Source organism: Pistacia vera, unplaced genomic scaffold (assembly GCF_008641045.1).
Source record: "Pistacia vera cultivar Batoury unplaced genomic scaffold, PisVer_v2 Contig40, whole genome shotgun sequence".
Taxonomy (NCBI): Eukaryota; Viridiplantae; Streptophyta; class Magnoliopsida; order Sapindales; family Anacardiaceae; genus Pistacia; species Pistacia vera.
Window position 1 is genome coordinate 787,490 of NW_022196224.1, and position 121,896 is coordinate 909,385.

Below are 121,896 nucleotides of genomic sequence, written 5' to 3' on the forward strand. Positions count from 1 at the left end.
AGTGTTTTCAGTAGCTGAAATATAAGTGTGCTTTTGAGTTTTCTTTTATCATTTCATCCAAACGTTTCTACTTTCGGTTTGTTCAAGTCTTCACAAACAGAATTCCAAGTCAACTGCGTGGTCTAGAGGTTAGAAAAATGAAACCACGGGAAAATGCAGCATCAGAAATGATTGAATTAAAGACTCAACCAGAGTTGAGTTAATCTGTTGCCAATAGAGTTGAGTTTTTAGAATGTCTGCGTCTCTTATCTTGTGTTCTTCTTTATCTCTCATCTTTATCTTGTTTCGTTGCTCGAGAAGAAAAGGGCTTCCGGCCAAAATGTCATTTTTGCATTGTGGAGACCTTGGCCTTCTGCCATTCCCCTTCTACAATGGAACATATCCTGAATGTGGATTCTTGAGAGTAAATCACTGCAGAGAGAAGTTAAACGTATTCGATTGGAAAAGATGGGCCAATATTTATGTTTCACTATAGGAAGATGCATACGGATCGATACGTACGGTACTCATACTCTTACGCTTCAAGATCGACCTGGATTGGAAAAGCCTCCTTTCTACAACGCTAGCTGTGTTGAATCCTTGAGAAATTTTACCATTCCTAGGCCTCCTTTTATGTCTTTTGAATATTACAACCACACATCAACCATGTTGAAATGTCCGGGTAGTACGAATCACAGCCTCCGCGTAAATTATACTCTACCTGCAATGACTCCAAACACTCCATTATCTTTTACAACGGCTCAAATCATCTCACATGGATCATCGCAGTTCCTTCTGATTGTTCACTATCCCTTCAAAGTGAACGACTCAAACTGGTCTGACTTCTCGAATTTCTATACCGGTTGTTCCAACTTCAAGTGAATGTAACCAAGATGTCAGTGATTGTCATTTTCGTAAAGAGGTGAATGCCAAACTGACCACCACGGAAAATTTCATTGTCGAATTGCTAAACAGGTATGACAAATGACACAGTAGGTACAGAACTTGCACATTCGGGTTTCGTTGGAAGTTAATTCTTTAATGGCACAAATGATGCATCTCTTTGATTCTGATTACCTCAGTTCCCTCGTCACCTGGGTTTGCAGGAAATCAAAGCTAACTTAGAATGTCACAAAACGCTGTAATTGTTACAGTTTTGATGTCTCTGTTCTATTTATATCGTTTCATGAATTTGGAGGATGCACATAACATTATTATTGTTTTCTACGGTAACACTTTGTAACTATTTTCGCAGATGCAAAAATATTGAATCTAGGCGTAGGAATGGGTAATGTTCCTCGTCAATCTTTCTAATTTTTCTGCCTCAATGTTTCTCTGCGACCTAATGTTCAACTTTCTTATCTTTGCTTATAGGTATTGGAATCGGAGGATCAACCGCGTGATATTGTTTCTGTTATTTGGTTCATACGCCGTCGCAAGAAACCAAAATATGCAAGCGTCAACTCAATTTGATTTCTTCCGATCCCTCCTCAAATCAGAACGGAAGTGGCAGTGTCTTTTAGTTACCGCTCTTCTCCTACAAAGACTTGCAGAAGCCACAATATTTTAGTCATGAGAAAGAACTTGGAAATGGAGGCTTTGGAAGAGTATACTATGGTAAGAAGCTAAACAATTTTGTTTCTGTAATAATTTTGTAGTTTAAGGAAGACCTGATTGATTGCTAAATGGCCTATTTGAACCCTTGCAATTAGCAAAACTTGAAGACGGGAGAGAAGTTGCAGTGAAACGCTTTCATGAGCACAACCACAGAAAGTTGAACAGTTTATGAATGAAATTGAGATCCCACTCGATTGCGCCACAAAACCTTGTGTCCCTTTATGGCTGCACTTCGCGTCACAGTCCGCATCTTCTCCTGGTGTAATGTTCATTCCTAATGGAACTGTTGCTGATCATCTTTGCGGCGGAAGAGCGAAGCATGTTCCCTTCCATGGCCAATTCGTAGAACATTGCAATAGAAACAGCTAGTGCATTGGCTTACCTCCATCTTCAGATATTATACACCGCGATGTGAAAACTAACAACATTCTTCTTGACAATAGTTTCAATGTTAAAGTTGCAGATTTTGGGCTTTCCAGATTGTCCCCCGTTGATGCTACTCATGTTTCAACGGCCCCACAAGGATCTCCGGGCTATGTTGATCCTGATTATCATCTATGTTATCAGCTAACCATAAGAGTGATGTTTATAGCTTTGGAGTTGTCCTGATTGAGCTCATTCCAATGCCTCCTGTTGATATGAATAGGCAGAAACAAGAGATTAATTTGGCAACTTAGCAGTAACGGATTCAGAACTCTGCAATTGAAGAGTTGATTGACCCATGTCTTGGATATCATCAGATGAAGAAGTTAAAAGGATGACAACTTCAGTCGCAGACTGGCCTTCCTATGTTTGCGCAAACAACGAAATGAGACCTTCCATGGATGAAGTTTTGAAGCAATTAAGAGAATTGAAAGTGGGAGAGTGCAAGCCAGAGAATCTAAACATGATAATGTAGTTCAGAGTATGCGGCGAACAGTTTCATCACCAGATTGTCAAGGCTTCCTTGCTGAAGAATCAGTTTTGTCACCAACTCTGTGACGTCAAAATGGGTTAGCAGTGACATTGCTTCTAGTCTCACTTGTTAAGTTTCATGCACATCCTGCACCTAAAAGGCAGAAAGCTCAGAACTATAAGCTAGTTCAGGCTCTAAGAGTATGATAGAATAAGAAGAGCTGTTTTCTTGTACTCTTTTAAGGCTCAGTACTGTATTCTAGTATTCATATATTTAGATATTTTTCAGTAGTGGAACATAAACTTTGAAAAGTCAAAATCTGTTCCATTCCTTCTGCATGGCGGAATTTTTTATTATTTTGAACATCTTCAATAATTCAAACATAATATGAACATCATAAAGCAGTAATCAAGATGCTTTCTAACATTAAATTAAACCTTTTTAACCTTCTTATCACTTACTCCGAAGATATAAGTAAATCAAAAAGCAGATTTTCGGTCAGTTTATAATTGACCAAGGTGTTGTAATGGAGCACAGCTTGATGTCTAGGTAAATTTTTTTAAACTTGTTTTGTAATATTATAAACTATGTTGATTTATTAAACATGTAACATAAGATTGTAGGTAAATAAAAAAGAGAAGAGAAAATCTTTTTCTGATTTTTTCAGTCATTGGAAACCCCTTTATGATTGAGAAACTGTCCCAAACTTTCTCTGTCTACAAGTCTTCGCCGTCTACTTTCCAATCAACTGCGTGTTGTAGAGGATAACAACTGAAGTACGGGGAAAAGGCAGCACCACAAATAAACTAAAGATATCAAGTTTTTTCAAAGGGTTCTTACGTTTGTAAAATCTGTTGCCAGTTAGTGATTAGTTTTTAGAATGTCTGGTGTGCCTTATCTTGTGTTCTTCTTTATCTCTCATCTTTTAATTCTTTGTTGGCTCAAGAAGAAAAGGGCTCCAGCCCAAAATGTCAACATTTCGATTGTGGAATTTTCGGCAATTTAAGCTTCCCCTTTTACAATGAAAGCGTATTCTAGTGTGGATCTTAAGAGTAGAAGGCTGTAAACAATCCGTGTTCAACTGGGACCTTGTGGCAAAACTTTTATATTACTACATCAATAGGGATAATTCACTTGTGCTTCGAGATCAACTGAAAAGCCTTTGGAAACCATAGTTGTGTTGAATCCTTAAAAATTTTCCATTCTCGATTCTTCTTTTATCTCTTTTGATCTATTGCCAAACAAGCAACCCTGTTCAAGTGTCCCGGTACTCTTTACAGGGTCCCCATTATCAAATCTCTCTGCAATGACTCCAGACTTCGATATCTTCTACGACGCGCCAATCATGGGGTTATCAATTCCACCACAAGCACCGTATTAGTTCCAAAGTGACCAAGACGCCAAGGGGTCTCGCCTTCTTGAATTTATACCTGGTTTCTTCAGTCTTCAAGTGAATTACAGAAAAATGTACCGACTGTTACAACCGAAGTGGGAAATGCGAAATTGATAGCAATCGAAGTTCTATTGGCAAGCTATTGAAATAGGTAATTGAACTAGTACATTGTAAGCATTCATGTCTCCTTTACCTGTTTTACAAAGACTTCCTATTCTAAGTTATTGTTCTCCATTGATTTAAATAAACCTTCATAACATGGCCCTAATATACATATTTTTTCAATCAATAACCTGGGTTTGCAGAAGCAGCTTTGTTTTTTGCAGCAAGACTGTATTTGGTTCAGATGGGAAGCCGTTCTGCATCTTTTATTCACTGTAGTTTTTATTGTTTAACTAACACCATTTAAATGTAATGCTTCTTTTGCAGAGGATGAAACGAAAAATTGAAGCTAGTCCTGGGAATAGGTAACATCATTTCATTGAGGAACCTTTGAGTCTATTACATTTCTCTGCTGCATATGTCCTGGTCAGAAATTTATATAGCTCTTCTTTTGCTCCTAAGTATTGGAATCGGAGCTTCAACTCAAGATTCACTTCTGCTGATCCTTCCTCTAACTTAGAGTTCCATTAGGCAGTGCCTGCTTAGGGTCCTTATCTTCTCCTACACTGAACTTGCAGAAGCTATCAATATTTTAGTGTCAGTTTTGTTAGGTTTTTGCACCAGCTGCCCGATCCACAGTGTGGATAATGAATATATTTTTCAATTATCTCTTTGTTGTATCTTTAAATTGCACTGAATTAATATTGGACAATTATCAACACTGCCCCCTATATTTTCAGCCATCACCAACAAAAACATATGTATAAACAATCAAAAACTAACCTTGGCCTCAGCTCCTCAATCACCGTTAGTTGGATAAATATTCCAGCCCTGAGATTTTGGTTCACAACGAGGACAATTACTTCAAGAACTTTATTTTAACATATATCAGGAGATAAGTTATCTGCCATAGAATTTGATTTACAATTAAAACATATACTACCTTTAACCCGTAACTTTAACCTCTCATTAAAATATTTTATTTAAAATATATACAATTCATTGATTAAATAATATATAATAGAAAATTTTAGAAAACATTCCTAAAAATTGTACCACAAAAAAACACAAAAAAAAAAAAAAAAAAAAAAAAAAAAGAAAAATTCCCAACGACTCTCACCTCATTTAAAATTTCCCATTATTTTGACCTCAAGACAACACAAATATAGAATAATTAACAATACAAAAAAAACACCTACATAAAAATTAAAAAAATCATATTCGAAAGTTAATATTAAAAACTTGAATTCCTCAAATTTATTTCTTCTGGTAAATTTTTGTTATCAATAATAAATTTAAGTAATAAGAATAAAAATGAGATTTTATTCAAATTAAGTATAGAATTTTTAAATAAATTAGTGTTTGACAGCGGTTTAGTAAAGTAAATAAAAATGAAAGATAAATAATATATAATACAAAAATATTAAAAAATTAAGAATATTAATATTTAAAAGTTAATTAAAAAATGATTTTTAAGGGGTAAAATTAAGTTCATAAGAATATAAAGAGTACAGAAAGATTGTAAGGGAATTTATGTCAATTTAATAGATCCCTTGTCACTACTGTGATGGATGGAAGTTAGGGCCAGGGTGGTTTATATGATTTTGTAAATAGTGCTAAGTATGGCTGAAAATAGGGGTTTTGTGATGTTTTTATTTTTCAGTCCAAACGTTTTCCAACTTTCGGTTTGTTCAAGTCTTCCAAACAGAATTTCAAGTCATTGCGTGGTCTAGAGGTTAAAAAACTGAACGTACTGGAAAATGCAGCATCAGAATGATAGAATTAAAGAACTCACACCAGTTTCTGAAAGAGCTTAGTTTGTTAATTTGTTGCCACTAGAGTTATTTCTAGAAAGTCTGTGTCTCTTATCTTGTTTCTTCTTTATCTCTTATCTTTACTTGTTTCTTTGCTCGAGAAGAAAGGGCTTCTGGCCAAATGTCATTCTTTCCATTGGGGAATCTGGGCTTCTGGATTCCCCCTTCTCAAATGAAACTATCCTGAAGTGGATTCTTAGAGAGATCCCTGCAGAGAGCAAGTTCTGCGTATTCAATTGGGAAAAGATGGGCCATTTTTTATGTTTCAACCATCATGATGATACGAATATGCTTACGCCTCAAGATCGGCCTGGTTGGAAAAGCCTTTTTTGTACAACGAAGCTGTGTTGAATCCTTGAGAAATTTTACCATTCCTAGCCCTTCTTTTAGTCTTTTGAAGCATTACAACACAAGATCAATCAACCATGTTGAAATGTCAGGGTAGACGAATCACAACCTCCGCGTAAAGTATACTCTTACCTGTAATGACCTCCAAACACACACTCATTATCTTTTAACAATGGCTCAATCCATCATGATGGATCATCAACAGTTCCTTCTGACTGTTCACTTATCCCATCCAAAATGAACAAGGCTCAAAATGGTCTTGACCTCTCGAATTTCTACACCGGTTGGCTCCAACTTCAGTGAATGTAACCGAGAATGTCGTGATTGTCATTTTCATAGAGGAGGTGAATGCCAAATTGACCACCAGGAATTTTTCATTGTCAAAATGCTAGAACAGGTGACCAAAGAACAGTAAGTGTACGAAACTTGCACACTCTGGTTTCATGTTGGAAGTTAATTCTTATTCTGATTAGCCTCAGTTCCCTTGTCACCTGGGTTTGCAGGAAATCAGAAAGCTAACTTAGATTGTCACAACAGCGTTATTAGTTTCAGTTTTAATGTTTCTTTTCTATTTATGATCTTATCATGAATTTGGAGATGCGAGAACAATTTTATTGTTTGCAAAGGTAACACTTTGTAACTATTTTTTTCAGATGCAAAAATATGAACTAGTGTGTATTTGAAATTACAAAAATACCCCTTTATTTGTTAATTTACTAAACACCTCTATAATAAAACATTAAAAATCAAACACACCTTCTACCACCCTTAAATACAGGCAGTCGCCACACCACGCCGGAGGAGGGCCGAATCTCGTATCATGCACGACCCTGATTTGCCCGTCATCACGCTTATGACCTTTTCCATAGAAACATGGTGTTGTTGCTAGAAATGTCAAATCTGGCCAAAAGATCTAGCCTTTGACGTCTAGATCCTTGTCGTATCCAACCATCTGGATCTTGTAGGAAAAAGCTAGATCTTTTCTACCAACTAGATCCGCCGTAGTGCGCCATTAACCAGATTTGCCACCTTCCAGCTGATGGTGCTAGAATCTGGCAAATATAGGTTGGTGTGTGTTTTGCAATTTCTAACTTTTTTGGAGTTTGTTAAATTAATAACTTAGGGGGTATAAAAAATTAAATAAATAGTAATATTTTTAAATAAAAGAAATAAATATATTTTTGGATAGGAGTGGGAGAGATTATGAAACAATGCACCTGTATTCAAGTGTTCATATATTGTAGATAATTTCAATATGGAACATAAACTTTGAAGTCAAAATCTGTTCCTTTCCTTCCACTCTTCACTAATTCAAACATAATATAACATCATAAATGACAGTACAAGATGCTTTCGCATTAAATTAACCTTTTTAACCTTCTTATCACTAATCCAAGGATTAAGTCAATCAAAAGCAGATCTTCAATCAGTTCATAACTGACCAAAGGTTAGTTAGTTTGAAATGGCAGCACCTTGATGTCTAAGGTAAAATTATTTTTAAACTTTGTTGTAATATTTAAAACTATGATTTTAATTTATATTAACATGTAACATAAGAGTTGTAGGTAAAAGAGAAGAGAAGATCTTTTTCTGATTTTTTCAGTCATTGGAAGACCCCTTATGATTTAGAAACTCTCCCAAACTTTTCATGTCTACAAGTCTTCGCCGTCACTTTCCAAGTCAACTGCGTGTGTAGAGATAAACAACTGAAAGTACAGGGAAATGCAGCACCACAATAAAATAAAAGATATCAAGTTTTTTCAAAGAGTTCTTATGTTTGTAAAATCTGTTGCCAGTCAGTGATTAGTTTTTAGAATGTCTGGTGTGCCTTATCTGTGTTTTCTTTATCTCTCATCTTTAATTCTTTGTTTGGCTCAAGAAGAAAGGGCTCCAGCCCAAAATGTCACATTTCGATTGTGGAATTTCCGCAATTTAAGCTTCCCCTTTTACAATGAACGTATCTGAGTGTGGATCTTGACAGTAGAAGGCTGCAATGAACAGTTCAGAAGATACACTGGGGAAATGGGCCCTGTTTCATGTTACAGGCATCACAAGGATAATACGCTTCTGCTTCAAGAGAAACAGAAATGAAAAGCCTTTCGACCACCGTAGCTGTGTTAATACTTGAAGAATTTACCATTCCCAGCTCTCCTATCTCCTCTTTTGAGGTATTACCAAAAAATCAAATCCTGTTCCAATGTCCCGGTTCGTTACACCTGCCCCGAAGATTACGGTTCGCTTTGCAATGACTGCAACCACTCAATTATCTACTACAAAGGCTCAAATCATGGAGAACCATTAGTCCTCGTGACTGTCACCTATTCCGCTTCAAATGAACAGACCTCCAAAGGGGTTGATTACTTTATGTTGTCTCTGGCTGGTTCCGTTTCAGGTTGAATGTGACGAAGGAATGTCTTGATTGTAATAATAGAGGAAGCCAATTCGAATTGACAACAAGATAAATTTTCAATGTCCAAAGGCCCGAAAAGGTGATGAACTTACATTACGAGGTCCTAGAACTTTAACATATTTGTTATTTCTCGAAGTTGGGAGTCATTTTTTTTATATATTTATAAAGCTAATTCTAGTTCCAACTTATTGTTTAATATCACGCCACAATTGAATATTCCTTCGATTTTGATTGGTCCCTCACTTGGCTTTGGACTTTGGAGGAAGTTAGTACTCTGCTTAGTTTGTCACAGCAATAGTTTCAGACAGAACGTTCTATCATGCATGATCCTGTCACATATTTGGATGGTGCAGATAACTACTACCACTGTTGCATTTGTATTTTATTTGCAGAAAATGGAACTATTGAAGAAGGCATAGGAGTAGGTAATATACCTCTCTTATCAAATCAAATGTTATAATTATGAAAACCATTTCTGCCTCATATGCTCCTATCAACCGTAGCTGAGTAATATTTGTGGTTTTTCCTCATCTGGCTGGCATAAAATTGCATTGTTTCTTTGCTTATTAGGAATTGGAGTTGGAGGATTACAGTCCTTATAGTGGTTCTATTATTTGGTTCATTCGTCGTCGTAAGAAACAAAATATGATAACTTCAACTCAAATACACTGCTTCAATCCTTCCTCCAACTCAGAGTGAACTAGGCAGTGCCTATTTAGGGGCCCTATCTTCTCCACACGAACTTGCAGAAGCTACCAATATTTTTAGTGAGGCAATGAAGTTGGGACGGAGGTTTGGAACGTTATATATTGTAAGAAGATAACTCTTTATGTTTCAATTGAATGTAGTATCTAATTTCCAGAAAAGAAGAAAAAACTAGAAGGGTTACTTAACGGTTGTAATGGCCTATTTCACCCTTTTCAATCAGCAAAACTTCGCGATGAAGGGAAGTTGCTGTCCGTCTATATGAGCACAACCACAGAAGGCATCAGCAGTTTATGAATGAAATTAGATCCTCACACATTTGCGCCATAAAATCTGGTCTCCCTCTATGCTGCACTTCTTGTGACGTCCAGGGCCTCCCCTTGTGTATGAATAGTTAACATGGACTGTTGCAGATCACCTCCATGGTGATTGAGCAAGCCTGGTCCACTCACTTGGCCTATTCGTTTGACACAGCCATTGAAACTGCCAGCGCATTGGTCTATCCCATCTTCTGATATCATACACCAGATGTCAAGACTCATAACATTCTTCTTGACAACAACTTTTGTGTAAAAGTTGCAGATTTTGGGCTTTCGCGATGGTTCCCCAATAATGTTACTCATGTTTCAACTGCTCCACAAGGATCTCCATGTTTGACCCTGAGTATTATCAATGTACCAGCTAACCGATAAGAGCGATGTTTACGACTTTGGAGTTGTTCTGATTGAGCTCATATCATCAATGCCTGCTGTTGATAACAGGCATAGACATGAGGTCAATTGTCTAACTTTGCCATGAACGGATTCAAAAGCGTGCAACTGAGGAGCTGATTGATCCATCTCTTGATATCAGTCAGATGAGAAGTCAAAAGGATGACAACTTCAGTTGCAGAGTTGGCTTTCTATGTTTGCAACAGAATAGAAATGACCTGCCATGATGAGATCTTGGAGGAACTGAAGAGAATTGAAGTGAGAATCCAGTTGAAGAGTGTGCAGCAGCCACAGATTGTGACATCTTGCCTTGTGAAGCACATCCAGCGCCATCCTCACCCATTTCTGTGACAACAAATTGGGTCAGTAGACACTACATCTAATGTGAGTGGTTATTTTTGGCTTACATGCTGAAAATGGTGTAACATTTCACTTGTAGAGGTGATGTATATGTTATAAATGGGCTGTTTCTTGCTTATGTTTAAGGCTCCTGTAATTTTTAACTAGTTTCCAGTTTGTATTTTGAAAGCTGATCCATCTTTTTCACTTGATTTGACCAGAATTGTCATTATTATAGCAAACAGAGATAACTTCTTGTAATTGTAATGTGAGTTTCCAGTTTCAGTTTTGGAATCAGAGGATCAACCGTCTATAGTGTTCTTAATTTGGTTCATACACCGTCAAGAAACAAAAATATGCAACTTCAACTCAAGATTCATTCTGATCCCTCTCAAGATCGAATACGAAGTTGGCAGTGTCTGCTTTAGGATACCGGTCTTCTCCTGCAAAGAACTTGCAGAGCCACTAATAATTTTTGTCATGAGAAGAGCTTGAATGGAGGCTTTGGAAGATATACTATGGTAAGAAGCTAAACAATTTATGTTTCTGTCAAATTTTGTAGTTTAGAGGAAGACCTGATTGATTGCTAAATGGCCTCTTTGAACCCTGCATAAGCAAAACTTAAAGACGGGAGAGAACTTGCAGTGAAACGTTTTCATGAGCACAACTACAGAAAGTTTGAACAGTTTATGAACGAATTTGAGTCCTCACTTGATTGTGCCACAAAAATCTTGTGTCCCTTTAGGCTGCACTTCGTGTCCAGTCTGCGGTTCTTCCAGGGGTGTATGAATTCATTCCTGATGGAACTGTTGCTGACATCTTTGCGGCGGGAGACCAAAGGCGTTTCCCTTCCATGGCCTGTCGTATGAACATTTCAATAGAAACAGCTAGTGCTTGGCTTACCTCCATGCTTCTAATATTATACACCCGATGTGAAAACTAGCAACATCCGTTTTGACAATAGTTTCATGTAAAGTTGCAGATTTGGGGCTTTCCGATTGTTTCCCCAGCTACTTGTTTCGACCGTGCCACAAGGATCTCCTGGCTATGTTGACCCTGATATGATCTATGTTATTAGCTAACTGATAAGAGTGTGTTTATAGCTTAAGTTGTCCTAATTGCAGCTCATTCATCAATGCCTCCTGTTGATATGATAGGCAGAAACGAGAGATTAATTTAGCTTACTTAGCAGTAAACAGGATTCAGAATTGTGCAATTGAAGAGTTGATTGACCCATGTCTGGATTCAATCAGATGAAGAAGTTAAAAGGATGACAACTTCAGTTGCAGAGCTGGCCTTCCTGTGTTTGTGATGCGAACCTACCCATTTCTCATCACTCACACACTGCAATAGCTCATAAACAACAACAGCAGTTTATAGTAACCTCTAGAGTTCCCAAAATAACAGAGGAGAGTATTTCATTGATGATTCAGTTTACACCACTTTAGATCTTCCTCAAACAAAAACTACTGGAATAATTAACTACAATGAAATAAGAGAAACCAAGCTAAAACATAATAGAAACCGATAGCTGGACTTCGAGGGCCAACTACCTCCCCTTTTCCTCAATTCCTTCTTGATTCCTATTTACCCTTCTGCTGCTCCTTTTATTCATTCTTTCCTGTAACAGAATTACCCTCTCCAATAATCTTCGCCACCGTCCCACTACCCTCAATTCACACTTTAGTTGCTTCTTTTAATTTTGATCCCCTGGTGCTCCTTCCCACGCTTCTTGTACATCGCACTTCACGTGTTGTATCAATACCCTCCCGAAGGAGAGCCACCTTGTCCTCAAGGTGGAATGAAGGAAATTGCAGGTTCAGGGTGTCATATTCTTCCCAAGTGTTCTCATGGTGGGGTAACCCCATCCACTTAACAAGAACCCCTTTCCCCATGGATTAACTGCGGAGCTTAAGCACTTCCTCTGGTTCAACAACTAAGACCAAATCCTCATTCAGTGAATCCGGAAGAGGCTGAATATGTGGTGATGGAAAATTGACCTTTTTGAGTTAGACACAGAAATACATATGATGACGGGCAGTTTCTGGTAGGTCTACCTGTAAGCGGCTGAACCAATTTTCTCAAGGACTTGGTAGGGCCATAAACCTGGGACTTAGCTTTTCATTACTGCGGTAAGCTAGAGATTTCAGACGGTAAGGCTGTAACTTCAGGTAGGCAGATTCACCCACTTCAAACCGACATCCCTTCTCTTTGCATTGGCAGAAGTTGTCATGCGGTTTGAGCTTTGTGCAAGTTTTCCTTAAGCTCAATAAATGCTGTTGCGGGTCTGCATTTGTTGATTACTTCATCCCTGGAGAGTTCGGTTTTGTATTCAGCAATGCTGGAGGATCCTCTCATATAATGCTTTAAAAGGGCTCATGCCCGTGGAGCTGCTATATGTAGTGTTGAACCAGAATTCTGCCCACGGAATCCATTGAGGCCACTGCCGACTGATTTCCCCCAAAACGCGGAGATAAGTTTCTAAACACTATTAACAACCTCCGTTTGCCCATCCTTTGTGGATGATAAGCCGAGCTCATATAGTTTAGTTCAGCCTGTTTGAACAATTCTCCCCAAAAATGGCTCATAAACACCCGATCGCGATCCCACAATTGTTCGTGGAACCCATGAAGCTTAACTATATCTTTATAAGGCTGCTGCCACTTCTTTTGCTGTAAAAGGGTGTTTGAGTGTGAGGAAATGACTGTATTAGTGAGTCTGTCGACCACCACCAGGATAGTATCCACATTGTGCACTTTGGGATCCACTATAAATCCATAGAAATGTCTTCCCAAACCTGAACAGGAATAGGGAAGGTTGTATATATCCGGCTGGCCGCAGTGCTTCATTTTATTCTGTTGACACACACTGCAAGAGTTCATACGTCTGGATATCCCTCTTCATTCCATCCCAATAAAACCATTCATCAACCTTTTGTATTCTGAAAATCCAGAGTGACCTCCAATCGGGGATGAGTGGAATTCATGCAAAAGTTTTTGAATATGGGGGCCGTGTTTCGGAACAACCAACCTGTTTAGATACATAAGTGTCTACCCATAGCTTGAAAGGAGGATGGCAATGGAGATCGACCATAAGTTGCTGGGTGAGCTGCCGCAACTTGTCATCTTTTTGGATGGTCTCTCAATTCATCTAACCCTCCGAAAAAACCCATTGAGATGGCGTTAATTTCCACACTCTCTGGCGCGCCTGGAAGGCAGCAGCAGCTTTGTTCTCAGGCCCGGTCGATACTAAATTTCAAACTGTAACCCGAGCAGTTTTAACACCCATTTTTTGTGGTCTTCATTCAGCAGCCTCTGTTCAGTAAAGAAATGGAGGCTTTTCTGATCAGTTCTGATAAGGAAGCGTCGGCCTAACAAATATGTCTCCACTTCTGTACTGCTAATACAATAGCCATCAATTCCCTTTCATAAACGATTTGATTTCGAATTGGTTGACAGTCCTTTGCTAAGAAATGCAAGAGGCCTACTTCCTGCATTAAGACAGCTCCCAACCCACATCCTGATGGTCCGTTTCAATAACAAACTGTTTAGAGAAATCCGGCATTCGTAGCACGGGTACACTGGTCAGGGAAGATTTTAGAGCTTCAAATGCGGCCTGCGGTTGCTCACCCCAATGAAGGCATCTTTTTTAACAGGTTAGTCAAGGGGAGTGCGATTTTACCGTATCCTTTGACAAACCGTCTGTAGTATCCGGTCAGTCCAAGGAACCCTCTGTGTTTTAATATCTTTCGGGCGGGGCCAGTCAACGATACTCTCAATTTTAGAGGGATCCACAGCCAATCCATTTGCTGAAATAACATGGCCCAATATTCAATTTGGGTTGCCGAAGGAACATTTTTTTCGGTTGGCCACTAATTGGTGTTCCTGTAGCTTCTGAAATATGAGACTGAGGTGCTGCATGGTGTCTTCCATTGACTTGCTGTACACAAGAATGTCATCAAAAAAAACCAGAATAAATTTCCGAAGGTAAGACCTGACCTCGTTCATCAAAGCTTGAAATGTGGATGGGGCGTTGGTCAATCCAAAGGCATCACAAGGAATTCGTAATGCCTTCATGAGTGCGGAAAGCCGTCTTGTGCGTGTCTTCAGAGCGCACTCGATTTGATGGTAACCGACTTTAAGTCCCTTGGAAAATACCTCAGCCCCCCAAGTTCATCGAACAGTTCTCAATGGCCGGAATGGGAAATCGGTCAGGAATGGTCAATTTTGAGTGCCCTATAGTCTACAAAAACCTCCAACCACCATCTTTTTTCTAACCAACAACACTGGACTGGAAAAAGGACTAATCTAGCTTAATAATTCCGGAGGCTAACATCTCCCCATGATTTTCTCAATTTCGTTTTTCTTGGTAAAACGGATATCTATAAGGCCTAAGGTTTGGGGGTTGGGCATCTGCAATAACCTAATTGCATGGTCTGGGGTCTGCTAGGGGCAAATCGGTAGAGGCTCAAATACGGATCTGAAAGTTTCCAACACCGGAAACAGCGGGCTACTGACATTGACCCTTCGTCTGACTGTTTTGCAGCTGCCAAATTCAACCTGTAACCCTTTCCCTTCTTCTCAACGTTCGGATCATGGCTTTCAGGGAAACCATTGTTTTGCTAAGTGCAGGATCCCCTACAATTGTCACCGTTTTTCCCCAATTTAAATTTCATCACCTGCTGCCTCCAATTCATTGTCGTTTCCCCCAATGTTCAAGCCAAGCCATGCCTAACACTACATCTGCACTACTCATTTCAAAAGGAAAAAAAATCTTGAGTTTTTGTACCCTCTGGACTCCCAAACATACTGCCTTACACTCTCCCTCACATCGGACTTTATATCCATCACCAACTCTCACTCCAACGCCTTGTTCTTTCTACCGCAATACCCAGCTTCTCAACCAACTCTCGGCTAATGAAATTGTGGGAAGCCCCCTGTCAATCAAGATAATAACCTCCTGACCCATAATACTACCCTTCAACTTCATCGTTTTTGGGCCATTGATTCCCACAACTGAGCTAAGGGAAAGTTCAACATTACCTTGGGTTTGTTCTGTCGTCGTTCCTTCACTGGTTTCCACGTCCCCTGGATCCAATTCTTCTTCTTTCTCACACAAGGATTCTTGAAATTGCTTCTCACCACACTATGGCCAAAGAAATACTTCCCATCACACTTGAAACATAACCCTTTTCTCTTTCCTCTGTATTTCGGCCTCCGTCATTTTCGAAAGGGAAACTCCCGTCGCGTGGATGGGTTCTGTCGAAAGATCTGAAGTTTGTAGGGTGTACTCGCGAGGAGAGATTCAGGGATGAACCCACGACAGTACCCTCTACGTTTTCCGCCCAGGATTTGAGAAATGGAGAACGAATTTGAGAAGAATTTGAGAATGAGTTGATTTTAGGATTCAGTTAAATTTGGGGCTTAATTGATTCTCCGGTCGGGTTGTGGATATCGGGTTAAAACTCCTGGATCCCAAATGGTTTGACCCACATTAATCCTGGCCCATTCCACCTATTGGCTCTTGCTGGACCTGTCTAAGTTCTTCTAAAGCCCAGTTCTTCCTCTACTCTGTGGGCTCTTTCTATTGTTTGAAGAAGAGAAATGGGCTGGATCAACCTCAGCTCAGCCCATTTCTGCCTTAACCCATTCAAACGCAGCGTTCAGGATCTCTTCCTCTCTTCCACCCACAAGCACTACAGCTTCGAATCTTCTTCTGTAATCAACGACTGTACTATTTTGCTTCAGGGCCATTAGAGTTTCATAAGGGTTACTCTCTTGAGATCCGCTGAATCTCTGAATTAAGCAGTTTAACGATGGCCACGAGGTTACAGGTGCTCTGACTTCCATCCATTGATACCAGTTAATGGCCCCCCTTCCATGCACACTGCCCAGCTGTTAGTTTACCATCATCAGGAATTCCATTCAAAAAAATACCTTTCAATTCTAAAGATCCACCTAAGGCTTCACCCATGAAATGGGTAATTCCAGTTTTCTTCCTCCCAACTCACTTTGACGGTCCCAACTTCCTGATCCACTTACTCTGTTTTATGTTCTCCCCTTCCTGATTTCTCATGTTTCTAGATGCTTTTGTTCCTCACGCCCAGCTCTTCTTCATCCTTTCTCCTCATCCAACTCTGTATCTCTACCATGCATTCACGAATTGTCCCCATATCCACGCCCAATTTCGTTACCTCCCGTTCCACATTTTCAAGCCTAGATTCCATTCTTGTTGCTACCATAACCCACACACACACCTGCTCTGATACCAATTTGATGCGAACCTACCCAGATCTCATCACTCACCCTGCAATAGCTCATAAACGAACAAACAGCAGTTTATAGTAACCTCTAGAGTTCCCAAATAACAGAGGAGGTATTTCATTATGATTCAGTTTACACCACTTTAGACTTCTCTCAAACAAAAGGACTACTGGAATTAATTAACTACAATGAAAATAAGAGAAACCAAGCTAAAACATAATAGAAACCGATAGCTGGACTTCGAGGGCCAGCTACCTCCCTTTTCCTCATTCCTTCTTGATTCCTATTACCCTTCTGCTGCTCCTTTATTCATTCTTTCCTGTAACAGAATTAACCCTCCTCCAATAATCTTTCGCCACCTGTCCACTACCCTCCATTCCCACTTTAGTTGCTTCTTTTAATATTATGATCCCTGGGCTCCTTCCCACGCTTCTTGTACACTCGCACTCACGTGTTGTATCAGTTTGCAGCAAACAAGGATGAGACCTTCCATGGATGAAGTTTTGGAGCAATTAAAGAATTGAAAGGGGAGAGTGCAAGCCAGGAATCAACAATGATAATGTAGTTCAGAATATGCGGCGAACAGTTTCACACCAGATTGTCAAGAGGCTCCTTGTGAAGAATATCAGTCTGTCACCAACATCTGTGACATCAAAATGGGTGCAGCGACATTGCTTCTAGTCTCAGTGTGTTAAATTTCATGCGAACATCCTGCACCTAAAAGCAGAAAGCTCGATCTATAGCTAGTTCAAGCTCTAAGAGTATGATAAAATAAGAAGAGTTGTTTCCTGTACATCTTTTTAAGGCTGAGTACTTGTACTACAATGTTCATATATTGTAGATATTTTTCAATAGTGGAACATAAACTTTGAAGGGTGTGTTTAGTTAGGGGTTCTAAGGATTATTGAGTAATGTCATCTTATATTACTTGATTATCACGTTTGGTTGTCAAATAATATAATTTCTGGTAATCTCCAATACCAATAGTAGTTCATGTTGGTAATATAGGAGATAATCTGATTACTTTCATTTTCTTAGATATTTTAAGGTTATTGATAATCTTATTTTTATTACAATTTACTCTATATTATAAATTTAGGACAATACTGCCCTTGTTTTAAAACAATTACAAAAATAACATGACTATTTTACCCTATACAAAGTTTTAAGGACATAAATGCCTCTGAAATTTAAAAAAGAGCAACGATATGCTCCCACCCAAGGTTAGCTAAATCCCAAGTTCATAACCTAGTTCTATTTATTCCTATTTCCTCCCTTAAACTAACACTTGAAGTTAATTTTAATTGATTTGTGCAATTACCATCTTGCCCTTCGTCTTATTTCACCCCACCCACCACCATCACCCTCACCATCCAGCCGCCACCCCACCCACCAACCCACTCGATCGCGTTCAAGCCCAATTTGGCCTAATTCCGACCTCGATTGACCAACCCAACACCACCATCGATCCTCTCTCTCCCTCCGAAACCCTCTCATCTCTAACTTTTTGCTGCCACCGTTCGTCGACCACCGCGATCCCCCACCCCACAGCCCCAAGCACACCTGGGCGTATTCTAATCAGTCCAGCCGTCGCCTTTTTGCCACTTTTCCAGCTTTTTTTCACCTAAAACCACCACCACAGCCAGCCCTTCTTCCCAACACCCCGGCCAACCACCACCACCACAGTAGGCCATTCTTCTTCCCAACCCCCAGCCACCAAACCCCCACCATATCGGCCCTTCTCTTTCCCACACATTCACCACAACACACAACATCAAACTAAACATCAAACAAAAAACTAAATCAAAAATCAGTTCCACGCCCATCAAACTCCCATTTCACTAATTTCACAAAACCCAAAGTTGAGTGGCGGCGATGAACAGCGAGCAATCATGTTCGAGAAGGATGGGGGTTTTGAAGGGAGTCTACTTGTGAGTGCAAGGGTGGTGTCATTTGGTTGAGGCCACCAAAATCAGCCAGAATCCAGCTGGAGACAATCGCACAGCGCATAGAAAAACCCAGATGTGGTCGGTGTTTTCCAGGTTGAATGGTTGGTTTTAATTGAGAAACGGCTGTAGTTTTAATGTGAGTTTAGGGAGGCGATGGTGGTGGTTTTGGGTGAAAAAAAGCTAGAAAAGTGGCAAAAAGGACGGCGGCTGGACTGATTTCAGAATACGCCCAGGGTGTGCTTTGCGGGATCTATGGGGTGGGGGATCGCGGTGGTCGACGAACGGTGGCAGCAAATAGTTAGAGATGAGAGGGGTTTTCGAGAGGGAGATGAGAGGATCCTGATGGTGGTGTTGGGTTGGTCAATCCGCGTCGAAATCAGGCCAAATTGGGTATGAACGGCGATCGAGTGGGTTTGGTGGGTGGTGGTGGTGGCTGGATGTTGAGGGTGATGGTGATGGTGATGGTGATGGTGATGGTGATGGTGGTTGGGTGGGGTGAAATAAGAACGAAGGGCAAGATGGTAATTGCATAAATCAAAATTTAAAATTAACTTGCAGTGTTAGTTTAAGGGTGAGAATATAGAATAAATAGAACCAGGGGTATGAACTTAGGATTTGACTAAACCTTGGGTGGGAACATGTCGTTTGCTCTTTAAAAAATTTACCCAAGGGTGGTGGCTAACCACCACCGGCCACCAGAAACCACCATTGGCACTGATGGAATGGCACACGACTAACCATATCTGGTCGACCATGCACCGATGATGCTGTTTTCAACTGACAAAAAATAGCTAGATCTGGCCTTTCACGGCAAATCTAGCCGTTCTAGTCGTGAAACAGCCATCACTTTGCATCCAAATATCTAACCTTTCATGGTCAGATCTCTACTTTCGCCGCCGCAGGCAATGACTTGGGGTTGGTGAGGGTATTTTTGTTAAGTTTTAAACTTTTTTTGTTACTAGGGTTTTTTAAATAAATGTGAAATGTAGAGGGTTAAAAAAATTATTCAAAAAATAATAGTATATTAATATTTAAAATGGAGAGCAAGTAGTAAATTATATAACATACCCACCAATTTATTACTCCCAATCAAACATATTAATATAACATACCTACTAATTTATTACAACTAATCAAACATATTTTCCTAAACACTTTGAATAAACTTCGAGGGAATATATCTTTTCGTAAACATAACATTATCAGTAATACCCGAAAAGTCAAATTCTATTCCTTTCCTTCCACATGGTGGAATTTTTATTTTATTTTGAACATCTTCCCTAATTCAACATGATATGAACATCATAAATACGCTTTCTTTCTGGCATTAAATTGAATTTTTGTCACTTTCTTATCACTTACTCCAAAGATGTAAGTCAATCAAAAAGCAGATTTTCGGTCGTGATATGCCCAGAGCAGAGGTTAGTCGAAATGGCAGCAGCTTGATTCAAAGTAAAATTATTATTTTTTAACTTTGTTCTATGATTTATATTAACATTAACATAAGAGTTGTAGATAAATAAAATAAGAGAAGAGAAGATCTTTTCTGATTTTTCCAGTCATTGGAAGACCAGTCCATAAATTTTTCCCCATCACTGGACCCCTTTATGGTTTAGAAACTGTCCCAAACTTTCTCATGCTCAAGTCTTCGCCGTCCACTTTTCAAGTCAACTGCGTGTTTTGGAGTTCTGGGTTTACAGGGAATATGCAGCATCACAAATAAAATAAAAGTTCAAGTATTTTCAAAGAGTTCTTGTGTTTGTAAAATCTGTCGCCAGTTAGTGATTAGTTTTGAGAATGTCTGGTGTGTTTTATCTTGTGTTCTTCTTATCTCTCATCTTTTATTCTTTCTTTGCTCAAGAAGAAAAGTGCTCGAGCCCAAAATGTAAACCTTTCAATTGTGGAATTCTCAACGTTATAGGCTTCCCCTTCTCCAATGAAACGTATCCTGAGTGTGGATTCTTAACGGTAGAGGCTGCAGAGAACAAGTTCCGAGGATTCGACTGGGGAAGGATGGACCAGAATTTCATGTTCTGAGCATCTCTAAGGATAATACGCTTACGCTTAGACATGATGAAGGATTCGAGAAGCTCCTTTGAACAATCGTCGTTGTGTTCAATACTTGCAAAACTAACCATTCCTAGCTCTCCTTTTTTCTCTTTGAGTAATACCGAAAACAAACCCTGTCAAATGTCCCGGTACGTCTTATTCTGTCCCAGAAAATTATGATTCACACTGCAATGACTCCAGCCACTCAATTATCTACTACAAAGGCTCAAAACCTGGTGGATACGAGTTCCTCCGCAACAATGCTACTTTTCTGTTCCAACGAACCGGAATCCAAATGGTCTTAACTTCTCGTTTATATACTGGTTGGTTCCGTCTCAAGTGAAATTAAAAAGAGATTGCTAGATTGTCATGGAAGAAAAGGGCAATGTAAATCGATAGCATCGGAAATTTTTATTGTGCAAATGCAAAAGGTATCACAAATTATAGCAAGTTATATAAAGGATATATTGTTTGGTTCCTGATCGAATCCTTGTTTAAATTTAACTTTATAGCATGCCAGAAAAATAATTATTCTCCTTGTTTTGATTGGTCCCTCATGTGGGTTTGTACTTTGGATGATGCGATAACTCTTCTCTTCTTTTAAACTAACACTTTGTAACTACTTTGCAGATGGGAAAGTTTTGAACTGGGTCTAGGAATAGGTAATTTACTCTTTAATCAAGTGTTATAATATGCATAACCAGCTCTGTCTCATATGCTTGTTAACCTTAGATGATAATAATATTAGATAAAATTGCAATTCTTGTCTTTGCTCATTAGGTATGGAATTGGAGGATCTCCTGATAGTGGTTCTGTTAATGGTTCATTCGAATCGTCGTAAGAACACAAATATGATAACTTCAACTCAAGATACACTGCTTCCAATCCTTCCTCCAACTCAGAGCTGCAACTAGGCAGTGTCTATTATGGGGTCCCTATCTTCTCCTACCTGAACTTGCAGAAGCTACCAATAATTTTAGTGAGGCGAATGAAGTTGGAGCGGAGGTTTTGGAACGGTATACTAGGTAAGAGATAAACTCTTTTAGTTCACATTGAATGTGTATCTATTTCCAGAGAAAGAAGAAAAAAAATCTAGAAGGGCTTACTTAACAGTTCTAAGGCCTATTACCCTTTTAATCAGCAAAACTTCGCGATGAACGGAAGTTGCTGTCAAGCGTCTATATGAGCACAACCACAGAAGCATCAGCAGTTTAGAAAGAAATTAAGATCCTCACACTTTGCGCCAAAAAATCTGGTCTCCTCTATGGCTGCATCCTTTGGACAGTCCGCAGGGCCTCCTCCTTGTGGAGAATATGTAACAATGGAACTGTTGCAGATCATCCATGGTGATCGAGCGAAGCCTGGTCACTCACTTGGCCTATCGTTTGAACATCGCCATTGAAACTGCCAGCGCACTTGGTCTATCTCCATGTTCTGATATATACACCGTGATGTCAAGACTCAAACATTCTTCTTGACACAACTTTGTGTAAAAGTTGCAGATTTTGGGTTTCGCGATGGTTCCCCAATAATGTTACATGTTTCAAATGCTCACACGGATCTCCAGGCTATGTTGACCCTGAGTATATCAATGTACCGCTAACCGATAAGAGGATGTTTACAGCTTTGGAGTTGTTCGATTGAGCTCATATATCAATGCTGCTGTTGATATAAACAGGCAAGACATGAGGTCAATTGGTAACTTTGCCATGAACAGGATTCAAAAGCGTGCAACTGAGGAGCTGATTGATCCATCTCTTGGATATCAGTCAGATGCAGAAGTCAAAAGGATGACAACTTCAGTTGCAGAGTTGGCATTCTATGTTTGCAACAGATAAGGAAATGAGACCTGCCATGGTGAGATCTGGAGGAACTGAAGAGAATTGAAAGTGGAGAATCCAAGTTGAAGAAGTTGCAGCAGCCACCAGATTGTGACGATCTTGCTTGATGAAGCACATCCAGTGCCATCCTCACCCATTTCTGTGACAACAAATGGGTCAGTAGTGATACTACATCTAATGTGAGTGGTTAAGTTTTTGGCTTACATGCTAAATAGTGTGATGAACATATGTGTAAACTTCACTTGCAGAGGTGTGTTATGTGTAAAATGGAGCTGTTTCTTGTACTTCTTTTTAAGGCTCCTGTAATTTGTTAACTAGTTTCCAGTTTGTATTGTGAAAGCGATTTTATCTTCTTCACTTGATATTTGATCAGAATTTCATTGACACTATAGCAAACACAGATAACTTCTTGTAATTGTAATGTGACTTTGGGTGAATTAGTTTGAGAATCAAAGTTCAGTCCATTGGGAGATAAATTCCTTCTGATAATTCTAGCAATTGCAGTTGTATTCAGGCTTTGCATTAGCCACCACACCAGAACTGGTAAAGACAATCGAAACCAAAAACAAAGAAAAAAAATTATCCAAAATCAAGACCTTGCTTACTGGGTGTGGAAATCGGGTAACCGGACCGGATATACTATTTTAAACCGAACGTTTTTTTTCAAAGATAATCCAACTAAATCGAACCTAATTATCTCTTGAACAGTTATTTACGAACTGATAATTCGGTTTTGTTACCTTAACCGTTTTATAAAACAATCCCCTGTTACCCCACTATTTTGGGGGTCACTACCCTCACCAACTTCCTCGCATTGTCAAACCACTAAACTCCACCTTCCACCCCATCAACTCATTTAAAATCATGATATCTAAACTTTGTTGGAGAGTGCCTTTTAGAGAGAGAGAGAAATAAGAATATAGTTGAATAAAACAGCTGAAAAACTTAGAAAGTTGAAGAGACTAATCAAAGAATTTAACCTTATAACAATGCTATTGGGTGTGGAGGCTGCAATCGATTGAAATGGGGGAGAAGACTTGGAAAAAGAATAAAGTTGATTGTGATGGGAGATGAATGGGAAAAAAATTGGTCCTGCAGCTACGACTGCGGTGGAAAGTTGATTTTTGAAAAAAAATTACACTTAACTCAAAACGTGGGCAAAAGGTGTGTTTGTATCGTAGGAGAAGCAGCAGTAAATATAAGAGGAAGGGGTTTGATGTGAGACGTGGTTGGGTATGAAACGTCAAATCTCCACTCCCTACCTCTGGTTGTATGTAAATTTTATAAATTTTTTTGGTGTCTCCAAAACTGAAACTGAATGGGTTGTTTTGAAAAACCAATTTTTCGGACCAATTTCTCAATTTGGTTTTTTTTTTCAGCCCTACTAATTACCCATAAGAAAGTATATTAAATCGAAAAGGTGTTTCCTACTAGAAAAGATTTGAACTAGACAAAAACTATTACATCATAATATGTCACACTATAGGTCATTGCAATTTCTCGCACCAACGAGAAGTACACAAATCTCAAGAAAAACTTATGCAATGGTTTGTAATAAATCAATAATATGATGTTGAATCTGAGAAGAATTAATAATAACACAAACAAATAAATAAAAATTAGATGAAATGAATTTTTAAAATAGTTTGGATATAAAACGCAAATTCTACTTTCATTGTTATCTTATTGCTTATCTTGTGTGTTTTTTGTGTGTATAAGTACTATTTGCTCTCAAACGAGGCAATTACCCTCTATTAGAATTCCCAAATTTCAAATCTTTTTTTTGGGATGGGAGACCCCTTTTTATATTGTTACATAGATGAACTTGCATATAAATTTTGGAAACTTTCTAGCAAAATAATCCTCTCACAAGATGACATATAGCCTAAGAGACAACTCAGTCTTAAGACTTGCAAGTGAAACAACTTGCGATAAACTTATAAGTGAAGTAGTTTTTTTCACAATGGGACATGCGACCTAGACAATTGTATAGTCATGGGACACGTGGTGCGAATCCATGCTGTATGGATTCACCACATAATACTATGTCATATTTTAATTTAGAGTAATACTACAGTCATCAAAAATAGCGTATCGAATTCATACATCGAATGACGTGATGTAATCCTAATCGATGATTAATTATGAATTAATATTAATCGATGATCAGGATTACGCTATGTTATTCAATACATAAATTCGATACACTACTTTTTGTATTATTGTCCTTTAATTTAAAAGCGAAGATATATTTAAATTTGACATATAACTGATAACATATGAGTCTATGGCTTTTTAATTACTCTGACCGTCTGACGTATCAGATCATCATGCTGACGTGGTATCTCAGCATACCGAATGCAGAGAATTAAAGAATGTGGACCATATCTAACTAAACATAGCCCACTTGCAGGCATGCCAAGTCCAGTCTTGCAATATTCATGACCCAAATGGGCCTTCCACTCACGGGCCAGGCCGACTATAGCCCATTTGACACTTCCAATAAGACAAGTAAACTGTTGAGGTTCTGTTCTGCCTATTCTTTTCTTTGATTCTTTGAACAAAAAAAGGTGAAGGTGGAATTTTCAATGCACCAACACCAAGACAAGAATGAAGACTCACTCTGAATCATTTGATTTGGTCATTTAAAATTCTCTTGGAAAATGTATCACCATTCTCACTCTCTTTCCTCTCCTTTTTCCAATTCCATTCAAAGCATGCACCATCTTTTTGAACACCCTTCACAAGAAACAATACTCCACACAAATCCCATTTAGATCCTTTCTCTCTTTTACAAGTAATTAAAGCTCTTTATAAACTCTTGATCATTATCACACAGATTATTCAAACTCCAACACCCTCCTTCAGGATTTCCCTGAAAACTCTCCTCCACAACTTGCAACAATGGCAGCTTTGCAGAAGTTCAAGATCCTTGCAACACCATGTGGGGTTGTCCAGAGTCCCACCAGGAGCCCCAGAACGAGCCCACTGGTGCAGCTGCCACGCAAGAAGACAAGCTTACGGATGTTACTGACCAAGAGCACCAGCCGCCACTCGCAGAAACTACTGACGACGAGTCAGCAAGAAGTTGTGGTTGTTGATATTGAACGTGACATTTTGCATGAGAAGAAGAAGAAGAGTCAGAGTAACACTTTGAAGGATCTGTTTGTCTCTTCTTTTGAAGATGATAACGTTGACAATGACAAGGCTGGTGATGGTGATAATAATGATGGCACGGTTAGAGACAAGAGTGAAATATTGTTAATGAGGAAGTTGCAGGGTGGTTTGGTAGGTCAACCGGGTTTGTCTAGACCGGTTTGGGTTGGATTTAGACATAGATTGCTTAGGAAAGCTTGGAGGCCGATGCTTGTTTCTATTCCTGAGTAACCACAAATTTTGTTTTTTGTTTTTTTTTCATGGCTTTTTATTGATATTTTAACTCCTGAGTTGAAATTTATATATTTCGCTTCCTATCTTATATTATGTCTTATATTTGTATTACCTTATATTACATGTCTTATATTTTTATTACATTTTATGTTATAAACATGACTCAGACGGAGACATTTGGTTAGAACTACCTCTAAGTAGTTTAACGGTTCACTTAAGACCCTTGGATGTATTATTCAAATTTTTTGAGTTCGAATCCTTACGAATATTAATAAGGGATAGTCACTGAATGTTTACCTGACCCTTAACTTCAAGACTCCAAAGAACTAATTAAGGTGTGCGTAAGCTGGCTCGAACATCCCTAGATACCAGAAAAAGAAAATAAAAAAAAAATTTGGTTAATTTAGGGAAAGGGACATGTTGGCATAAGGGATTGTAATGTGTGGTGCTTTTCTTGTCGTGGGAATTTTTCCAAAAGTGCTTTGGAGAGGGACTTGGATTTCTTTAGGGACCAACCAAACACATGATTCATGATAAAGCTCAAGGATAAAGAAAGTATTCAAGCATCAGCCTGCTTTGCATTTGAATAAAAAGCAAAAAAGCATTATTATTCCAGGCCTTCTGGTGCTTGATGAGTCACAAAATTTCGGAAAATCCCCCTCTTCTGAACATGAAAAATCAGCATTTATCCCAAAGAAATTAGTTTTATATCAGCTTCATCTTTGTTCCTGAAGCCGAAAAAAAAAAAAAAAAGAGATTCCAATTCTGCAACACAAGAAACACTGATAGTTTTCCAGGAGATGCCTCTCTCTTTTAACTGCTTTGTACGACCAGAAAATTAAAACCAAAAATTCAACCCCACGCATTATTCCGTATTCCATCATATCATCTTTGCTAAAGTGGAAAGATTCCCATTTCTCCAGATTGAAATGAAATATTCTAATGACTCAGAAGGAAAATATTCGGAGAAAAAGAATTTGGGTCATACATTGAATGATTTAAAATTTTATACAACATCTGAAAAGAAAAAAATTGAACAACTGCACAAACAGGAGATAATGAAGCTAATCAACAAAATTCATTGAAAAGGAAAAAAAAAATACACTTTTTATTACCTTACAGTTAATTTATGCTGTTCAACTTTTTTATGGAAGAATTTCCCCAATAGGGAAGTAAGTTGGAAGAAGAACAAAAATGAATCAGTGTTTTGCCGTTAGCTGATCCTTGTTTCCCAGAGGAATTGAGGGAGTAATCTTATTTGATTGGATTTGTGATTGTCGCAAAATGGTGTCGTTTTCTTTGTCCCCGGCTCCCCTGTTTTGCGGCTGAGGCTTGACATTTCCATCAGGTTTTGGGTGCTTTTGTGAATGCTCTTTATCCAGGGGTAGAACCCGCTGCAAGAACCTTTGCATCATCTCATAACTGGTAAATGTAATTACGGCTGATGGAGTTGTTCTTATTAGATTTGTTGCACAACCTCGGTAGAAACCAGGGAGACCTTCCTTTTGGAACACTTTCTTGATGCAATCAACGACTCCTGCATATTGCATCCCAACCTTTCTGTTCTGCCCTTGCTCTTGCAGCCTTGAACGGATAACCTGGATTATATGAAATTCAGACATTACATGCAGGATAACGAAAATTAGAATGGACATTTATATACCACAGAGAGATTCTCAGGAGCCATCCACTGCCAGTAAATTAGAGAAGAGAGCCCAGCCGCACATACCTCATGCGGGTAAGTCATGACAGAAGCAAGTACTTTGGATACAGAAGAGGCAATTGCTACACTCGGAGGACTTAGCTTATCAACTTCTGTATTCTCTGATGACTCAAAATTTAAAATGATTAGCAAAACCTAAATATTATAAATCAAGGAAATATTCAAAATCTTCAGCCCAGAAGAGAACTAAACAGAAGATAAAGATCATAGTACCTTTTTTAGCCATGAAAGACTTTATTCTCTCGTATGCAGGAAACTGAATAGCAACATGACTAATCCCAGCCAACGAAGGCAGAATACCACTGTTTCAGACCATAAAAATAGCATCAAGAGACCAAAAGTATTGAAAGAAAGTAGTTATGTCAAACTAAAATTGTAATAGCAAAGTTTCCACAGAGAGACTAGTAAACTGAGTCATAACCAATTTCTTACTTCGATGCTCTGAAAGGTTGGATCCAAAGAAGAAAAAAATTCCAGATTTCACAATTTAGAAACTAAAGTACTGACCTATACAACCCACGAATCCCTTCTTCATGTGTAATCCTTCTCAAAGCAGAAAGTATGCTTTTGTATGGAACTACATCCGGCCTCATTCCCTGAGTCTAAAAGAGATGAAAAATACATGAATGCCCAAACTGGGACAACAATAATGGTATAAATGTGAAATACTCCATACAACAAGTAAAAAAAAATGAATGCCACTTGAACTATATCTGTAAAATCATTGAAGGAGTTTGATCCTCCAAACTCCATCCTATGCAACTTATAAATACTGGTTCCAGATGTGCAGCAAGACAGTGACAGAGAAGAATGTTCAGACAAAACAAAAACATAGTCCAATAACTAAAACTAAGGGGTGTTCTACATAAAAAAATTTCATGGACATGGCTATACTACCTTAGAAATAAAATTTCACCAATCATGCATGCAACCAAGTATGTTATAGACACAAGAACTGACGTCCTAGCTTTAAATAAATAATGATATTGCATACAAAAGATAATGCACTTACTTGGAGTCTGGTCTTAACAACCCACAATGGATTTGTTGTGAGGGCCGTGGCAGCCCCGGCACCAGCAGCAGCTATCATATTTTTACCGACTGTGAGCTGTTTATTGCTATCCCCTACAATATGTCAATATAGAATATCAATGGAATCAGACTCAACAATGTTCAAAAGTACTTGGCTCAGCAATAACTTGATTTAAGCAGCAGAATAACATTTCTTCCTAAGAATTCAAATAAAGAAAAACACATATTTTGTCAACTGAAAAAAAAAATAAACCAACCATTTGAATGGAGTTGGCCTTTAAGTTGCTCGTAAACTGTGAAGTATACCTACATATAAAATGATCACTCCTGTAACTTAGCAAAATTCTAAGAGACATAATAGTATATTCAAATCTTAGCTAAAAGACAAAAAAAAAAGTATTATATGAGAAGTTAAATTAAATCGAGACAGAAAGTTGATGCCCTGGATCTGAAATCGATTTTTGAGTAACATATGGGGTGAATACATGCCAGTGAAATTCCCAAATTTTTCAAACAAAAGTTGGCTTACATTCACCTAGAACGAGTGGTTCTTTGGGGAGTTATCCATAAATGATCTTGTTATATGATTATACCCTTTCAACCTAACAAAAACATTACAAAGACTAGGAAAGACAATCTTGCTTCTGAAAAGCCACAATCCCTTGGCCTCTTACTAATTGTTCAGAAAATTGGCTGAAAGCTGACTTTTGATGGAGAAAAAGGGAGGGTTATTTTCAAAACTTGCAGCATTTACTGATAGATAAAAATAGGTTCTAAAAACTTGAATGTCCTTTTTGAACCAATTACTAAGGGAAAAACTAGATTTCTTCATCAAAGTAATTCTCTAAAATATTTGACAAAAAAAAAAAAAGATAGGGTTGAGATAGATTTGGGAAACCACAATTGAGTAGCACATCATAGAAATGATCACATTCTTGGCCCTAGTGATTAAAAGAGAACCTTAGCATAATTCAACTAGAGAAAAAAAAAAAATTAACATAACAATCTAATATTTTTTAATAAGGCTTGTCTTTCAACAATGGAGAAGGGGTTTCAAGCAATCTTTGTTTTCCTTCTGGAAACAAAGCACTGAAAGTAGCACTCACTGCCCAATTTGGAAGTAATGCTAATATTGTTGGCGAGAGGCCACGATACATTCCCCTGAAGCCTTCATTTTTTAATATGTGCTGTAGACTAGTTATAATGACACTACCTGAGCAAAGAGAAAAAAGAAGCGCACCAATAAGAATACCAATTGTTGAAAGCAGCTAAAATCAGAAATAAAAATATGCATCCAAAGTATCACCAATGCAATTTTTTTTTTTTTCTCTCATAAGCAAAAAGCACCACATATTGGCATTAATAGAAATACTACTTTATAGATAGAAGCATAGTGAACACTAGGTTTCATGACCAGCAGTTTGTCCTGCACAGTTCCTAGTTGACTGCTACCAGCTTACAATTACAACAATTTTCCGGCACAAAACTCATACGGACAGTCCATCATTTACCCAAAATGTGAACAAAATTACAATCATCTTATTCATCTTACCAAGTGCACAAATGTCGCCATGTCCTCATCTTTAGATTTTAAGGAACTGTTTCATTTGAAACTCGATGACCAATGGCCATAATCGAGATTGCAAATCATCTGCAAACATTATTTCTTCCTCTTCAGAACGCAACTAGCAAGCAGCAGAAGTTTACTAATTTCACTTGACTTATTTTAGTTAAAAACTATACGAACCCTTGACTACAAATTTCAAACTCCACTCCCTACTCCAGTCAAACTAAATTAAAGCCAAAAAACTACACCTGAATTAACACCAGAAAAAAATACCAAAAGGGTTTAGAGAATTAACCTTTACGACCAGACTGAGGCCCTTGAGGAAGGCCATGTACTTGTAATCTTGTCTTGATCACATCCAAAGGGCACACAAAAGTCGCTGCAATTGCACCTAAAACAACACCAAAAACAAAGAATCAAGAAAACCCTTATAAAACCCTCAAAATTGAACACAAAATTCTCAAACTTTACACAAAATTCAAACCCCACCAAACCCCAAAAAAATGAACAAAGAAACAAAGAAAGTAATAAAACAAACCAGCAGAAGCTCCAGCAATAGCGTGGGCAAAAATGTCTCTTGTAGTTGGAAAATGAAACGATTCCCCATCTCCACTCATCTTCAAAACTCCCAAAGCAAAGCAGATCTATATCTATCTATAACATATATAAATATATATACACTTGCATCATATATATGCATATATATAGTAAGTAATTGTATATTTTTATATAAAGAAATGCTTCTTGTTTAAGCGGTTTCTGGGTTCCATTTGACTTGTTCAGGTTGAATTGAATTTGAAGATAATGGTGTTGGCTTGTTTGAAGGGGTTGAAACGTCAGTGGGTTCAGCTTAGGCAACTCTGTTGCGTTGATTCTTCTCTGTTCTGCACTAAATTTTGCGTATACTTCGGTTTGGTCTGAAGATTTTGAGTTCTGTTTTTATTCTTCCCAATTTCTTTCTTCCATAAGATACTGTAAATGGGAAAAGCGTGCGGCACATGTAATCAAAGAGGGAGAAATTCCAATATTAGCCCCATCTCCAACAAAGTTCGTTACATTTTTTTCGCATTTTCTTTCAAATACTATTATAAAATAAATATTTCGAACACGTCGTCATTTTTTCATATTTTCTAATTATTTTTTATATTGCAAAAAATAAAACATAGAAAAACTAATTCATAAAAGATCACCTTTAACATCGTGTGTAAAATAACCCTTAACTCAGATTCTAATCCGTAGAATAGTGTAATATGAGTTGAATCATGAACAAGGGTCAAGGCGATAAATAAATTGAAATGTTTGTCTAAAAGTATTAACAACCAAATCGAGGGGAATCCAATGCTTACCCCTCAGAGCCGGCGATGGGCCATATTGTATCTAAAAATTCAAGATTCATTGTGTCGTGAGCCATGCCATGTCAAGGCACGCAAAAATTCGTATCCTATCGTGTTGTGTCAACTCACCAAATTTGAAGGCCCACGACATGGCTCGTTATAAATCGTGGTATGCCTTGAGCCATGTCGTGGGGCGGCTTACATGATAATTTTGATTTATTATTAATACTTATTATAAAAATATATTATTTGTTATATTTAGTGATATTTCGTATTTTTATTAATTAAAAAATATATATAGTCATTATGAAATATAATAAAATTTTCGATAAAATATCGAGACATTGAAATATTATTGAATTTCAACATTTTTTATTACTTATAAGTTATAATTATAAATTAAAAATACAAACTTAGAAGTTCAGATTAAGAATTATTATACATTTTCATTTTTATTAATTTCTGAATTCTTAAAATCTTAAAATATATCTTAATTGTACACATAGACTAGTATTTTTTATTTTTTTTTTGTGTGTCGGCTCACATTCCTTTTTTAAGGCCCATGCACAGTCTAATGATTGTGGGTCATGCCGTGCTGTGTTTTTTGTCATGTCGAGCTGTATTTTTTGTTGTGTCGTGTCATGCTATGATCATAGGTCGGCACGGCCCACTGCCAGCTCTATTTACCCCTATTAAAAAATCGAGAGAAATTGAACTCAAAATTTTTTGAGTAACCTAAGAATCTTTATTGTCCTACCCGACCACCCAAGAGAGGTTATCATATCATTTTATTAATAATGTTGCGTGGACAAAATTAATTGTCGTGTTATGTGAGTATAACACAAATTTGGTGCACCGTTTATCAAATTTACCACTAGTCCTTGCTACTGGTCCAACAGTACTAATACCCATGCGATACTGTACTAGGCCGTGTTAAGGGTAAGTTGAGCTTGGTAAGCCCAACCGTTTGGGCCAATGAAAGCTTAATCCCAACCTGGCCCAATTATGAGGAGCCTTTCTTGGGCCGACCCAAAGCAGAATTCCTTGAACTTGAAAACAGCTTCTTTTTTATTTATTTTTATCACTTTTCATTTAAATCTATATAGTTTCGGTCTTTTAATTGATTTTTTTTTTTTTTTATTACAAATCATCACTTATTTTCAAATAAAATTACTTAACAGAAAAAGTAACTTAAATCTGAACAATGAAATTTTTTACAGAACACATTGATCAAATTACCTAATATACCCCTATGCATAATGAATATAAACTTATATAAAATATTAAATGAGTTCTAAAATTTATTTATTTAAAAAAATTTAAATATCTTGAATTATGTAATGGTTGGAATGGGCTTCCGAAAACCAGTCACTATTGTCGGAATCAGATGATAGGAAAATTTACGGCATGCTTTGGTAACAATCTAGGCATCAAAATATTCGTCTTTCAATTCTCTCATCTATTTATGTAATTGTTAAAGACAATAATTTTTTATTTTTTCCCAGGATTTGAAGGAGAATTCGACAAGAAAGCTTTCTCCGTCAGATCTCAAACAAAATACACATTGTTTGTGTTTAAAAGTTATATAGATTGTTAGATCTGACAAAGAGGATCATCTTGATACCAATTTCGCATCCTAATCTCTTCGAGACTTTTTCGGTAATTAGAATTTGACTCCGACGACTAGATTTCAGTGACCTATTAATCATTTTTAGATTACAATTTTTATATAATTAATTATACTAACCTACCCATAATAATAATAATAATCAACATAATTAATATTCGTAAGTTCTATTAAGAGAAGCTCAAGATTTAGGTCTTTCGTAAGTTCACATACATTTATAATATTCGAGTACAATGGTGTATACTTCAATAACATCTGCTTTCATAGAAAATACCAGAGCGCTTATATAATATTGGAGTACAATGGTGTCCAAGAGAGGGAAACAAAGATTTAAATTGAGTTGATTCAACAACATTAAATGCAGAACAAGCATCTTTTGCTACAAAAATTCCTTGACTCTAGTCTCCCATATACAAACAATCATCTCATCCTGCAAGACACTGGTGCTTGGAGACTCTGCAATGGCTTTAATTGCATTAAAAGTTTGGTGGGTTCTGATTTGAAAGCCTTAAAAGCTATCTAGCTGGTATTCTGAGCAAGAAAACCTGCAAAAAAATGAACCCAACTTGAGCTGTGCTGAGGCATCTTCAGCATCATCGTCATAATTATCACGACTGCAAATTTTCATGGCGGTCCCAGAGAGTTATGTGGTGGTTGATTTTCTGTTAAAAAAAATAATAATAATTCTGTAGCAAACAGGGCAGGCAAGTAGGGCCATGAGAGGCCCATTTTCACATATTTCTAGTTGCCAATGCATCTCGCTTGAGTTCAAAGCATGGAAATAGGCAAAAGGTTTTTGAATTATGATAGATCCAAGGCACCTGCTAACTTTGAGATTGAGATTCTCAGGATAAAAACAAAAAAAGTTTCAGGTTGGTGAAGGGTTATTAATCAATTTATGCAAATTGGGATCTATGCTACCTTTTTATCATTTTGATTTTCACTCAGAATCTTAAGAGAAAACGACTTTTCGTTCTTTTTTTTAATGATTTTATTCGGAAACTGTTTTCGAAAATATTTCAACTAGATGCGTTTTTAAAAGTTTTCGAAAAACTTTATTTAAATTCTGTATGGAAGGATAATTGCTAAATATTCTTTTGGAGATATACGAGAGATCTTGGAATTATACGCCATAATAGAGTTGGAGATAAGGACATCCATATGCCATAATAGGGTTGAAGATAAGGATATGCGAAAAAAAAAAGAGAGAATATTCAATATTACTTATTGGAAGGAATTTGATAACTTGTCTGATAATTGTATAGTTCTCACAACAGAAAAATACTAAATGAATAGGACTAAAGAAAATTTTATAATATGTTTTTAATTTTTTTTAATATCTAATTATTGTTAGGAGATTACGCAGTGAAAAATATACATCGAGATTAACAAAATATGAATAAAATCACACCATAGAAAGAGACATATTATTACATGGTTCGACATAACATGTCTGCATCTACGAATGAGATAAATTTATTATAGTTTCATAAAAACAATATAAAAGAGTACACAACACCATAAACTCAGTACATAATTAACAGAGCGAAAACAATCTTAGGATGCACTTAGTTCATTATTTTAATACTTTTTAGAATAATATTTTGAAAAAAAGTTAAATTTGGCGGTTATTACGAGGTATGATTTAAAAATTAACAAAAACATCTCCCTAGATTTGTTAATTTACTAAACACCTCTTGTAATAAAACATTGAAAATTAACAAAAACACCTCTACCCACCCATTAAATACCGGTAGTTGGCCACCACCGCCGAAGGGTGGCCAGAGTCATCGTATCAGTAGACGACCGACTAGATCTGGCCGATTGTGCGTTGATATGACCTTTTCCAGCCAGATCCATCATGGATCTAGCCGAAAAAGGCCAGATCTACGGTTAGATCTGGCCGTGTTTGATCATCAACGATAGCTAAAGATATGGCCGTCATTGAGGACTAGCTACGACCAAAGATCTGGCCATCAACGGCCATATGTTTGGCTATAGATCTGACTTTTTCCGGCCAAATCCACTGTAAATGTGGCCAAAAAAGGCTAGATAGGCGCACTACCAGCTAGATACAATCGATAGTGCACCATTATATGAGATTTCAACCACCTTACGACAGTGGGTCTCAGAATCGGGCAAATATAAGTTGGTGGGGGTATTTTTATCAATTTTTAAACTTTTTTGGGGGTGTTTAGTTAAATTAACAAACCTATGGGATTTAAAAATAATTGAATAAAATAGAATAATATTTTCAGAATAGGGAAACAAATGTGTATTTTAGATAAGATAGAAATAGGATAGGGTAAAAATTGTGAAAAAAACACACCTTAGTTTCTAATCATGCTCAATCCAATACTTAGAGTAACACTCTACCTGTAGTGTTTAATAACTCGTACATCAAATACTATGTGTTCTCGCATTCTCTTATATCTTTGAATTAGTTTTCACCCTATATTTATAGTTATGATATGAGACATAGTTATGATATGAGACATTCTATTTCTAATAGGATTCATATGTTAATTCATAATATAACTCTTATAATTCTATTCCTTGTATTCTTCATTAAATAGTTTTTTAAAGACATACAATTTTATATGGGAACAAATAGAAAACCGAACCACAATATCTCAACAATTTATAAGTATTATGTGTTTGTTTTTAAAAATTTTAAATATCTGAAAACTAGTATCCATTTATATATATCTTTTCAATATTATGATATATATTTATAGTTTGTATTACAAATAATGAATTTGATAAAATATAACGAAAATATTTTAATTCTGTAAATAATTTGATTTTAATTTCTTAATTGTGTGTATCCACTATATCTGCTACAATAAAAGTAAAATAGTAACGTGATTGGAATTTAAAAATTAAAATGGTGATATTTTTGGAGACGTTATTTAAGACAAATAACAAAGTCTTTAATATTCAGTTAAAACTTAAAAGTAAAAAAAAAAAAAAATAGCTTTTTCCCATTTCCATTAGGAAAAATATGACTGATTATTAGTGTTAGTGATCAATGAACGAAATAGAGACAACAACAAGAATAAAATATAATAGTAAAACAAATTAAATAGTAAACAAAGAAAATAATACGTATAATTTATCCTGGTTTACCTAATGTAGACTACGTCTAATTGAGTCAATATTATTGTAATATGTCTCACTTCTCTCGTTTACAATGAATGAATTGCTCTCACACACATAACAAGAGAAAAGTATGTTTATATACTAGGTTTAATAGATTAAACCTAGTTTTACAAAGATTCATATTCCTAAACCTAACCCAATAAGGAATTAGTAACTTAAAAAAAATCTTATAACGATTATATATAAAAGAGCCCAAAATTATCTACGAGCTTGAGGATGCTACTCAACAAGACCCCGAGTATATCTCCGTTACCCATTAATGCTGAAGTATACAACTCCAAGAATCAAACCAAGCAACTCTTAAATATCTTGATATAAAATATCTTGAAAACAAACAAGCCCAAGAATCCGACAGGGAAAAGTTTGATTAAGACATTTTTTGGTTAGATTTTCCAGGGCAACTATGCCTCAACTATTTTCATAAAATGGTAACTAGAAATTCATATACATATATTGTTTTACGATTTAAAAAAAAAAAATGTTATGCTTATAATTAAATCATATAATCAGATAAAAAATAAAATAATTATTTTATATAAATTTTATGTAATTTTTATTTAATTATATGAATCAATCCTAAACAAAATATTATTATAAAAAAGAAAAAGTTGTTAAACATAAGTTCATGATACTATAACTTAAATTTTTAAGTCATCTCTCAACATCGTAAGTCAGGAAAAGTTAAACGACATATAGATTGTATTAGAAAATTAAGTTACAATATTTCAACCCATAATTAATACGAGGACAAGATTAAGCTTTGAAAACTACATTTCTCCCATTTTAAATCCTATAGTTGGTATGCAATTTAATAATGTGTTAGTGATGTTTAAACTAATATGGGCCACAGGAATAAACAATTGTCTTGTAAGTTATAACAACACAAATCCTGAGGTGTTTTTGGAGAACAAGCTTAAGTCAATTTCATTCAAAAGCTGAATTAGTATTATCTCCCCAACCACATTACTTGTTTCCAACCACAACCCTTCAGTTTTCTGCATTCTGCAGTTCATTATTTAACTGTCCCAAGCTTAGACTGATTAAATGCTGCTTGAAAAAATATCCCCATTTTGCTACCTTAATGGCGCCCACAAATACAGTTTTGTGCTCTCAACACAAGGGTTTATTTATAGGGTCGTAAACAGGAATTTATTTCCAATGTTGAGTACAGTGAAAAGTAGGGATAGATCAAAAAATTTCAGTTAGGATGAACCAAAATAAACATAAGTTAGTCTTAAGATTACAAGAACGGGTAGATTAAATCAACTAATAGGTTAATCCTTTTAATAGTTGGCAAGCATTTAACCCGAACCAAGAGGCATTTAATTCATTTTCGATTATGGAGGATCCCCTGTAAAACAGTAATGAAAATCCTACAATGAACTTGATATCATGCTCGAATAATTGGATGCCAAATTATTGGCATAATCTTGTAAGAGATTATATATATATATTCTTAGCATTTAAATTTTTTTTTCATTTTTGAGTTCTTGACTTCGCATGAATGCACATTCATGCACTTGCGACACTGAACCCAGAGAATTCAAATGGGGTTAATATATTTAATGAGAAATGCAGCTTTACCAGGGAACAGAATTTGTGAAAGTAACCTACTCCTTAGGTTTTTAGTCGCTCCATAAAATATTAAATTCATCGATTTTCAAAAAGCAGGTGAAATGGTTTCATTTCTATAATGAAAGCATTTTATCTCTATTGTCCAAGTAGATATGTAGTAGTTGCCATGAATTTATTACTTTACTAATATTACTAAAGAGTCAATCACTTATTAGTCTGACTTGTACTGCTGATATTCATATTTTAAAAAAGTAAGTACGATTACATTTGATTTCTGTTGAATTGTTGACTTATACATATATGATTTTTTTTTTTTCAATAACCAAAATATTCATAATAGTTTACACGTATATCAATTAATCTTCAAGATCTATTGAATATTCTATAAGTTTAATAGTCAAAAGTAAGTCATAATATAGTAGACGGTCCAAGATTCGAATCGAATAAATCAATTAAGGGAACAAACCTCTTTGACCGTCAAACGAATCCCTTGAGATTTATATATATGAGAAGTTTTCAAAAACAAACTGAAAATTATTCTAATATTTGTGCTACGATAATTAATTATGTGTAACAATTACTATATAAAAGTAACATTATCTAAAATGAGCACATTTAGAACTTTGTTCAAGGTTTAACTAAAACCCCTTACACTAATACTTAAGATCACAACCAAAATCAATGTTATCCTGTTATTCGTAATCCTTTCTAATGAGTTACATAATTAACCTTTTAACCAATAATTATAAATAACACAATAATACAGAGATAACATTAATTAACTCGAATGAACACTTTCTAATGTTCATCTCAAATGTGGTTGAGACCTACTAGACCAGAATCGAAAGATCATCCTTAAAGGTAACATTACCCCCATACTTAATTCAATCATATTAGTTAGATGATTAGCCTTTGAACCAATCTCTAGTTTAATCCTTTCCAACTAATCACCTAATTACTCAGACAAACTAGGTAGAATTGACCTCTTAACAAAATCCAAACCTTAAATAGAATCCTGTGTGGTAAGGTGTAGGTGGGGTAGTGTGGTCCCACAAGAATAACACGTGGGGACCAGTAGGACCACCTAAATAAAAGATATAAAATAATCACCGTACAAAATTATGATCAAAACAGAGCCGAATCAGACAAGCGTACACATGCTATACACATCATTGCCATCACAGAAACACATGCACACCCTTTACTCACGTGTCAGCTTTTTTTCCCATCTCCACGTCCGCTTCCACGTCCACGTCCACAACCACTCTCACTCCTTCACTCTCTCCCCAATAATTTTGCTTCAAAACTTTGGAAAAATTCTTGAGTGAAATTTGATATTTTTTGTTGTTCTTGTTGTTGTACACGATGTTGTGGGAGATGGACGAGTGCATGGAATTAATCTTTCTGTAATGTTATACTTTGACTAACGTCGTCAAGAATAATATTGGATATATAATTCTTTCATATTTATTGATGTGGTACAAAATGTGAGACATCTTACATCGTTTGGGAATGAAGGGTCTGAGCTGGTCAAATATTAAAAGAATCTACCAAATATCAAAATGTATTTTAGGCTTCAACAAAGGTTTTTAGGCCTGAAAACAAATTCGTGAGGGATTGAGTTTGAAAGTCAAGCCACCCAAGTTATTAAAAGCGAATAATATCTTGATAATGTTGGGTCAGTTGTGGGCTGAGGTATTACAAAGTGAATGGATGAATTTGTATACAAAAGCAATTCAATAAATGTTAATTAATATAGATAAATGACGTGATAATAAAAGAGTTATGATACATTAGTTTATGCATGTATCACTACTCATATTGTTAGATAATTGATTTTAAGATTATGAATGATAAATGAGATGATTTATCCTTATTGTTAAACGGAGAAAGAAGATGATATTTATGAGATTGACTTGATGATGTAGTTCAATTAGCTTAACTTTAGATTCAGGATTCATGGTCGAAACTTTCTCGACAATCATACTATTATAATTATAACAAATCTTATGTAGCAGTTTCATGACCTCAATAAGGTAATTAATTAATCCCAACTCGAAAGAAGAAAAAATAAGATAATATTATTAAATATATATGTTTTTTTAGCATATGTACATACAATTAACCAATCATATAGTATTATATCAAAGTATTTAAGATATACTCGTCTTATGATTGATTGGTTATAATGTATCTCTGGTGTAAGAAAGATTATCTCAACACTATAAATCATTTACCCAAATAGTTAATATTATAAAACTAGCTTAATTATATGACATATAAGAATACATGCCAGTGAAATTCCCAAATTTTTCAACAAAAGTTGGCTTACATTCACCTAGAACGAGTGGTTTCTTTGGGGAGTTATCCATAATGATCTTGTTATATGATTATACCCTTTCAACCTAACAAAAACATTACAAAGACTAGGAAAGACAATCTTGCTTCTGAAAACACAATCCCTTGGCCCTTACTAATTGTTCAGAAAATTCTGAAAGCTGACTTTGGATGAGAAAAGGGAGGTTATTTTCAAAACTTGCAGCATTTACTGATAGTAAAAAATAGGTTCTAAAAACTTGAATGTCCTTTTTGAACCAATTACTAAGGGAAAACTAGATTTCTTCATCAAAGTAATTCTCTAAAATATTGACAAAAAAAAAAAGATAGGTTTGAGATAGTTTGGGAAAACACAATTGAGTAGCACATCATAGAAATGATCACATTCTTGGCCCTATGATTAAAAGAGAACCTTAGCATAATTCAACTAGAGAAAAAAAAAAATTAACATAACAATATATATTTTTTAATAAGGCTTGTCTTTCAACAATGGAAGGGGTTTCAAGCATCTTTGTTTTCCTTCTGGAAACAAAGCACTGAAAGTAGCACTCACTGCCCATTTGGAAGTAATGCTAAATTGTTGGCGAGAGGCCACGATACATTCCCCTGAAGCCTTCATTTTTTAATATGTGCTGTAGACATTTATAATGACACTACCTGAGCAAAGAGAAAAAGAAGCGCACCAATAAGAATACCAATTGTTGAAGCAGCTAAAATCAGAATAAAAATATGCTCCAGTATCACCAATGCAATTTTTTTTTTTTCTCTCATAAGCAAAAAGCACCACATTGGCATTAATAAATACTACTTTATAGATAAGCATAGTGAACACTAGGTTTCATGACCACAGTTTGTCCTGCACAGTTCCTAGTGACTGCTACCAGCTTACAATTACAACAATTTTCCGGCACAAAACTCATACGGACAGTCCATCATTTCCCAAAATGTGAACAAAATTACAATCATCTTATTCATCTACCAAGTGCACAAAGTCGCCATGTCCTCACTTTAGATTTTAAGGAACTGTTTCATTTGAAACTCGATACCTGGCCATAACCGAGATTGCAAATCATCTGCAAACATATTTCTTCTTCTCTTCAGAACGCAACTAGCACAGGCAGAGTTTACTAATTTCACTTGACTTATTTTAGTTAAAAACTATACGAACCCTTGACTACAAATTCAAACTCCACTCCCTACTCCAGTCAAACTAAATTAAAGCCAAAAAAACTACACCAGAATAACACCAGAAAATACCAAAGGGTTTAGAGAATTACCTTTACGACCAGACTGAGGCCCTTGAGGAAGGCCATGTACTTGTAATCTTGTCTTGATCACATCCAAGGCACACAAAAGTCGCTGCAATTGCACCTAAAACAACACCAAAAACAGAATCAAGAAACCCTTATAAACCCTCAAATTGAACACAAAATTCTCAAACTTTACACAAAATTCAAACCCCACCAAACCCCAAAAAATGAACAAAGAAACAAAGAAAGTAATAAACAAACCACAGAAGCTCCAGCAATAGCGTGGGCAAAAATGTCTCTTGTAGTTGGAAAATGAAAGCGATTCCCCATCCACTCATCTTCAAAACTCCCAGCAAAGCGATCTATATCTTTCTATACATATATAAATTATATACACCTTGCATCATATATATGCATATATAAGTAAGTATTGTATATTTTTATATAAGAATGCTTCTTGTTTAAGCGGTTTCTGGGTTCCATTTGACTTGTTCAGGTTGAATTGAATTTGAAGATAATGGTGTTGCTTGTTTAAGGGGTTGAAACGTCAGGGTTCAGCATTAGGCAACTCTGTTGCGTTGATTCTTCTCTGTTCTGCACTAAATTTTGCGTATACTTCGTTTTGGTCTGAAGATTTTGAGTTCTGTTTTTATTCTTCCCAATTTCTTTCTTCATAAGATACTGTAAATGGGAAAAGCGTGCGCACATGTAATCAAAGAGAGAAATCCAATATTAGCCCCATCTCCAACAAATTTCGTTACATTTTTTTCGCATTTTCTTTCAAATACTATTATAAAATAAATATTTCGAACACGTCGTCATTTTTTCATATTTTCTAATTATTTTTTATATTGCAAAAAATAAAACGATAGAAAACTAATTCATAAAAATCACCTTTAACATCGTGTGTAATAACCCTTAACTCAGATTCAATCCTAGAATAGTGTAATATGAGTTGAATCATGAACAAGGGTCAAGGCGATAAATAATTGAAATGTTTTCTAAAGTATTAACAACCAAATGAGGGGAATCAATGCTTACCCTCAGAGCCGGCGATGGGCCATATGTGTATCTAAAATTCAAATTCATTTGTCGTGAGCCTGCCTGTCAAGGCACGCAAAAATTCGTATCCTATCGTGTTGTTGTCAACTCACCAAATTTGAAGGCCCACGACATGGCCGTTTAATCGGTGGTATCCTTGAGCCATGTCGTGGGGCGGCCTTATGATAATTTTGATTTATTATTAATACTTATTATAAAATATATTATTTTGTTATATTAGTGATATTGTATTTTTTATTAATTAAAAAATATTATATCATTATGAAATTAATAAAATTTTTCGTAAAATAATGAACATTGAAATATTATAATTTCAACACTTTTTATTACTTTAAGTTTAATTTATAAATTAAAAATACAAACTTAAAGTTAGATTAGAATTTTAGAATTTTATTTTTTATTAATTTCTAATTCTTAAAATTTAAAATATATCTTATTGTACACATAGACTAGTATTTTTTATTTTTTTTTGTGTCGCCACATTCCTTTTTTAAGGCCCATGCACAGTCAATGATTGTGGTCTGCCGTGCTGTGTTTTTTGTCATGTCGTATTGTTTTTTTGTTGTGTGTGTCATCTAGATCATAGGTCGGCACGGCCCACTCAGCTCTATTTACCCCTATTAAAAATCGAGAGAAATTGAACTCAAAATTTTTTGAGTAACCTAAGAATCTTTATTGTCCTACCCGACCACCAAGAGAGGTTATTATCATTTTATTAATAATGTTGCTGTGACAAAATTAATTGTCTGTTATGTAGTATAACACAATTTGGTGCAACGTTTATCAAATTTACGCCGACTAGTCCCTTGCTACTAGTCCAACAGTACTATAACCCATGCATACTGTACCAGGCCGTGTTAGGGTAAGTTGGCTTGGTAAGCCCAGTGTTGGGCCAATGAAAGCTTAATCCCAACCTGGCCCAATTATGAGGAGCCTTTCTTGGCCGACCAAAGCGAATTCCTTGAACTTGAAAACAGCTTCTTTTTTATTTTTTTTATCACTTTTCATTTAATCTATATAGTTTCGGTCTTTTAATTGATTTTTTTTTTTTTTTTTAACAAATCATCACTTATTTTCAATAAAATTACTTACAGAAAAAGTAACTTAAATCGGAACAATGAAATTTTTACAGAACACATTGAAAATTACCTAATATACCCCTATGCATATGAATATAAACTTATATAAAAATATTAAATTTAGTTTAAATTTAAATATCTTGATTATGTAATGGTGGATTGGCTTCCGAAAACCAGTCACATTGTCGGAATCAGATGATAGGAAAATTTACGGCTGCTTTGGTAACAATCTAGATCAAAATATTCGTCTTATTCTCTATCTATTTATGTAATTGTTAAGAATAAATTTTTATTTTTTCCCAGGATTTGAAGGAGAATTCGACAGAAAGCTTTCTCCGTCAGATCCAAACAAAACACATTGTTTGTGTTTAAAGTTATATAGATGTTAGATCTGACAAAGAGGATCATCTTATACCAATTTCCATCCTATCTCTTCAACTTTTCGTTAATTGAATTGACTCCGACGACAGATTTCAGTGACCTATTAACCATTTTTTATTACAATTTTTAATAATTAATTATACTAACCTACCCATAATAATAATAATAATCAACATATAATATTCGTAAGTTCTATTAAGAAAGCCAAGATTTAGGTCTTTCGTAAGTTCACATACATTTAATATCGAGTACAGGGGTATACTTCAATAACCTGCTTTCAGACAAATACCAGACGCGCTTATATAATATTGGAGTACAATGGTGTCCAAGAGAGGGAAACAAAGATTAATTGAGTGTGATTCAACAACATATGCAGACAAGCATCTTTTGCTACAAAAATTCCTTGACTCTAGTCTCCATATACAAACAATCATCTCATCCTGCAAGACCTGGTGCTTGGAGACTCTACATGGCTTTAATTGCATTAAAAGTTTGGTGGGTTCTGATTTGAAAGCCTTAAAAGCTATCTAGCTGGTATTCTGAGCAGAAACATGCAAAAAAATGAACCCAACTTGAGCTGCTGCTGAGGCATCTTCAGCATCTCATCGTATATATCACGACTGCAAATTTCATGGCGGTCCCAGAGAGTTATGTGTGTTTGATTTTCTGTAAAAAAAAAAATTCTGTAGCAAAAGGGCAGGCAGTAGGCCAGGAGGCCCATTTTCACATATTTCTAGTTGCCAATCATCTCGCTTGAGTTCAAAGCATGGAAATAGGCAAAAGGTTTTGATTATATAGATCCAAGGCACCTGCTAACTTTGAGATTGGATTCTCAGGATAAAACAAAAAAAGTTTCAGGTTGGTGAAGGTTTTAATCAATTTATGCAAATTGGGATCTATGCTACCTTTTTACATTTTGATTTTCACTAGAATCTTAAGAGAAAACGACTTTTTCGTTCTTTTTTTTAATGATTTTATTCGGAAACTGTTTTCGAAAATATTTCAACTAGATGCGTTTTTAAAAGTTTTCGAAAAACTTTATTTAAATTCTGTATGGAAGGATAATTGCTAAATATTCTTTTGGAGATATACGAGAGATCTTGGAATTATACCCATAATAGAGTTGGAGATAAGGACATCCATATGCCATAATAGGTTGAAGATAAGAATGCGAAAAAAAAAAAGAGAGAATATTCAATTTACTTATTGGAAGGAATTTGATAACTTGTCTGATAATTGTATAGTTCTCACACAGAAAAATACTAAATGAATAGGACTAAGAAAATTTTATAATATGTTTTTAATTTTTTTTTTATCTAATATTGTTAGAGATTACGCAGTGAAAAATATACATCGAATTAACAAATATGAAAAAATCACACCAAGAAAGAACTATTATTACATGGTTCGACATAACATGTCTCCTCTACGAATGAGAAAATTATTATAGTTTCATAAAAACAATATAAAGAGTACACACACCATAAACCATACATAATTAACAGAGCAAAAATCTTAGGATGCGCTATTCATTATTTTAATACTTTTTAGAATAATATTTTGAAAAAAATAATTTGGGGTTATTACAGGTAGGTTTAAAATTAACAAAACATCCCCTATTTGTTATTTACTAAACACCTCTTAATAAACATTAAAATTACAAAAACACCTCTACCCACCCATTAAATACCGGAGTTGGCCACCACCGCCGAGGGTGGCCAGAGTCATCGTATCAGTAGACGACGACTGATCTGGCCGATTGTGCGTTGATATGCCTTTTCCAGCCAGTCCATCATGGATCTACCGAAAAAGGCCAGATCTACGTTAGATCTGGCCGTGTTTGTCTCAACGATAGCAAAGTATGGCCGTCATTGAGGACTAGTCTACGACCAAAGATCTGGCCATCAACGGCCATATGTTTGGCTATAGATCTGACTTTTTTCCGGCCAAATCCACGTAATGTGGCCAAAAAAGGCTAGATAGGCTGCACTACCAGCTAGATACAATCGATATGCACCATTATATGAGATTTCAACCACCTCACAGTGGGTTCAGAATCGGGCAAATATAAGTTGGTGGGGGTATTTTTATAATTTTTAAACTTTTTTGGGGGTTTAGTTAAATTAACAAACCTGGGATTAAAAATAATTAATAAAATGAATAATATTTAGAATAGGAAACAAATGTGTTTTTGGATAAGATAGAAATAGGATAGGGTAAAAATTGTAAAAAACACACCTTAGTTTCTAACATGCTCAATCCAATACTTAGAGTAACACTCTACCTGTAGTGTTTAATAACCGTACACAAATTATGTGTTCTCGCCATTCTCTTATAACTTTGAATTAGTTCTCACCCTATATTTATAGTTATGATATGAGCATAGTTATATATGAGACATTCTATTCTAAAGATTCATATGTTAATTCATAATATAACTCTTATAATTCTATCCTTTATTCTTCATTAAATAGTTTTTTAAGATACAATTTATATGGAACAAATAGAAAACCGAACCACAATATCTCAACAATTTATAAGTATTATGGTGTTTTTAAAATTTTAAATATCTGAAAACTGTATCCATTTATAATATCTTTTCAATTATGATTATATATTATAGTTTGTATTACAATATGAATTTGATAAAAATAACGAAATATTTTAATTCTGTAAATAATTTGATTTTAATTTCTTAATTGTGTGTATCCCTATATCTGCTACAATAAAAGTAAATAGTAACGTGATTGGAATTTAAAAATTAAAATGGTGAATTTTTGGAGACGTTTTTAAGACAATAACAAAGTCTTAATATTCAGTTAAAACTTAAAAGTAAAAAAAAAAAAAATAGCTTTTTCCCATTTCCTTTAGGAAAAATATGACTGATTATTAGTGTTAGTGATCAATAACGAATAGAGACAACAACAAGAATAAATATAATAGTAAAAAACAAATTAAATAGTACAAGAAAATAATACGTATAATTTATCCTGTTTACCTAATGTGACTACGTCTAATTGAGTCAATATATTGTAATATGTCTCACTTCTCTCGTTTACAATGAATGAATTGCTCTCACACCCATAAAAGAGAAAAGTATGTTTATTACTAGGTTTAATAGATTAAACCTAGTTTTACAAAGATTCATATTCTAAACCTAACCCAATAGAATTAGTAACTTAAAAAAATCTTATAACGATTATATATAAAAGACCCAAAATTATCTACGAGCTTGAGGATGCTACTCAACAAGACCCCGAGTATATCTCCGTTACCCATTAATGCTGAAGTATACAACTCCAAGAATCAAACCAAGCAACTCTTAAATATCTTGATATAAAATATCTGAAAACAAACAAGCCAAGAATCCGACAGGGAAAAGTTTGATTAAGACATTTTTTGGTTAGATTTTCCAGGCAACTAGCCTCAACTATTTTCATAAAATGGTAACTAGAAATTCAATACATATATGTTTTACGATTAAAAAAAAAAAATGTTATGCTTATAATTAATCATATAATCAGATAAAAATAAAATAATTATTTTATATAAATTTTGTAATTTTTATTTAATTATATGAATCAATCCTAAACAAAATATTATTATAAAAAGAAAAAGTTGTTAAAATAAGTTCATGATACTATAACTTAATTTTTAAGTCATCTCTCACATCGTAGTCAGGAAAAGTTAACGACATATAGATGGTATTAGAAATTAAGTTACAATATTTCAACCCATATTAATACGAGGACAAGATTAAGCTTTGAAAACTACATTTCTCCCATTTTAAATCCTATAGTTGTATGCAATTTAATAATGGTGTTTAGTGATGTTTAAACTAATATGGGCCACAGGAATAAACAATTGTCTTGTAAGTTATAACAACACAAATCCTGAGTGTTTTTGAGAACACGCTAAGTCAATTTCATTCACAAGCTGAATTAGTATTATCTCCCCAACCACATACTTGTTTCAACCACAACCCTTCATTTTTCTGCATTCTGCAGTTCATTATTTAACTGTCCCAACGTAGACTGATTAAATGCTGCTTGAAAAAATATCCCCATTTTGCTACCTTAATGGCGCCCCAAATACAGTTATGTGCTCTCAACACAGGGTTTATGTATAGGTCATAATCAGAATTTATTTCCAATGTCGAGTACTGAAAAGCAGGGACGGATCCAAAATTTTAATTAGGATGAACCAAAATAAAACTAATTCATATTAATATTTCTGTAGGTGATCAAATCCAAAATTGTATATTTTAATATTTTTTTGAACAATTTGAGGGTAGGTTATGCACACTTCAACTAGAGTGCATCCGACCTTGAAAAACGTTATCCATAGTTCAAGGTTGACCGATGATGTGATCCTACATTGTATAAACATGAGTTGTCTTAAGATTATGAAACAGGTAGATTAAATCGACTAATGGTTAATCTTTTTAGTAGTTGGCAGCCATTTAACCCGAACCAAGAGGCATTTCAATTCATTTTCTTTCCGGAAGATCTCTCTGTAAAAAGTAATGAAAATCCTGCAACACAAGAAACACTGATAGTTTTCCAGGAGATGCCTCTCTCTTTTAACTGCTTTGTACGACCAGAAAATTAAAACCAAAAATTCAACCCCACGCATTATTCCGTATTCCATCATATCATCTTTGCTAAAGTGGAAAGATTCCCATTTCTCCAGATTGAAATGAAATATTCTAATGACTCAGAAGGAAAATATTCGGAGAAAAAGAATTTGGGTCATACATTGAATGATTTAAAATTTTATACAACATCTGAAAAGAAAAAAATTGAACAACTGCACAAACAGGAGATAATGAAGCTAATCAACAAAATTCATTGAAAAGGAAAAAAAAAATACACTTTTTATTACCTTACAGTTAATTTATGCTGTTCAACTTTTTTATGGAAGAATTTCCCCAATAGGGAAGTAAGTTGGAAGAAGAACAAAAATGAATCAGTGTTTTGCCGTTAGCTGATCCTTGTTTCCCAGAGGAATTGAGGGAGTAATCTTATTTGATTGGATTTGTGATTGTCGCAAAATGGTGTCGTTTTCTTTGTCCCCGGCTCCCCTGTTTTGCGGCTGAGGCTTGACATTTCCATCAGGTTTTGGGTGCTTTTGTGAATGCTCTTTATCCAGGGGTAGAACCCGCTGCAAGAACCTTTGCATCATCTCATAACTGGTAAATGTAATTACGGCTGATGGAGTTGTTCTTATTAGATTTGTTGCACAACCTCGGTAGAAACCAGGGAGACCTTCCTTTTGGAACACTTTCTTGATGCAATCAACGACTCCTGCATATTGCATCCCAACCTTTCTGTTCTGCCCTTGCTCTTGCAGCCTTGAACGGATAACCTGGATTATATGAAATTCAGACATTACATGCAGGATAACGAAAATTAGAATGGACATTTATATACCACAGAGAGATTCTCAGGAGCCATCCACTGCCAGTAAATTAGAGAAGAGAGCCCAGCCGCACATACCTCATGCGGGTAAGTCATGACAGAAGCAAGTACTTTGGATACAGAAGAGGCAATTGCTACACTCGGAGGACTTAGCTTATCAACTTCTGTATTCTCTGATGACTCAAAATTTAAAATGATTAGCAAAACCTAAATATTATAAATCAAGGAAATATTCAAAATCTTCAGCCCAGAAGAGAACTAAACAGAAGATAAAGATCATAGTACCTTTTTTAGCCATGAAAGACTTGATTCTCTCGTATGCAGGAAACTGAATAGCAACATGACTAATCCCAGCCAACGAAGGCAGAATACCACTGTTTCAGACCATAAAAATAGCATCAAGAGACCAAAAGTATTGAAAGAAAGTAGTTATGTCAAACTAAAATTGTAATAGCAAAGTTTCCACAGAGAGACTAGTAAACTGAGTCATAACCAATTTCTTACTTCGATGCTCTGAAAGGTTGGATCCAAAGAAGAAAAAAATTCCAGATTTCACAATTTAGAAACTAAAGTACTGACCTATACAACCCACGAATCCCTTCTTCATGTGTAATCCTTCTCAAAGCAGAAAGTATGCTTTTGTATGGAACTACATCCGGCCTCATTCCCTGAGTCTAAAAGAGATGAAAAATACATGAATGCCCAAACTGGGACAACAATAATGGTATAAATGTGAAATACTCCATACAACAAGTAAAAAAAAATGAATGCCACTTGAACTATATCTGTAAAATCATTGAAGGAGTTTGATCCTCCAAACTCCATCCTATGCAACTTATAAATACTGGTTCCAGATGTGCAGCAAGACAGTGACAGAGAAGAATGTTCAGACAAAACAAAAACATAGTCCAATAACTAAAACTAAGGGGTGTTCTACATAAAAAAATTTCATGGACATGGCTATACTACCTTAGAAATAAAATTTCACCAATCATGCATGCAACCAAGTATGTTATAGACACAAGAACTGACGTCCTAGCTTTAAATAAATAATGATATTGCATACAAAAGATAATGCACTTACTTGGAGTCTGGTCTTAACAACCCACAATGGATTTGTTGTGAGGGCCGTGGCAGCCCCGGCACCAGCAGCAGCTATCATATTTTTACCGACTGTGAGCTGTTTATTGCTATCCCCTACAATATGTCAATATAGAATATCAATGGAATCAGACTCAACAATGTTCAAAAGTACTTGGCTCAGCAATAACTTGATTTAAGCAGCAGAATAACATTTCTTCCTAAGAATTCAAATAAAGAAAAACACATATTTTGTCAACTGAAAAAAAAAATAAACCAACCATTTGAATGGAGTTGGCCTTTAAGTTGCTCGTAAACTGTGAAGTATACCTACATATAAAATGATCACTCCTGTAACTTAGCAAAATTCTAAGAGACATAATAGTATATTCAAATCTTAGCTAAAAGACAAAAAAAAAAGTATTATATGAGAAGTTAAATTAAATCGAGACAGAAAGTTGATGCCCTGGATCTGAAATCGATTTTTGAGTAACATATGGGGTGAATACATGCCAGTGAAATTCCCAAATTTTTCAAACAAAAGTTGGCTTACATTCACCTAGAACGAGTGGTTCTTTGGGGAGTTATCCATAAATGATCTTGTTATATGATTATACCCTTTCAACCTAACAAAAACATTACAAAGACTAGGAAAGACAATCTTGCTTCTGAAAAGCCACAATCCCTTGGCCTCTTACTAATTGTTCAGAAAATTGGCTGAAAGCTGACTTTTGATGGAGAAAAAGGGAGGGTTATTTTCAAAACTTGCAGCATTTACTGATAGATAAAAATAGGTTCTAAAAACTTGAATGTCCTTTTTGAACCAATTACTAAGGGAAAAACTAGATTTCTTCATCAAAGTAATTCTCTAAAATATTTGACAAAAAAAAAAAGATAGGGTTGAGATAGATTTGGGAAAACACAATTGAGTAGCACATCATAGAAATGATCACATTCTTGGCCCTAGTGATTAAAAGAGAACCTTAGCATAATTCAACTAGAGAAAAAAAAAAAATTAACATAACAATATAATATTTTTTAATAAGGCTTGTCTTTCAACAATGTAGAAGGGGTTTCAAGCAATCTTTGTTTTCCTTCTGGAAACAAAGCACTGAAAGTAGCACTCACTGCCCAATTTGGAAGTAATGCTAATATTGTTGGCGAGAGGCCACGATACATTCCCCTGAAGCCTTCATTTTTTAATATGTGCTGTAGACTAGTTATAATGACACTACCTGAGCAAAGAGAAAAAAGAAGCGCACCAATAAGAATACCAATTGTTGATAGCAGCTAAAATCAGAAATAAAAATATGCATCCAAAGTATCACCAATGCAATTTTTTTTTTTTCTCTCATAAGCAAAAAGCACCACATATTGGCATTAATAGAAATACTACTTTATAGATAGAAGCATAGTGAACACTAGGTTTCATGACCAGCAGTTTGTCCTGCACAGTTCCTAGTTGACTGCTACCAGCTTACAATTACAACAATTTTCCGGCACAAAACTCATACGGACAGTCCATCATTTACCCAAAATGTGAACAAAATTACAATCATCTTATTCATCTTACCAAGTGCACAAATGTCGCCATGTCCTCATCTTTAGATTTTAAGGAACTGTTTCATTTGAAACTCGATGACCAATGGCCATAATCGAGATTGCAAATCATCTGCAAACATTATTTCTTCCTCTTCAGAACGCAACTAGCAAGCAGCAGAAGTTTACTAATTTCACTTGACTTATTTTAGTTAAAAACTATACGAACCCTTGACTACAAATTTCAAACTCCACTCCCTACTCCAGTCAAACTAAATTAAAGCCAAAAAACTACACCTGAATTAACACCAGAAAAAAATACCAAAAGGGTTTAGAGAATTAACCTTTACGACCAGACTGAGGCCCTTGAGGAAGGCCATGTACTTGTAATCTTGTCTTGATCACATCCAAAGGGCACACAAAAGTCGCTGCAATTGCACCTAAAACAACACCAAAAACAAAGAATCAAGAAAACCCTTATAAAACCCTCAAAATTGAACACAAAATTCTCAAACTTTACACAAAATTCAAACCCCACCAAACCCCAAAAAAATGAACAAAGAAACAAAGAAAGTAATAAAACAAACCAGCAGAAGCTCCAGCAATAGCGTGGGCAAAAATGTCTCTTGTAGTTGGAAAATGAAACGATTCCCCATCTCCACTCATCTTCAAAACTCCCAAAGCAAAGCAGATCTATATCTATCTATAACATACATAAATATATATACACTTGCATCATATATATGCATATATATAGTAAGTAATTGTATATTTTTATATAAAGAAATGCTTCTTGTTTAAGCGGTTTCTGGGTTCCATTTGACTTGTTCAGGTTGAATTGAATTTGAAGATAATGGTGTTGGCTTGTTTGAAGGGGTTGAAACGTCAGTGGGTTCAGCTTAGGCAACTCTGTTGCGTTGATTCTTCTCTGTTCTGCACTAAATTTTGCGTATACTTCGGTTTGGTCTGAAGATTTTGAGTTCTGTTTTTATTCTTCCCAATTTCTTTCTTCCATAAGATACTGTAAATGGGAAAAGCGTGCGGCACATGTAATCAAAGAGGGAGAAATTCCAATATTAGCCCCATCTCCAACAAAGTTCGTTACATTTTTTTCGCATTTTCTTTCAAATACTATTATAAAATAAATATTTCGAACACGTCGTCATTTTTTCATATTTTCTAATTATTTTTTATATTGCAAAAAATAAAACATAGAAAAACTAATTCAACATAGAAAAACTAATTCATAAAAGATCACCTTTAACATCGTGTCTAAAATAACCCTTAACTCAGATTCTAATCCATAGAATAGTGTAATATGAGTTGAATCATGAACAAGGGTCAAGGCGATAAATAAATTGAAATGTTTCTCTAAAGTATTAACAATCAAATTGAGGGGAATCTAATGCTTACCCCTTAGAGCCGGCGATGGGCCATATTGTGTCTAAAAATTCAAGATTCATCTTGTCGTGAGCCGTGCCATGTCAAGGCACGCAAAAATTCGTATCCTATCGTGTTGTGCCAGCTCACCAAATTTGAAAGCCCACGACATGGCCCGTTATAAATCGTGGTATGCCTTGAGCCATGTCGTGGGGCGGCCTGTATGATAATTTTGATTTATTATTAATACTTATTATAAAAATATTTTATTTGTTATATTTAGTGACATTTTGTATTTATATTAATTAAAAAATATATATAATCACTATGAAATATAATAAATTTTTCATAGTGATAAAATAATGAGACATTGAAATATTATTAAATTTCAACACTTTTTATTACTTATAAGTTATAATTATAAATTAAAAATACAAACTTAGAAGTTTGAATTAAGAATTATTATTTATTTTTATTAATTTCTAAATTCTTAAAATTTTCAAATATATCTTAGTTGTACACATAGACTAGTATTTTTTTTTCATGTACGCCCAAATGCCTTTTTTAAGGCCCATGCACAGTTCAATGATTGTGGGCCATGTCGTGCTGTGTTTTTTGTCATGTCGTATTGTGCTTTTTGTTGTGTTGTGTCACACTGTGATCATAGGTCGGCACGGCCCACTGCCAGCTCTATTTACCCCTATTAATAATCGAGAGAAATTGAACTCAAAATTTTTTGAGTAACCTAAGAATCTTTATCGTCCTACCCGACCACCTAAGAGAGGTTATTATATCATTTTATTAATAATGTTGCGTGGACAAAATTAATTGTCATGTTATGTGAGTATAACACAAATTTGGTGCAACGTTTATCAAATTTATTACGGTTTGGGCCGACTTAGCCCTTGCTACTAGTCCAACAGTACTAATACCCATGCCATACTGTACCAGGCCGTGTTAAGGGTAAGTTGGGCTTGGTAAGCCCAATAGTTTGGGCCAATGAAAGCTTAATCCCAACCTGGCCCAATTATGAGGAGCCTTTCTTGGGCCGACCAAAAGCAGAATTCCTTGAACTTGAAAACAGCTTCTTTTTTATTTATTTTTATCACTTTTCATTTAAATCTATATAGTTTCGGTCTTTTAATTGATTTTTTTTTTTTTTTTAAACAAATCATCACTTATTTTCAAATAAAATTACTTAACAGAAAAAGTAACTTAAATCTGAACAATGAAATTTTTTACAGAACACATTGATCAAATTACCTAATATACCCCTATGCATAATGAATATAAACTTATATAAAATATTAAATGAGTTCTAAAATTTAAATATCTTGAATTATGTAATGGTCGGAATCTGGCTTCCGAAAACCAGTCACAGTTGTCGGAATCAGATGATAGGAAAATTTACGGCATGCTTTGGTAACAATCTAGATATCAAAATATTCGTCATTGAATTCTCTATCTATTTATGTAATTGTTAAAGATAATAAATTTTTATTTTTTCCCAGGATTTGAAGGAGAATTCGACAAGAAAGCTTTCTCCGTCAGATCTCAAACAAAATACACATTGTTTGTGTTTAAAAGTTATATAGATTGTTAGATCTGACAAAGAGGATCATCTTGATACCAATTTCGCATCCTAATCTCTTCGAGACTTTTTCGGTAATTAGAATTTGACTCCGACGACTAGATTTCAGTGACCTATTAATCATTTTTAGATTACAATTTTTATATAATTAATTATACTAACCTACCCATAATAATAATAATAATCAACATAATTAATATTCGTAAGTTCTATTAAGAGAAGCCCAAAATTTAGGTCTTTCGTAAGTTCACATACATTTATAATATTCGAGTACAATGGTGTATACTTCAATAACATCTGCTTTCATAGAAAATACCAGAGCGCTTATATAATATTGGAGTACAATGGTGTCCAAGAGAGGGAAACAAAGATTTAAATTGAGTTGATTCAACAACAGTAAATGCAGAACAAGCATCTTTTGCTACAAAAATTCCTTGACTCTAGTCTCCTATATACAAACAATCATCTCATCCTGCAAGACTCTGGTGCTTGGAGACTCTACAATGGCTTTAATTGCATTAAAAGTTTGGTGGGTTCTGATTTGAAAGCCTTAAAAGCTATCTAGCTGGTATTCTGAGCAAGAAAACCTGCAAAAAAATGAACCCAACTTGAGCTGTGCTGAGGCATCTTCAGCATCATCGTCATAATTATCACGACTGCAAATTTTCATGGCGGTCCCAGAGAGTTATGTGGTGGTTGATTTTCTGTTAAAAAAAATAATAATAATTCTGTAGCAAACAGGGCAGGCAAGTAGGGCCATGAGAGGCCCATTTTCACATATTTCTAGTTGCCAATACATCTCGCTTGAGTTCAAAGCATGGAAATAGGCAAAAGGTTTTTGAATTATGATAGATCCAAGGCACCTGCTAACTTTGAGATTGAGATTCTCAGGATAAAAACAAAAAAAGTTTCAGGTTGGTGAAGGGTTATTAATCAATTTATGCAAATTGGGATCTATGCTACCTTTTTATCATTTTGATTTTCACTCAGAATCTTAAGAGAAAACGACTTTTCATTCTTTTTTTTAATGATTTTATTCGGAAACTGTTTTCGAAAATATTTCAACTAGATGCGTTTTTAAAAGTTTTCGAAAAACTTTATTTAAATTCTGTATGGAAGGATAATTGCTAAATATTCTTTTGGAGATATACGAGAGATCTTGGAATTATACGCCATAATAGAGTTGGAGATAAGGACATCCATATGCCATAATAGAGTTGAAGATAAGGAGATGCGAAAAAAAAAAAGAGAGAGAATATTCAATATTACTTATTAGAAGGAATTTGATAACTTGTCTGATAATTGTATAGTTCTCACAACAGAAAAATACTAAATGAATAGGACTAAAGAAAATTTTATAATATGTTTTTAATTTTTTTTAATATCTAATTATTGTTAAGAGATTACGCAGTGGAAAATATACATCGAGATTAACAAAATATGAACAAAATCACACCACAGAAAGATACATGTTATTTACATGGTTCGACATAACATGTCTACATCTACGAATGAGAGAAATTCATTATAGTTTCATAAAAACAATATACGAGAGTACACAACACCATAAACCCAGTACATAATTAACAAAGCAAAAACAATCTTAGGGTGCGCTCAGTTCATTATTTTAATACTTTTTAGAATAATATTTTGAAAAAAAAATAAAATTGGGTGGTTATTACGAGGTAGGATTTAAAAATTAACAAAACATCCTCCTAGGTTTGTTAATTTACTAAACACCTCTTGTAATAAAACATTAAAAATTAACAAAAACACCCTTACCTATCCATTAAATACCGGCAGTTGGCCACTATCGCGCGAGGGTGGCCAGAGTCATCGTATCAGTGCACGACTGACTGGATCTGGCCGATTGTGCATCGATATGGCCTTTTCCAGCCAGATCCATCATGGATCTAGCCGAAAAAGGCCAGATCTACGATTAGATCTGGCCGTGTTTGGTCGTCAACGATGGCTAAAGATATGGCCGTCATTGAGGACTAGCTACGGCCAAAGATCTGGCCATCAACGGCCATATGTTTGGCTATAGATCTGGTCTTTCCGGCCAAATCCATGGTGGATCTGGCCAAAAAAGGCTTGATAGGTGCACTACAGGCTAGATCCAGCCGATAATGCACCATTATATGAGATTTCGACCACCTTCCGGCAGTGGGTGTCGGAATCGGGCAAATGTAGGTTGGTGGGGGTGTTTTTATTAATTTTTAAACTTTTTTGGGGGTGTTTAGTTAAATTAACAAACCTAGGGGATTTAAAAATAATTTAATAAAATAGAATAATATTTTCAGAATAGGAAAACAAATGTGTATTTTGGATAAGATAGAAATAGGATAGGGTAAAAATTGCGAAACAAACACACCTTAGTTTCTAACTATGCTCAACCCAATACTTAGAGCAACACTCTACCTACGGTGTTTAATAACCGTACACCAAATATTATGTGTTCTCGCATTCTCTTATAACTTTGAATTAGTTCTCATCCCTATATTTATAGTTATGATATGAGACATAGTTATGATATGAGACATTCTATTTCTAATAGGATTCATATTTCAATTCATAATATAACTCTCATAATTCTATTCTTTATATTCTTCATTAAATAGTTTTCTTAAAAACATACAAGTTTATATGAGAACAAATAGAAAATCGAACCATAATATTCCAACAATCTATAAGTATTACGGGTTTTTAAAAATTTTAAATATCTGGAAACTAGTATCCTTATATAAATATCTTTTCAATATTACGATATATATTTATAATTTGTATTACAAATAATGAATTTGATAAAATATAACGAAATTATTTTAATTTTGTAAATAATTTGATTATTAGTCTTACGTGATCAAACCAAACAACTCTTAAATATCTTGATATAAAATATCTTGAAAACAAACATGCCCCAAAATCCGACAGGGAAAAGTTTGATTGAGACATTTTTTGGTTAGATTTTCCAGTACAATTATGCCTCAACTATTTTCATAAAATGGTATCTAGAAATTCATATACAACTTAAATAAAATAATTATTTTATATAAATTTTACGGTTAAAAAAACAGAGTAATGTTATATTTACAAGATAAAATAATTATTTTATATAAATTTTGTATAATTTTTATTTAATTGTATAATTCGATTATAAACAAAACATTATTATAAAAAAATGGTTGTTAAATATAAGTTCACCATATTATAACTTAAATTTTTAACTCATCTCTCAACATCATAAGATAGGAAAAGTTAAACGACATATAGATTGTATTAGAATATTAAGTTACAAGATTAAGCTTTGAAAACTACATTTCTCCCATTTTAAATCCTATAGTTGGTAGGCAATTTAATAAAGTATTAGTGATGTTTAAACTAATATGGGCCACAGGAATAAACAATTGTCTTGTAAGATATAATAACACAAATCCTGAGGTGTTTTTGGAGAACAAGCTTAAGTCAATTTCATTCAAAAGCTGAATTAATATTATCTCCCCAACCACATTACTTGTTTCCAACCACAATTCTTCAATTTTCTGCATTCTGCATTTCATTATTTAACTGTCCCAAGCTTAGACTGATTAAATGCTGCTTGAAAAAATATCCCCATTTTGCTACCTTAATGGCGCCCACAAATACAGTTTTGTGCTCTCAACACAAGGGTTTATTTATAGGGTCGTAAACAGGAATTTATTTCCAATGTTGAGTACAGTGAAAAGTAGGGATAGATCAAAAAATTTCAGTTAGGATGAACCAAAATAAACATAAGTTAGTCTTAAGATTACAAGAACGGGTAGATTAAATCAACTAATAGGTTAATCCTTTTAATAGTTGGCAAGCATTTAACCCGAACCAAGAGGCATTTAATTCATTTTCGATTATGGAGGATCCCCTGTAAAACAGTAATGAAAATCCTACAATGAACTTGATATCATGCTCGAATAATTGGATGCCAAATTATTGGCATAATCTTGTAAGAGATTATATATATATATTCTTAGCATTTAAATTTTTTTTTCATTTTTGAGTTCTTGACTTCGCATGAATGCACATTCATGCACTTGCGACACTGAACCCAGAGAATTCAAATGGGGTTAATATATTTAATGAGAAATGCAGCTTTACCAGGGAACAGAATTTGTGAAAGTAACCTACTCCTTAGGTTTTTAGTCGCTCCATAAAATATTAAATTCATCGATTTTCAGAAAGCAGGTGAAATGGTTTCATTTCTATAATGAAAACATTTTATCTCTATTGTCCAAGTAGATAAGTAGTAGTTGCCATGAATTTATTACTTTACTAATATTACTAAGGAGTCAGTCACTTATTAGTCTGACTTGTACCGCTGATATTCATATTTTAAAAAAGTACATACGATTACATTTGATTTCTGTTGAATTTTTTATTATATGATTTTTTTTTTTCAATGTTAATGCCAATTTGCACGTATATCAACCAATTTTTAAGATCTATTGAATATTTTATAAGTCCGGTAAGTCACAACATAGTAGGCGGTCCAAGGTTCGAATCGAAGAGATCAATGAAGGGAGCAAATCTCTTTAACCGTCAAACCAACCCCTTGAGATTTACATATATGAGAAATTTTCAAAAACAAATTAAAAATTATTCTAATATTCGTGCTACAATAATTAATTATGTGTAACAATTACTATATAGAAGTAACATTATCTAAAATGAGCACATTTAGAACTTTGTTCGAGGTTTAACTAAAACCCCTTACATTGATACTTAAGATCACAACCTAAAATCAATGTTATTTGTTATTCGTAATTCTTTCTAATGAGTTACATAATTAACCTTATAACCAATAATTATAAATAACACAATAATACGGAGATAACATTAATTAATTTGAATGAATACATTCTAATGTTCGTCCCAGATTTGGTTGAGAGCTTGTAGGCCAAAATCGAAAGGTCATCGTTGACGGTAATGTTACCCCCATACTTAATTCAATCATATTAGTTAGATGATTAGCCTTTGAACCAATATCTAGTTTAATCCTTTCCAACTAATCACCTAATTACTCAAACAAACTAGGTAGAATTGACCTCTTAACAAAATCCAAACCTTAAATATAATCCTGTGTGGTAAGGTGTAGTTGGGGTAGTGTGGTCCCACAAGAATAACACGTGGGGACCAGTAGGACCACCTAAATAAAAGATATAAAATAATCACCGTACAAAATTATGATCAAAACAGAGCCGAATCAGACAAGCGTACACATGCTATACACATCATTGCCATCACAGAAACACATGCACACCCTTTACTCACGTGTCAGCTTTTTTTCCCATCTCCACGTCCGCTTCCACGTCCACGTCCACAACCACTCTCACTCCTTCACTCTCTCCCCAATAATTTTGCTTCAAAACTTTGGAAAAATTCTTGAGTGAAATTTGATATTTTTTGTTGTTCTTGTTGTTGTACACGATGTTGTGGGAGATGGACGAGTGCATGGAATTAATCTTTCTGTAATGTTATACTTTGACTAACGTCGTCAAGAATAATATTGGATATATAATTCTTTCATATTTATTGATGTGGTACAAAATGTGAGACATCTTACATCGTTTGGGAATGAAGGGTCTGAGCTGGTCAAATATTAAAAGAATCTACCAAATATCAAAATGTATTTTAGGCTTCAACAAAGGTTTTTAGGCCTGAAAACAAATTCGTGAGGGATTGAGTTTGAAAGTCAAGCCACCCAAGTTATTAAAAGCGAATAATATCTTGATAATGTTGGGTCAGTTGTGGGCTGAGGTATTACAAAGTGAATGGATGAATTTGTATACAAAAGCAATTCAATAAATGTTAATTAATATAGATAAATGACGTGATAATAAAAGAGTTATGATACATTAGTTTATGCATGTATCACTACTCATATTGTTAGATAATTGATTTTAAGATTATGAATGATAAATGAGATGATTTATCCTTATTGTTAAACGGAGAAAGAAGATGATATTTATGAGATTGACTTGATGATGTAGTTCAATTAGCTTAACTTTAGATTCAGGATTCATGGTCGAAACTTTCTCGACAATCATACTATTATAATTATAACAAATCTTATGTAGCAGTTTCATGACCTCAATAAGGTAATTAATTAATCCCAACTCGAAAGAAGAAAAAATAAGATAATATTATGAAATATATATGTTTTTTTAGCATATGTACATACAATTAACCAATCATATAGTATTATATCAAAGTATTTAAGATATACTCGTCTTATGATTGATTGGTTATAATGTATCTCTGGTGTAAGAAAGATTATCTCAACACTATAAATCATTTACCCAAATAGTTAATATTATAAAACTAGCTTAATTATATGACATATAAAAGTAAAATAAAATCATATTATTAATTTTATTATAATATCATAATTAAGCATTATCTTATATGAATGAATATTATAATATTTATAATTATAAAACCTATAATGAACTCCACCTTCTTTCCTCTCTTTGAAGGAATCCATAGGGGTTTAATTAATTTTTTAATTTATAAGCATCATATTAATTTATTAAATATAATCTTAGTCATTTAAAATATGTTAATTCAATCATTGATTTTTTTTTTTGACATCTTATTTTATAAAAAAAAAAATAAGGTGCAATGAATAATGATCCTAGCTATGAAGTTTCTATCTTTGAAGCAATCATCTTAATATTTTTTTATGTACAATAATTTTCACATGATATTATTAATCATTGAAGTTTATTTTAATTATATTATTAACTAATATAAATTTGATGATTATCAATTTGTCACACATGCTACAATAACTTTTTAATTTCACAATCATATAACATATTTACACTTACTTTCATGTAATAATCATGTGGGAATTATATATATATTTTTAATAAAAACCTTACAAAAATATTTTTTACCACTTAGATTACATACCAATAATAGATTAAAATTTTTTTTTTCAAATATTCTTTTTAGAATAACGATGTTAATTCAATAATATTTCTGATGAATATTGAAGTGTAAAATATACATTACATGCACTTGATTTTAACTTTTACACATCATTTTATAGGTTTTTCTTTTTTGCATTTTTTTTTAAATTTTATGAAAACATAAAAAACAAAAATAACTTTAACAGAAAATCAGAAATAGAATGTGGGTTTGTTGCCAGATCACTTTATACTGTCAGCAAAACTTTACTTTTAGACTGCCCTTTCATTGTCCAAACAACGCATAACCAAGACCAAAACCGAAAAAAATTCAACAAAATTTTTTTTTTTTTAAAAAAAAGAGCTGTCTTTTGAAGCAACCAAACATTTCTTTCTGGGATTTCCTTTCTCTTCAAAAAAATCAATTTTTTTTATGGGCAAAGATTCAATCTTTGTTTATTCTGTGAACTGGGTTTCTTCCATTTTATTTTATAATATATAAATCCACGAAAGATATGGTATTTTTCTTTTAAGTTAATGGGTTTTACAGTTCATATCTTGTCACCAAAACGCGTTGCGTTTCCGTGTTGATACTTCTACTTCTTCTCTCTTTTTTTTTAGCTGCAACGTGGATACTGCTGTTTTTGTTGTTGTTGTTAGCAGATCTGCATTTTGGCTTTGGTCCAGACGCCACTCTGACATTCTCGTTGGTAACTTACGTTTCCTGTTCTGTCTTCTTGTCTATTGGAAGTTTGTTCTGTTTTGCTTGTGGGGAAAAATAAGGAAAAGACTGTGGAAAAAAGTTTGAAACTTCATAAATTTCTTGTTTCTAGTTGGAATCTTTAGTTGTTCTTGCTTGTACAGTTGTAAGTATTTTGTTTGATGCAGATTTTAGTTTACAAATATCAGAGGAATGTGGTGGTTTATGTTAACTGATTTGTTGTTCCAAGTGAAGTTGTGAAATTGCTTTGTTCTAATAGTATGATTTGTTTTGTTATCTGGGTAAGGCTTACATTTGTTTCTGGTTTGTGGCTGATGATGCAGATCAAGTTGGGAACTTCATTTAGGGTTGATTTTGGGAAGTGATTGTGTTTTACTTTGAAGTTTTGGATCAAGTTTACGAATTTTTGAGCAGATTTTTTAGTAGAAAGACTTTGCATTTTGATTGAGTAGGACTGAGTTTGATCTCAAGTTGCTGAGGTGTTGAGAAATAATATGCTTGTGAGGCCAAGGGTTTGGTGAATTTGAGGTCTTGGGCTGCAGCCAAAGACATTAAAGTGGTAGATATGGCATCTAGAGAAGGGAGGCGTCATCACCACCACCATGATCTTGTGCCTCTTGCTGCTCTGATCAGCAGAGAGATGAAGAGTGAGAAGATGGAGAAGCCGACTGTTAGATATGGGCATGCGGCTCAGTCTAGGAAAGGAGAGGATTATTTCTTGATTAAGACAGATTGCCAAAGAGTACCTGGGAATTCTTCATCTACTTTCTCCGTATTTGCGGTAACTCTTGTCCCCTTTTTGTGTAGATCTTAGTTTTTGTGTATTGACTGCCATGTCTTAGTGACTAATATTTTGAAACTTAACTTCATGCGTCTACCATTTAGATCAGATTATGGATTGTTGTGGGACACTTTATTCTACTAGATTAATTACGTTTGGTGGGAAAAGAAGATTATCTTGTTTTGTTGATGCCTAGGGTCATAAATTTTCTGTCATCTTTCAAGCTTACCTTCACTCAATCTATGAGAATAGACCTTACAAATCAGAGGCGATTGTCTAGCTTGTTGAATTTAGATTTATTGATCTCTTAGACGTGCATCATTTTGTGAGGATGTAAAGTTTTAGGTTTCATCCTTCATTTGATCTTCTTCAGCTGTATTTATCTTTATTGTTCTGTATGATTTACTGTTTAATGCAAAATTTCAGATCTTTGATGGGCACAATGGGAATGCTGCAGCAATTTATACGAGGGAGCATTTGTTGAATCATGTGTTGGGTGCTATTCCCCGTGGACTTGGGCGGGATGAGTGGCTTCAGGCTTTACCTCGGGCATTGGTTGCTGGATTTGTGAAGACAGACAAGGAATTTCAGAGCAGAGGCATGGAATTGGCCCTTTTTCTTGTTTCTGTTCTTTGCTATCTTTTGTTATCTATATTTGAACTACCTTTTCATGAGATTAAGGAAAACTAACTAATGCTCTCTATACTTGTTTAATCATCTTCAGGAGAAACATCTGGAACCACAGCAACGTTTGTCATAGTTGACAGATGGACTGTGACGGTTGCATCTGTAGGAGACTCTCGTTGTATATTAGATGCTCAAGGTGGTGCTGTTTCCACCTTAACTGTTGACCATAGACTTGAAGAGAATGTGGAAGAGTGCGTGTCTATCTCAAAGCTTTGTTTCTTCCCTTAATCTGCATGGGAATAATAATTGGTTATTCTGTGAGTGCAGGAGAGAACGTGTAACTGCAAGTGGAGGTGAAGTTGGGAGGCTTAGCATTGTTGGTGGTGCTGAGGTGAGGTGCTTTCTTATATTACTCATTTACCAAAGTTTCATTAACGTTAAACAACATGATTTCTTTTGTCTCTCTTTTACTATTATCCTTTACGGTGTTCTAAGATTTGCTTAACCTGTACAGATTGGTCCACTCCGTTGCTGGCCTGGTGGTCTGTGTCTTTCTAGGTCAATTGGAGATATGGATGTTGGAGAGTTTATTGTACCAATACCATATGTCAAACAAGTGAAGGTATCCATCTTTTATATTCTATTTATGTTGTTTACTTGTGAAGTATTGATTCTTTTCTTAGTTCTCTGTTCTGTGCATCTTTGTCTATGATTCCTCGGCATTTAAGATTGAAAATACTATACCAGTCTTCAGCATGAACTCTAACATTCTTCATTCGTATAAAAGCTATCAAATGCAGGTGGGAGGCTCATTATTGCCTCTGATGGAATCTGGGATGCCCTATCCTCAGAAATGGCTGCACAATCTTGCCGTGGATTGCCAGCTGAACTTGCTGCTAGACAAGTTGTGAAGGTGATTTGAGAATTTGATGCTTTAATATTTTGCAGTGCCAGCCCTGTAGTTAGGTTGGGTGCTTAACTTTTGTTTTAACGAATTTTCAACCCAGTTTCTTATTGCATTTGATCAATCATTGTTCAGGAAGCCTTAAGACAAGGGGACTAAAAGATGACACAACTCATAGTTGTCGACATAATTCCTCCTACATTCACTACCGCCCTCGCCTCCACCCAAAAAGCAAACAGGTTTAGGGCACTGCTATTTAGGAAGAAGTCCCATGATTGGGCAAATAAACTATCTAAGACTTTCAGCTGTAGGAATTGTTGAAGAACTGTTTGAAGAAGGGTCAGCAATGCTGGCTGAAAGGTTGGTAGTTCCTCTGCTTTTCTGAGTTTTTTTTTGTGATTGATTGGGGAGGCTCATGATTATGCATTGATTTCCTAATCTAGTTCCCATCTGTGGTTCTTCCTTCTCATAAAAGTTGCATAGTATAAATTTAAATTAGGGGTATTTAGCTTAGGTATACAATTGGAAATGATGAGAGACGGGAAAGAAAAACACTAGATAAGACCGATTTCCTACTAAAGTCATGCTTTGGACCTCATTTTGAACATGGAAAATTTTAAACATGTTATTTGTGCTTAATTTGTCATATCTGGATTGATAATAGGTTATTGCAACAACTATAGAAGACATTAGTTTTAAATTTATCTTACTGGCATTAATATCACTGGATTCTTAGTCATTGAAGGTGGGTGCACATGGTATGTTCTAAGTACATACTTTAAAAGTGGAAATATGGATGATTGAGAGAACAAGACTGCTTTACTTTACATGATGGCCATTCTTGAATTTTGTGCATTCATCAATTGCTTCTTAAAAGAGTGGAACTTGGGCCTGTATCTGTACAGAAGCTCAAAAATCAACGAAAACTTATTCTGAAAGAGAGTGTTACATGTAGCTAATTTATCTGTGCTTTGGAACTAATATGCGGCTAGACAACTATCTTTCATTGCCTTATCTAAAATTTTCCAATGCTCCATTGCTGTCACCCAATCTCTATTTTGTGACATCTTTTTTCTCATATATGTCTATCTGCATCGAAGTCATTTCCTTTTATGCATCTTGCAGACTGGGAAATGATGAACCTACCACACAATAACATCTGGTCTTTTCACCTGCGCTGTATGCCAGTTGACCTTGCACCGTGAGGGCATCTCAGTCCATGCTGGTTCCATCTTCTCCACCAGCTCAAAACCCTGGCAAGGACCTTTTCTTTGCGCTGATTGTCGTAATAAGAAGGATGCCATGGAAAAACGCCCAAGTGGAGTTAAAGTGGCATAATTTCATCAATGACTCCTTATTCTTTCTCCCTGCATTATTTTTTTGTACCCCAATCCCCATAGGCTAGTCAATTTATTGAATCTTACTAAAGTGCTACATCAATTGTATATGTATATTGTAAAATTAAAAATAATGTAAATAAGCTTTGCGTTTAAAGAAGAGTTAATTGAGGAGCATGCACATTGATTTTTCGGATGCTCTTGAAATCCAGAGTTCGGTCTGCTAGAACTTATGAATGCTTTGACCAGTCTAGAGTATTATATTGATTCTAGGTCTTGGTTGATCAGTGCCATTTAATTATAGCTCGGTTGCAATGTTTTAAAACCGATCGGGACCCGGGGCCTTCATTGGGTCATGTTAGCAATTTTCTTAGAGGAATGCTACACTTATAAAGATGCATACAAAGATAAATTTAAAGAAGGAAAAAGAGAGAGAGAAAGACAATCATAAAGATTGGGTAGGATTTGTCTTTGTATGCCTTTTTTGTATGCATCTTTGTAAAGCAACTTTCTCATTTTCTTATTCTAAAAAATCCTATAAATTAGGATAATGATCGGCGAACATTAAGGTCAGATGTTGGGTTTTTGAAGAGGAAGGTCAGTGAGTGCAATGGTGGCGATAGAGTGTGATTTTCGGTGAGTGAAATGGTGGCGACAGGTGATTTTCTGTGAGTGAATCGACCGAAAATCCAAAAAACTTGTTGCGGCAACAGCGTGGATTAGCGAGGTGAACAGGATGGGGTGAGATGAGTTTTGGTCAGGAGTTTATGGAGTATTTTCGTGGTAGGGAGTGTTGTTGACGCCGGCGGTGTGAGATCTAACTTGGGTTGTTGACACCAGCGGTGGAGAGTTTGTGAAACGAACCGATTTCGATCAGATCTTGGGTATATTTCCGGGGAATAGCTCAAGGGATGATTGAGATTGCATTTGGTGTTTCGTCGTCGCCAACCAGGCAACTGCTGATTTGTATTTGGGGTGTGTTTGCTAAATTTCAAACTTGTAGGGAGTTAAGTGATTTTTTGATGTGTATTTGTGAATTTTAAACTTTTGGCCACCCGGTCAAACCGGTCAACCCGACCGGCAACTTTGCCGAGTTTCACCCTGGTTGGTTATTAAAACACTGCTCAACTGAAAAAATACATGGTTTATGCAAAATGCACCACTCAAAGCTTAAGCTATGACAAGCAAATGAAATTTAAGGCATCATCACTTATTATTTTTGTATAAATCTTCAGTGAAGAAAATTTGACATTTATGAAGTCATTTTTCTTGGTGGGGAATCTTCATTTAGATTCATCATGGTTGAATAAAGGTGTTGAAGAATCTGGTCTTGATCTTGGAGAAGATAAGAAAGGCTTGGAGGGATTTGCAAGCAGCCAAGGCTCCCTTCCAGCATGTCCACAACTCTGCCCATTGGTGTCCTGTCTAAAGGGTTAGTTTGTATGCACCACAAGCTCACAATTATCATCTTCCTTGCACATTCTTGATCATCTTCCCTTGTAATGCCTTGCGCCAAGTTCATCTATTTCAAACGGTTGTAAATCAAGTGTGGAAAATATATTTCACTTTCATGATCACTGCAACTTCATATTCTTTCTTCCTCCAACCATTTCTAAAACCATCATTCCATGCTATAAACATCTGACTTGTGGATACTTCTCCCAAGTTTCTACAAAATAATTCTGGAGTATATATCCAACAGTTCCTCGTGCACCTGTCATTGTATGTTACTCTCTTTTTTGGGACAAATTTTAGCAAGACCAAAATCAGAAATTTTGGACAAAAGTCTTTATCTAGGAGAATTTATGGGCTTTATGTCGAAGTGTAAAATTCGAGTGTTACAGCCACGATGTAAGTACTCCAATCCACGTGCTATGCCTACTGCAATTTGATACAATGTTTCCCACTTCAATTGATGATTTGTCTTGATGATTTTTTCTCATATATGAACTTTTCAAGAGATCATTGGGTACAATTCATAGAGAAGAGCTCTTCTACAACCGTCAAAACAAAAGCCTAAAGAGTGACTACGTTTACATGGGAGGTTCACTAATGGTAGCCACCTCATTGATAAATTCTTCACCATTACCTTTAGATTCATTCAAGACCTTCACTGCTACGTAGCGACCGTCAAGAGCTGCCTTTGTAAACACCTCCTAAGCCTCCTTCGCCAAGTTTATCTTGAAAATTAGTCATTTTCTTGATATCCAAGTAAGTGTATCTTTTAGGGGCAAGGGATCCATAGTCTTTCAAAAAGACCTCAATGTTTGATAATTCTTATTTTTTTTCTTCCAGAACGATGGAACAATTCCTCTGCAATATTTTCCGGAAGCAAAAGCTAGAATAATCAATATGCCAATTCCACCTGCTGATATGGCTGCAATCAACAGACCAACAGGAATTGAAACTGATGACTTCACCACTTATTACAAGTTATGTATAAGTTGCAGAAGGTGATTAGTAAATAAGACAATTAAATTACACTACAAAAAAATTAATGATAGAATGGTAAAATTACCTATGCCCAGCTTCATCCCAATTTTGCATCTCCTAAACAGTACAAATAAAATGGTGTTAGGATGAAGTCATGTGACCAATTTGTCATACTCCAAATTTCTGAGAAAATAAAAACCGATCTGCCTATCTGAAGCTAAATTTTTATACCTGTTCTTGAGTTTGAACAATGAATTTTCCTTTGCCATCTGTTTGACATTTGCTCCTCTCAGTGACACTGGTAACATTCTTGTGTTACTCACTCAGATCCGAACGACCAGTGAATAAATTGAGAAAATTGACAGTTTCCGGATCTTCTTCACCAGAAAATGAACAGGTGAACACTGAGCTGGGGGACTTGATAAATTACCATTTTTGTGATTGAAAAATGACATAGTCTTGGAATCAGTGCAAGACAAGCTATAATTTGCTGGGTAAATTTGAGTGCTGGGACACTTCAACATGATTTGATTGTAGGGAAGTTCAAAAGTGAGGGAAGGAGAAATGGAAGCTAAATTCCTGAAGGATTCGCAGCTCAGGTTGTTTATCTATCACTTTGAACTCCGGATCTCGTAGCCCGAGAGAATTATCCTGAAACCGCCTGCAATGAAAACCATGGCCCTTTCTTTCCCAGTTGAATCTTTTGAACAGGTTTGTCGCAGTCATATATTTTCAGCGAACCGCAATCAGGATGTGTTAGATTGGTGAAGGGGAAGTTGACAGTTCCAAATTTTCTGCAGTAAAAGGTGTACTTTTGATGGAATTTTTTCCCTTCTTGTGCCAAGGAAACAAGAAAAAGATGAGAGGAAATGAAGACTAAAAACAAGAGTTTAATCCATTACAGATTCATAACAGCCTTCAACTTTTAGTTTTTAATAAATTTTTGCACTGTTTTTTCTTTTCCTTCTCTTGGAAATTGGATGCAAATCTTGCAGATGAAATAGAAAGGAATGCAAGTGTGCAAGTGCATTCATCTTTCAATAGTAAATTTTTTAAATTTTTTGTTGGTCTTCCTTTCAAAATTGACCCTAAGTCGCCGACATTAGGTGTCGCGGCTAAAGCAATGTTCATAGTCATTTGATTTGTATTAACATCAAATTGAGTAATGTTCACGTAAATCTTTCACAATAGTTTGATTAGAAAACCGCTTGTTAAGAGAGATGCTAAGCCCTTATAAACCAATTTTTTCTTCTCCTTCTCTTGGAAATTGGGGCAATCTTGGATTGAATAGAAAGGAATGCAAGTTGTGCAAATGCTTTCATCTTTCAATAGCAAACATATTTTTTAAATTTTTTGTTGGTCTTCCTTTCAAAATTGACCCTAACTCGCCGACGGTAGGTGCCGAGGGCTATAGCAATGTTCATATCATTTGATTTGTATTAAAATCAAATTGAGTAATTTAGGTAACTTTTTCATAATATTTGATTAGAAAACCGGTTTGCCAAGAGAGGATGTCTAAGCCCTTAGAGCATCTCCAATGGTGCTCTTTATTTTGAAGAGCATCTTCATTAATTTTAAATATAAATAACACAATTTTTATTCAAATCCAATAGACTCTTTAAATTTAATGAAGATGCTCTTTATTTTAAGAAAGCCTTAATGGGAGAGAGGATTAATAAATAAATGCATAGAACTTGTAGTTTATTAATTAAAATTAGGATAGAGAGTGAATTTGACTTCTAAATGTAGAAAGTTAAACCTATTCTCTAATTTATATTTAGATAAAGAGCATATTGGACTCTTCTTTTTATAGATAGACTTTATAATAAGAGTTTAGGTCTAAAGAGTCTTTGGAGATGCTCTTATAAACCACATTCCCACCCTTTTTTCCTTTTAATGTGAGATTCTAACATTCTCACACGCTTTAGACAATGTCCATTTGGCCTACTATGGATGGCTTCACTCTGGGTGACCATTTCCCAGGTCCCCCTTTTGGAACATGGGCTGGGCAGGGTTTGACTTTGATACTATTTGATAAGAACTCACTTCCAAATTGATAAGATTGGACTGAATAGTGGGCCTTTGATAGGAATTAGGTTACGTATGGTTTTTTTGTGGGTTTGGTAGAACCCTCTTTGGAGAACTAGCTTGTCAGAGGGGTGCCCAACCCTTAACCCACATGCCCACTCATTTTCTCCTCAATGGGATCCTAACATAGTTATTTTATATTTTCAAACTAATGCAAGTAATTGTCTGATTGTCATATTATCCACTTTAACTTGAACGTTTACTTTTTTTTTTTTTCCTTGTTTTAATTTTTACTCATCCAATCATAATATGCAATTTCAGTTTGTATACATATATTATTTATGTAACTTGTGGTTCCTTAATGATTTTTCAGCTACCAGTTTCTCTCTCTCATGAATTATGAGGCAAATAGCCATAGCCTTACCCCACTACACATAGAAGCTGAGAAGCATTGGCCTTTGACATATATCAGGCCAGCTTCATGTCTACAGAATATTTATATATTGGAAGTCGTTTTCTAGTCACTGCACTTGTTTTGCTTCATATCTTTTGGTCATATCTCATACCATTTCCACCCTCATGCTATTACAGAAAAAAAAATTGAGTATTTTATTCTTCAAAAACTATGAGATCCCATTTAGATGATGAATTCAAGTTTTCTTTCGACTAATTGGACACTTCTGGACAAGGGTCTAAAAGAAATACCAGAAATTGTTGGCTAATTTCAGCTAAATACACAAGATTCACAAAGTAAAAGAGAGCGAAAGAGTTGCTCAAAACTGAAATTTTCTTTACAAAAGATTTGCTAATGAAAGCCACTTCATGTTACCAGCTTTGTGTTGCAGGAGCTTGTGTACCATAACTAAGAAGCCCGCCCAAAGCTAAAATAAATCATTAGTGGATGGAATTTTTATGTTTACTTCCAAGTTTGGGTTATTCCTTGTAAACAAGCAGGAGTAGGGAGATATTAGTGGTTCCGATTTTAACCCTAAGGGGTTGGCTTACTCCATTCCTTGAGTTCTTGAGTTCAAATCCTGAGACCACCTTACTTGATCATTTGGACTTGTAGAGTATTTAATGGATTTCGAAGATTAGTTGAGGTGAACAAGTTGGTTGGACACCTCGATTACCCCCCCCAAAAAAAAGGGAGATATTTGCAGTTTGTTTGGAATATCTATTTGCTTTGTTGTAGTGTTGCTATAAGTGAGACTCTCATTTGTTAATTTTCATTTTGTTGACGAAGGAAACCCTTAATTAGTTTAAAGTTTTGAGTTGTCTAGTGTTTTATTAGACGAAATTAAATCCTCATGTGTGCTACAAATGTCGAATGGATAGCCACCAACAATATAGATTTAAAAATGAAAGAAACTTTTAAGTGATGATGCATTTGTGTTGTGTTCAAGCTATAGCTCATATAATATAATAATCTGCAAAATAATATTATGATATAGTGGATTCATCGCAGGAATTGGACCAAAAATTCCAATTATTGAGATCAAATATCTATTGAATAAACTAACAGAAAGTTCTAACCATAAAATATTAACTTTTTCTGCACTTATTTCAAATGCCCTCATGATTACAAGAACTAGAAGATCTTATTTATACTGGCCAATTTGGACGAGATATTCTTACAATTCCCTTTAATATATCAATTTGCTCCATTTCATCCTCGAGAAACAAGGTTGGGGGAATCTCCAAGCTCTGTAAATCACCTTCAAGCATTTGTATTACCATTGGCATAGAAGGCCTCTCTGTTGGATTCCATTGAATGCACCAAAGTGCCACAATTGCAAGCTTCTTGGCTATTTCCTCGTCTCCATCTTCCTCAATCTCTAAGCAAAGCTCTTCTCCATGGCTCATTTTGTTGTATATCCACTCAGGAAAATAAACTTGGCTTGCATTTTCGATGTTAAAGTCAAAATTCTCTCGACATCCAACCATTTCTAGTAACATCATCCCAAAGCTAATATCACACTTGTAAGACACCTCTCCAAGTGTCTAGAAAAAAGCTCTGGAGCAATATAGCCCGTCGTTCCTCGAGCAGTTGTCATTGATATAATACTCTTTTCCTGAGCATAGCTTGGCCAGCCCAATCTGAAATTTTTGGCTAAAATTATGGTCTAGTAATATATGGTGAGGCTTGATGTCAAAATGAAGGATTCTTTGGTCGCATCCTTGATGCAGTACTCTATTCCATGTGCAACACCAATTGCAATGTTCACATCTTCTCCCAACTCATATCGATGATTTGAGTTGTTTATTTTTGAGAAGATAGCTTCTCAAGAGTCCATTGGGCATGAACTCATAAACAAGAGCATGTCGTGCCCCTTCTGAGAAAAATCCTAGAAGGCGAACAATGTTAAAATGATGTATCCACCTATTGTCGCCACTTCATTGATGACTCTTCACCATGTTCTTTGAATGTTTCAGCATTTTAACAGCACTGGAATTCCATTAGAGAGTTTACCTTTGAAAACACTTCCGAAACCTCCTTGCCAAGTCTGTACTTAAACTTACTAGTTATTTTCTTAAGGTCACGGAATGTATACTGGTTGGATTGACAGCCTTGTAGTCTCGAAGGAACTTCTCCACTTTCAATTGGGTTTGTTTTTCATTTCTAGATTTCCTGTATTTGTAAATTAGAATTACCACGAATGTGAATGCAAGGAAGAGAATTCCTCCAATAATCCAGCTATTAATCCATTACCTAGAATCTGCATCTCAAAAGGAAAACGGTTAGGTCCGGCGCTCAATGCTTTGCTTTGTAGAGGAATAAACTTTGTGTTGACTTCATATATTGTACTATGAGAGAAGTAGATGCTACCATTCAAATTGAAAATTGATAGAAGTTCTAATTTTCAGAACTCATCAATATTTTCCTAAAAGTATCTAATTTAATGTCACAAGCCAGCAAATTAACACCCTGAAATGATCATAAAGTTCAATTCATTTGGGTAATGCTCGACAGTATAAGGAATTCTTTTAGGTGATAAAAAGGAATGATACACAGACAGGGGATGTAATTAGCCTTTACCCATTATCCAGAGAAAGAAAGAAAACAGTGCAAATCATGAATTACAAATCTGAAAGCAAGAGCATGAATTATATGTGCAAATAAATAAAGGTCAATGAAGCTCTTAAAAAGAAATAAATTTGAGGAATCGCATGTGACATTCATTATGTTCAGAACTTGATAAAGAAATAAAAAATGCTTAATGGTAACTTACGTTTTTGTTTGACACAAATTGTTGAATTACTTGTGGTGTTGAACCCACATAATTCTTTGATTTTTCGCAGTGATAGCATCCAGCACGGGCTTTCCATTCCATGACAATAGTTCTTGATGAAGGTATCAGGACAACTCCTTGAAATGCAGCCGATTCTGCTTAACCGGAACTCTAACTGTTTGATTACAGTGCAATTGAAGGCAGATTATCCATAACTCGGTTGCAGATATTGCGTAAACAAAATCACTTTCATTTCTGTTACAATCAATCGCTCCAACAACATACTGTGAATCTTCGATCATTTTGAGCAGTCAACATAGTGTAATCCGAAGTATTGAATTGGAAAGAACGATTTGAAGTTTGAGAGGTTAGCACAGTGAAGATTTTGCAGTGACGTGGTGTCTCGTGCACATCCATAAAGGAAATGTGCTTGTGATAGTCAATTTTTTGAACATAGTAATCGCCGGTGAAAGGAAGTTTTAGCTGAGTCTTGTTATTGAAGCGCACTTCAAACCCTTCAAGGCCACAAGACCTTGACTGATTATTTCTGAGTCTGAAGGGAAATCTATGGTTGGTTCCGTTTGGGAGCATCTTGTTGGTTTACAAACTCATATTTATTTTGATCAGTGTTTCCACCTGAAGATATTTGGCTCCTGAGAAAGGTAAAGGAGGAGAGGATTGTATACACCCCAAGGATCATGGTGAAAGAGAAAGAACTTGGACACGAGAAGTAGAGTTTGGGAGATGATTTTTAATAAATAAGGGCCAAATGGGACCTCAACAAAGGGGTGACTGTATTAGAAATAAGATTTTAGAATGAAACTGTATACATTTATATATATTTTTTGTAGGACCCAAGGGGCTTAAGCCTTATGAATGGCTCCATCTAGTCTTGTATGCTATAGAACATGCCAAGAAATTAGTGACAAGATTAGATAGGGATGTGTGTGAACTGAGATTGTGGCAAAACATGCAAATGGGAGTGGGATAAGATTCAACTTGGAGTTCTGTAAGATTCAAAGCTGTTTTATATATTTTAGTATCAGTCTTAATTGCATATATATTTTATTATAATAACCCACTGGTGAAGAACAAAAATGTGAATTTTATTTATTCCATACATTCCATTGGAAAAACATACATCACAATCATTATTATACAAGCTTATTCCTCAATTGATTCAGATATTTGCAGCTCTGATGAAGAATCTGATTCAATTACTCTCATCGGTTCTGTTGAGAGGAAGAAAAAAAAGGCTTGGAGGCAATTGCAAGTTGTCAATCTTCCTTCTAGCATTTCCACCTTTACTCATTGAGGGTCGATCTACTGGCTTCATTTGAATGCACCATAACCCAATTATACACAGTTTTCTTGCTATGACATCGTCATTCAGTGAAATTCAGGTTCTAAATCTTCTCCATCTTTTATCCTATCATATACCCATGACGGAAGTATGCTTTACTTGATCGAGCTGCTCTCATATCAGAATTCCTTCTTCCTCCAGCCATTTCCAATATCAACATCCCAAAGCTATAAATATCTGACTTACAAGAAAACTCCAATTCCTTGAAATTAATTCCGGAGCTTTGTAACCTATCGTTCCTCTTTCTTTACTAATGAACAAAAAATCATTTTCCTTTGGATAAAATTTTGCGAGGCCAAAATCTGCGATTTTTGGAGTAAAATGTGGTCTCCAGGATTTTGAGGCTTAATGTCAAAATGCAGAATGCACACACGCCAACCTTCATGTAGATACTCAATTCCACAGCTATCTTAAAGCAATCTCGTGAGTTTCTCCCATTAATGATACACCTCTACTTTTCTTCAAGAAATATGATACAAGTGATCCATTAGGCATATACTCATAACAAAGCACGTTTAGATTCCTCGGAACAGAATCCCAACAACCGTACAACATTAACATGGTGAATTCTACCAATTTGGAAACTTCATTGTGAACTCCTCAGCACTGACTAGAGTTTTCGAGTACCTTGACAAGCTGAATCTACCGGTATGAAGTTGCCCTTTATAAACTGATCCGACCCACCTTGGCCTAGCTTGTCTCTGAAGTGGTTTGTCATGGCAGTTATCTGAACGTAAGATACCTTTTCGGCATCCAGTTTGCTGATTGTGCAAATTCTCTATGCGTCAGCTTTCTTCCACTTTTTTCTATATCTGTGAATAACATACAGACATAGAGCAAGTGGAAAAATGATAACTCTGATCAAACCAAGAGCAACCATAGCCAAGTTATTCGTGACGAATGTCATAAGAATAATAATCGGTACTTCTGCATAAGAGGACATGAAATAAAAATTAAATTTCTTATGATCCAAAAAATTTCTAAAATAAACAATAATTAATTTCTCAATTATATATATTATATAGACAAGCTTACTTCCGATTTGGCAAGAAAAAGAAAGCGTTTCAGTTCAAATAAACAGACCAATTGCACAATCCAAGCAGTCAACTGACCATTTAAGACGAAACCTGACTGCAGAAACCTCCGGATGGTTTCTAAAGGATATGTTTTTCATCCTATAATGAGACTTTTGAAATGGAACCACTGAATTAGCGAGCATGACACTGGATCGATATAAATTCATCACCTTGATAAGTAATAAACTGTGAGCCATCTCCACTCAAACAAGGAACTCTTACATAAGCCAGATCGCTGATATTCAGCGAGCACCTCAAAAATCTGGCAGACAGAAGGTCTTTCCTGTGGGCAAGATTGTCAACATAACGATAATCCATAAATATAATCCGGAGGAAAATTCTGTGCTGACAGAGATTTGTATGGAAAGAACAGCTTCCTCGGCTAAGTTGATATCACAACACTGATAATCTGTTCATTATGAAATTTTCTTCACATAGTACTTCCTGAATTGATTTCCGGATAGTTTTGTTGCTCTGGCAAGAAAGTTCAAAGTAACGACTACCACACTTGCTGCGGTCGCCCTTACGCTACGCGAAAAGGGTAGCTTATGTTTTTTATGTTTCCACATGAAGGAGAACATATTTCTTCCTTCTCTTGATTGTATTTCAGATGAATAGAAAGATCCCAGGGAAAGCACAGATTTGAGAAAGTTGATGATTCTTCCGTCCTCATGGTTCCTGCTCTTCAGGATATAGCCGGATACTATGAATGATAGGTGCACAACAGCGCAAGCTCTCTTTTTAACAAACTCCTTGTCTTATGATTCTCGCAAAAGTATTATTTGATACGAGAGATGTGACAAACTCCTGTTTCCAAATCTAGCTTTTAGGTTTCACATATTATCTTTATGTGTGGCGGAGCCAGCATTGGCCCACGATCCTGGGCTATCACTAAAATTAGGGAAAAAAAAAAAAACCATAATTTTTATAAAATTAAATACACACCTAAATAGTGTCTATATTTTTTAAATTATCCCTCCAAGTCCAATAATCTGTCCAAAACAAATAAATAAGATAGTTAGGTTATAAATAATTAAGGCTCATGTTATAGAATTTTCATTCAACTCATGCATGTAAAAGAAATTGTGGTTTCATGTAGGTCAAGTCACTTATTATCTTAAGAATTCTATTCTACATGATTTTTTATTTGGTTTACCTTTAGAAATTAGGATTTTTTATGTGTTTTTTTTTTTTTTTTTTTTTCAAAGTTAATTCATTTCTTTCATTTGACTTTTTAACAATGTTGACAATGATGGATTTCAACATCGAAACGGAGTAAAGCAATTGTAATTACAATGAATAAAATAAAAATAATTAATATTTTTTAATATTTATCATTATGTTGAAAATTATATATAATATATTGAAATTTACCCCTCACTATTGAATTCCAACTCCGCCATTTAATGATTATTGCAATGAAATGGTTTAATCAAATTGATATTTCTACAAGCTTACATCACAAATAGGCATTTTGATAATAGAGAAATCTAAAATATAACCCTAAGAGGTTGACCTAGCGGTCAATGAGGTCTCTTATTTCATTGTTTTTTTGGGTTCAAACCTTAGGACCCCTACCATATCATGATTTGGTCTTTGGCTTGTACGTATGCAAAGGATATTGGAGATTAATTGAGATGTGGGCAAGTTGATCTTGTTACAAAAAAAAAAAAAAAAAAAAAAAAATTGTAAAATACTAATAGTACCTAAATACTAAATTTGTACTATTTCATCCTTATTATAACCTAGTGAACTTATCCCAATACTTCTATTTTTATTTTATTTTTTTTTTCTCTTATTTATCTATACAATGGAGAAGATTGATGACGCTGAACAAAAAAAATCTATTGTTATACACACACACACACACCACACACACACATATAGATACACACACACACCATATTGATTTATAATTGTTTTAGATACGATATCACTGTGATATGATATAATTTCTCTAGATAACTATATTAAAGGTCACATCACTTTTGACAGGGGTTCTGTAAGTGTACGGAATTAGCAAGTAATACAGTTTGTAAACAGATATGACCCTAGAGAATACTAGTTACCACTACCAAACAACTATCCTATTATTATTTGATTAATCGTAATCACAAATCACAAATCAAATAAAAGGCTGGTTGTAAAACAATTTGACTAAACTTAGGGCACATATTCACACCAATTTAATCCTAGGTATGATAATTATTACTAAAATGATTAAGCTTTTTCTATAGGCCAAACTCTCTAGAATTCCAATAACTTTCTCTCGAACAATTACAAGATTAACCCTTTATTACTAACCCAAATATCTCTAAATTAATTTAAGTCTTAAAGATCATTATGCTCTACAGAATTTGCTAAAGCCTCACAGACGTGGTAACCTATCTCTAATGTTTGCTCAACCTATGATTTTATGATATTAGACCAACTAAATATCATCTCTTGATCTCAACCTAGTCATTAGATCAATCCACTCTCGTTACCAAAGGAAGAAGTATTAAGAGCCATTATAAAAAACTTAGAAAGAATGCTTAAAATATATTAAGCATAATCAATGAGCACATTCATAAACTTGGGCTACATCTTAGCCCTATGAACTTATATAGTTCATAATCAAATAAAATAAGCAACCATTGTAAACATAAGTTCAAGAAAGATGAAAAGAAAACCTCCCTAGATGATGAACCAAAATCCCAAAGTTTTTGTTTTGATTTACAAATAGCTGCTAATCTCCTCTCTATCCTCTTCTCCCCTTAAATAATAGCTAAGGACATCTATTTATATGCTAAGGTTTTAGGAGTGTTTTACAACAATCCTATTCAGACTAAGCTCTCAATCTGGAAAAATTCATAATTACATAATTACATAAATCCAAATTTTTTAGGAAATCGTCGACATGCCACGCATGATTACTGTGTGCGGCATGCGCACAAATCACAATTCATCTGTCATTGTGCCGCGCATGGGTAGACTTGTGCCACGACATGCGTGTAATCTTCAATTTCATTATCGTTGTGCCTGGCATGGGTAGACTTGTGCCGTAGCACACAAAGATACTCTTTTTCTTGAATGAAGCTTTCTAAATTCGATGAAGTCTTCAATACTAATTGTAGATATTTTTGTTAGCTTCAATGCTTCAAGAATCCACCAAAAGAGGTCTAAAACTCTAGCTACATCAAAATACCGGACATGCTCAATACTCAAACGTTTCCGATTTTATAATTAATCTTCAAAATGTCATAACTTCCTCGTTTTAACTCCGAATCTCGAACCCGCTTTTCCAGTTGCACAAATTTCCATCCCCAAAATAATTCTTCATCCGAATATTATTTTAAACATTTATAACCGAAAAACACATAAACATACATGTGATCCCATAAAAGATATTTATGAAATAATTAAGCCAAATCACACAACTTGAACCTAATTTCCTACAAATAACACCAATAAACCATTAAGAAAAAGGGTATTTTCAAGCACTTGTCACTTTTACAGGCTGATATTCTTGAAATTGGAAATGGGTTTCAAATTACAAAGCCTGGAAAGTCCATGTCTTCCACTTGTTTTTTTCCCACCTCACAAGCATGATATTTTTGCAGCGTTCCTTATTTTCTCTGATGCCCATGTGCTTTTCAAACAAGAAGACTCATGCTGGGTCTACTCTCATGTAGAGACAATTAAGATGGAGATATGAAATTGATAGGACTTCATCAATCTGTCTGGTGCACAAGCTACGTTTCTTGTAAGAAAACTAGGACCTCTATTGAAGACTAGTAATACTCTCCACCATTGTTTAAGTTGTTCATATTATATTTTTTGTTATCGATGGAAATATGACACTCACAAATCAACATAATGATCTTGATATCTACAATTACACAGTCTCCTGAAGTTACTAATCAAATACTACATCTATAACATATGTTGTGTATGGAAAATGGATTATCAAGAAAGATGAAGTCTAAAAGTGTGTTTGTTTGTCCTATATGAGTCTTAATATAACAAAATTAGACGTATCCATTTAAAGTTGGTTTTTTATTTATTTTTAAATAGTCTTTATCTAAATAGAGAGCATCTTAATCATTTAATTTTTTTTTTTGCCAATCAACCCCTTGAATTCTTCTCATTTCAATTCAAAACTCTCCACATATATAGTATTTTCTTTGCCTTCTTTACTTTAATTATAATTTCAGAATACCTTTTTTTTTTTTTGAAACAGGGTGCCGGACCAACTTCAGGCACCTTACTAATCTATGTCGTGTACACACAACATCAGCATCATGATCACTTGTTTAAACAAGAATACCCGTTGATAGTGTTCATGCAAATTTTTTTAAAATTTAAATATTAAGCTTTATTTCTTAAATACTTTTATAGTTACATTAGATTTCTTAAATTATTTTTAAACAATGTAATGATATATTAAAAACACCAGTTTAAGATGTTTCTATCCATAACACAAAAATATATCACTTATTATCAAATATTGAAAAAGAAATTAAAAAACATGATCTGCTTTCACGGTTTTTTTTTTTTTTTTTTTTTTTTCCAACTACAATTCCCTTTAAACCCATCAAGATATCATTGAGAAAAAGAAAAAGCAAAATAAAATTAAGCTAAGTTGCCATCAAATTAACAAGCACCAATTTTCTCAGGATGCAACATGCCATATGCTTGCCGAGAAGCCCAGGCCCAAAATCAAGCCCAATGGACAAAACTCAAATAACAATCTTACCCTTTCCTATTTCTACGTTCGTTGTAGCTTTTAAAGTTTTCATAAAATTATCACCGTACTTTCTTTCTTTTTCTTTTTTCAAATGGAATTGTCATCTCAACTAAAAATTAATTATATTTATGTATGAAATAAAAAATTTATGGCATCCAACTATCCCTAAGAATATCTTTTCATAACTAATATGAAACTTTGGCTGAAAATTATTGTCTAGTAATATATTGTGGGGGCCTTGATATCGAAATGAAGGTTCCTCTGATTGCCTCTTTGAGGCAAGTAATTTATCTCACACGCAACACCAATTTAAATATTTTGCAGTTTATCGATCTCATTTCAATTGATGATGATCTAAGTTGAGTTATCTATGAGAAGATAAGCTTTTGCATTTTATTTTTTTTAGATATGTGCTTGGATTTAGAGTTATTATCGACTTGATATAGATGAGACTAACAACATTTTGCTACTTGACATATTTAATTGGTCAATTTATCATCACAAATTCATCGACATTTTCGTACTGATTGGTACTATATATTATATTATTTTAATCCTGATTGAATAGAACTTTAAAATATTTATACAGAATGCATTCACACAATAGAAAAGCAAGCTTTTAATATTTAAATCCATGTCTTCTTTCCAGTTGTTTTCCCACGAAACAAAGCAAGAGTTATCCTATTCATTACTATGCCTTTTGTGCTTACTTTTTGACAAAAGTCCAAATTTTGGGTACTGGGTCAATTTCTCTCATAAAAAGAATACAAAGATGAACTGATGGAATTCTAGGTGCTGGGTGGAATCCTTCCTTCAAACAAAAAATTGTAGAATATTAGAATTATTTCACTTTTATTTAGGCATAAATTCATTGAGATTATAATTGATGGGGAAGTGATTTTTAACCCCCACCTATTTGATCAGTATCTCCCACTTTCAAAAGTTTGTTATGTTGACAAAGATAATTACGAGAAATGATATATTAAAAACTCTAGTTATACCCACACTCTGTTTTATTATTTTAAACTTTTATTTCTTACATAAATCCTAAATCCAAAATTAAAATAATCATTGAAATCGTTTGTTTAATTAAAAAATACTTCCATTTTTCAGATTTAACACCCGGCCCATGATAAAGCTCAAACCAGAAAGATTTGCAATGACAATTCAATTAGCTATCTCATAATTTATTTCAAAGCTCTTGTGATTGTGTTACTATTCCTGTAAGTTTAAAACCTTGATTAATTGATATAAGTAAGTAGATTATTAAATTATTTGTGATATTGAATGGAACCATAAGCAAAAGATGGTAAGCTAACAAACATTCTTAATAGAGAATAAGTCTTGGATGTAAACTTACAAGAAACTAGTATTGATGAACGTGAAAAATATAGTAATAAAATATATTTGCTGTCAACATATATTTAGTTTCATTGGATAAAAGAGATACCAAATCTCTCTGTAATAAAATTTGAAAGAAAACCCAGGTTTAATAGCCATGAATATACTAGTTAAAATGTTGACAGAGACCAGAGGTGAGCGTGAGTGAGCAAAGGCTTTCGGCTTTTTGCTAAATTAGAATATTCGACTCTTTTATTTCGTTTAATATATTAATTTTAATTACAATTCTACCCCTTAATTGGTGGATCTCCATTACTCAAAAAGTACATGCCCAAAATGAAGCCCAACCTAGAAACTTAAGAAATTTTGAATTATTATTTATTTATTTATTTTTTTACTAGGATGTCAGGGACAACTTTATGTATACTTCAATTAATCTTTCTGAATCTTGAAACTACTGATAGGATAAAAACTCTAGTAACTATACTATTAGTAGGTGCAAGGACTCAAACTCAAGAGATCATGTAAACTTTAGATCTTTATTTGCTCTTATACCATCAAATTATTTACCGGTGATTAATTTTGAATAGTTACAAAACACATTTTTAGTTTTCTAGTAGTATATTGTTTTAGCTTTTCTGGCAATTTACATTAACTTCAATTGTACAATAAATTTATTAAAATTTTATGTTAAATTCGAAATTCAATTATAAAATATAAAGCAGTAACTCTTTATTTTTCAAGAATGCTTCACTTACGGCATAGGGACCGAGGGATTTAGTTCAACAATAAAATAAAGCTATAGAAATCAATCCAAACAAATTTAAGTAAGAAACAAAGGAGCACCATCGGTAAATTGGGTTTCAAATTTATTACAACCATGTCTTTAATGTATAAATGTACAAATATGACAACATCTGACGAAACAAAGAGCTTCGGGCATCTCCAAGCTCAGCAAATCACCTTCAAGAATTTGCAATTGAAAGCTTCTTAGCAATTTTGTCATCTCCATCTTCCTCAATTTCAAGATTAACTTCTTTTCCTTGGCTCAATTTGTTGTATATCCACTTTAGAAAGTAAATTTGACTATTATTTTCAATTGTAAGATCAATATTCTTTCGATAATTAACCATTTTTAGCAACATCATTTCATAAGTAAACACATTTTACTTGTGTGAAAAGTCTCCAAAATGCTTGGAAAAGACCTTGCTTCCTTTATGTAGGCTTCTTCAGTAATGGGAGGTTGGAGTTGGTTTCCACTACTCGAATGGTGTGTGGGATGCTCCCTCCATTTTCTCTCCTTCTCCCTTTTCTTAAGGAAATTGGTTTAACCCACTTCTTCATTTAACAGGCCTTGGGCCTTCTTTTTCTTTGTCTGGGTTCAAGCCCTTCTCTCTTGGGCTGATTAGGAAACTGGGCCTACAATTTTGGACCCAACAATTGGTATTGTTTTGTGAAGAAATTTCATGTATTTTAGCTTTAAGAGAAAATAAAGTATTTATTCCTTACTGAATTTGCACAAGATTGTGTAGAAAGAAACTTTAAGTTTTATTTTACTTCAACATATTACAAAGGCAAATAACTAAGCATCAGTATTATTATATGAGCATTTGTTCACTGATTCAGATAGAAGAAACTCTGTTGAAGAATCTGATTGAATCTCTTTCATAGAAAAATCTTGATAGAAGAAGAAAAGAAAGGCCTAGGAGGCATTTGCAAGCCGTCAATGCTTCCTTCTAACATTTCAATTACTCTTGTCATCGACGGACGATCTGTTGCCATCACTTGAATGCACCATAACCCAATTATACAAAGTTTTCTTGCTAACACGGATTCAAATTCAGTTGCATTCTGGAGTTCTAAATCTCATCCTTTATCTATTTGGTCATATACCCACGATGGGAAGTATGCTTTGCTTGAACGAGCTGCCTTCATATTAGAATTCCTTGTTCCTCCAGCCATTTCCAGTATCAACATACCAAAACTATAAATATCAGACTTGGAAGAAACAGATCCAAAATTTCTTGAAATTAACTTGGGAGCTATGTATTCTATTGTACCTCTTGTCACACTAACAAACACAAAATTATTTTCCTTTGAAAAAAATTTTGCAAATCCGAAATGAGCAACTTTTGAGACAAAATCATGGTCTAACAAGATATTTGTCGAAATGAAGAATGCACAAATCACAGCCGTTTTGCAGATACTCAATCCCACGAGCTGTTCCTAAAGCAATTTCATGGAGCTTCTTCCAATTAAATGATAAAACTTGACATTCTTTCGAAAAGATATGCTTATCAAGTGATCCATTAGTCATATACTTATATACAGGTGCACGTTTATCCCCCTCTGAGCAAAATCCAAGCAGTTGTACTACATTAATGTGGTGAATTCTACCAATTGTAGAGACTTCATTGATGAATTCTTCAGCACTGAACTTGGAATTTTCAAGTACCTTAACAGCGATTAAGCAACCACTATGAAGTTGCCCTTTGTAAACTGATCCAAAGCCACCCTGGCCTAATTTTTCTTGGAAGTTGTTTGTTTCTGCCATTAGTTCAGGGTAAGAGTACCTTTTAGGCATCCAGGATAGCTGATTGTTAAGCAATTTCTCTACCTCATCGGCTTTCTTCCACGTTTCTGCATATTTGTGGATAATATACACAAGTAGAACAATTGGAGCAATGATATATCTGCAAATAAGAACATCTGGAACCGCAGCAACGTTTGTCATATTTGACAGATGGACTGTGACGGTTGCATCTGTAGGAGATGCTCAAGGGGGTGCCGTTTCCACCTTAACTTTCGACCATAGACTTGACGAGAACGTGGAAGAGTGCGTGTCTATCTCAAAGCTTTGTTTCTTCCCTTAATCTGTACGGGAATAATAATTGGTTATTCTGTGAGTGCAGGAGAGAACGTGTAACTGCAAGTGGAGGTGAAGTTGGGAGGCTTAGCATTGTTGGTGGTGCTGAGGTGAGGCGCTTTCTTATATTACTCATTTACCAAAGTTTCATTAACGTTAAACAACATGATTTCTTTTGTCTCTCTTTTAATATTATCCTTTACGGTGTGTACAAATTGGTTCACTCCGTTGCTAGTCTGGTGGTCTGTGTCTTTCTAGGTCAATTGGAGATATGGATGTTGGAGAGTTTATTGTACCAATACCATTCGTCAAACAAGTGAAGGTGTCCATCTTTTATATTCTATTTATGTTTTTTACTTGTGAAGTATTGATTCTTTTCTTAGTTCTCTGTTCTGTGCTTCTTTGTCTATGATTCCTCGGCATTTAAGAGTGAAAATACTATACCAGTGTTCAGCATGAATGCTAACATTCTTCATTCGTGTAAAAGCTATCAAATGCAGGTGGGAGGCTCATTATTGCTTCTGATGGAATCTGGAATGCCCTATCCTCAGAAATGGCTGCACAGTCTTTGCCGTGGATTGCCAGCTGAACTTGCTGCTAGACAAGTTGTGAAGGTGATTTGAGAATTTGATGCTTTAATATTTTGCAGTGCTAGCCCTGTAGTTAGGTTGGGTGCTTAACTTTTGTTTTAACGAATTTTCAACCCAGTTTCTTATTGCATTTGATGAATCATTGTTCAGGAAGCCTTAAGGACAAGGGGACTAAAAGATGACACAACTTGCATAGTTGTTGACATAATTCCTCCTGATAATTCACTACCGCCCTCGCCTCCACCCAAAAAGCAGAACAGGTTTAGGGCACTGCTATTTAGGAAGAAGTCCCATGATGGTGCAAATAAACTATCTAAGAAGCTTTCAGCTGTAGGAATTGTTGAAGAACTGTTTGAAGAAGGGTCAGCAATGCTGGCTGAAAGGTTGGTAGTTCCTCTGCTTTTCTGAGTTTTTATTTTGTGATTGATTTGGGAGGCTTATGATTATGCTTTGATTTCCTAATCTAGTTCCCATCTGTGGTTCTTCCTTCTTATAAAAGTTGCGCAGTATAAATTTAAATTAGGGGTATTTAGCTTAGGTATACAATTGGACATGATGAGAGACGGGAAAAGAAAAGCACTAGATAAGAATGATGTCCAACTAAAGTCATGCTCTTGACCTCTATTTTGAACATGGAAAATTTTAAACATGTTATTTGTGCTTAATTTTGTCATATCCGGGATTGATAATAGGTTATTGCAACTACTATAAAAGACATTAGTTTTAAATTTTAATCTTACTGGTAATAATATCACTGGACTTCTTAGTCAGTGAAAGGGGTGGGTGCACATGGTATGTTCATAGGTACATACTTTTAAAAGTGGAAATGTGGATGAATTTGAGAGAACAAGACTACTTTTACTTTACATGATGGCTATTCTTGAAAAGTTGTGAATTCGTCAATTGCTTTTCAAAAGGAGTGGGAACTTTGGGCCTGTATCTGTACTGAAACTTCAAAAATCAACGAAAACATATTCTGGAAAGAGTGTGTTACATATAGCTAATTTATCTGTGCTTTGGAACTAATATGCGGCTAGACAACTAGCTTTCATTGTTGTCAACCCAATCTCTATTTTGTGACAACTTTTTTCTCATATATGTCTATCTGCATCGAAGTCATTTCCTTTTATGCATCTTGCAGACTGGGAAATGATGAACCTACCACACAATCAACATCTGGTCTTTTCACCTGCGCTGTATGCCAAGTTGACCTTGCACCAAGTGAGGGCATCTCTGTCCATGCTGGTTCCATCTTCTCCACCAGCTCAAAACCCTGGCAAGGACCTTTTCTTTGCGCTGATTGTCGTAATAAGAAGGATGCCATGGAAGGAAAACGCCCAAGTGGAGTTTAAGTGGCATAATTTCATCAATGCAACTCCTTTATTCTTTCTCCCTGCATTCTGATTTTTTGTACCCCAATCCCCATAGGCTAGTCAATTTATTGAATCTTACTAAAGTGCTACATCAATTGTATATGTAATATTGTAATATTAAAAATAATGTAAAATAAGTTTTAGCGTTTAAAGAAGAGTTAATTGAGGAGCATGCACATTGATTTTTCGAATGTCTCTTGAAATCCAGAGTTCGGTCTGCTAGAACTTATTGAATGCTTTGACCAGTCTAGGGTATTATATAGATTGCAAGTCCTTGTTGATCAGTGGTCGTTTAATTATAGCTTGGTTGCAATGTTTTAAAACCCAGACCGGGACTCGGGGCCTTCACCGGTCATGTTAGCAATTTCACTTATTCATCAAAAACTCTAGAAATTGGGACACTGATCGGTGAACAATTGAAGGTCAAGATGTTAGGTTTTTGAAGAGAAAGGGCTAGTGAGTGCAATGGTGGCGGTCAAAATGATTTCTAGTGAGTGAAATGGTGACGACATAGGTGATTTTCGGTGAGTGAATCGATGGAAATTGAAAAAAACTTGTTACAACAACAGTCGGCGATTGGTGAGGCGAACGAGGGTGGGGTGAGGTGAGTTTTAGTTAGGAGGCTGATGGGAGTATTTTCGTGGTAATAGGGAGGTTTGTTGACGCCGACGGTGGCAACATCTGGCTTGGGTTGTTGACACTAGCGGTGGAGAGATCTGGTCAAAATTGAACCAATTTCAGTCGGATCTTGGGTAGATTTTCTGGGAAATGGTTCAAGGGATGATTGGGATAGCAATTGGTGTGTGGTCGCCGTCAACAAGTTGACTGCTGATTTGTACTTAGGGTGTGTTTGGTAAATTTCAAACTTGTAGGGAGTTAACGAATTTTTTGATGTGTATTTTGTGAATTTTTGGTCGGTCAACTCGGGACCAGCAACTTTGCTGGGTTTCACCCCGAATTGGTTATTAAAACACCGCTCAACTGAAAAAATGCATGGTTTATGCGAAATGCACCACTCAAAGCCTAAGCTACAACAAGATAAATGAAATTTAAAGCAATCATCAATTTATTATTTTTTTTATAAATCTTCACTGAAGAAAATTTGACATTTATGAAGTCATTTTTCTTGGTGGGGAAATCTTCATTTACATTCATCATAGCTGAACAATGGTGTTGAAGAATCTGGTCTTGATCTTGGAGAAGATAAGAAAGGCTTGGGAGGGATTTGCAAGCAGCCAAGGCTCCCTTCCCAATAACTAGGCTTCAACTTTTAGTTTTAATAATTTTTGCACTGTTGTTTCTTTCCTTCTCTTGGAAATTGGATGGCAAAATCTTGCAGATTGAAATAGAAAGGAATGCAAGTTGTGCAAGTGCATTCTCTTTCAATAGTAAACATATTTTTTAAATTTTTTGTTGGTCTTCCTTTCAAATTGACCCTAAGTCGCCGATTAGGTGTCGCGGCTAAAGCAATGTTCAAGTCATTTGATTTGATATACATCAAATTGAGTAATGTTAAACTAAATCTTTCACATATTTTGATTAGAAAACCGCTTGTTAGAGAAGATGTCTAAGCCCTTATAAACCATATTTTTTCTTCTCCTTCTCTTGGAAATTGGATGGCAAAATCTTGCAGATTGAAATAGAAAGGAATGCAAGTTGTGCAAATGCTTTCATCTTTCAATAGCAAACTATTTTTTAAATTTTTTGTTGGTCTTCCTTCAAAATTGACCCTACTCGCCGACAGTAGTGCCGGGCTATACATGTTCATAGTCATTTGATTTGTATTAAAATCAAATTGAGTAATCTTATGGTAACTTTTCATAATAGTTTGATTAGAAAACCGGTTTGCCAAGAGAGGATGTCTAAGCCCTTAAGCATCTCCATGGTGCTCTTTATTTTGAAGAGCATCTTCATTATTTTAAATATAAATAACACAATTTTTATTCAAACCAATAGACTCTTAAATTTAATGAAGATGCTCTTTATTTTTAGAAAGAGACTAATGAGAGAGGATTAATAAAAAATGCATAGGAACTTGTATTTTATTAATTAAATTAGGATAAGAGTGAAATTGCTCTTCTAAATGTAAAGTTAAACCTATTCTCTAATTTTATTTTAAAGATAAAGAGCATATTGGACTCTTCTTTTTATAGATAGACTCTTTATAATAAAGAGTTTAGGTCATATAAAGAGTCCTTTGGGTGCTCTTATAAACCACATTCCCACCCTTTTTTCCTTTTAATGTGAGATTCTAACATTCTCACACGCTTTGAGACCAATGTCCATTTGGCCTACTAGGGATGGCTTCACTCTGGGTGACCTCTTTCCAGGTCACCCTTTTGGAACATGGCTGGGCAGGGTTTGACTTTGATACTATTTGATAAGAACTCACTTCCAAATGATAGATGGACTGTAGTGGCCTTTGATAGAATTAGGTTACGTAGTGGTTTTTGTGTGGTTTGGTAGAACCCTCTTTGGAGAACTAGCTTGTCAGGAGGGGTGCCCCAACCTTATAAACCACATGCCCACTCATTTTCTCTCTCAATGTGGATCCTAACATAGTTATTTTATTTTTCAACTAATGCATAGATTGTCTGATTGTCATATTATCCACTTTAACTTGACTTTAACTTTTTTTTTTTTTTTCTTGTTTAATTTTTACTCACCAATCATAATGCAATTTCAGTTTTTATACATATATTATTTATGTAACTTGTGGTTCCTTATGATTTTTCAGCTACCATTTTCTCTCTCATGAATTTGAGGCAAATAGCCAGCCTTACCCCACTAACAATAGAGCTGAAGAAGCATTGGCCTTTGACATATATCAGGCCAGCTCATGTCTACAGAATATTTATATATTGGAAGTCTGTTTCTAGTCACTGCACTTGTTTTGCTTCATATCTCTTGGGTCAATCTCATACCATTTCCACCCTCATGCATTACAGAAAAATTGAGTATTTTATTCTTCAAAAACTATGAGATCCCTTTAGATGATGAATTCAAGTTTTCTCTTCGACTAGTGACACAGTCTGGACAAGGTCTAAAGAAATACCAAAATTGTTGGCTGTAATTTCAGCTAAATACACATTCACAAAGTAAAAGAGAGCGAAAGAGTTGCTCAAAACTGAAATTTTCTTTACAAGAAGATTTGCTTATGATGCCACTTCATGTTACCGGCCTTTGTGTTGCAGAGTCTTGTGGTACCATACTAAGAAGCCCAGGCCCAAAGCTAGAATAAATCATTAGTGGATGGAATTTTTATGTTTACTCCAAGTTTTGGTTATTCCTTGTAAACAAGCAGGAGTAGGGAGATATTTGGTTCCGAATTTTAACCCTAAGGGGTGGCTTACTCCATTCCTTGAGTTCTTGAGTTCAAATCCTGAGACCACCTTACTTGATCATTTGGACTTGTAGAGTATTTAATGGATTCGAAGATTAGTTGAGTGCGACAAGTTGGTCTGGACACCTCGTTACCCTCCCCCAAAAAAAGGAGATATTTGCAGATTTGTTTGGAATATCTATTGCTTTGTTGTAGTGTTGCTATAAGTGAGACTCTCTTTGTTAATTTTTCATTGTTGACGAAGGAAACCCTTAATTAGTTTATAAGTTTTGAGTTGTCTATGTTTTATTTAGACGAAATTAAAACTCCTTGGCTACAATGTCGAAGGGAATATGCCACCAACAATATAGATTTTAAAAATGAAAGAAACATTTAAGTGATGAGGCATTTGGTTGTTTGTTCAAGCTATAGCTCATATAATATAATAATCTGCAAAATAATTATGATATAGTGGATTCATCGCAGAGATTGACACAAAAATTCCAATATTGAGGATCATATCTATTGAATAAACTAAACAGAAAGTTCTAACCATTAAAAATATTAACTTGTTCTGCACTTATTTCAAATGCCCTCATGATTACAAGAACTAGAAGATCTTATTTATACCTGGCCAATTTGGACGAGAATTTCTTACATTCCCTTTAATATATCAATTTGCATCCTTTCATCCCTGAAGAACAAGGGCTTTGGGGAATCTCCAAGCTCTGTAAATCCCTTCAAGCATTTGTATTACCATTGGCATAGAAGGCCTCTCTGTTGGATTCCATTGAATGCACCAAAGTGCCACAATTGCAACTTCTTGGCTATTCCTCGTCTCCATCTTCCTCAATCTCTAAGCAAAGCTCTTCTCCATGGCTCATTTTGTTGTATATCCACTCAGGAAAATAAACTTGGCTTGCATTTTCGATGTAAGTCAAAATTCTCTCGACATCCAACCATTCTAGTACATCTCCCAAAGCTAAATACATCAACTTGTAAGACACCTCTCCAAAGTGTCTAGAAAAAGCTCTGGAGCAATATAGCCCGTCGTTCCTCGAGCAGTTGTCATTGATATATACTCTTTTCCTTGAGCATAGCTTGGCCAGCCCAAAATCTGAAATTTTTGGCTGAAAATTATGGTCTAGTAATATATTGTAGGCTTGATGTCAAAATGGATTCTTTGGTCGCATCCTTGATGCATGTACTCTATTCCATGTGCAACACCAATGCAATGTTCAACATCTTCTCCCAACTCAATAGTCGATGATTTGAGTTTTTATTTTTGAGAAGATGAGTTCTCAAGAGATCCATTGGGCATGAACTCATAAACAAGAGCATTCGTGCCCCTTCTGAAAATCCTAGAAGGCGAACATGTTAAAATGATGTATCCTACCTATTGTCGCCACTTCATTGATGAACTCTTCACCATTTGCTTTGATGTTTCAGCATTTAACAGCAACTGGAATTCCATTAGAGAGTTTACCTTTGAAAACACTTCCGAACCTCCTTGGCCATCTGTACTAAACTACTAGTTATTTTCTTAAGGTCACGGAATGTTATTCGTTTATTGACAGCCTTGTAGTCTCGAAGGAACTTCTCCACTTTCAATTGGTTTGTTTTTCATTTCTAGATTTCCTGTATTTGTAAATTAGAATTACCACGAATGTGATGCAAGAGAGAATTCCTCCATATTCCAGCTATTAATCCATTACCTAAAGATCTGCATCTCAAAAGGAAAACGGTTAGGTCCGGCGCTCAATGCTTTGCTTTGTAGAGGAATAAACTTTGTGTTTGACTTCATATAATTGTACTTGGAGAAGTAGATGCTACCATTCAAATTGAAAATTGATAGAAGTTCTAATTTTCGAAATCATCAATATTTTCCTAAAGTATCTATTTAATGTCACAAGCCAGCAAATTAAACACCCTGAAATGATCAATAAAGTTCAATTCATTTGGGTAATGCTCGACATATAAGGAATTCTTTTAGGTGAATAAAAAGGAATGATACACAGACAGGGATGTAATTAGCCTTTACCCATTATCCAGAGAAAGAAGAAACAGTGCAATCATGAATTACAAATCTGAAAGCAAAGACATGAATTATATGTGCAAATAAAAAAAGGTCAATGAAGCTTCTTAAAAAGAAATAAATTTGAGGAATCGCATGTGCCATTCATTAGTGTTCAGAACTTGATAAAGATTAAAATGCTTATGGTAACTTACGTTTTTGTTTGACACAAATTGTTGAATTACTTGTGGTGTTGAACCCACAGTAATTCCTTGATTTTTCGCATGGATAGCATCCCCACGGCTTTCCATTCCATGACGATAGTTCTTGATGACGAGTATGCAGGACAACGTCCTTGAAATGCAGCCGATTCTGCTTAACCGGAACTCTAACTGTTTGATTTCCAGTGCAAATTGGGCAGATTATCCATTAACTCGGTGCAGATATGCGTAAACAAATCACTTTCATTCTGTTACAATCAATCGCTCCAACAACATCGTGAATCTTCGATCATTTTAGCGTACAACACGATAGTGTAATCCGAAGTATTGAAATTGAAAGAACGAATTTGAAGTTTGAGAGGTTAGCACAGTGAGATTTTGCAGTGACGTGGTGTCTCGTGCACATCCATAAAGGAAATAGTGCTGTGAAGATAGTCAATTTTTTGAACATAGTAATCGCCGGTGAAAGGAAGTTTTAGCTGATTCTTGTTATTGAAGCATGACATTCAAACCCTTCAAGGCCACAAGACCTTGACTGATTATTTCTGAGTCTGAAGGGAAATCTAATGGTGGTTCCGTTTGGGAGCATCTTGTTGGTTTACAGAACTCATATTTATTTTGATCAGTGTTTCCACCTGAAGAATATTTGGCTCCTGAGAAAGTTAAAAGAGGAAGAGGATTGTATACACCCCAAGGATCATGGTGAAAGAGAAAACTGGAACAGAGAAGTAGAGTTTGGGAATGATTTTTAATAAATAAGGGCCAAAATGGGAGACTCAACAAGTAAGGGTGACTGTATTAAAAAATAAGATTTTAGAGATGAAACTGTATACATTTATTTAATATTTTTTGTAGACCCAAGGGGCCTTAAGCCTTATGATGGCTACATCTAGTCTTTGTATGCTATAGAACATGCCAAGAAATTATGGACAAGATTAGATAGGGATGTGTGTGAGAGATTGTGGACAAAACATGCAATGGGAAGTGGGATAAGATTCAACTTGGAGTTCTGTAATTCAAAGCATGTTTTATATAATTTTAGTATCAGTCTTAATTGCTATATATATTTAATTATAATAACCCACATGGTGAAGAACACAAATGTGAATTTTATTTATTCCATACATTCCATTGGAAAACTACATCACAATCATTATTATACAAGCATTATTCCTCAATTGATTCATATTTTGCAGCTCTGATGAAGAATCTGATTCAATTACTCTCATCGAGTTCTGTTGAGAGAAAAAAAAAAGGCTTAGGGGGCAATTGCAAGTTGTCAATACTTCCTTCTAGCATTTCCACAACTTTACTCATTGAGGGTCGATCTACTGGCTTCATTTGAATGCACCATAACCCAATTATACACAGTTTTTCTTGCTATGACATCGTCAATTTCAGTGAAATTCAGGAGTTCTAAATCTTCTCCATCTTTTATCCTATCATATACCCTGACGGGAAGTATGCTTTACTTGATCGAGCTGCTCTCATATCAGATTCCTCTTTCCTCAGCCATTTCCAATATCAACATCCCAAAGCTATAATATCTGACTTACAAGAAATAACTCCGAAATTCCTTGAAATTAATTCCGGAGCTATGTAACCTATCGTTCCTCTTTCTTTACTAATGGACAAAATCATTTTCCTTTGGATAAAATTTTGCGAGGCCAAAATCTGCGATTTTTGAGTAAAATGGTGGTCTAACAGATATTTTGAGGCTTAATGTCAAAATGCAGAATGCCACACATCGCAACCTTCATGTAGATACTCAATTCCACAAGCTATACTTAAAGCAATCTCGTGAAGTTTCTCCCAAGTTAATGATACACCTCTACTTTTCTTCAAGAATTAGATTATCAAGTGATCCATTAGGCATATACTCATAAACAAGAGCACGTTTAGATTCCTCGGAACAAATCCCAACAACCTTACAACATTAACATGGTGAATTCTACCAATTGTGGAAACTTCATTGATGAACTCCTCAGCACTGAACTTAGAGTTTTCGAGTACCTTGACAGCAATGAATCTACCGGTATGAAGTTGCCCTTTATAAACTGATCCGCAGCCACCTTGGCCTAGCTTGTCTCTGAGTGGTTTGTCATGGAGTTATCTGAACGTAAGAGTACCTTTTCGGCATCCAAGTTTGCTGATTGTGCAAGAAATTCTCTATTGCGTCAGCTTTCTTCCAATTTTTCTATATCTGTGAATAACATACAGACATAGAGCAAGTGGAAAAATGATAACTCTGATCAACCAAGAGCAACCAATAGCCAGTGATTCTGACGAATGTCATAAGAATAATCTCGGTACTTTGCTAGAGACATGAAATAAATTAAATTTCTTTATGATCCAAAAAATTTCTTAAAATAAACAATAAATTAAATTTCTCAAATAATAATTATATATAGACAGCTTACTTCCGATTTGGCAAGAAAGAAAGCGTTTCATGTTCAAATAAACATGACCAATTGCACTCAAGCAGTCAACTGACCATTTAAGATCGAAACCTGACTGCAGAAACCTCCGGATGGTTTCATAAGAAGGATATGTTTCATTCCTATAATGAGACACTTTTTGAAATGGAACACTGAAATTAGCGAGCATGACACTGGATCGGATATAAATTCACCTTGATAAGTAAGATAAACTTGTGCCCATCTCCACTCAAACAAGAACTCTTACATAAGCCAGATCGCTGATATCAGCGAGCACCTCAAAAATCTGCAGACAGAAGGTCTTTCCTGTGGGCAATTGTCAACATAACGATAATCCATAAAATATAATCCGGAGGAAAATTCTGTGCTGACAGAGATTTGTGGAAAGAAAACAGCTTCCATCGCTAATTTGATCCAACACTGATAATCTGTTCATATATGAATTTTCTTCACATAGTACTTTCCTGAATTGATTTCCAGGATAGTTTGTTTGCTCTGGCAAGAAGTTCAAAGTAACGACTACCAAACTTGCGGGTCGCCCTTACCGCAAAGGGTAGCTTATGTTTTTTATGTTTCCACATGAAGGAGAACATATTTCTTGACCTCTCTTGATTGTATTTCATGAGATAGAAATCCACAGGGAAAGCACAGATTTGAGAAAGTTGATGATTCTTCCGTCCTCATTGTTCTGCTCTTCAGATATAGCCGGATACTATGAATGATAGGTGCCACAACAGCAAGCTCCTTTTTAACAAACTCCTGCTCTTATGATTCTCGCAAAAGTATTATTTGATACGAAGAGTGTGACAAACTCCATGTTTCACAATCTAGCGTTTAGGTTTCACATATTATCTTATGGTGGGCGGCCATTGGCCCACGATCCTGGGCTATCACTAAAATTTAGGGAAAAAAAAAAAAAACCATAATTTTTATAAAAAAATTACACCCTAAATAGTGTCATATTTTTTAAATTATCCCTCCAAGTCCAATAATAGTCCAAAACAAAAATAAATAAGATAGTTAGGTAAAATAATTAAGGCTCATGTTATAGAAATTTCATTCAACTCATTGCATGTAAAAGAAATTGTGGTTTTCATGTAGGTCAATGTCCTTAACTTAAGATCTATTCTACATGATTTTTTATTTGGTTTACCTTTAGGAATTAGGATTTTTTATGGTTTTTTTTTTTTTTTTTTTTTTCAAAGTTAATTCATCTTTCTTTTGACTTTTTAACAATTTTGACAATGATGGATTTCAACATCGAAACGGAGTAAAAGCAATTGTAATTACAATGATAAATAAAATAATTTAATTTTTTATATTTACATTATTGAAAATTATATATATATATTATATTAAAATCCCCCCCCTCACTTGAATTCCCAACTCCGCCATTCTTAATGAATATTGCAATGAAATGGGTTTAATCAAATTGATATTTTCTACAAGCTTACATCACAAATAGGCTTTTTGATAATAGAGAAAATCTAAATATAACCCTAAGAGGTTGACCTAGCGGTCAATGAGTCTGCTTATTTCATTGATTTTTTGGTTCAAACCTTAGGACCACCTACCATATCATGATTTGGTCATTTGGGCTTGTCGGTATGCAAAGGATATTGGAGATTAATTGAGATGTGCGCAAGTTTGATCTTGTTACAAAAAAAAAAAAAAAAAAAAAAAAAAAATTGTAAAATACTAATAGTACCTAAAATACTAAATTTGTACTATTTCATCCTTATTATAACCTAGTGACTTATCCCAATACTTCTATTTTTATTTTATTTTTTTATTCTCTTATTTTCTATACAATGGAGAAGATTGATGACAGCTGACAAAAAAAATCTATATGTTATACACACACCACACACACACACACACACATATAGATACACCACACACACTATTGATTTATAATTGTTTTAGATACGATATCACTGTATATATATAATTTCTCTAGATAACTATATATAGAAAGAGTCTCACATCACTTTTGACAGGGGTTCTGTAAGTGACGGAATTATGCAAGTAATACAGTTTGAGTAAACAGATATTGAACCCTAGAGAATTACTAGTTACCAACTACCAAAACAACTATCCTATTATTATTTGATTAATCGTATCACAAATCACAAATCAATAAGGCTGGTTGTAAAACAATTTGACTAAACTTAGGGCACATATTTCACACCAATTTAATCCTAGGTATTGATAATTATTACTAAAATGATTAAGCTTTTCTATACCAAACTCTCTAGAATTCCAATAACTTCTCTCGAACAATTACAAGATAACCCTTTATTACTAACCCAATATCTCTAAATTAGATTAAGTTTAAGAATCATTATGCTCTACAAGTTGCTAGCCTCACAGATCGTGTACCCTTCTCTATGTTTGCTCAACCTATGATTTATGATATTAGACCACCTAAATATCATCTCTTGATCTCAACCTAGTCCTTAGATCATCCACTCTCGTTACCAAAGGAATTGAGTATTAAGAGCCATTATAAAAACTTAGAAAAAATGCTTAAAATATATTAGCATAATCAATGAGCCATATTCATAAACTTGGGCTACATCTTAGCCCTATGAACTTTATTAGTTCATACAAATAAATAAGCAACCATTGTAAACATAGTTCAAGAAAAAGATAAAGAAAACCTCCCTAGTGATGAACCAAATCCCAAGAGTTTTTGTTTTGATTTACAAATGCTGCTATCTCCTCTCTACCTCTTCTCCCCCTTAAATAATAGCTAAGGACATCTATTTATAATGCTAAGGTTTTAGGATTGTTTTACAACATCCTATTCGACTAGAGCTCTCAATCTGGAAAAATTCATAATTACATAATTACATAAATCCAAATTTTTTAGGAAATCGCGACATGCCACAGCATGTTAACTGTGTTGCGGCATGCGCACAATCATCAATTTCACTGTCATTTGCCGCGCGCTGGGTAGACTTGTGCCACGCAATGCTGTAATCTTCAATTTCATTTATCGTTGTGCCGTGGCATGGGTAGACTGTGCCGTAGCACACAAAGATACTCTTTTTTGAATGAAGCTTTCTAAATTCGATGAAGTCTCAATACTATTGTAGATATTTTTGTTAGCTTTCCATGCTTCAAGAATCATCACCAAAGGTCTAAAATCTAGCTATCATCAAAATACCGACATGCTCAATACCCGTTTTCCGGATTTTAAATTAACTTCAAAATGTCATAACTCCTCTTTTTAACTCCGAATCTCGAACCGTTGTTTCCAGTTGTCACAAATTTCCATCCCCAATATTCTTCATCCGAATATTATTTTTAAACATTTAAACCTGAAAACACATAAACATACTGTGATCCCATAAAAGATATTAATGAAATATTAAGCCAAATCACACAACTTGAACCTAATTTCCTACAAATAACACCAATAAACCATTAAGAAAAAGGGTTTTTCAAGCACTTGTCACTTTTACAGGCTGATATTCTTGAAATTGGAAATGGGTTTCAAATTACAAAGCCTGGAAAGGTCCATGTCTTCCACTTGTTTTTTTCCCACCTCACAAGCATGATATTTTTGCAGCGTTCCTTATTTCTCTCTATGCCCATGTGCTTTTCAAACAAGAAGACTCAGGCTGGGTCTACTCTCATGTAGAAGACAATTAATGGGAGATATGAAATTGATAGGACTTCATCATATCGGTCTGTGCACAAGCTACGTTTCTTGTAAGAAAACTAGTGGACCTCATAAGACTAGTAATACTCTCCCCCATTGTTTAAGTTGTTCATATATATTTTTTGTTCGATGGAAATATGACACCACAAATCAACATAATGATCTTGATATCTACAATTACACGAAAGTCTCCTGAGTTACATCATCAATACTACATCTATAACATATGTTGTGTATGGAAAATGGATTATCAAGAAAGATGAAGTCTAAAAGTGTGTTTGTTTTGTCCTATATGAAGTCTTAATATAACAAAATTAGACAGTATTCCATTTAAAGTTGGTTTTTTATTTATTTTAAATAGTCTTTACTAAATAGAGAAGCATCTTAATCATTTATATTTTTTTTTTGCATCATACCCCATTGATTCTTCTCATTCAATATAACAAAACTCTCCACATATATAGTATTTTCTTTGCCTTCTTGTACTTAAATTATATTTCAAGAATACCTTTTTTTTTTTTTGAAACAGGGTGTCCGACCAACTTCAGCACCTTGACTAATCTATGTCGTGACTAACACAACATCCTAGCATCATGATCACTTGTTTAAACAAGATACCCTGTTGATAGTGTTCATGCAAATTTTTTTAAAATTTAATATTAAGCTTTATTTCTTAAATACTTTTATAGTTACATTAGTTTCTTAAATTATTTTTAACAATGTAATGATATATTAAACACCCAGTTTTAAGATGTTTTCTATCCATAACACAAAAATATATCACTTATTATCAAATATTGAAAGAAATTAAAAACATGATCTGCTTTCACGGTTTTTTTTTTTTTTTTTTTTTTTTTCCAACTATCAATTACCTTTAACCCATCAAGTATCATTGAGAAAAGAAAAAGCAAATAAAATTAAGCTAAGTTGCCATCAAATTAACAACACAATTTTCTCAGGATGCAACATGCCATGCTTGCCGAGAAGCCCAGGCCCAAATCAAGCCATGGACAAAACCAAATAACAATCTTACCCTTTCCTATTTCTACGTTCGTTGTAGCTTTTAAAGTTTTCATAAAATTATCACCGTACTTCTTTCTTTTTTTTTTTCAAAGGAATTGTCACTCAACTAAAAATTAATTATATTTATGTATGAAATAAAAATTTTGGCATCCAACTATCCCTAAGAATATCTTTTCATAACTAATATGAAACTTTGGCTGAAAATTATTGTCTAGTAATATATTGTGGGGCCTTGATATCGAAATGAAGTTCCTCTGATCCTCTTTGAGGCAGTAATTTATCTCACACCAACACCAATTTAATATTTTGCAGTTTATCGATCTCATTTCAATTGATGATGATCAAGTTGAGTTATCTATGAGAATAAGCTTTGCATTTTATTTTTTTTAGATATGTGCTTGGATTTAGAGTTATATCGACTTGATATAGATGAGACTAACAACATTTTGCTACTTGACATATTTAATTGGTCATTTATCATCACAAATCATCGACATTTTCGTACTGATTGGTCATATATTAATTATTTTAATCCTGATTGAATAGAACTTTAAAATATTTATACAGAATGCTTCACACATAGAAAAGCAGCTTTTAATATTTAAATCCGTCTTCTTTCCAGTTGTTTTCCCACGAAACAAAGCAGAGTTATCCTATTCATTACTATGCCTTTTGTGCTTACTTTTTGACAAAAGTCCAAATTTTGGTCGGGCATTCTCTTAAAAGATAAGAAACGGATGGAATCTAGTCTGGTGAATCCTTCCTTCAAACAAAAAATTGTAGAATATTAGAATTATTTCACTTTATTTAGGCATAAATTCATTGAGATTATAATTGATGGGGAAGTGATTTTAACCCCCACCTTTTGATCAGTATTCCCACTTTCAAAAGTTTGTTATGTTGACAAAGATTTACGAGAAATGATATATTAAAAACTCTAGTTATACCCACACTCTGTTTATTATTTTAAACTTTTATTTCTTACTAATCCTAAATCCAAATTAAATACATTGAAATCGTTTGTTTAATTAAAAATACTTCCATTTTCAGATTTAACACCCGCCCATGAAAAGCTCAAACCAGAAAGATTTGCAATGACAATTCAATTAGCTATCTCATAATTTATTTCAAAGCTCTTGTGATTGTGTTACTATTCCTGTAAGTTTAAAACCTTGATTAATTGATATAAGTAAGTAGATTATTAATATTTGGGATATTGAATGAACCATAGACAAGAATAAGCTAACAAACATTCTTAATAGAGAATAAGTCTTGGATGTAAACACAAAATAGTATTGATGAACGTGAAAAATATAGTAATAAAATATATTTGCTGTCCATATATTTAGTTTCATTGGATAAAAGAGATACCAAATCTCTCTGTAATAAAATTTGAAAGAAAACCCAGGTTTAATAGCCATGAATATACTAGTTAAATGTACAGAGACCAGGTGAGCGTGAGTGAGCAAAGGCTTTCGGCTTTTTGCTAAATTAGAATATTCGACTCTTTATTTCGTTTAATTATTAATTTTAATTACAATTCTACCCCTTATTGGTGGATCTCCATTACTCAAAAAGTACACCCCAAAATGAAGCCAACCTAGAAACTTAAGAAATTTTGAATATATTTATTTTTTATTTTTTACTGATGTCAGGACAACTTTATGTATACTTCAATTAATCTTTTGATCTTGAAACTACTGATAGATAAAAACTCTAGTAACTATACTATTAGTAGGTGCAGGACTCAACTCAAGAGATCATGTAAACTTTAGATCTATTTGCTCTTATACCATCAATTATTTACGGTGATTAATTTTGAATAGTTACAAAACACATTTTAGTTTTCTAGTAGTATATTGTTTTAGCTTTTCTGGCAATTTACATTAACTTCAATTGTACAATAAATTTATTAAATTTTATGTTAATTCGAAATTCAATTATAAAATATAAAGCAGTAACTCTTTATTTTTCAAGAATGCTTCACTACTACGGCATAGGACCGGGGATTTAGTTCAACAATAAAATAAAGCTATAAAATCAATCCAAACAAATTAAGTAAAAACAAAGGAGCACCATCGGTAAATTGGGTTTCAATTTATTACAACCATGTCTTTAATGTATAAATGTACAAATTGACAACATCTGACGAAACAAAGACTTCGGGCATCTCCAAGCTCAGCAAATCACCTTCAAGAATTTGCAATTGAAAGCTCTTAGCAATTTTGTCATCTCCATCTTCCTCAATTTCAAGATTAACTTCTTTTCCTTGGCTCAATTTGTTGTATATCCACTTTAGAAAGTAAATTTGACTATTATTTTCAATTGTAAGATCATATTCTTCGAAATTAACCATTTTTGCAACATCATTTCATAAGTAACACATCTACTTGTGTGAAAAGTCTCCAAAATGCTTGGAAAAGACCTTGCTTCCTTTATGTAGGCTTCTTCAGTAATGGGAGTTGGAGTTGGTTTCCACTACTCGAATGGTGTGATGCTCCTCCTATTTCTCTCTTCCTCTCCCTTTTCTTAAGGAAATTGGTTTACCCACTTCTTCATTTAACAGGCCTTGGGCCTTCTTTTTCTTTGTTCTGGTTCAAGCCCTTCTCTCTTGGGCTGATTAGGAAACTGGGCCTACAATTTTGGACCCAACAATTGGTATTGTTTTGTGAAGAAATTTCATGTATTTTAGCTTTAAGAGAAATAAAGTATTTATTCCTTACTGAATTTGCACAAGATTGTGTAGAAAGAAACTTTAAGTTTTATTTTACTTCAACATATTACAAAGGCAAATACTAAGCATCAGTATTATATGAGCATTTGTTCACTGATTCAGATAGAGAAACTCTGTTGAAGAATCTGATTGAATCTCTTTCATAGAAAAATCTTGATAGAAGAAGAAAAGAAAGGCCTAGGAGGCATTTGCAAGCCGTCAATGCTTCCTTCTAACATTTCAATTACTCTGGTCATCGACGGACGATCTGTTGCCATCACTTGAATGCACCATAACCCAATTATACAAAGTTTTCTTGCTAACACGGATTCAAATTCAGTTGCATTCTGGAGTTCTAAATCTCATCCTTTATCTATTTGGTCAATACCCACGATGGAAGTATGCTTTGCTTGAACGAGCTGCCTTCATATTAGAATTCCTTGTTCCTCCGCCATTTCCATATCAACATACCAAAACTATAAATATCAGACTTGGAAGAAACAGATCCAAAATTTCTTGAAATTAACTTGGGGCTATGTATTATTGTACCCTTGTCACACTAACAACACAAAATTATTTTCCTTTGAAAAAATTTTGCAAATCCAAATGAGCAACTTTTGAACAAAATCATGGTCTAACAGATTTTTGTCGAAATGAAGAATGCACAAATCACAGCCGTTTTGCAGATACTCAATCCCACGAGCTGTTCCTAAAGCAATTTCATGGAGCTTCTTCCAATTAAATGATAAAACTTGACATTCTTTCGAAAGTATGCTTATCAAGTGATCCATTAGTCATATACTTATATACAGGTGCACGTTATCCCCTCTGACAAATCCAAGCAGTTGTACTACATTAATGTGGTGAATTCTACCAATTGTAAGGACTTCATTGATGATTCTTCAGCACTGAACTTGAATTTCAAGTACCTTAACAGCGATTAAGCAACCACTATGAAGTTGCCCTTTGTAAACTGATCCAAAGCCACCCTGGCCTAATTTTCTGGAGTTGTTTTTTCGGCCATTAGCTCAGGGTAAGAGTACCTTTGAGCATCCAGGATAGCGATTGTTAAGCAATTTCTCTACCTCATCGGCTTTCTTCCACGTTTCTGCATATTTGTGATAATATACACAAGTAGAACAATTGGAGCAATGATATATCTGCAAATAAGAACATCTGGAACCGCAGCAACGTTTGTCATATTTGACAGATGGACTGTGACGGTTGCATCTGTAGGAGATGCTCAAGGGGGTGCCGTTTCCACCTTAACTTTCGACCATAGACTGACGAGAACGTGGAAGAGTGCGTGTCTATCTCAAAGCTTGTTTCTTCCCTTAATCTGTACGGGAATATATTGTTATTCTGTGAGTGCAGGAGAGAACGTGTAACTGCAAGTGGAGGTGAATTGTTGGAGGCTTAGCATTGTTGGTGGTGCTGAGTGAGGCCTTTCTTATATTACTCATTTACCAAAGTTTCATTAACGTTAAACACATGATTTTTTTGTCTCTCTTTTAATATTATCCTTTACGGTGTGTACAAATTGTTTCTCCGTTGCAGTCTGGTGGTCTGTGTCTTTCTAGGTCAATTGGAGATATGGATGTTGGAGAGTTTATTGTACCAATACCATTCGTCAAACAAGTGAAGGTGTCCATCTTTTATATTTTATTATGTTTTTTACTTGTGATTATTGATTCTTTCTTAGTTCTCTGTTCTGTGCATCTTTGTCTATGATTCCTCGGCATTTAAGAGTGAAAATACTATACCAGTCTTCAGCATGAACCAAACATTCTTCATTCGTGTAAAACTATCAATGCAGGTGGGAGGCTCATTATTGCTCTGTGGAATCTGGATGCCCTATCCTCAGAAATGGCTGCACATCTTTGCCGTGGATTGCCAGCTGAACTTGCTGCTAACAAGTTGTGAAGGTGATTTGAGAATTTGTTTTTGGCAGTGCTAGCCCTGTAGTTAGGTTGGATGCTTACTTTTGTTTTAACGAATTTTCAACCCAGTTTCTTACTGCATTTGATGATTGCATTTGGTGTGTCGTCGTCGCCAACCAGTCGACTGCTGATTTGTATTTGGGGTGTGTTTGCTAAATTTCAAACTTGTAGGGAGTTAAGTGATTTTTTGATGTGTATTTGATGAATTTTAAACTTTTGGCCACCCGGTCAAACCGGTCAACCCAGGACCGGCAACTTTGCCGAGTTTCACCTTGGGTTGGTTATTAAAACACTGCTCAACTGAAAAAATACATGGTTTATGCAAAATGCACCACTCAAAGCTTAAGCTATGACAAGGTAAATGAAATTTAAGGCAATCATCAACTTATTATTTTTTGTATAAATCTTCAGTGAAGAAAATTTGACATTTATGAAGTCATTTTTCTTGGTGGGGAAATCTTCATTTAGATTCATCATGGTTGAATAAAGGTGTTGAAGAATCTGGTCTTGATCTTGGAGAAGATAAGAAAGGCTTGGGAGGGATTTGCAAGCAGCCAAGGCTCCCTTCCAGCATGTCCACAACTCTGCCCATTGTTGGCCTGTCTAAAGGGTTAGTTTGTATGCACCACAAGCTCACAATTATCATCTTCCTTGCACATTCTTGATCATCTTCACTTGTAATGCCTTGCAGGCCAAGTTCATCTATTTCAAGACGGTTGTAAATCAAGTGTGGAAAATATATTTCACTTTCACGATCAACTGCAACTTTAATATTCTTTCTTCCTCCAACCATTTCTAAAACCATCATTCCATAGCTATAAACATCTGACTTGTGAGATACTTCTCCAATGTTTCTACAAAATAATTCTGGAGTAATATATCCAACAGTTCCTCGTGCACCTGTCATTGATATGTTACTCTCTTTTTTTGGACAAATTTTAGCAAGACCAAAATCAGAAATTTTTGGACAAAAGTCTTTATCTAGGAGAATATTATGAGGCTTTATGTCGAAGTGTAAAATTCGAGTGCTACAGCCACGATGTAAGTACTCCAATCCACGTGCTATGCCTACTGCAATTTGATACAATGTTCCCCACTTCAATTGATGATTTGTCTTTGATGATTTTTCTTCATATATGAACTTTTCAAGAGATTCATTGGGTACAAATTCATAGAGAAGAGCTCTTCTACAACCGTCAAAACAAAAGCCTAAAAGAGTGACTACGTTTACATGGGAGGTTCGACTAATGGTAGCCACCTCATTGATAAATTCTTCACCATTACCTTTAGATTCATTCAAGACCTTCACTGCTACGTAGCGACCGTCAGGAAGCATACCTTTGTAAACACCTCCATAGCCTCCTTCGCCAAGTTTATCTTTGAAAGATTGGTCACTTTCTTGATATCCAAGTAAGTGTATCTTTTGGGGCAAGGGATCATAGTCTTTCAAAAAGACCTCAATGTTCGAAATTCTTATTTTTTTTCTTCCAGAAAACGATGGAACAATTTTCTGTAATATTTTCCCGAAGCAAAGGGCTAGAATTATCAATATGCCAATTCCAGCTGCTGATATGGCTGCAATCAAAGAACAGACAAAACAGGAATTGAAACTGATGACTTCACCACTTGATTAACAAGTTATGTATAAGTTGCAGAAGGTGATCAGTAAATAAGACAATTAAATTACACTAATTCATAAACTTGAGCTCATCAATGCAAGCAAATCAGATTTTTGGTTATCATTGTTTTCAATAATTAATCTTATGGATTATTATTGGTGCCTTATAAGTATTGTAATAAAGGATTAAGATTCTTTCCCGCTCTCAGCTTCTAATTATAAATATCATATTTGATTAAACTAGCAAAAAAATTAATGATAGAATTGTAAAATTACCTATGCCCAGCTTCAATCCCAATTTTGCATCTCCTGAAACAAGTTACAAATAAAATGGTGTTAGGGTGAAGTCATGTGACCAATTTGTCATACTCCAAAATTTTGACAAATATCAAAGCAGATCTGCCTATCTGAAGCTAAATTTTTATACCTGTTCTTGAGTTTGAACAATGAAATTTTCCTTTGCCATCTGTTTGACATTTGCCTCCTCTCCAGTGACACTCGTAACATTCTTGTGTTACATTCACTCGAATCCGGAACCGACCAGTGAATAAATTGAGAAAGTTGACAGTTTCCGGAGTCTTCTTCACCAGAAAATGAACAGGTGAACACTGAGCTGGGGGACTTGATAAATTACCATTTTTGTGATTGTTATAAATGACATAGTGCCTGGAATCATTGCAAGACAAGCTATAATTTGCTGGGTAAATTTGAGTGCTGGGGCACTTGAACATGATTTGATTGTAGGTAAGTTCAAAAGTGAGGAAAGGAGAAATGGGAAGGCTCAAATTCCTGAAGGATTCACAGCTCAGGTTTGTTATCTGATCACCTTGAAACTCTGGATCTCGTAGCCTGAGAGTATTATCCTGAGAGACGCCTGCAATGACAAACCATGGCCCGTTCTTTCCCAGTTGAATCTTCTGAGCAGGTTTGTCGCAGTCATATATTTTCAGCAAACCGCAATCAGGATGTGTTAGATTGGTGAAGGGGAAGCTGACAGTTTCAAATTTTCCGCAGTAAAAAGGTGTACATTTTGGATGGAATTTTTTCCCTTCTTGTGCCAAGGAAACAAGAAAAAGATGAGAGGCAATGAAGACGAAAACAAGATAAGAGATTAAATCCATTACAGATTCAATCAGCAGGGTTCAACTTTTAGTTTTAATAAATTTTTGCACTGTTGTTTCTTCTCCTTCTCTTGGAAATTGGATGGCAAAATCTTGTAGATTGAAATAGAAAGGAATGCAAGTTGTGCAAGTGCATTCATCTTTCAATAGTAACAACGGCCAAATTTTAGCTACTGGGTCAATTTCTCTCACAAAAAGACTACAAAGATGAACTGATGGAATTCTAGGTGCTGGGTGGAACCTTCCTTTAAATAAAAAATTGAAATATTAGAATTATTTCACTTTATTTAGGCATAATTCACTGAGATTATAATTGATGGGGAAGTGTTTTTTAACCCCGACCTATTTGATAAGTATCTCCCACTTTTAAAAGTTTGTTATGTGACAGTTAACCTAAAGATAATTACGAGAAATGATATTATAATTCTAGTTACATCCACACCTGTTTTATTATTTTGAACTTTTATTTCTTACATAAATCCTAAATTAAATTAAAATAATCATTGAAAAGTTTGTTTAATTAAAAAATACTTCCTTTTTCAGATTTAGCAACTGGCCCATGATAAAGCTAAACCAGAAAGATTTGCAATGGCAATTCAATTAGCTAGATAGTTAATTTGTGGATTTGTTTTACAATACTAAATATATGACGTGAAATGTGTTAACTGTGTATCTAAAATCACACCATAAAAATTCGTTTTAGATGTTGTGGTAATTTCTTATCACTTATAAAAGGTAAAGATATGAATCCAAATAATACATCTAATAAATAAAAGAGGCATTTGGTATTATATATATTGTAAGCATAATCAGATTATAATTAATTTAATTTATGGGTTACAAAGGTTAATACATTCTACCCCTTAATTGGTGGATCTCCATTACTCAAAAAGCACAGGCCAAAATTAGTCAACCAGAAACTGCATAATTTTGAATAGTATTATTTTTTTATTAAAAGTGTCAAAACCAATTATTTGCATCCCAATTAATCTTTTAAACCTTAAAACTACAATAAGGTAAGAATTTAAGACTACATCTATTAGTAATTGTAGGGATTCGAACTAGAAGAATCATATAAACTTTAAATTTTCATTTGCTTATACCATCAAACTATTTAGTAGTGTTAATGTTGAATAGTTACAAATACATTTAGTTTTCTAGTAGTATATTGTTTTAGCTTTTTGGCAATTTCATTAACTTCAATTGTAGAATAAGTTTATTAAAATTTTATGTTAAATTCGAAATTCAATTATAAAATAGAAAGCGGTGAACTCTTTATTTTTCAAGAATGCTTCACATACGGCACAGGGACCGAGGATTTAGTTCAACAGTAAAATAAAGCTATAGAAATCAATCCAAAAAAATTTAAGTAAGAAACAAAGGAGCACAATCAGTACATTGGGTTTCAAATTTATTACAACCATGTCTTTAATGTATAAATGTACAAATATGACAACATCTGACGAAACAAAGAGCTTCGGGCATCTCCAAGCTCAGCAAATCACCTTCAGAATTTGCAATTGAAAGCTTCTTAGCAATTTTGTCATCTCCATTCCTCAATTTCAAGATTAACTTCTTTTCCTTGGCTCAATTTGTTGTATATCCACTTTAGAAAGTAAATTTGACTATATTTCAATTGTAAGATCAATATTCTTTCGATAATTAACCATTTTTAGAACATCATTTCATAAGTAAACACATCTAACTTGTGTGAAAAGTCTCAAAATGCTTGGAAAAGACCTGCTTCCTTTATGTAGGCTTCTTCAGTAATGGGAGGTTGGAGTTGGTTTCCACTACTCGAATGGTGTGTGGGATGCTCCCTCCATTTTCTCTCCTTCTCCCTTTTAAGGAAATTGGTTTAACCCACTTCTTCATTTAACAGGCCTTGGGCCTTCTTTTTCTTTGTCGGGTTCAAGCCCTTTCTCTTGGGCTGATTAGGAAACTGGGCCTACAATTTTGGACCCAACAATTGGTAGTTTTGTGAAGAAATTTCATGTATTTTAGCTAAGAGAAAATAAAGTATTTATTCCTTACTGAATTTGCACAAGATTGTGTAGAAAGAAACTTTAGTTTATTTTACTTCAACATATTACAAAGGCAAATAACTAAGCATCAGTATTATTATATGAGCATTTGTTCACTGATTAGATAGAAGAAACTCTGTTGAGAATCTGATTGAATCTCTTTCATAGAAAAATCGATAGAAGAAGAAAAGAAAGGCCTAGGAGGCATTTGCAAGCCGTCATGCTTCCTTCTAACATTTCAATTACTCTAGTCATCGACGGACGATCTGTTGCCATCACTTGAATGCACCATAACCAATTATACAAAGTTTTCTTGCTACACGGATTCAATTCAGTTGCATTCTGGAGTTCTAAATCTCATCTTTATCTATTTGGTCATTACCCACGATGGGAAGTATGCTTTGCTTGAACGAGCTGCCTTCATATTAGAATTCTTGTTCCTCCAGCCATTTCCAATATCAACATACCAAAACATAAATATCAGACTTGGAAGAAACAGATCCAAAATTTCTTGAAATTAACTTGGGAGCTATGTATGTATGTACCTCTTGTCACACTAACAAACACAAAATTATTTTCCTTTGAAAAATTTTGCAAATCCGAAATGAGCAACTTTTGAGACAAAATCATGGTCTAACAAGATTGTCGAAATGAAGAATGCACAAATCACAGCCGTTTTGCAGATACTCAATCACGAGCTGTTCTAAAGCAATTTCATGGAGCTTCTTCCAATAAATGATAAACTTGACATTCTTTCGAAAAGATTGCTTATCAAGTGATCCATTAGTCATATACTATATACAGGTGCACGTTATCCCCTCTGAGCAAAATCCAAGCAGTTGTACTACATTAATGTGGTGAATTCTACCAATTGTAGAGACTTCATTGATGAATTCTTCGCACTGAATTGGAATTTTCAAGTACCTTAACAGCGATTAAGCACCACTATGAAGTGCCCTTTGGAAACTGATCCAAAGCCACCCTGGCCTAATTTTTCTTGGAGTGTTTTGTTCTGCCATTAGCTCAGGGTAAGGTACCTTTTAGGCATCCAGGATAGCTGATTGTTAAGCAATTTCTCTACCTCATCGGCTTTCTTCCACGTTTCTGCATATTTGTGGATAATATACACAAGTAGAACAATTGGAGCAATGATATATCTGCAAATAAGAACATCTGGAACCGCAGCAACGTTGTCATATTTGACAGATGGACTGTGACGGTTGCGATCTGTAGGAGATGCCAAGGGGGTGCCGTTCCACCTTAACTTTCGACCATAGACTTGACGAGAACGTGGAAGAGTGCGTGTCTATCTCAAAGCTTTGTTTCTTCCCTTAATCTGTACGGGAAGTTATTCTGTGAGTGCAGGAGAGAACGTAACTGCAAGTGGAGGTGAAGTGTTGGGGCTTAGCATTGTTGTGGTGCTGAGGTGGGCGCTTTTTTTATATTACTCATTTACCAAAGTTTCATTAACGTTAAACAACATGATTTCTTTTGTCTCTCTTTTAATTTATCCTTTACGGTGTGTACAGATTGGTTCACTCGTTGCTAGTCTGGTGGTCTGTGCTTTTCTAGGTCAATTGGAGATATGGATGTTGGAGATTTATTGTATAAATACCATTCGTCAAACAAGTGAAGGTGTCCATCTTTTATATTCTATTTATGTTTTTTACTTGTGAAGTATTGATTCTTTTCTTAGTTCTCTGTTCGTGCGTCTTTGTCTATGATTCCTCGGCATTTAAGAGTGAAAATACTATACCAGTGTTCAGCATGAAGCTAACATTCATTCGTGTAAAAGCTATCAAATGCAGGTGGGAGGTCATTATGCTTCGATGGAATCTGGAATGCCCTATCCTCAGAAATGGCTGCACAGTCTTTGCCGTGGATTGCCAGCTGAACTTGCTGCTAGACAAGTTGTGAAGGTGATTTGAGAATTATGCTTTAATATTTTGCAGTGCTAGGTGTGTAGGTTGGTGCTTAACTTTGTTTTTAACGAATTTTCAACCCAGTTTCTTATTGCATTTGATGAATCATTGTTCAGGAAGCCTTAAGGACAAGGGGACTAAAAGATGACACAACTTGCATAGTTGTTGACATAATTCCTCCTGATAATTCACTACCGCCTCGCCTCCACCCAAAAAGCAGAACAGGTTAGGGCACTGCTATTTAGGAAGAAGTCCCATGATGGTGCAAAAAAACTATCTAAGAAGCTTTCAGCTGTAGGAATTGTTGAAGAACTGTTTGAAGAAGGGTCAGCAATGCTGGCTGAAAGGTTGGTAGTTCCTCTGCTTTTCGGGTTTTATTTTGTGATTGATTTGGGAGGCTTATGATTATGCTTTGATTTCCTAATCTAGTTCCCATCTGTGGTTCTTCCTTTATAAAGTTGCGCAGTATAAATTTAATTAGGGGTATAGCTTAGGTATACAATTGGACATGATGAGAGACGGGAAAAGAAAAGCACTAGATAAGAATGAGTCCAACTAAAGTCATGCTCTTGACCTCTATTTTGAACATGGAAAATTTTAAACATGTTATTTGTGCTTAATTTTGTCATATCCGGGATTGATAATAGGTTATTGCAACTACTATAAAAGACATAGTTTAAATTTTAATCTTACTGGTAATAATCACTGGGCTTCTTAGTCAGTGAAAGGGGTGGGTGCACATGGTATGTTCATAGGTACATACTTTTAAAGTGGAAATGTGATGAATTTGAGAGAACAGACTCTTTACTTTACATGATGGCTATTCTGAAAAGTGTGAATTCGTCAATTGCTTTTCAAAAGGGTGGGAACTTTGGGCCTGTATCTGTACTGAAACTTCAAAAATCAACGAAAACATATTCTGGAAAGAGTGTGTTACATATAGCTAATTTATCTGTGCTTTGGAACTAATATGGGCTAGACAACTAGCTTTCATTGTTGTCAACCCAATCTCTATTTTGTGAAAACTTTTTTCTCATATATGTCTATCTGCATCGAAGTCATTTCTTTTATGCATCTTGCAGAACTGGGAAATGATGAACCTACCACACAATCAACATCTGGTCTTTTCACCTGCGCTGTAGCCAAGTTGACTTGACCAAGTGAGGGCATCTCTGTCCATGCTGGTTCCATCTTCTACCAGCTCAAAACCCTGGCAAGGACCTTTCTTTTGCGCTGATTGTCGTAATAAGAAGGATGCCATGGAAGAAAAACGCCCAAGTGGAGTTCAGTGGCATAATTTCATCAATGCAACTCCTTTATTCTTTCTCCCTGCATTCTGATTTTTTGTACCCCAATCCCCATATAGCTAGTCAATTTATTGAATCTTACTAAAGTGCTACATCAATTGTATATGTAATATTGTATATTAAAATAATGTAAAATAAGTTTTAGGTTTAAAGAAGAGTTAATTGAGGAGCATGCACATTGATTTTTCGAATGTCTCTTGAAATCCAGAGTTCGGTCTGCTAGAACTTATTGAATGCTTGACCACTCTAGGGTATTATATAGATTGCAGTCCTTGTTGATCAGTGGTGTTAATTATAGCTTGGTTGCAATGTTTTAAAACCCAGACCGGGACTCGGGGCCTTCACGGTCATGTTAGCAATTTCACTTATTCATCAAAAACTCTAGAAATTGGGACACTGATCGGTGAAACATGAAGGTCAGATGTTAGGTTTTGAAGAGAAAGGGCTAGTGAGTGCAATGGTGGCGGTCAAATGATTTCTAGTGAGTGAAATGGTGACGACATAGGTGATTTCGGTGAGTGAATCGATGGAAATTGAAAAAAAACTTGTTACAACAACAGTCGGCGATTGGTGAGGCGAACGAGGGTGGGGGTGAGGTGAGTTTTAGTTAGGAGGCTGATGGGGTATTTTCGTGGTAATAGGGAGGTTTGTGACGCCGACGGTGGCACATCTGGCTTGGGTTGTTGACACATAGCGGTGGAGAGATCTGGTCAAAATTGAACCAATTTCAGTCGGATCTTAGTAGATTTTTGGGAAATGGTCAAGGGATGATTGGATAGCAATTGGTGTGTGGGCGCCGTCAACAAGTTGAATGCTGATTTGTACTTAGGGTGTTTGGTAAATTTCAAACTTGTAGGGAGTTAACGATTTTTGATGTGTATTTTGTGATTTTGGGGTTTTTTTTGGCTTATAAGCTATTTTGACCAAGTATATTACCACATTACCCCTATTTAATTTTAAAATTTCATTATATAACCTTATTTTTATATTTCAAACAACTCACACTTTTAATAAAATATTTGTCTATAAAGTATTTGTTTATTTAATTCTAAATTAAATTATACTGTAATATGATTGTTATATATTTTGATAATATTATAGTAAAAAATTGAGTTAATATAATTTATTATTTGATAAAATAATGTAGTACTTTTTTTAATCATTTTAATAATAAAATATACTTATAAGTCACATTTTACTAAATGCGTCAACTACTTATTAGTCACTTATAAATATTTTAACTAAATATATAATTGTTTAAATTTTAAATGCTTATAAGCTTAGATTATCTTAATACTAACTATTTATAAACTAATTTTCATAAGCTCGGTCAAACAAGCTCATCTGAAAGCATTTGAACTTTTAATGTAAATTTTCATAAGTTAAAAGATGTGGTAACAACTCTAAAACATAAATTATTGTCTCAAACAACTTCAGATAAATATTTTATTTCATCTTAAACTTTTAATGTAACATACCATTTTTTTTTTTTTTTTTTTGTAATACACAGATAATTATTACTATGTGGAGACAATTTTTCTTAAGACGAGAATTAGAAAAATTATAACTTATTACAATGTGAAGTTTATTCTTATTTATAATTATCCCAAATTGAGAATATTTTTTTTTTATTACTATGTAGAATTTATTCTTATATAGAGTATCACTATAGAAAGGTTTTACTGTACTATAATCGAAGAATGTCACAATGTGGGGAGGGTATGTTTAATGAATTTATGTACTATAGTATTTTTCTTTTATTAATGATATAATCTGTACTAGGCCTAATCTACATGATTTCAATTTTGAGTTTAGCCAAAAGGCTACTGAAATAAGTCCTTACATGTATAGTTGAATTCTGAAACCCTGTCTCATTCATATTGGTCATTTTATGTTACTCTGAAATTGTTAGATTTTAAAAGTCACATTTACAAAATTTTCCAACAAACTAGAACTCTATTATAAAAACATTCAATTTTCAGTTTTACCCTTATATTTTATGGTGGTTTTATAGAAAAAACTTTCAAATGCTTTTACATAAAACACTTTTTTAACTCAAAATCGTTTCATATAAAAGTCTTCTGATCATTAGAAAAGAATCTTCCATGATGAGTAATTGAGTAGCAAGCATTTCCCTGGCATAGAAAATTTCATGCCTCAAAACAAAATTTTTCTACATAGTTTTCTGCCTAGTGTTCTTATGATAAATCAAAATTCTAGTGGCTTAAACTTGACATTTCCAAGTCAAGCCTGCCGACATAGACTTGGTTAGGTTTTGACGGGATTAATTTGGAGAAATAGAGTCCAACAAATATCATTCATGGGGTTAAATCGGACTTATTCATGTTTCTTGCTGCAAACATGTATCTAAGAAGTATGAAGGAGACATACACTTTAGATTCAAATTTAAGCCAAGAAAATTTAAAGTACTGTGAATATAAGAAATTGACAACGGAAGTAGCAAGATGAGAATTTCTGAATCCAAAATATCTTGAACAAAGACTATTGGCGGAGACTGGAGAGAGTGACACTTTCTGGAGTCACAGACATTTAAGCCATCAGCATTTCTTCTGTCAAATTGAGTTAATAGAAGTCTACAAAGATGGCCTAATGAAATACGATGTAGTCCACAAACTACCAGATATTTTCCAAAGAAATAAAGTCTTTCCAAGGATTAGGGTCATCAGATATTTTCTTATGTAATTACTATAAGAAAAATAGCATTCGGCGTCTATCAAAATTAGACGCAGATCATCCATTTTAGATGCTAAATGTCTTGCGTTATAGTATCACTATCCCAGTTTGAATGGACAACTAAATTTAAATCACATAACTTGAACCTAGTTTCTTACAAATAACATCAATAAACCACAAAGAAAAAAGGTATTTTCAAGCGCTTATCACTTTTACAGGCTGATATTCTTGAAATTGGAAATGGGTTTCAAATTACAAAGCCTGGAAAGGTCCATGTCTTCCACTTGTTTTTTTCCCACCTCACAAGCATGATATTTTTGCAGCGTTCCTTATTTTCTCTGACGCCTATGTGCTTTTCAAACAAGAAGACTCATGCTGGGTCTACTCTCATGTAAAAGACAATTAAGATGGAGATATGAAATTGATAGGACTTCATCAATAATTGTCTGGTGCACAAGCTACGTTTCTTGTAAGAAAACTAGTGGACCTCTATTGAAGACTAGTAATACTCTCCACCATTGTTTAAGTTGTTCATATTATATTTTTTGTTATCGATGGGAAATATGACACTCACAAATCAACTACACAATAGAAAAGCAAGCTTTTAATATTTAAATCCATGTCTTCTTTCCAGTTGTTTTCCCACGAAACAAAGCAAGAATTTTCTTATTCTTTACTGTGCCTTTTGTGCTTGCTTTTTGACAAAAGTCCAAATTTTAGCTACTGGGTCAATTTCTCTCACAAAAAGACTACAAAGATGAACTGATGGAATTCTAGGTGCTGGGTGGAATCCTTCCTTTAAATAAAAAATTGTAGAATATTAGAATTATTTCACTTTATTTAGGCATAAATTCACTGAGATTATAATTGATGGGGAAGTGTTTTTTAACCCCGACCTATTTGATAAGTATCTCCCACTTTTAAAAGTTTGTTATGTTGACAAGTTTAACCTTAAAGATAATTACGAGAACTGATATATTATAAATTCTAGTTACATCCACACTCTGTTTTATTATTTTGAACTTTTATTTCTTACATAAATCCTAAATCTAAATTAAAATAATCATTGAAATAGTTTGTTTAATTAAAAAATACTTCCATTTTTCAGATTTAGCACCTGGCCCATGATAAAGCTCAAACCAGAAAGATTTGCAATGGCAATTCAATTAGCTAGCTATTAGTTAATTTGTGGAATTTGTTTTACAATACTAAATATATGACGTGAAATGTGTTAACTGTGTATCTAAAATCACACCATAAAAATTCGTTTTAGATGTTGTGTGTAATTTCTTATCACTTATATAAAGTTAAAGATATGAATCCAAATAATTACATCTAATAAATAAAAGAGCGCATTTGGTATTATATATATTGTAAGCATAATCAGATATCTTAATTAATTTAATTTATTGGGTTACAAAAGGTTAATTACAATTCTACCCCTTAATTGGTGGATCTCCATTACTCAAAAAGCACAGGCCCAAAATTAAGTCCAACCCAGAAACTGCATAAATTTTGAATAGTATTATTTTTTTTATTATTATTAAGTGTCAAAACCAATTTATTTGCATCCCAATTAATCTTTTTAAACCTTAAAACTATCAATAAGGTAAGAATTCTAATGACTACATCTATTAGTAATTGTAGGGATTCGAACTCGAAAGATCATATAAACTTTAAATTTTCATTTGCTCTTATACCATCAAACTATTTACCGGTGATTAATTTTGAATAGTTACAAAACACATTTTTAGTTTTCTAGTAGTATATTGTTTTAGCTTTTTTGGCAATTTACATTAACTTCAATTGTAGAATAAGTTTATTAAAATTTTATGTTAAATTCGAAATTCAATTATAAAATAGAAAGCGGTGAACTCTTTATTTTTCAAGAATGCTTCACTTACGGCATAGGGACCGAGGGATTTAGTTCAACAATAAAATAAAGCTATAGAAATCAATCCAAACAAATTTAAGTAAGAAACAAAGGAGCACCATCGGTAAATTGGGTTTCAAATTTATTACAACCATGTCTTTAATGTATAAATGTACAAATATGACAACATCTGACGAAACAAAGAGCTTCGGGCATCTCCAAGCTCAGCAAATCACCTTCAAGAATTTGCAATTGAAAGCTTCTTAGCAATTTTGTCATCTCCATCTTCCTCAATTTCAAGATTAACTTCTTTTCCTTGGCTCAATTTGTTGTATATCCACTTTAGAAAGTAAATTTGACTATTATTTTCAATTGTAAGATCAATATTCTTTCGATAATTAACCATTTTTAGCAACATCATTTCATAAGTAAACACATCTAACTTGTGTGAAAAGTCTCCAAAATGCTTGGAAAAGACCTTGCTTCCTTTATGTAGGCTTCTTCAGTAATGGGAGGTTGGAGTTGGTTTCCACTACTCGAATGGTGTGTGGGATGCTCCCTCCATTTTCTCTCCTTCTCCCTTTTCTTAAGGAAATTGGTTTAACCCACTTCTTCATTTAACAGGCCTTGGGCCTTCTTTTTCTTTGTCTGGGTTCAAGCCCTTCTCTCTTGGGCTGATTAGGAAACTGGGCCTACAATTTTGGACCCAACAATTGGTATTGTTTTGTGAAGAAATTTCATGTATTTTAGCTTTAGAGAAAATAAAGTATTTATTCCTTACTGAATTTGCACAAGATTGTGTAGAAAGAAACTTTAAGTTTTATTTTACTTCAACTATTACAGGCAAATACTAAGCATCAGTATTATTATGAGCATTGTTCACTGATTCAGATAGAAGAAACTCTGTTGAAGAATCTGATTGAATCTCTTTCATAGAAAAACTTGATAGAAGAGAAAGAAAGGCCTAGGAGGCATTTGCAAGCCGTCAATGCTTCCTTCTAACATTTCAATTACTCTGGTCATCGACGGACGATCTGTGCCACACTTGAATGCACCATAACCCAATTATACAAAGTTTTCTTGCTAACACGGATTCAAATTCAGTTGCATTCTGGAGTTCTAAATCTCATCCTTTATCTATTTGGTCATATACCCACGATGGAAGTATGCTTTGCTTGAACGAGCTGCCTTCATATTAGAATTCCTTGTTCCTCCAGCCATTTCCAATCAACATACCAAAACTATAAATATCAGACTTGGAGAAACAGATCCAAAATTTCTTGAAATTAACTTGGGAGCTATGTATTCTATTGTACCTCTTGTCACACTAACAACACAAATTATTTTCCTTTGAAAAAATTTTGCAAATCCGAAATGAGCAACTTTTGAGACAAAATCATGGTCTAACAAGATATTGTCGAAATGAAGAATGCACAAATCACAGCCGTTTTGCAGATACTCAATCCCACGAGCTGTTCCTAAAGCAATTTCATGGAGCTTCTTCCAATTAAATGATAAAACTTGACATTCTTCGAAAAGATATGCTTATCAAGTGATCCATTAGTCATATACTTATTACAGGTGCACGTTTATCCCCCTCTGAGCAAAATCCAAGCAGTTGTACTACTTAATGTGGTGAATTCTACCAATTGTAGAGACTTCATTGATGAATTCTTCAGCACTGAACTTGGAATTTTCAAGTACCTTAACAGCGATTAAGCAACCACTATGAAGTTGCCCTTTGTAAACTGATCCAAAGCCACCCTGGCCTAATTTTTCTTGGAAGTTGTTTGTTACTGCCATTAGTCAGGGTAAGAGTACCTTTTAGGCATCCAGGATAGCTGATTGTTAAGCAATTTCTCTACCTCATCGGCTTTCTTCCACGTTTCGCATATTTGTGGATAATATACACAGTAGAACAATTGGAGCAATGATATATCTGCAAATAAACATCTGGAACCGCAGCAACGTTTGTCATATTTGACAGATGGACTGTGACGGTTGCATCTGTAGGAGATGCTCAAGGGGGTGCCGTTTCCACCTTAACTTTCGACCATAGACTTGACGAGAACGTGGAAGAGTGCGTGTCTATCTCAAAGCTTTGTTTCTTCCTTAATCTTACGGGAATAATAATTGGTTATTCTGTGAGTGCAGGAGAGAACGTGTAACTGCAAGTGGAGGTGAAGTTGGGAGGCTTAGCATTGTTGGTGGTGCTGAGGTGAGGCGCTTTCTTATATTACTCATTACCAAAGTTTCATTAACGTTAAACAACATGATTTCTTTTGTCTCTCTTTTAATATTATCCTTTACGGTGTGTACAAATTGGTTCACTCCGTTGCTAGTCTGGTGGTCTGTGTCTTTCTAGGTCAATTGGAGATATGGATGTTGGAGAGTTTATTGTACCAATACCATTCGTCAAACAAGTGAAGGTTCCATCTTTTATATTCTATTTATGTTTTTTACTTGTGAAGTTATGATTCTTTTTCGTTTCTCTGTTCTGTGCATCTTTGTCTATGATTCCTCGGCATTTAAGATGAAAATACTATACCAGTCTTCAGCATGAACGCTAACATTCTTCATTCGTGTAAAAGCTATAAATGCAGGTGGGAGGCTCATTATTGCTTCTGATGGAATCTGGGATGCCCTATCCTCAGAAATGGCTGCACAATCTTGCCGTGGATTGCCAGCTGAACTGCTCTAGACAAGTTGTGAAGGTGATTTGAGAATTTGTTAAATTTTGCAGTGCTAGCCCTGTAGTTAGGTTGGATGCTTTACTTTTGTTTTAACGAATTTTCAACCCAGTTTCTTACTGCATTTGATGAATCATTGTTCAGGAAGCCTTAAGGACAAGGGGACTAAAAGATGACACAACTAGCATAGTTGTCGACTAATTCCTCTGACAATCAATACCGCCCTCGCCTCCACCCAAAAAGCAGAACAGTTTAGGGCACTGCTATTTGGAAGAAGTCCCATGATGGTGCAAATAAACTATCTAAGAAGCTTTCAGCTGTAGGATTGTTGAAGAACTGTTTGAAGAAGGGTCAACAATGCTGGCTGAAAGGTTGGTAGTTCCTCGCTTTTCTGAGTTTTTATTTTGTGATTGATTGGGGAGGCTCATGATTATGCTTTGATTTCCTAATTTAGTTCCCATCTGTGGTTCTTCCTTCTCATAAAAGTTGCGTAGTATAAATTAATTAGGGGATTTAGCTTAGGTATACAATTGGAAATGATGAGAGACGGAAAAAGAAAAGCACTAGATAAGAATGATGTCCTACTAAAGTCATGCTCTTGACTCTACTTTTAACATGGAAAATTTTAAACATGTATTTGTGCTTAATTTTGTCATATCCGGATTGATAATAGGTTATTGCAACTACTATAAAAGACATTAGTTTTAAATTTTAATCTTACTGGTAATAATATCACTGGACTTCTAGTCAGTGAAGGGGGTGGGTACACGTGGTATGTTCCTAAGCACATCCTTTTAAAGGTTGAAATATGGATGAATTTGAGAGAACAAGACTGCTTTTGCTTTACATGATGGCCATTCTGAAGATTGTGCATTCATCAATTGCTTCTCAAAAGGAGTGGGAACTTTGGGCCTGTATCTGTACAGAAACTTCAAAAATCAACGAAAACTTATTCTGGAAAGAGAGTGTTACATGTAGCTAATTTACTGTCTTTGGAACTAATATCGGCTAGACAACTATCTTTCATTGCCTTATCTAAAATTTTCCAATGCTCCATTGTTGTCAACCCAATCTCTATTTGTGACAACTTTTTTCTCATATATGTCTATCTGCATCGAAGTCATTTCCTTTATGCATCTTGCAGACTGGGAAATGATGAACCTACCACACAATCAACATCTGGTCTTTTCACCTGCGCTGTATGCCAAGTTGACCTTGCACCAAGTGAGGGCATCTCGTCCATGCTGGTTCCATCTTCTCCACCAGCTCAAAACCCTGGCAAGGACCTTTTCTTTGCGCTGATTGTCGTAATAAGAAGGATGCCATGGAAGGAAAACGCCCAAGTGGAGTTAAAGTGGCATAATTTCATCAATGCAACTCCCTTATTCTTTCTCCCGCATTCTGATTTTTTGTACCCCAATCCCATAAGCTAGTCAATTTATTGAATCTTACTAAAGTGCTACATCAATTGTATATGTAATATTGTAATATTAAAATATGTAAAATAAGTTTAGCGTTTAAAGAAGAGTTAATTGAGGAGCATGCACATTGATTTTTCGAATGTCTTTGAAATCCAGAGTTCGGTCTGCTAGAACTTATTGAATGCTTTGACCAGTCTAGGGTATTATATAGATTGCAAGTCCTGGTTGATCAGTGGCCGTTTAATTATAGCTTGGTTGCAATGTTTTAAAACCCAGACCGGACTCGGGGCCTTCACCGGTCATGTTAGCAATTTCACTTATCATCAAAAACTCTAGAAATTGGGACACTGATTGGTGAACAATTGAGGTCGAGATGTTAGGTTTTTGAAGAGAAAGGACTAGTGAGTGCAATGGTGGCGGTAAAGGTGATTTCTGGTGAGTGAAATGGTGACGACATAGGTGATTTTCGGTGAGTGAATCGATGGAAATTGAAAAAAACTTTTACAACAACATCGACGATTGGTGAGGCGAACGAGGGTGGGGTGAGGTGAGTTTTAGTTAGGAGGCTGATGGGAGTATTTTCGTGGTAATGGGGGGTT

At 34.8% G+C, this 121,896-nt stretch overlaps 4 protein-coding genes and 2 pseudogenes across 6 annotated transcripts; 3 read left to right on the forward strand and 3 right to left on the reverse strand.

Annotated features, from left to right (window-relative positions):
• The first annotated feature begins 25,055 nt into the window (after positions 1–25,055).
• LOC116141768 lies at positions 25,056–25,855 on the forward strand. The gene has a single exon (XM_031427247.1). The coding sequence runs from the start codon at positions 25,319–25,321 to the stop codon at positions 25,799–25,801; it is 483 nt and encodes a 160-aa protein (XP_031283107.1). The 5' UTR covers positions 25,056–25,318; the 3' UTR covers positions 25,802–25,855.
• A 915-nt stretch (positions 25,856–26,770) lies between these two features.
• On the reverse strand, positions 26,771–31,102 carry LOC116141518 (nicotinamide adenine dinucleotide transporter 2, mitochondrial-like). 2 transcript variants are annotated; one of them, XM_031427023.1, is made up of 9 exons: positions 30,665–31,102; positions 30,422–30,517; positions 29,666–29,772; positions 28,817–28,865; positions 28,540–28,652; positions 28,035–28,129; positions 27,741–27,829; positions 27,534–27,628; positions 26,771–27,402 (listed from the first exon to the last, which is right to left on the reverse strand). In XM_031427023.1, exons 1-9 carry the CDS (start codon positions 30,741–30,743, stop codon positions 27,004–27,006), a joined length of 1,122 nt encoding a protein of 373 aa, XP_031282883.1. In that variant the 5' UTR covers positions 30,744–31,102; the 3' UTR covers positions 26,771–27,003. The 2 variants fall into 2 exon arrangements, with proteins under 2 accessions (XP_031282883.1, XP_031282884.1); XM_031427024.1 differs by lacking the exons at positions 28,817–28,865; positions 29,666–29,772.
• A 17,566-nt stretch (positions 31,103–48,668) lies between these two features.
• On the reverse strand, positions 48,669–52,994 carry LOC116141773 (nicotinamide adenine dinucleotide transporter 2, mitochondrial-like). Of its 2 annotated transcripts, XM_031427252.1 has the most exons (9): positions 52,560–52,993; positions 52,317–52,412; positions 51,562–51,668; positions 50,715–50,763; positions 50,438–50,550; positions 49,933–50,027; positions 49,639–49,727; positions 49,432–49,526; positions 48,669–49,300 (listed from the first exon to the last, which is right to left on the reverse strand). In XM_031427252.1, the coding sequence occupies exons 1-9, from the start codon at positions 52,636–52,638 to the stop codon at positions 48,902–48,904; spliced, it is 1,122 nt and encodes a 373-aa protein (XP_031283112.1). In that variant the 5' UTR covers positions 52,639–52,993; the 3' UTR covers positions 48,669–48,901. The 2 variants fall into 2 exon arrangements, with proteins under 2 accessions (XP_031283112.1, XP_031283113.1); XM_031427253.1 differs by lacking the exons at positions 50,715–50,763; positions 51,562–51,668 and having other exon boundaries at positions 52,560–52,994.
• Positions 52,995–62,190: 9,196 nt separating this feature from the next.
• LOC116141693 (probable protein phosphatase 2C 15) lies at positions 62,191–87,438 on the forward strand. The gene is made up of 9 exons (XM_031427165.1): positions 62,191–62,597; positions 62,932–63,389; positions 63,816–63,987; positions 64,114–64,267; positions 64,344–64,407; positions 64,531–64,638; positions 64,804–64,929; positions 86,064–86,296; positions 87,055–87,438. The coding sequence occupies exons 2-9, from the start codon at positions 63,174–63,176 to the stop codon at positions 87,263–87,265; spliced, it is 1,284 nt and encodes a 427-aa protein (XP_031283025.1). The 5' UTR covers positions 62,191–62,597; positions 62,932–63,173; the 3' UTR covers positions 87,266–87,438.
• A 6,620-nt stretch (positions 87,439–94,058) lies between these two features.
• On the reverse strand, positions 94,059–102,330 carry LOC116141554 (annotated as a pseudogene).
• Positions 102,331–103,838: 1,508 nt separating this feature from the next.
• Positions 103,839–121,309, forward strand: LOC116141555 (annotated as a pseudogene).
• The last annotated feature ends 587 nt before the right edge of the window (positions 121,310–121,896 follow it).

Excerpts from the sequence above, each read along its gene's own strand:
- LOC116141768 (XM_031427247.1), top strand. The coding sequence starts at position 25,319 with ATGGCAGCTTTGCAGAAGTTCAAGATCCTTGCAACACCATGTGGGGTT.
- LOC116141518 (XM_031427023.1), bottom strand. The coding sequence starts at position 30,743 with ATGAGTGGAGATGGGGAATCGTTTCATTTTCCAACTACAAGAGACATT. Across the intron at positions 30,518-30,664 it reads TATTGCTGGAGCTTCTGCTG|GTGCAATTGCAGCGACTTTT; the intron begins GTTTGTTTTATT and ends GTGTTGTTTTAG. Across the intron at positions 28,130-28,539 it reads TTGTTAAGACCAGACTCCAA|ACTCAGGGAATGAGGCCGGA; the intron begins GTAAGTGCATTA and ends CATCTCTTTTAG.
- LOC116141773 (XM_031427252.1), bottom strand. The coding sequence starts at position 52,638 with ATGAGTGGAGATGGGGAATCGTTTCATTTTCCAACTACAAGAGACATT. Across the intron at positions 50,551-50,714 it reads AGGCCAACTCCATTCAAATG|GGGATAGCAATAAACAGCTC; the intron begins GTTGGTTTATTT and ends GACATATTGTAG. Across the intron at positions 49,728-49,932 it reads GGGATTCGTGGGTTGTATAG|TGGTATTCTGCCTTCGTTGG; the intron begins GTCAGTACTTTA and ends GGTCTGAAACAG.
- LOC116141693 (XM_031427165.1), top strand. The coding sequence starts at position 63,174 with ATGGCATCTAGAGAAGGGAGGCGTCATCACCACCACCATGATCTTGTG. Across the intron at positions 64,268-64,343 it reads CTTGAAGAGAATGTGGAAGA|GAGAGAACGTGTAACTGCAA; the intron begins GTGCGTGTCTAT and ends CTGTGAGTGCAG. Across the intron at positions 64,930-86,063 it reads CTGCTAGACAAGTTGTGAAG|GAAGCCTTAAGGACAAGGGG; the intron begins GTGATTTGAGAA and ends ATCATTGTTCAG.